General features: G+C 44.6%; 1 protein-coding gene across 2 annotated transcripts; it reads right to left on the bottom strand.

The window, feature by feature from the left end:
• Positions 1–21,390: 21,390 nt before the first annotated feature.
• On the bottom strand, positions 21,391–91,299 carry LOC309559583 (ceramide kinase-like). Of its 2 annotated transcripts, none has more exons than XM_082262905.1 (13): positions 91,021–91,299; positions 74,174–74,275; positions 57,994–58,116; positions 52,230–52,358; positions 49,317–49,380; positions 44,850–44,995; positions 41,493–41,567; positions 40,579–40,731; positions 37,664–37,766; positions 36,277–36,326; positions 33,883–34,097; positions 24,947–25,131; positions 21,391–21,923 (listed from the first exon to the last, which is right to left on the bottom strand). In XM_082262905.1, exons 1-13 carry the CDS (start codon positions 91,142–91,144, stop codon positions 21,863–21,865), a joined length of 1,530 nt encoding a protein of 509 aa, XP_082119031.1. In that variant the 5' UTR covers positions 91,145–91,299; the 3' UTR covers positions 21,391–21,862. The 2 variants fall into 2 exon arrangements, with proteins under 2 accessions (XP_082119031.1, XP_082119030.1); XM_082262904.1 differs by having other exon boundaries at positions 52,230–52,361.
• Between the last annotated feature and the right edge of the window lie 52,880 nt (positions 91,300–144,179).

Genomic DNA, 144,179 nt, shown 5'->3' on the forward strand with positions numbered 1-144,179 from the left:
ACCCTTCAATGTGCAGAGACCAGTGTGCCGTGCCCCCCCCCCGAGACCAGTGCACTTACCTGCAGCGGCGGCATCTCTTCGAGTCCTCCCGCCCTCTCCTCGGCCAATGGCATGGGTTTGCCTTTCGGCCAATCAGACCGCTTCCTGATTGGCCAGGAGGAGGATCCGTGTGACAATAGCGAATTTTCATTCGCTATTGTCACACAATGGCTGGGCTCTGCGCCCCGGGTCCACCCTTTTCTGAAGCCTATTTGAGCCTCTAGCTCTAATCAGGTGATTCAGAAAAAAAAACCCCATTGAACTCCATGCGTCCAGCGACCCGCATGTAGATAAGGGGGTCGGACGCATGGATGGGGGGGCGGAGCCCCTGCGCCCCCAACGCACCAGCCGCCACTGCTATAGGGGCACGCTATACTATATTTGCAGCTTGCTATTGGGGCACTCTGAAGGTAGGAGGAGCCAGAAGTGTTGGAGGGGGACCCCAGAAGAGGAGAATCAGGGCTGCTCTGTGCAAAACCCTTCATATAGCTTCATGTCTGACTCCTAGATAAAATGCCCATATATCCTACTTCTTGGTGTATATATTACTATATAAATATATATATATATGATACAAGTAATATATATATATATACTGTATATATATATATATATATATATATATATACACACTTACTTTCACTGTTTCACAGTATAAATGAACCCTTTATAGTAGCGATTATATGTTATTTTTGTACTATAAAGAGCTATATTTCGTTTTTTGCCTTTCTGGTTCAATAGACTTCAATGCAGATGCTGCAGAAAAGCATGTAGTGCGTTTTTGCTGTGATTTGCATTTTTTAATCTGCCTATCAACAAATTGGCCAAAAAAAGCATAAAAAATGCAAAACACAAATCCTAGCAAAATCGCGTGCGCAAAATGCACAGCAAAATGCACTGCAGAAACAAATCAAAAGCAAACTGCATAGGTGTGAACCGAGCGTTATGCTGGCCATACACGTATCGATTGTTGAATAGGAATAGTCATAGGAAAAATCTTTGTACATTCGCTGAATGAAAGAATGTTGTTTGAAAATTTGACTTGCTTTTACCATTCAGTTTTAAAATGAATGTAATTTCTGAATGAAAACCACATACACTGTCTGATAATTCTTTCAACAAAACGTTTTCTATTCTGCTCTTTAGAATTTTCCCATCACTGTGGCCGACAACGAACGTCGATTTGACCGCACTAACGATTAGAAAACCGAACAAATTTTTTTAAAATGAAATATTTTTGAAGGAGGACATTATTTTTGTATGGCCAACATAACTGACAGCAGGGGCAGGGAGCTTTTATCAAGTGTGACAGGAAGTCAGGTAAATCTGGGAATGTAGTCACTGAGAGGAGACACATTCCCACCTGCTTTGAAAGTTCACTGATACTATAGGGTGTTGGCTGCAGAGAGAGCCAGCAGGAAGTTGAAAACCATTCAGCTGTTCAGAATGAGGAGATCAAGGCCTCTATAATTTGTCCAGAGAAAATCTATTGAGTGCTGCCTCCTGTCGCTGTGTGTGCTGGGAAGAGGAGGACAGACATACGTGTACCTCCCGACGCCGTGTGGGCATGGGAGAAGGACTGCTGCCGCCTGTCGCCGTGTGGGCTGGGAGAGGGGGACAGTCGGATGTGTGCCTCCCGACAAGCTGGTGAGCATGGGAGAAGACCCCCTAAAGCGATGTGAAGCTAAGGAGGGTAACCACGAGTGAAGACGTCTCAAAGGTGAGAAGACAAAGTGTTCCATGTGAAGAGTGTGAAGAGTAAAGGGACCTGTTAAATGAACTGTGTTCAATATGAAGAATCTGAAGAGTAAAGGATCCTGTTATAAATGAACATGTGCTGTGTGAAAGAAAACAAAGGGACATGTTCAATGGACAATGTTTGTGCTGTGTGAAAAGCAAACAAATGGACATTTGAGTGTCTGCTGTAGGATCAGCAGTGTCGGCCCAACAGTAGGTTGGAAAGACTTCTTAGGTAGGTTCCAGCGTGAGAAGGTAGCCGCCCACAGAGGCAAGGATTTATTTTGTCTTTTATTTTATTTTGGCTGTTTTGATGCTTGCAATTGTGTTAAGTAAATTGCATGAATAAATCAGTCTTGTTTTCAACCTCTAATCGGCTATCTCTCTGTGAAAACGCACCCCCAAAGGGGTCATCCACACCCGCCACCGAGCTAATCCCTCACATATGGTGGAGGTATGCAGTGGGCATAAGCAGAGATCCCTGCAAGGAAGTGCAAATGTTTGATGAACTTTGTCTGGTGCATGAGATTGCACAATCTATGTGTGCAGGAGAGAAGAGCCTGACAGAAAAAAAAAAAAAAAAAAAAGTGTTTTAAAGAGACAGGGGTCTCAAAATTTTTTGATGAACTTTGTTGTGTCTGGTGCAAGTGACTGCACAAACTGTGTGCGCAGGAAAAGAGATCCTGCAAAAGAGAGAAAAACTACATGTGTTGAAGAGACAGTGGTCTGAAAATTGTTTGCTGGACTGTGAAAAATTTGTTTGTGGAGTTATTGAAGATGGGGCGGTCCAAACGCCTGAAAAATGCAAAGATAGATGAAATGAGAGACCGGATTCTTTGGATGGAGGGGATGTTACCGTCTGAACCAGCCCCATCCATGCCTAAAGAGAGTCTACTAAAGAGGAAGGTTGTTGTCCCTAGCAACACTGATGAAACTGCTATGGAGACGCAGTGTGCTCAGATGAAAAGTAAACCCAAAATGGGGGAGATGCTGAAACAACGGAGCTTTGCAGCTCAACAAAAGGCTCATCAAGAGAGCATGGCAGGCTGGAAACAGAGACGCCAGCAGCCAATGGAGGCCATCGGTTTGGAAGAAACCGAGTATGTGTGCAGGGCTGAATTGGATGCCTTGCAACGGAAAATGGAAGAAAAGGAACAAGCCTTGGAATTGCTTAAAATGGAGCATAGAAACTTGCAGGAAATGAATGAACTACTCAAGTCTCATGTGTTACAGTGGGAAGAATCCACTGCTCTTCTTTTGGTCGAGTTGCAAAAACGCAGAGAGACTATAATGGAGAAAGATACCATCCTCATGGAAAAGGAAAGTGAAATTCAGACTTTGCAGAAGCAAAGTATGGCTGATATGTTGGAGTTGCGTAATCAGCTGGAAAAAAGTCTTCAGTGTTTGGAAGTTACAAAAATAGACCTGCAGGAGTCGCAGGAACAGAATGTTGCTCTGAAAGCGACATTGTCTCTCAGCGACAACGAGAAAAGTGAAAGAGAGGCTAAATTACTGAGTACTGTGTATGAGCTCACCACTTTGAGCAATGTGGTAGATGAATTACGTGCAGACTGTGAAAGTTGGAAAGGTGAAGCCCAACGTTTCCAGCAGCAGTTAAAGGAGAAAGAAGCCTGTGTGGCAGAATTACAGTCTCATTCCCAGAAACTAGCCAATGAGGTGAAGGCTCTTATGCAGGGAAAAGGAGATTGTGAACATAAGAGGGAAAAAGTAGAGGCACAGCTTCTGGAATCGCAAGTCAAGGTGTCAGAAGGTGACCGATTGTGTGCTAAGCTGTCAGAGAAGGCAAACCGACTGCAGGTTGAGTTGGACAATGTTACAAATCAGCTTTCTCAAGCAGACAGAAAATCTAGAGAAATTGCGGAAGATTTTTCTATCTTGGAATCGCAGCTGCAAGACACGCAGGAACTCTTACAGGAAGAGAGGTGTCAAAGGCTGAGTTTTAGCACAAAGCTCAAACAAATGGAAGATGAGAAAAATGGCTTCCTGGAACAATTAAAAGAGGAGGCGGAAGCAAAGAAAAACCTATCAGAGCAAGTCGCAACATTGCAAGCTCAGATAGCGGATATGAAAAAACGCATGGAAGAAAGCGTTGGTTCATTACAGTGTGTTGAAGATGTGAAAAAGAAGTTTGATCAGATGCTTGGTGAAGAGAAGACTGTGTCTGCAAAATATGCAGAAGAACGCGCCCGTGCAGAAACGGAGGTGCGTGATAACGAGAGCAAAGCCCTGTTCTTGGCTCGCTCTTTGGAGGAAGCTCTAGAGTGTAAGGCTGAACTAGAAAGTGTTAACAAACAGCTGCGTACAGAAATGGAAGAATTGGTCAGCTCCAAGGATGATGTTGTGAAAAGCGTTCAGGAGCTAGAAAAGTCTAAGCGAGCCTTAGAACAGCAACTAGAAGAGATGAAGATTCCGTTGCAGGAACTGGAAGAGGAATTCCAGGCAACAGAGGATCTGTCCCAAAGAGGGGATAGTGTGCCTGATGCAGTTTTTAAAAGGATCAGTGTTTTGGGGTCTGTCCTGAGTGAGCCTCAGAAATGTGATGACATGTGGCTTGAATCACCCCTTTGGAATAAACCGTTCCTTCAAAAACTTCAAGCATTGGAAAATGTATCATTAGAGCTTCAGCAAACAAAGGAGCTGAGTAAGAAATGTGATGATTTCTCAGTTCAGGCTGAAAACCTAGTGGGGAAAACTAAGACTGTTGGTGAAAACGTGAAGCAAATGAATAAGTGCCTTTCAGGGAGTGTTTCCAAAATGGAACTGGTGAAAGACGGGTGGCAGAAGTTTGATCGTGATCTTGAGATGCATTCCATGTGGAATTCAGATAGAGAAAAAGAACTAGGTGACCTTGAGCGGTCAAATAGTTCAGCAGAAAGTGCATTGAAGAAACCTGTAAAAGAATGTGTTGCAGTTCCATGCTTCTTCACTGATGCAGAGAGGAGGTCTATAATGGATACCACCCAGATCGCTGGGTTCAACTGTGTTGTTGCCTTTAATCCCTATGTTGGTGTAAGGAAAGTTGATGATGTTCTGGTTGACTACTTCTGTGAAGAGTTTGGCAAGAAATATAAACTGAATATCAAATCAAATAGTAGGCCTTTACTGCGACTCGCTCAGGAGGGCGAAAAGTTTAAGAAGTTGATGAGTGCAAATGCTTCCGATCTGCCTATGAATATGAAATGTTTGGTGAATGATATTGATATCTCTGGGAAAAGGAACAGGGGTCACTTTGAAGAAATGTGTGACAGCCTGTTGTCTCAATTGGAAAATCCTCTGCACAGCATCTTAGAGCAAGCAAAGCTCAAGAAGGAAGATCATTCCCTTTTACAACAAAAAGTCAATGATTGTGTACAGATGTATGGAGAGACTCAAGTCACAGAGGGATGTCAAGAGTCCCTACTTGGAACAAAGCTTAGTGAAGCAAAGGTTCTCAAAGTTTTGTGGAAAACATTTATGGATTGCAGAGAGAGGCGTCTTAAGAATGTTGAAGACATTAAGACTAGCCCAATTGAGTTGCCTATGGATCACGGTCCTCCATGGTGGATTGGACAGACGGTTATGAGGGACAAGCTGTCTGACATTTATGAGAAAGCTGTCAATGAAGATGACAGAAACGAGAAGGAGCAAAATGATGCCAAAAATGCAGTTGAAGAATGTGTATATGAGATGAGAGACAAACTGTGTGGCAGTTATGAGAAATCTGTCAATGAAGATGACAAAACAGTTTCATCCGGAAGCTTGAGGATAATAGGAGGCTTATCAGTGAGTCAGCAGTGCCTGACACATGCGTGCCTGGAAATATGTGTCCCAACCCTAGGGTTGAAACAAGAGGGGGGGGTATGTGACAGGAAGTCAGGTAAATCTGGGAATGTAGTCACTGAGAGGAGACACATTCCCACCTGCTTTGAAAGTTCACTGATACTATAGGGTGTTGGCTGCAGAGAGAGCCAGCAGGAAGTTGAAAACCATTCAGCTGTTCAGAATGAGGAGATCAAGGCCTCTATAATTTGTCCAGAGAAAATCTATTGAGTGCTGCCTCCTGTCGCTGTGTGTGCTGGGAAGAGGAGGACAGACATACGTGTACCTCCCGACGCCGTGTGGGCATGGGAGAAGGACTGCTGCCGCCTGTCGCCGTGTGGGCTGGGAGAGGGGGACAGTCGGATGTGTGCCTCCCGACAAGCTGGTGAGCATGGGAGAAGACCCCCTAAAGCGATGTGAAGCTAAGGAGGGTAACCACGAGTGAAGACGTCTCAAAGGTGAGAAGACAAAGTGTTCCATGTGAAGAGTGTGAAGAGTAAAGGGACCTGTTAAATGAACTGTGTTCAATATGAAGAATCTGAAGAGTAAAGGATCCTGTTATAAATGAACATGTGCTGTGTGAAAGAAAACAAAGGGACATGTTCAATGGACAATGTTTGTGCTGTGTGAAAAGCAAACAAATGGACATTTGAGTGTCTGCTGTAGGATCAGCAGTGTCGGCCCAACAGTAGGTTGGAAAGACTTCTTAGGTAGGTTCCAGCGTGAGAAGGTAGCCGCCCACAGAGGCAAGGATTTATTTTGTCTTTTATTTTATTTTGGCTGTTTTGATGCTTGCAATTGTGTTAAGTAAATTGCATGAATAAATCAGTCTTGTTTTCAACCTCTAATCGGCTATCTCTCTGTGAAAACGCACCCCCAAAGGGGTCATCCACACCCGCCACCGAGCTAATCCCTCACACAAGTCACCTGCCTATGACAAGGGAGTCTGTCATACATCAAATATTACAGTTCTGTTTGAAAATCAGCAAAAAAATGTTTTTTTTTTTTTAAATAAAAAATTTGATCTCGGAGTCTGATGATATTTACCAGATTCACCCTCTAATAGTATATACAGTATATCTCCTCTGTCTGATATTCTCAGAGTGAAATAGAGATTTTCCTCCCTAACCATATAGCTGGTTATTTATATTTACCACTTCATATAGATATTTAAGAATAAATTGCCTTTTTCTTTAAATTTACATATTAACTAAATTATACACCACACTTTTTTAAAAGTTATTATCCGATTATTCAAAACAATAATAGGCCAACTAATCAATTATGAAAATAATCGTTAGTTGCAGCCCTAATTTACATGCATTCCTGTGTGTGTTTTTGATACATCGGGGGAAGGGGGATGTTTTACAAAGTGACAGTTATTTTCAACTGAATCCTGAAAGAGCTAAAAATAACTGTCACCTGACATGGCTAAAGCAAAGATCCTTCTATTAAAGTGATGTGAACTGAGTGCAATGTGTATAATGGGGCTCCTTTTTCCTAAGAAAACTACAAATATAATAATGTGTGATAATTACCTCTTGATGGAATCGGAAATCCGGTGGTCATTGCAATTGGCATGGCCAACACAACCAGAAATAATAGTAATGAATTTGTCATTGTGACTTCTCTTGTCAGAGAGAAAGATAAACACATCTACACTCCTCAACCGCCTCGTGTTATCTGAGGCTCTGCCTGCAGTGCACTCGAATTTATAGAGTGAGTCATGTGATCATGTATGGTGGGCGGGGCTTAGAGCAGGACTGTTTTTTTTTTTTTTTTCTGTTTGTTTCTTGGCTTAGGGCTTGTTTATACCACAATCTCTATGTTCTCTGTGCATTTCTGCATCTGCATTTACATGCATTTTAGTGTGTTTACAGTGTGTTTAAATGCATTTGCAATGCTTTTTTTGGAAATATTATTATTATTATTTTGATTTTTTTAGATTTTTTTCTATGTTTTGTTTACATGCATTTGCTTGCATTTATGTGGGTTTTTGATATGTTGACGTGGATTCACATGCATTTGCGGTACATTTACATTAGGGCTGAAACAACTAATCAATTAATCGACCACTAATCGATTATGAAAATAGTTGTCAACTATTTTCATAATCAATAAGTTGGTCAACTAATTAGTTAGCCTGTATACAGAATGCATTATTTGTTTACCTATCAGGAAATACAGTGCAGCACACATACAGCTCAGTACACCGTCCATACTTTCAGAAGGCACAGTGCAGCACACATACATGTATGTATGGATGGTGTACTGAGCTGTGAATGTGTGAGGAGCAATGCCTCATGGGACATGTAGTCCTGGGCTGGAAGTGAGTGGTTCTAAAGGCAAAATTTTTTTTTACCTTGCTATAGGACAGTGGCGGCTGGTGCTCAAAATTTTTTTTTTTGGGGGGGGGGCGCAAACAGAAAAATGTAATAGGCATTGCTTTGCGGCAAAAAATGCTGTAAAAAATTGTGTGACTTTGAGGTCACAAAAGTGTGAAAGGGGCCTTCAGTAATCAAGGTATAGTGTGCCTCCTTCAATGCAGAGTGACCAGCGTGCCCCCTTCAATGCAGAGAGACCATTGTGCCGTGCCCCCTTCAATGCAGAGAGACCATCGTGCCGTGCCCCCTTTCAATGCAAAGAGACCATCGTGCCGTGCCCCCTTCAATGCAGAGAGACCAGCGTGCCGTGGCCCCTTCAATGTGGAGAGACCAGTGTGCCGTGCCCCCCCCCCCCCAGACCAGTGCACTTACCTGCAGTGGCAGCTCTCCTCAAGTCCTCCCACCCCCTCCTCGGCCAATGGCATGGGTTTGCCTTTTGGCCAATCAGACCGCTTCCTGATTGGCCAGGAGGAGGATCCGTGTGACAATAGCAAATTTTAATTCGCTATTGTCACACAATGGCTGGGCTCCGGGCGCACTGCTCTTCGCCCCGGGTCCACCCTTTTCTGAAGCCTATTGGAGCCTCTGGCTCTAATTAGGTGATTCAGAAAAAAAAAACCCCATTGAACTCCATGCGTCCGGCGCCCCACATGTAGGTAAGGGGGCCGGACGCATGGATAGGGGGGGGGGGCGGCGACCCTGCGCCCCCAACGCACCAGCCGCCACTGCTATAGGGGCACGCTATACTATATTTGCAGCTTGCTATTGGGGCACTCTGAAGGTAGGAGGAGCCAGAAGTGTTGGAGGGGGACCCCAATAGAGGAGAATCAGGGCTGCTCTGTGCAAAACCCTTCATATAGCTTCATGTCTGACTCCTAGATAAAATTCCCATATATCCTACTTCTTGGTGTATATATTACTATATAAATATATATATATATGATACAAGTAATATATATATACTGTATATATATATATATATATATATATATATATATATATATATATACACTTACTTTCACTGTTTCACAGTATAAATGAACCCTTTATAGTAGCGATTATATGTTATTTTTGTACTATAAAGAGCTATATTTCGTTTTTTGCCTTTCTGGTTCAATAGACTTCAATGCAGATGCTGCAGAAAAGCATGTAGTGCGTTTTTGCTGTGATTTGCATTTTTTAATCTGCCTATCAACAAATTGGCCAAAAAAGCATAAAAAATGCAAAACACAAATCCTAGCAAAATCGCGTGCGCAAAATGCACAGCAAAATGCACTGCAGAAACAAATCAAAAGCAAACTGCATAGGTGTTAACCGAGCGTTATGCTGGCCATACACGTATCGATTGTTGAATAGGAATAGTCATAGGAAAAATCTTTGTACATTCGCTGAATGAAAGAATTTTGTTTGAAAATTTTACTTGCTTTTACCATTCAGTTTTAAAATGAATGTCATTTCTGAATGAAAACCACATACACTGTCTGATAATTCTTTCAACAAAACGTTTTCTATTCTGCTCTTTAGAATTTTCCCATCACTGTGGCCGACAACGAACGTCGATTTGACCGCACTAACGATTAGAAAACCGAACAAATTTTTTTAAAATGACATTTTTTTGAAGGAGGACATTATTTTTGTATGGCCAACATAACTGACAGCAGGGGCAGGGAGCTTTTATCAAGTCACCTGCCTATGACAAGGGAGTCTGTCATACATCAAATATTACAGTTCTGTTTGAAAATCAGCAAAAAAATGTTTTTTTTTTTTTAAATAAAAAATTTGATCTCGGAGTCTGATGATATTTACCAGATTCACCCTCTAATAGTATATACAGTATATCTCCTCTGTCTGATATTCTCAGAGTGAAATAGAGATTTTCCTCCCTAACCATATAGCTGGTTATTTATATTTACCACTTCATATAGATATTTAAGAATAAATTGCCTTTTTCTTTAAATTTACATATTAACTAAATTATACACCACACTTTTTTAAAAGTTATTATCCGATTATTCAAAACAATAATCGGCCAACTAATCAATTATGAAAATAATCGTTAGTTGCAGCCCTAATTTACATGCATTCCTGTGTGTGTTTTTGATACATCGGGGGAAGGGTGATGTTTTACAAAGTGACAGTTATTTTCAACTGAATCCTGAAAGAGCTAAAAATAACTGTCACCTGACATGGCTAAAGCAAAGATCCTTCTATTAAAGTGATGTGAACTGAGTGCAATGTGTATAATGGGGCTCCTTTTTCCTAAGAAAACTACAAATATAATAATGTGTGATAATTACCTCTTGATGGAATCGGAAATCCGGTGGTCATTGCAATTGGCATGGCCAACGCAACAAGAAATAATAGTAATGAATTTGTCATTGTGACTTCTCTTGTCAGAGAGAAAGATAAACACATCTACACTCCTCAACCGCCTCGTGTTATCTGAAGCTCTGCATGCAGTGCACTCGAATTTATAGAGTGAGTCATGTGATCATGTGTAGTGGGCGGGGCTTAGAGCAGGACTGTTTTTTTTTTTTTTTTCGGTTTGTTTCTTGGTTTAGGGCTTGTTTATACCACAATCTCTATGTTCTCTGTGCATTTCTGCATCTGCGTTTACATGCATTTTAGTGTGTTTAAATGCATTTGCAATGCTTTTTTTGGAAATATTATTATTATTTTGATTTCTGTAGATTTTTTTCTATGTGTTGTTTACATGCATTTGCTTGCATTTATGTGCTTTTAACATTCAGTTTTAAAATGTTTTTAAAATTTAATTTTTTTGAAGGAGGACATTCTTTTTGTATGGCCAACATAACTGACAGCAGGCGCAGGGAGCTTTTATCAAGTCACCTGCCTATGACAAGGGAGTCTGTCATACATCATATATTACAGTTCTGTCTGAAAATCAGCAAAAAAACAGTCCCTTTTTTTTTTTTTTTTTTAATAAAAAATTTGATCTCGGAGTCTGATGATATTTACCAGATTCACCCTCTAATAGTATATACAGTATATCTCCTCTGTCTGATATTCTCAGAGTGAAATAGAGATTTTCCTCCCTAACCATATAGCTGGTTATTTATATTTACCACTTCATATAGATATTTAAGAATAAATTGCATTTTTCTTTAAATTTACATATTAACTAAACTATACACCACACTTTTTTTAAGGTTATCCGATTATTCAAAACAATAATCGGCCAACTAATCAATTTTGAAAATAATCATTAGTTTCAGCCCTAATTTACATGCATTCATGGGTGTTTTTGATACATCGGGGGAAGGTTGATGTTTTACAAAGTGACAGTTATTTTCAACTGAATCCTGAAAGAGTTAAAAATAACTGTCACCTGACATGGCTAAAGCAAAGATCCTTCTATTAAAGTGATGTGAACTGAGTGCAATGTGTATAATGGGGCTCCTTTTTCCTAAGAAGACTACAAATATAATAATGTGTGATAATTACCTCTTGATGGAATCGGAAATCCGGTGGTCATTGCAATTGGCATGGCCAACGCAACAAGAAATAATAGTAATGAATTTGCCATTGTGACTTCTCTTGTCAGAGAGAAAGATAAACACATCTACACTCCTCAACCGCCTCGTGTTATCTGAGGCTCTGCCTGCAGTGCACTCGAATTTATAGAGTGAGTCATGTGATCATGTGTGGTGGGCGGGGCTTAGAGCAGGACTGTTTTTTTTTTTTTTTTCTGTTTGTTTCTTGGTTTAGGGCTTGTTTATACCACAATCTCTATGTTCTCTGTGTATTTCTGCATCTGCATTTACATGCATTTTAGTGTGTTTACAGTGTGTTTAAATGCATTTGCAATGCTTTTTTTGGAAATATTATTATTATTATTTTGATTTTTTTAGATTTTTTTCTATGTTTTGTTTACATGCATTTGCTTGCATTTATGTGGGTTTTTGATATGTTGACGTGGATTCACATGCATTTGCGGTACATTTACATTAGGGCTGAAACAACTAATCAATTAATCGACCACTAATCGATTATGAAAATAGTTGTCAACTATTTTCATAATCAATAAGTTGGTCAACTAATTGGTTAGCCTGTATACAGAATGCATTATTTGTTTACCTATCAGGAAATACAGTGCAGCACACATACAGCTCAGTACACCGTCCATACTTTCAGAAGGCACAGTGCAGCACACATACATGTATGTATGGATGGTGTACTGAGCTGTGAATGTGTGAGGAGCAATGCCTCATGGGACATGTAGTCCTGGGCTGGAAGTGAGTGGTTCTAAAGGCAAAATTTTTTTTTACCTTGCTATAGGACAGTGGCGGCTGGTGCTCAAAAATTTTTTTTGGGGGGGGGGGGGGGGGCGCAAACAGAAAAATGTAATAGGCATTGCTTTGCGGCAAAAAATGCTGTAAAAAATTGTGTGACTTTGAGGTCACAAAAGTGTGAAAGGGGCCTTCAGTAATCAAGGTATAGTGTGCCTCCTTCAATGCAGAGTGACCAGCGTGCCCCCTTCAATGCAGAGAGACCAGCGTGCCGTGCCCCCTTCAATGCAGAGAGACCATCGTGCCGTGCCCACTTTCAATGTAAAGAGACCATCGTGCCGTGCCCCCTTCAATGCAGAGAGACCAGCGTGCCGTGGCCCCTTCAATGTGGAGAGACCAGTGTGCCGTGCCCCCCCCCAGACCAGTGCACTTACCTGCATTGGCGGCTCTCCTCGAGTCCTCCCACCCCCTCCTCGGCCAATGGCATGGGTTTGCCTTTTGGCCAATCAGACCGCTTCCTGATTGGCCAGGAGGAGGATCCGTGTGACAATAGCAAATTTTAATTCGCTATTGTCACACAATGGCTGGGCTCCGGGCGCACTGCTCTTCGCCCCGGGTCCACCCTTTTCTGAAGCCTATTGGAGCCTCTGGCTCTAATTAGGTGATTCAGAAAAAAAAAACCCCATTGAACTCCATGCGTCCGGCGCCCCGCATGTAGATAAGGGGGCCGGACGCATGGATAGGGGGGGGGGGGGCGACCCTGCGCCCCCAACGCACCAGCCGCCACTGCTATAGGGGCACGCTATACTATATTTGCAGCTTGCTATTGGGGCACTCTGAAGGTAGGAGGAGCCAGAAGTGTTGGAGGGGGACCCCAATAGAGGAGAATCAGGGCTGCTCTGTGCAAAACCCTTCATATAGCTTCATGTCTGACTCCTAGATAAAATGCCCATATATCCTACTTCTTGGTGTATATATTACTATATAAATATATATATATATGATACAAGTAATATATATATACTGTATATATATATATATATATATATATATATATATATATATATATATATACACTTACTTTCACTGTTTCACAGTATAAATGAACCCTTTATAGTAGCGATTATATGTTATTTTTGTACTATAAAGAGCTATATTTCGTTTTTTGCCTTTCTGGTTCAATAGACTTCAATGCAGATGCTGCAGAAAAGCATGTAGTGCGTTTTTGCTGTGATTTGCATTTTTTAATCTGCCTATCAACAAATTGGCCAAAAAAGCATAAAAAATGCAAAACACAAATCCTAGCAAAATCGCGTGCGCAAAATGCACAGCAAAATGCACTGCAGAAACAAATCAAAAGCAAACTGCATAGGTGTTAACCGAGCGTTATGCTGGCCATACACGTATCGATTGTTGAATAGGAATAGTCATAGGAAAAATCTTTGTACATTCGCTGAATGAAAGAATGTTGTTTGAAAATTTGACTTGCTTTTACCATTCAGTTTTAAAATGAATGTCATTTCTGAATGAAAACCACATACACTGTCTGATAATTCTTTCAACAAAACGTTTTCTATTCTGCTCTTTAGAATTTTCCCATCACTGTGGCCGACAACGAACGTCGATTTGACCGCACTAACGATTAGAAAACCGAACAAATTTTTTTAAAATGACATTTTTTTGAAGGAGGACATTATTTTTGTATGGCCAACATAACTGACAGCAGGGGCAGGGAGCTTTTATCAAGTCACCTGCCTATGACAAGGGAGTCTGTCATACATCAAATATTACAGTTCTGTCTGAAAATCTGCAAAAAACAGTCTTTCTTTTTTTTTTTTTTCTTTCTAGATTTCTTTCTTTTCAGATCTAGGAGTCTGATGATATTTACCAGATTCACCCTCTAATAGTATATACAGTATATCTCCTCTGTCTGATATTCTCAGAGTGAAATAGAGATTTTCCTCCCTAACCATATAGCTGGTTATTTATATTTACCACTTCATATAGATATTTAAGAATAAATTGCCTTTTTCTTTAAATTTACATATTAACTAAATTATACACCACACTTTTTTAAAAGTTATTATCCGATTATTCAAAACAATAATCGGCCAACTAATCAATTATGAAAATAATCGTTAGTTGCAGCCCTAATTTACATGCATTCCTGTGTGTATCCTAACCATATAGCTGGTTAAATAACCATTTATAAAATATATGTATATATATATATATATATTATATATTATATTATTATATTATAATTATTATATTATATCATATATAATATATATTTATTATATATATATTATATAATATATATAATTATATTTATATATATATATATATATATATATATATATTTTATAAATATTATATATATATATATATATATATATATATATATATATATATAATATTATATTTATATAACCATTTATAAAATATAAATATATTTACCACTTCATATAGATATTTAAGAATAAATTGCCTTTACTTTAACCGCTTGCCGACTGCTCACAGTATATTTACTGCGGCAGACAGCCCCTCACAGGCAGAGTGACGTAGGTCTACGTCGCTCGCCTGTGAGGCTCTGGGGAGCGAGCGCGTGCCCGCGTAGGCGCGCTCCTGCGCGGTCACGGACCCCCCCCCGCGCGTGTGACCAGCGGACCCGATGTCCGCAGGTCACTCGGCGATCGGCGGGGGAGAGGGAGAATGTCAGGCAGCTTGTGTAAACAAGCCACCTGTCATTCTCGTCGGTTTAAAGACACTGATCACACGGATCTACTATGTAGATCCGTTGATCAGTGTCCTTACAGCTCAAGCCACAGCCAATCTCAGTAGAAAGCACGCCCCTAGGGACACACACAGCCCCTCCCTCCCAAATAAAGTTAACCCCTTCACTACCAGTGTATTTTTACAGTAACAGTGCATATGTATAGCACTGATTACTGTAGAAATGTCACTGGTAACCCCAAAAGTGTCAAAAATGTCAGTCAAGGGTCCGATCTGTCCGCCCCAATGTCGCAGTACCGCAAAAAAAATCGCAGATCGCCGCCATTACACATAAAAAAAAAACAACAAAAATGACAAAAATCTTTCCCTTTGTTAGTAAACGCAATAACTTTTGCGCAAACCAATCAAAATACGCTTTTTGCGATTTTTTTTACCAAACATAGGTAGCATAAAACAAATTGGCCGAAAATGTTAAAAAATTTAGATTTTTACATTTTTTTGGGGGGGGGAATTTCATATAAAAAAAATTTGAAAAATATTGTTGTTTTTGCAAAATGTACGCTCTTTTTTTGTTTATAGCGCAAAAAGTAAAAATCGCACGGGTGATCAAATACCACCAAAAGAAAGCTCTGTTTGTGGGAAAAAAAGGACGTCAAATTCGTTTAGGTACAGCGTCGCACGACCGCCCAATTGTCCGTTAAAGTCACGCAGTGCCGAATCGCAAAATACCCCCTGGTCGTTAAGCAGGAAAATCCTCTGGGGCTTAAGTGGTTAAGTTTAAATATTAACTAAATTATACACCACACTTTTTTTAAGGTTATTATGCAATTTTTCAAAAAAATAATTGGCCAACTAATCGATTATGAAAACAATCATTAGTTGCAGTCCTAATTTACATGCATTCCTGTGTGTTTTTGATACATCGGGGGAAGGTTGATGTTTTACAAAGTGACAGTTATTTTCCACTGAATCCTGGAAGAGTTAAAAATAACTGTCACCTGACATGGCCAAAGCAAAGATCCTTCTATTAAAGTGATGTGAACTGAGTGCAATGTGTATAATGGGGCTCCTTTTTCCTAAGAAAAATACAAATATAATAATGTGTGATAATTACCTCTTGATGGAATCGGAAATCCGGTGGTCATTGCAATTGGCATGGCCAACACAACAAGAAATAATAGTAATGAATTTGTCATTGTGACTTCTCTTGTCAGAGAGAAAGATAAACACATCCACACTCCTCAACCGCCTCGTGTTATCTGAGGCTCTGCCTGCAGTGCACTCGAATTTATAGAGTGAGTCATGTGATCATGTGTGGTGGGCGGGGCTTAGAGCATGACTGTTATTTTTTTTTTCTGTTTCTTGACTTAGGGCTTGTTTATACCACAATCTCTATGTTCTCTGTGCAATTCTGCATCTGCGTTTACATGCATTTTAGTGTGTTTGCAGTGTGTTTAAATGCATTCGCAATGCATTTTTTTAAGTTATTTTTTATTTATTTTTTTTACATGCGTTTGCTTGCATTTATGGGCATTTTTTAGATGTTGATGTGTATTCACATGCATTTTCGGTGCATATACATGCGTTCATGTGCATTTTTTATATGTTAACATGCATTTACATGCATTTGTAGTGCTTGTGGGCTTTTTTGATATGTTAATGTGCATTTATGCGTGTTTGCAGTGCGTTTTAATGCAGAAAAATGAAGCATGCTATACTTTTTATTTGTTTAATTTTTTTTTAAGAAACATGAAAACACTGAAATGGTGTAACCAACGCTTATTGGGAATAGATCAATTTTTTTAATCTGCGTTTGTGCTGCATTTAAAAACGCACCTGACTGCATCTGGTGTAAAGAAGCCCTAAGCCCCGGTTCACACTGATGCGGTGCGAATTGAATGCAAATTTAAAGCAGTACACGGTGCGAATTTGCATTGCGATTTTTTTTTTTTTACATTGCAATGCAAATTCTGCTTAGCATGTGATTTTCCATGCAAATTTAGTGCAAATTTGTGAGAGGAGTTGTCACATCTGCGATTTTAATCTCTATAAAATCTAGGCAAAAAAAAATAATAAACTGCAGTGAACACCGGATTGGGAATTCAAAATGGTCCCATAGAAGTCTATGGAGCTGAAATTCGCACCGCACTAGACTCACACAGGACCCATTTTTGAACCGGATGAAATTTGTACTTCATATATGTGAACACTGGCACCACTAAAAATCCCACCTATCTTTCTTTTTGTAGTTTTCTAAACTTTATTGAGATGAGGTGCTAAAATGTTCAGTTGGACCATATGTTTTTCTAATATTTTCATACACAGTTAAGAATTGTTTTTACTTGGCTGATGGCTCAAAAACTGGTGTCATGCAGGGGTCTCCACCACTGCTAGATACAATGGGGTTTTATATAACAAAAAAATCAACCTTTCTAAATAAAATGAAAAGTTTGTCCAATTGTTAATATTTATGTCACAATAATCACATAATATTAAGGTTTAGTTGTGGCTTTTTATGGATTAGTTTGGACGGCCCTGCTAAATGCCATCAGAATTGTTGTCAGCCAAATTATATTTTCAGAAGCTTTCTAGAGTAGTCTTTCATAACCTTATTTTACCCCAGAAATAATTTAATAACACCTAAAATAATTTTCAGGTCTCAGGGAACAATTTATTTTATTAGGGGTAAATTGTGAAAATGTATCTTACATTGGTGGTCAGGAGGAAGAATGCAACCCTTATGGGGGTACACACTAGTAGAAAATCTGCCAAAAAATTCCCGTCCGAGGTAAAATCGTACGATTTTCGACTAGTGTGTACACAACTATCAGCAGCCGATGCCGACATTTTCAACGGAAAAAAAACGGAGGGACAAACACAAATTTTTTTATCGTTTGTCCCCAGACGACCAATTTTCATTTAATGTGTATGCAGTACGTCCGCGAAAAATCGGATACAAAAGACCGCGCATGATTTGAAGTTGCTGACGACCCAGGAAGTCTAGGAACAAAATGTCCCAAAAAAAAAAAAAAGAAATTTCGTGAACATTTATGCACTGTCAACTAAAAACGGTAATGAACGCTGAGCAAGAGAGAGAAAAATCCGAGGATATTTCGTCCGATTTCCATCAAGTGTGTACGGGCCTTTAGGTCCCTTTCAGACAGGGCAGACTCCGTCAAGCGGATCCAAAAGATCAGCAGGGGAATCTCTCCCACTGATGACCACTGAGCAGGCAGAAGGTCCGTAGAGCAGACACGGACACATCCTGCTATTCTCTATGGGGAGGTCAGATGGGAACGAACCGCTTGTTTGTTTCCATCTGATTGTCATTCGATCCGGTTTGCCGCATGGATGGGGAACAATCCCCATGCGTCTGTTTTTACCAGACAAGATAAGATTGGATACCGGTAGTGTGTCAGATCCATCACTCCATAGAGAGCTATGGATGGTTCCATCAGGGCTACCTGAAAATCTGACAGGTGGACCCGATCTGCCTATCAGTGTGAAAGGGGCCTTACAGTGGTGGTCAGAATGCCATCCTCACAGACGGCTACAAAAGCCATTGGTGTCATGTGGCTGGCTCTGCCATGTAATGTTGGCCCTGGAACTTTGCAGGCACTAGCAAGTAGGAGGTCAAACAGTGAAAGCTCAAGGAACCCTTAGCAACCTCTTGAGGAACCCTGGTTGAAAATGGCTGCTTTATAGTAATATACCACCTTTATGCTGACATATGTTGGTCTTCAGACACTTTTCTGCCACCGCAAGGGCGCGCTCTTAGCTTGGAAACAATCACTTTTATGCTTACAGAAAGAAGTGCTGTTTTTGAGTAGATTTAAAGTAAATTAATTTTAATGAACCAAAAATGAGTCATCTCACAAGCACCATTTATGTATATTCACTATGCCATTGGAGTTTTCCTCTTTGTTTCCGCATAATACTACAGGGAGTGCAGAAATATTAGGCAAATTAGTATTTTGACCACACCATCCTCTTTATGCATGTTGTCTTACTCCAAGCTGTATAGGCTCGAAAGCCTACTACCAATTAAGCATATTAGGTGATGTGCATCTCTGTAATGAGAAGGGGTGTGGTCTAATGACATCAACACCCTATATCAGGTGTGCATAATTATTAGGCAACTTCCTTTCCTTGGGCAAAATGGGTCAAAAGAAGGACTTGACAGGCTCAGAAAAGTCAAAAATAGTGAGATATCTTGCAGAGGGATGCAGCACTCTTAAAATTGCAAAGCTTCTGAAGCGTGATCATCGAACAATCATGCATATCATTCAAAATAGTCAACAGGGTCGCAAGAAGCGTGTGGAAAAACCAAGGCGCAAAATAACAGCCCATGAACTGAGAAAAGTCAAGCGTGCAGCTGCCAAGATGCCACTTGCCACCGGTTTGGCCATATTTCAGAGCTGCAACATCACTGGAGTGCCCAAAAGCACAAGGTGTGCAATACTCAGAGACATGGCCAAGGTAAGAAAGGCTGAAAGACGACCACCACTGAACAAGACACACAAGCTGAAACGTCAAGACTGGGCCAAGAAATATCTCAAGACTGATTTTTCAAAGGTTATATGGACTGATGAAATGAGAGTGAGTCTTGATGGGCCAGATGGATGGGCCTGTGGCTGGATTGGTAAAGGGCAGAGAGCTCCAGTCCGACTCAGACGCCAGCAAGGTGGAGGCGGAGTACTGGTTTGGGCTGGTATCATCAAAGATGAGCTTGTGGGGCCTTTTCGGGTTGAGGATGGAGTCAAGCTCAACTCCCAGTCCTACTGACAGTTTCTGGAAGACACCTTCTTCAAGCAGTGGTACAGGAAGAAGTCTGCATCCTTCAAGAAAAACATGATTTTCATGCAGGACAATGCTCCATCACACGCGTCCAAGTACTCCACAGCGTGGCTGGAAAGAAAGGGTATAAAAGAAGAAAAGCTAATGACATGGCCTCCTTGTTCACCTGATCTGAACCCCATTGAGAACCTGTGGTCCATCATCAAATGTGAGATTTACAAGGAGGGAAAGCAGTACACCTCTCTGAACAGTGTCTGGGAGGCTGTGGTTGCTGCTGCACGGAATGTCAAAACACTGACAGAATCCATGGATGGCAGGCTTTTAAGTGTCCTTGCAAAGAAAGGTGGCTATATTGGTCACTGATTTTGTTTTTGTTTTGTTTTTGAATGTCAGAAATGTATATTTGTGAATGTTGAGATGTTATATTGATTTCACATGTAAAAATAAATAATTGAAATGGGTATACTGTATCTTTGATTTTTGTTACGTTGCCTAATAATTATGCACAGTAATAGTCACCTGCACACACAGATATCCCCCTAAAATAGCTAAAACTAAAAACAAACTAAAAACTACTTCCAAAAATAGTCAGCTTTGATATTAATGAGTTTTTTGGGTTCATTGAGAACATGGTTGTTGTTCAATAATAAAATTAATCCTCAAAAATACTCATTTGCCTAATAATTCTGCACTCCCTGTATATGGAGTGTGGATCCTGACATCCTTGGAGCTGGTTTATTATAGCGCATTTGTCGACCATAAGAGTGGCAGGCATAAGAAGCTGGTGAGTTCACATCCATGGGGAATGGAATCACTCTTTGCACGTGAGGCGGGGTTTGGAAGTGTAACTTTGAATAAGGAAGACTTCACAGATTTTATGATTCAAAGAGTTTTTGGCACATTAAGAACAGCACTGGGTGTCGCATCATATGGACTTTATTTTTATGTATGTCACAATAGTTGAAAAACAATATTCGTTTTTTTCACAGCGCTACTTTGTAGAGAGTGATATACAGACATTTTTTCTTTTATTATATGTATTTATGTTTATGGTGGGAGCAGTTCGATTTTGTTCACATACAGGTTATACACGAAGTTCGATTGGCACAATATTGATTTTATGTAATTTTCTTTAGCGCTGGGTTTTTCTGAATATTATGGCACTTTTCCACTGCAAGTACCGGCTAGTACCGGCTCGGCTCTACTCGGACATGCTTGGCCCGGTTTGCTTTTCCACTGCTGGTACCGCATGGTACGGTGTCGGAACGGTTCAGTACGGTACGGTATAGGTTTGCTTTTCCACTAAAGTAGTACTAAAGTTAAGTGGGTGGGATAACAACGGGGTGGGTGTGATTCTCTGACCAATCAGTGGCTAGTAGTGACTGCATGCAAAGGATTGTGGGATATGGTACCAGTTTGGTACCTGTTGGAACCACAATCGAGTAGGTACTGTTTTTTCAGAGCCGTACCGTACCGTACCGTTCGGTTCCATGCAGTGGAAAAGCAAACCTATACCGTACCGTACCGAACCGTTCCGACCCTATACCATGCGGTACCAGCAGTGGAAAAGCACAAAAGCGTGCCGAACCGTTACGGTTCCATGCAGTGGAAAAGCGCCATTATATATACATTCACAGACCTCACAAAAGTTCTTTACAACCTGCAGGTGCCTGTGACTGTACAATGCCCATTGTAGGAAGGTTTTGCTCCAGAAAATTCAGTCCAGGAAAATGAACATTTATCATGAATCCAATGCTGCCCCTTTACAAACATAAATAGTTCACTCAAGCTCCAGGCTTGTCATATTGGTTTTCTGTTTATAAATTAACAACATGTAGTAGCTATGACTGGTGCCCCATTATGGGGTATAACAGATAAATATTGATATAATTCTGCATTTGCCAAAGTTCAGAAAGTAAATGGGAGATCTCCGGCAGAGGTTTAAAGTGCATGGCAGTTTGAAGTGTTTGGCATCTATACCCGTCCAGTGGGCATCGTAATGAACAATGTTTGCTGTGCCAGCAGCATTAAAATCATTCCTTCTGTTCTGAACACTGGCGTGTCATCAGAAATGGGCTCCGCCCATCATGGCGGACAGGATTATCTGCTTGGCATGTCTTCAATTCCCCGGGCGAAGAGCTGGATGAGCTGATGATGTACCCTACAATGAAAAAGAATAAAACAATGAAAGGGAATGTGTTTTTGTGTATATTTTATGTTCAGGACTAAAAAAAAAAAAAGTAGATTTCATTTTTAGGTAAATATAAGCACTGCACTGGAATATTTTATACAATTTTCAGTCAGCAGGTGAAATTGTAGAGACCCCTTTTCACAGACTGATCTATCTTTCTGTGAAATGCCTTTTGTTTACAGAGCTCAATAGTTGAAGCACAAAATGCAAAAGGGTGCCCACAAGCCTAGTATAAGAGGTGCTGCTTGCCCTACTAAGTATTACAAATACCAAAAAAATATCTCCCAGTGGGTTTTAGGCTGCAGGAACAATGAATGTACAAACAATTATAATGTCAACATGTTTATTAGTATAAACGTTAAAAAATCAAATCCACGGGGGGACGTGGCCAGCTGTGAAGGCGGATGGACGCTGCTGCATAGAGCTCTGTGACAGTGGGTTCCCTGCACTAAAACGAAGCAACTGCAAGCACTCCTGAGGGCTCAAAAAGGATCCGAGAGTGGCGGTAATCAACCAGGAAGATGGAAAAAAGATAGAAAAATTACCGGAAAATTAGGTGACTTTAGAAGCCTAGTCTGGACGCTGGAAAAAAATTATAGATGGCGCTGGCTCCTCCTCCCCTTACTGCAGCACTAAACAGCAGGAAACAACAGCTGGAGAAGGAGAGGAAACACAGACTGACACCATACGAAAATAAGCCCATAGGTGTGCGCACAGGGTGTGCCAGATGTGACTGGGCACACCCTAATCCCCCCTTGTGGTGCAGATTCCCCCTGTTTAGATCCCTGATATTTCACCAAAGCTCCCTAACTGTGCTAACAAAAAAAATTAAACTGTAAAAAAAGAATAAAAAAATAACAATAGAACTACAGACACCGATCTCTACCCTATCAGTATATACACATGGATATGTGCTTGGGCTTTGGGGTGCACACCCTAATGCAATAGGCTCCGCACACCTATGAATAAGCCTACAGCTAGAAAATGACACCAGCAGCCCTCTTAAACAAAAGAGGAAAATCACCCCATCTAAAGAAGATGTAAGTGATACTTCTCATGATTATAATATCACACTGGGAAACAACCCATATGATGCAAAATGAAATGCAATACCCACCTCAGGCCAACCTATATCTGATTCCACAATTAAAAACATAATAATGTCATTAAGAGGAGCCCCAAAACCCTGGTTCAGCCTCACGTGGAGTATTCTGTCCACTTCTGGTTGCCAATCCTCAGAAAGGATGTGCTGGAACTGGAAAGAATCCAAAGAAGGGCAACTAAACTAATTAGGGGATTGGAGGACCTTAATTATGAGGAGCAATTACAAGCGCTTAATTTATTCTCCTTGGAGAGGAGACGCCTGAGAGGGGACATGATAACGATTTACAAATACATCAATGGTGATCCTAGCATAGGTAGAAAACGATTTAGTCCCAAGGAGTGTAAGAGGACACGTGATCACACAATGAGATTAGAGGAGAGGTGGTTTAACCTTATGCTGTGTAAGGGGTTCTTCACTGTAAGGGCGGTAAGAATGTGGAACTCTCTTCCACAATTGGTGGTAGCTGCGGGGAGTATGGCTACTTTTAAAAGACTCTTGGACGTGCATCTCATAGATCAAAACATTCAGGGGTATGGGAAATGATCACGCCACTGACACACACACGCCTATACAGGTTGAACTGGATGGACTGATGTCTTTATTCAACCTCAACTACTATGTAACATGATATGATGAGCTTCATGCATCAATCAATCAAAAAAAAAAAAAAAATAGATGCCCTCAGAGATAGAATGGAATATGTAGAGAACAAAATGTGCAATTTTACTGAGGCCCATAACCATTTAGTTGATGCACATTTTGAGCTGGAGGATGAGATTTTGCGCTACAAAAAAGACTAACAATTTTGAAAAAAAAAAAACAATATTTTTCACATTCTGCTATATGACATTCCCAAAAAAAAATGTAAAAATCAAAATTTTTTAACATTTTAGGCCAATTTGTTTTCTGCTACATATATTTTTGGTAAAAAAAATCGCAATAAGCGTATTTTGATTGGTTTGCGCAAAAGATTTATGTCATTTTTATTGTGTTTTTTTTTTTTTTTACTAGTAATGGCGGCGATCTGCAATTTTTTGCGGGATTGCGACATTGCGGTGGACAGATCGGACCCCTAACTGACATTTTTGACACTTTTGGGGATACCAGTGACATTACTACAGAAATCAGTGCTAAAAATATGCACTGTTACTGTAATAATGACACTGGCAGGGAAGGGGTTAACATTGTGGGTGATCAAGGGGTTAAATGTGAGCCTAGGGGAGTGATGTGTGGGGGGGGGCGTGGCTTCTGAAATGACCATGGAGACCTGTGATCCTCTATAGAAGGATCACAGGGGCTCTATGATCATTCCAGGGAGAAAAACGGTCGGCTGTGTTTATGATCGCGGGTGTCAGGCGGCAATCGGAGCCGCCTGCCCACTGCATCAGCTTCCCCACTGATGAGTGGGGGGGCGGGAGCGTGCCGCTGGCGGCGCGCGCTTGCCCCCCAGCCTCCTGCTCACGACCGATGTATAGTTACGGCGATTCGCGCAGGAGCGGCTGCCTGCCGCAGTACAACTTAAAGTCGTAAAGCGGTTATATACAACCAAAAGAAAGCTCTATTTTTCTCCAAAGAAAAAAAAAATTGTTTCATTTGGGTACAGTGTTGCATGACTGCCCAATTGTCATTCAAATTGTGACAGCACTGAAAGCTAAAAATTGGCCTGGGCAGGAAGGGGGTGAAAATGCCTGGTAATGAAGTGATTAAGCTTCCCAAAGACAACAGATGGCATTTGCAGCCTTTTTTGTGCAGATCTGAAGACAACCCCAGGTCTATGTGTATTCTCAGGGGGACCCAGCCTCTATCAGAGGGGACAGGTAGGTTAGCCGGGCCAAAATGGTGAACTTTGTGCACTGAAGACATGCAAGCCTGATTTCCCATTTCTCACCTGATGCTGAGCTGGCCACAATCCAAAATTTCTCCATCACAATTCCATGTGCTGGTGACCGACTCCTCCCCACAGGGGCAGACAAACAGGCGTTTCTGACGACGAACTATCTCCTCGTCTTCCAGCTGCTCGGGGGTAAAGCGCATGGCGTGTATCCGATGGACTTCCACGTTGGGGAAAGCAAACTGTCAGGACAGGAATCAGTTATGAGATATAATATATATATATAAACAATATAATATATATAATTGATATAATAATACATCAAAAGACATTCAGGTGTCATTACATATGGACTTTTTTTGTGTTTAATCACATATTACTTTTTTTTTTTTATAGTCACATTATATTTAGATGTGATTTTCCCCCTGTAATATATGAGGCATGTTCCATCATTCTTAAAGCGGAGTTCCAGCCTAAACACACACTCACCTATCCAACGGTCCAGCGATGCGGCCGCCCGAAGCCTCGCTCTTCTCCCTCTCTGCTCTGCGGCGCCGGCATCACTGGTGTGGGCACCCGGCTGTGACAGTTTGCGGCTTCAGCCGGGTAAGCACTGCGCATGCGCGAGTTGCGCTACGCGTCGTGAATGGCCGGCAATCTTCTGGGACCTGACATGTCCCAGAAGATTGCAGGGAGAGGAGAACTTCCGCTCAGGGCGCCGCGGCGCTCTGAGCGGAAGTGGGAGCGGGTACCTGTCAAAACTAGGTACCCGCTCCCCCCCTACCCCCAAAAAAAAAAATGACATGCCAAATGTGGCATGTCAGGGGGTTAGAACTACCTAAAGCGGAAGTTCCACTTTTGGGTGGAACTCCGCTTTAAGTACAGCCTGTGAGACCTGTGTTGGCATATGTCCTTTTTCTGTATGTTTACAGATAGCACCGTGTAATACGGTGGGGGCTAATTGGCTGAATTCCAGGCAATCCGCCAAACGCACAGATTAACCTCTTGCCAACTGCCCACCATAGTATTACTGCGGCAGGGCGGCTCGGCTGCGCAAAATCACGTGATTTAGAGCACGAGGTCTCGGCGGTGCACGCGTGCCGCTGGAGCCGCGCTCCCGCTGTGTTTAGACACAGCGGAAGTCGGGCTGTGGGAGGAGCGGCGACAATTGCCACCGGCCTTCCGCGATCGTCAGCTAAACTGACAGAAGTCCCGCATGCTTATGTAAACAAAGCAGGGGAGTCTTCTGTTAGACAGGCAGGGAGAGATCAGGAGTGTCAGCTTCAGAAGTCTCGATCTCTCTGTGCCGGTCACAGAACCCTTCCCCCACACAGTCAGTAAGCATATTTAGGTACACATTAACCCCTTTGATCACCCCCAGTGTTAACCCCTTCCCTGTCAGTGTCATTTATACAGTAACAGTGCATATTATTTAGCAGCAGGCAGGTGGCTCCGATTGCCGCCTTACACCCGCCTGACACCCGCGATCCTTCCCCGCTGAGAGAGAAGAACGGTCAGCTGTTGTAAACACAGCTGACCGTTCTTCTCCCTGGAATGATCATAGAGCTCCTTCTATATAGGATCACATGTCTCTATGGTCATTTCACAAGCCACGCCCACCACAGTTAGAATCACTCCCCTAGGCTCACATTTAACCCCTTGATCACCCCCAGTGTTAACCCCTTCCCTGCCAGTGTCATTTATACAGTAACAGTGCATATTATTTAGCACTGATTACTGTAGTAATGTCACTGGTCCCCAAAAAATGTAAAAAATGTCAATTAGGGGCCCGATCTGTCCGTCGCAATGTCGCAGTCCTGCTAAAAACCGCTGATTGCCGCCATTACTAATAAAAACAAAAAAAATAAATAAATATTCCAAAAATCTATCCCATAGTTTGTAATCGCTATAACTATTGCGCAAACTGATTAAAATACGCTTTTTGGGATTTTTTTTTTACCAAAAATATGTAGCAGAAAACAAATTGGCCTAAAATGTTAAAAAATTTTGATTTATACATTTTTTTTGGGAATGTTATATACAGTATCAGAATGTAAAAAATATTGTTTTTTTTAAAAAAATTGTCGCTCTTTTTTTCAAAAATTTAAAATTGCACAGGTGATCGAATACCACCAAAAGAAAGCTCTATTTGTGGGGAAAAAAGGACATAAGTTTAATTTGGGTACAGTGTTGCACGACCGCGCAATTGTCCGTTAAAATAACGCAGTGCCGAATCGCAAAATATAGCCTGGTCAGGAATGGGGTAAAATCTTCCGGTCTTAAAGTGGTTAAAAATACGCCTATTGAGAATTTTTTTGTCAAAGACATGTAGCTAAATACATTTTGGCCTAAATATATGACAAAAATTTTATATATTGGATATTTTTTAACTGTCAAAGTATAAAATGTCAATTTTTTTTGCAAAATTTTCGCTTTTTTTTTATTAATAGCGCAGAGGTGATCAAATACCACCTAAAGAAAGCTCTGTTTGTGGGAAAAAAAGGACGTAAATTTTGTTTGGGTACAGCGTTGCATGACCGCGCAAATGTCCGTTAAAGTTGTGCAGTGCCAAGTTGCAAAAAGTGGCCTGGACATAAATCCTCCGATCCTAAAGTGGTTAAGAAGAAGCACTGAGATGCCGGCTTTTTGTTGGATTTATCTATAGTGGACTAGTTGGCCTGAGCACCAGAACTCTGTCTTCACATCATTTATATGGTGATTTTCGAATGAATGTACAACTGGAATAAATTGCACTTTTTTTTTTTTAAATGTAGATTTTTCTCCCTAAGGTTCGGTTAGGGCGGCTTCAAAGTCGCCCACTCTGAAGCAGGGGCGTACCGTGGGGTTGGCCAGAACGGCGCCCACCAGGGGTGCAAAAACACTGGCAGCGTAGTGAAAAATACACTGCCTGACCCATCTGTCCTGACTGACAGTAGTGAGTCTCTCTCTCTCCTGACCTCCTGACCTGACACACAGTGAAAGAGGCAGCCCACACCTCTATGATCAGAGACACTGACAGACAGCTCACAGTATGTCACCTGTCTGTCTCTGCCAGACTCTATGGTGCCTGCCTGGTCCCTCCCACAATCATCAATGCTACAAGAGTTACACAGACAGCCTGAGGCGGCATACATGATGTCCTGAAGTGGTGTGTCATGTCAGACAGCCTGGATAGGAGACACCGCTGAGGCAGGGCTTGTTGTGCCTCCCTGGAGACAGAGAGAGAGAGAAAGAGAGAGACATTGGGAGCCGAGCCCTGGTGCTGTGCCTGGTGGTAAGTGAACTCACAAACACATATTAGGTTTATGTGACTGTGTATACTGTGTGTGTATATAGACTTGTCCTTAACTCCTCAAATGTATGATGGCATCCCCTCCTCGGTCCTCCACCTTCTCCTCCCCCCTCCTTACCCCCCCCTCCTCTCCTTATTACCCCCTCCTCCACCCCCCTCCTCTCCTTATTACCCCCTCCTCCACCCCCCCTCTCCTTATTACCCCCTCCTCCACCCCCCCTCTCCTTATTACCCCCTCTTCCAACCCCTCCTCTCCTCCACCCCCCCTCTCTCCTTATTACCCCCTCCTCCACCCCCCTCTCCTTATTACCCCCTCCTCCACCCCCCCTCTCCTTATTACCCCCTCTTCCAACCCCTCCTCTCCTCCACCCCCCTCTCTCCTCATTACCCCCTCCTCCACCCCCTCCTCTCCTCCTTACCCTCTCATCTCCTCATTACCCCCTCCTCTACCCCCCTCTCCTCATTACCCCCTCCTCCACCCCCCTCCTCTCCTCTGCTCATTACCCCCTCCTCCATCCCCCCCTTTCCTCATTACCCCCTCCTTACCCCCTCTCTCCTCATTACCCCCTCCTCTCCTCCTTACCCCCTCTCTCCTCATTACCCCCTCCTCTCCTCTCCTCTCCTCTCCTCCTTACCCCCTCTCTCCTCATTACCCCCTCCTCTCCTCTCCTCCTTACCCCCTCTCTCCTCATTACCCCCTCCTCTCCTCCTTACCCCCTCCTCTCCTCTTTACCCCCTCTCTCCTCATTACCCCCTCCTCTCCTCTCCTCCTTACCCCCTCCTCTCCTCTCCTCATAACCCCCCTCTCTCCTCATTACCCCCTCCTCTCCTCTCCTCTCCTCCTTACCCCCTCTCTCCTCATTACCCCCTCCTCTCCTCCTTACCCCCTCCTCTCCTCTTTACCCCCTCTCTCCTCATTACCCCCTCCTCTCCTCTCCTCCTTACCCCCTCCTCTCCTCTCCTCCTTACCCCCCTCTCTCCTCATTACCCCCTCCTCTCCTCTCCTCCTTACCCCCTCCTCTCCTCATTACCCCCTCCTCCACCCCCTCTCTCCTCATTACCCCCTCCTCCACCCCCCTCCGCTCCTCTCCTCCTTACCCCTCCTCTCCTCATTACCCCCTCCTTACCCCCTCCTCCACCCCCCTCCTCTCCTCTCCTCATTACCCCCTCCTCCACCCCCCTCCTCTCCTCCTTACCCCCCCTCCTCATTACCCACTCCTCCATCCCCCTCCTCCACCCCCCTCCTCTCCTCCTTACCCCCATCTCCTCCACCCCCCTCCTCTCCTCCTTACCCCCCTCCTCATTACCCCTCCTCTCCTCCTTACCCCCCTCCTGCCCCCCTCCTTCTTACCCCCTCTTCCACCCCCCTCCTCTCCTCCTTACCCCCTCTTCCACCCCCCTCCTCTCCCCTCCTCCTCTCCTCCTTACCCCCCTCCTGCCTCCCTCCTCCTTACCCCCTCTTCCACCCCCCTCCTCCTCTCCTCCTTACCCCCTCTAGCACCCCCCTCCTCACCCCCTCCTCCTTCTTCCCCCTCCCTCCCCTCCTCCCTTAAACCACTCTTCCACCCTCCTTCTCCTTACCCACTCTTCACCCCTCCACCTCCTTCCCCCCCCTCCTTACCCCCTATTCTACCATCCTCCTCCCTACCCCCTCCTCCTTCTTTCCCCTCCCTCCCCTCCTTCTTACCCCTCCTCTCCTCTCCTCCTTACCCCCCTCCTCCTTACCCCCCTCCTGCCCCCTCCTCCTTACCCCATTTTCCACCTCCCTCCTCCACCCCCCTCCTCTCTTCTACTCCTTACCCCCTCTTCCACCCCCTCCTCCACTCCCCTTCCTCCTCCTTCTACCCTCCCTCCCCTCCTCCTTACCCCCTCTTCCACCCCCTATCCTCCCCACCCCCTCCTCTTCCTCCTTACCCTCTCCCCTCTTTTTTACCCCCTCTCTCCTCCCTCCCCTCCTTCTTACCCCCTCTTCCACCCCCTCCTCCTTACCCTAGCCTCACCCCCCTCCTCCTTCTCCTTCTACATGCAAAATGGTAGCAGTTGTATAAAAGGTGGGGTATACATGTGCAAGGCAAAAGAGGTGGAGTCAGGGCAGAGCTAATGGGGCGGAGCCAAGGGGGCAGCAAAATGAGGTTTCGCCTAGGGTGTCAAAAATCCTTGCACCGCCCCTGAGTGTAGCAGAGGCAGTGAATTACCGCTCCTCTGTTCAGCCTGCAACCCCGGCTACCGGCGCCCCACCCCCTGCTCCAATCCCGGAAGCCGCAGCTCTCTGTGTCCAGGGCCAGGCAGGAAGCGACAGTCAGTGTCGGAGCTCCGTGGATAGGCAGCTCCTCTCGTCACAGGGCTCCGCCTCCGCCCACATGACCTCATCAGTCGGCTCCTCTAGGCAGCTCCAGGCAGTTCAGCGGTGGGTGAATGCACTCTGCAGTGATGGAAGGCCTGGCTGGCCTCTCAGGTACAGAGAGCTGCTGTGTGTCCCCTGAGGAGCTGTGCTCAACTTGTGTCCTCCCTGGATTTACTTCCCCACCACCACCCTCTGTAGTGTGCAGCCTGTATGTCCCTCCCCCATGACAGGTTATAATGTGCAGGGTCATCTGTGTCTGCATTGTACCTCTCTCTCCCTGTCACCCCCCTCTCTCCCTGTCACCCTCCACCCTCTGTCCCTCTCACCCCCCTCTGTCCCTCTCACCCCCCTCTCTCCCTGTCACCCCCCTGTCACGCCCCCCCTCTGTCCCTCTCACCCCCCCCTCTCTCCCTGTCACCCCCCCTCTCTCTCCCTGTCACCCCCCTCTCCCTGTCACCCTCCCATCTCTCCCTGTCACCCCCCCTCTCTCTCTCCCTGTCACCCCCCTTTCTCCTTGTCACCCCCCCTCTCTCTCTCCCTGTCACCCCCTCTCTCTCCCTGTCACCCCCCTCTCTCTCCCTGTCACCCCTCTCTCTCTCCCTGTCATCCCCTTCTCTCTCTCCCTGTCATCCCCCTCTCTCTCTCTCCCTGTCACCCCTCTTTCTCTCCCTGTCACCCCCCTCTCTCTCTCCCTGTCACCCCCCTCTCTCTCTCCCTGTCACCCCCCTCTCTCTCTCCCTGTCATCCCCCTCTCTCTCTCCCTGTCATCCCCCTCTCTCTCTCCCTGTCATCCCCCTCTCTCTCTCCCTGTCATCCCCCTCTCTCTCTCCCTGTCATCCCCCTCTCTCTCTCCCTGTCATCCCCCTCTCTCTCTCTCTCTTTCTCTCCCTGTCACCCCCTCTCTCTCCCTGTAATCCCCCCTCTCTCTCCCTCCTCTCTCTCTCTGTCACCCCTTCTCTCTCTCTCTCTGTCACCCATTCTCTCTCTCTGTCACTCCCCCTCTCTCTGTCACCCCCCTCTTTCTCTCTGTCAAGTCCTCCCCCTCTGTCTATCTCTGTCAAACGCTCTCTCTCTCTTTCTCGGGGGGTGGCACCGATACAGCTCTTCGCCAAGGGCGCAGGAGACCCTAGTTACGCCTCTGCTCTGAAGCCGCCCCTTACAGCGCGACTTCAGCGCGGCTTGCAAACAACTTCTATGGAAGTCAATGCAAGCTGCTCCGAAGTCGCCCCTAAGTAGTGCAGGAACCTTTTTCTAAGTTGGAGCAACTTGAGTCACTCCAATTAGAATGGTTCCATTGCACTAAATGGAGCGCGACTTTTCAGGTGACTAAGTCGCCCCAGTGTGAACCAAGCTTAAAGGAACACTTGACATAATTTATGGGTTGGTTTAAATGATATAGACGTTCTCACTTTGCAAAAAATGCACATACAAATCACTATTGGTTATAATAAAAGGAATCTGTCATTTTCTACCCATTTCGTGACTAACTTCCCACCCAACTGATACTCAACGTTTCTGTGCTACCCCGTTGTTCTGTTTTTTTCCTTTTTTTTTAAGCCTTTGAAAATATCTGATACATCTGTGTATAGGAGAGCATCTCACCTGCTCCCCTTCCTCCTAACTACCAAACACTGTAATATGGTGGAGGAGAGAAGGTCATTAAAGGGTTAGTTCCCCTTGGCCAAATAAATTGCTTATGCAGGTGCATGACTGTGCAGCTTTGACCAAAATTGAATAATGCCCTTGCTATAGGTATAGGACATTTACGCACTTCCCGAAGCTTGACCGCCAACGATGGCATCATCCAATCGTGCCTTGTTGCTAGGATGTTGCTAGGACACTCACAGACAATTCAAATTACTTGCATGTGCTTTGTCTTCTCTGTTGCAATAGCTCTGAGCTCAACAATGCTGCAATGGAGATAAATATAATGGACCACACGTGTGCAGGGCTTTGAGAGCTCGCTCCTGTAACGGTGGAGGGTGAGCAGTAGCTGCTGGGAGTGTCTTAGTAATGTCCTAGCAACAAGACAGTACGTCCAGGAGGTGAACAGGGTGGAAGGGGGAGCACGGTGCAGCTATGTATCTGTAGATGGTAGGGTTGCCCCCTGTCCAGGATTCAACTGGACAGTCTGGGTTTTGAATAATGTGTCCGGGTTTCAGGCCACCTAAAACCCGGACACATTATTCAGACAGAAATGTGGCTCTGAACAGGGCTTGACAGGAGGGTGAGGGGGCACTATGTGTGCCGAATTACTATTCTCTTTGGAGTGCCCAAAGGTGTCCCAGGTCTGTTACAATACTATAGTGTATAGTAAAGCAAAAAAAATGTACTGTGCGCCAGTGGCGGCTGGCGAATAATAATTTTGGGGGGGGGGGACCAACACCCCCCCCCCCCGGCAGGACGGCCGGCCGGCAATCAAATCTACTACCCCCTCCCTCCTCCCCCCTCCTGGGATGGACAGCCGGCTGGCTGCCCAGCAGGACAGCCTGCATCCTTACCTGCTCCTTCCCCTAGCGGCTATGAGTCTCCTCCGGCTATATATCCCCTCCCTCTTCCTGACCAATGGCCAGTAAAATCATTTCTCTTTTTAGCCAATCAGAAAAGTGGTCTCACGACCCGCTTCCTGATTGGCTAGGAGAAGAGTCAGTGTGATAATAGTGAATATTCATTTGCTATTGTCATACAACTGGGTGGGCTCAGGGCGCAGTGCTCTGCGCCCCAAGCCCACCCTTTTTTGAAGCCTAAGGGCTTCCGGCTCTAGTCATGTGCTTCAAAAAAAAACCTCTATTGGAATACAAGCGTCTGGCGCCCTGCATGTAGATTAGGGGGCCGGGCGCATGAATGGGGGGCGGCACCCCTGTGCCCCCAATGGACGGGCCGCCACTGCTGTGCGCCACTAAAGTGTTTCGGGTTTGGCTTGAAGAAATAGTGGCAACCCTACTAGATGGGTGGAGGTGGGCTATCAGGAGAACCTGTCACTTTGGTCAACACAGGCAACAGAACTATCCTCCTTTTCAAACAAAATCTTGTTTTTCAAAAAGTACAGATGTATATGAGAACCTCTCTACAGATATTTGAACCTATACTTGTCTATGCAAATTCCCATTCAACAATAATAAGACCCCCCCCCCCCCCCCCTCTAATGGCAGTAACACAAACTGCATTCTCACAGTTGAGCCAAAAGAGTTTTCCGCTTCAAAAACTCAAAAAGATCAATGCCAGTGATGGTTAATTTTCGCAGACACAATACATTTCATACCAGTGAGGGTTGCTATGTATGTACTGTAAAAAAGCGAACACAAGCACACGAGAAAACTGTTCTGCTTTCCTCCTGCTCAGCACAATCTCTCTTACCTGGTCCTTGCCATTCGTGTGTCTGTTGAGATGTCTCAGGAACTGAAGGGTGCTGCACTTTTGTACCATTATCAGATCAGCGGTGCCATCTGCCAGGTGTGCAGCTGGTGAAAGGCCATCCTGGCTCTTGGGGCAGGCGCTGGACATGCCAGTAATGTTGAGTGCTACAAAGGATCCAGTAACTGACTTCCAGCTTTCCGATTTTGAAACCTTATCTGTCAGAAATAAGGAGTGGATCATTTTAGAAAGACATTTTGGCCCATCTTACTATAACAAATCTTTAAAAGTTTTAGATTTTTTCTTATTTTAAATTACTCCTATATAACTTTTTTTTTTCTTTTTGCAAACTCTACTTTTTTAGTCACTGTAACGGAATTCTGACCCACACTGTACTTGTGGTCTTCCGTCAGTATAAGGCTTCCTTCCAGTCATGAACATAGATATCAGATTTTCCCAGCGGCCCTGCATACAAAGCTAGCCGACAACATAGCTTGTATAAGTTTTGGAACCTTCTTCTTTATTGAACAGTTTCACACTCAATTTATACACACATGAGCATATCCCCCTCCTGATCAAATTACCACACACAGGACAGGGTTTGCCTGATTACATTATCATATGCAGATGAAATTGTATACAGAAATAGAATTAACCTGAACTAATTATCTAGCCATCTGGACAGACAAAATATGTGAGTTCATTAACAGTTAACAATGGGACAGACAGGCTTAACAGAATACACATCACCTCAATACACAAACAATAGGGAGAGCCTGTCGCTGACATTGAAGGACATGAAACAGAAGCCAATGTGATTAGCTCTTTCAATGAACATGTTCAGAATCGAACAGGAATAGTCCTCACATATTTCTCGAGATACATGGCTAACAAATATTACTGTCCCACTTGAAATAATCCAAACCAATAATTATCTGTCTTTCACTCCCAGTGACGGTGAGTATCGTCACAGTCACCAAAGTGAAGACAAAATGTATCTCAACTTTAAAAAGTAAAGCTTTACGATGGTATAGGGGAGATTTAGAAATGATAATTGTGCTTAAGCAGTACCCTGAAAATCTACTTTTTGTTTTGGAATTCTTCCTGAAAAGCAGCACTACACTTCCTGGTATGTGACTGTGCCTAGGCACTCCTGTGCTACAGCCTGACAGTTGTATTTCTGCAGTGAGGGATCTATAGCAATTTGGTTACATTTTAACATATAGGTGAGCTTAAGGGGGCTCTTCTCCATTCACCGCCAATTTAAAGGGGCCCTTTTACTAACCACCAATCTAAAGGGACCTTTCTCCAATGTCCACTAGGGGGTAAATTCTTGGATGTGTACTGAAGAGCGCCTGTATCAAGACGCTACTCAGAACCGAGGCATGCGTGACCAATACACAGGCCAGGCACTTCCGCCAGTATCCTCATTTGTATGGAGAGGCACACTGGCACAATGCGCACAACTTGGCGTGCCAGTACACTTGTGTCCAATTCCAAAACTGATATGCAACAGGAGTAAAGGGCCCCAGGATCAGAGGGAAGAGCCCCAGGCTTGAAGGGAAGGGCCCCGGCCAGGGGTCTGGGGGGCCCTTCATGGTTTCCTGCATCGGGGCCCTGAAGGTTCTAGTTACGCCTCTGCCCCTGGTTATGACCCTGGCTCATTTAAGGATTCTCCTGATCAACCTTGTATGACCTTGACTGACTGCTGTTACCTCTGATCCTACCAAACCTCCATGTATGATCTCTGCTCAGATTATGACCTCTACCATGCTTTTCAGTTTCTCCCTATAAGTCTGATCCTGCACCACCGTCATCCACTACGGATGTCATAACACCACCTACTGGTGAACCTTAACCTACTCCACCATAATGTACCTTGTGTTCCTGCTCATGTCCTTGCCTGCTCGCCTGCCTAAGAAATAACTAGTCGGACATTTCCGGGAGCAGCCACCAGCAGATCAGTTTATAGGCACCCATGTTTCTTTGTGCCTTGTACTCCCTGTCATCCCCTGCAGGGCTGCATGGGCCATAACCTCAAGGGAAGCCCTCTCATCACTTTGGCCTCTAATCAGGTTCGTGACAGTCTAGTACAAAGGTTTATTTCACCTAAAAGTCTTTTTGAAAAATGTAATGCTTAAAAGCATTACAATAAAAATACAGCCAGTGCATTTCAATCAATGGAAAAATATACCCCATTGGTTGAATGCAGCTTAATTAGAAAAAAAAAATACAAAGGGAAAGTGGGTGTGTCCTTCATTGCAAACAATTCGATTTTAGCTGTATTTTTTCAGAATAAGAAAATTTTAACTGACATTGGGTTAAACCTTTGTGTTCCCCTATTCTTTCAATAAGCTATCCCCATTGGATAATAACAATAAGGGAATGACGTCTTACCTTCAAATTTTGCTGACAGTCTTTCTGATGACTCAGAGCAGACAAGACACCTGTAAAGAGAAAAGCAAACAGAGGATAAAACAATTGAACCATCAAGGTTATTTCCTGTAAATTCATTCACATCATTTCCTTCTACAGTAATGGAAACATGGATGGAGTTGTACTCTTACAAGGCAACAGACTTTTATGGACCACTGTGCCTCAACGTTATTTTCTATGATTCACTGTTATCAGAACTATGGATAGAGTTGTGCTTCTATAAGCCAACAGACTCTGGTTGCTGTAGCTTAAGATTCAGGGCTTTCCAACTGGTGGCTTACGGCACCTTATTCTGCAGTTAGAGAGGCTCCCTAATTGCAGCTCCCCCCACCATTCTTGTTGGTAAATGTCACCTGTCAAAATGACAGCCAAGACTTGCTCTATTTATACAGCAGTAGCAGCTACAGTTACATAGTTACATAGTAGGTGAGGTTGAATAAAGACAATAGTCCATCCAGTTCAACCTGTGTAGGTGTGTGTGGCTGTAATCATCTCATATAGCCCTTAATGTCCTGATCCTTGAGACGTAAGTCTAAGAGTCTTTTGAAAGCCACCATACTACCCGCAGAAACCACCTCTTGTGGTAGAGAATTCCACAATCTTGTAGCCCTAACAGTAAAGAACCCTCCTCGTTGCCTGAGGTTAAAACGCTTCTCCTCTAATCGCTTTGTATGTCCTTGAGTCCTCATGCAATTCCTTTGAATGAACAGTTTTTTTTCTAAGCTGAGATCCCCATTAAGATATTTATAAATTGCTATCAGGCAAAAAAACATATGCCTCGTTTCCACTTAGCGGTACAGTTCGGTTTGGTACAGTTCAGTATGGTTCGGAATGGTACACCTTGATCAGGCTTGCGTTTCCACCGCCAACAGTACCCTACATGATAGGCGTGGTGTAGCCGGAAAGTAGTGATCAACGTCACTCGATAGGCGTGAAGAACCAATGGTCAACCAATCAACGTTCTCCAGAGAGTAGTTCCACCCTGTTGGTACGGTACGATTGTGCTTGGTACCCCAACTAAAGGGTCCCAAAAAAGTGGTATGGTACGGTTCGGAATTAGGGTACCATTCACAACCTTTGACAAGGGAAACGGCAAACATTGCGTACCATACCGAACCAAAACCGTACCCCTCCATAAGATGGAGTTGAGCTTCTGAATGCCAAAAGATCCTGCTTGGCCACTGCAGCCTCTAATTTATTTCCCATAATTCCTACTTTTGGAAACTTGGATGGGACTAAGCTTCCATAAGAACGTGGCTGGCTCCTTTAAAGTAATTTATTCATGTACTGTACCTATTCATAGAGAAATATATAAATCAGCATATGATTGTGAAAAGCGTTGCATTACCCTGTCCTGCAGCGAGTACTGTCTCTTGGGCTGGATTCGTCACTGGCCTCCAGGAATTCTACTGTTCCACGGTAGGAGCGGTTACTGAGCACCATCTTAATACCTAAGAGAAAAAAGTATGTATGGGTATGTTTGCAGGTACAGCAGTGAGGTCATTCCTCTCCATGTTCACAGTGCTAAACTGACAACAATGTACAAAGAAAAAGAGCTCTGAATGGACCATAGGGTTGTATCTCCCTCTCGAGTGCTGCTGTTCAGCTGTTAGAGAAGGCTGCTATCTAGACATATTCCAGTACCAATAATGGTTCTAGTTCTTCCTAGGGAACCTCACATATGCTTTTTTGCTACTATTCCAATTTAGTGTGTTTGTAGCTCAGCTGTAATTAGCTTCAGCATACATTTACTTTTTTTCTAGGCTCAGCAGGTCCTGACCCAACTCGGTGGGTTGGCAGGGCCTCCAGAGTGTTTTCTACCTTCCTGGCTTCTGTCTGGATAGGATGTGTGTTTGGGCTCTACCTCAGCCTGAGAGCAATGAGCCAGAGGCCTGTGGACTTAAGCTATCCTCTGGAGTGGATTTATGGAGGTCATTAAACTTTAGATGGATCTTCTTGCTGAAGAGTGTCACAGAGGAGCTGAGAAGAAGCTACCATCTGGACATTGAAAGAAGGATTAATTACCCACCATAAAGAGTTGGGTGTAGCCATATGGTGGTACTATGGATACCATGAGGACAACTAGTGCTATGTCATAAACTCAGCATAGATCACAGGTGTCAAACACAAGGCCCGCGGGCCGAATCCGGCCCTCATGGCCATTGCATGTGGCCCTTTCACCTCTCCTGCAGCTGCAGGAGAGCTACAGCCCTTTTCTGGCCCTCCTCCAGACCCTGTACTTTTTGCTTTTCAGCAATGCCTACAGCTTCTTCCCAGCAGCAGCACAATATAAGGGGGTGCACTGTGATGTAAGTGAGGGTTGGGGACTCAATTTCTGATGGTGGGGAGGCTCTTGACGTCTTATGTAAGAGTAGGGGATGCTCTGGACATCTAGTCTTACAGATACAACCGGCCCTTTTGAGGGCAATAATAATGCTGATGCGGCCCGCAATTAAATTGAGTTTGACACCCCTGGCATAGATAATTGTATTTAAAAAGTTATGGACTTTAAAGGCACATACACTACAAAAGGTTAAAACAATTCATTATTTATTACAGTTACATTAAAATGAATCCATAAAAAATGTTTTATGAAATAGGTTTCCAATAAAAATAAGTTGCGCTCTATATATTTGGAATTATTGCCCCCTGTATACCCATGATCATAATAGTACTCAAAAAGCCAAAGAATAAAAAAGCGGTTTATTCCTTCAACATATTAGGGGTTCCAGATTCCAAATTGTAGCTTGCTCTACATGTTTCGTGACTTGGTGTCGCTTCCTCAGGAGCTATATTGGTGCATAATAGGTGTATAAAAAAAAACAATCAAGGTAGAGCAAAGGGGGAAATATGGTTTGCTTTGAATTGCCTGAACCACAGAAGAAATAATTTGAGTGATATGAACTCTATATGGGAACCACATACTGTACAACCTTATTTTGTTATGCGGTGGGTAGCAGATATATTGCCATATCCAACATCATAAGTGTAAATCCACATTGCTCTACACCTAGAATCTTTTCCAGTCTCCCAAAGGTAGTATGTCAGCAGACTAGTATATAGGGATATCCCTGGCCGCAGCGAGCTAAGGAGATCAGGCTTCCTCCTATGAGTTCTCTGTATGCTGCTCCACCATCAAAAAACCACAGACACACGTCTGTTGAAGGAAAAAGCCTTATATTCTTTAGCTTTAAGAGTACTATTATGATTTTAACAGTGTATGTAGCTATGAAAGTCCATAACTTTCTATATAGAACAGAGGCGTAACTAGAACCTTCAGGGCCCCGGTGCAAGAAACCATGAAGGGCCCCCCTGGACCCCTGGCCGGGGGCCCTACCCTTCAAGCCTGGGGCTCTTCCCACTGATCTTTGGACCCTTTAGTCTTGTTGCGGGCCCTTTATCACGGTCCTGCAGCGGGACCCTTTCACAAGTCCTGCAAAGACAGCAGAACACAAGTGAACTGGATAGGAGGAGTGGTGGGGGCAGCATACAGAAGAACCAATCTCCTCCATTTTCCTCCTGCAGCTACAGTAAGGAAAAAGGAGGACAGTGATATCTCTACATGCTGCCCCTCCTATCCAGGTGTACAGGTGCCCCGCAGGCCCCCTGGAGCATGGGGCCCGGTTGCAATTGCAACCCCTGCAACCCCTGTAGTTACGCCCCTGATATACAACATTCTATACTTAATTGCCCACCAATCAAGGTATCGTTAAATGTGATCAGATTGTCAAGGAACAACTTAATTAGAGAGGAAGAACCACTGCAAATTAAGAAAGATTGTGACTTCTCCTACTGGGTCATGGGCCAGCAATTACCCAGAGGCTGCACTCCAAGGGTTTCACAGCTACTACCACTACTTTCAGAATACTAGTCCTGTTTTTTGTACTATTTTACGGCATCCTGCAACTCCAAAAACCTTCTCTCCTAAGAACCGGTTCACACTATGGCGATCCGACTTAGGGGGCGACCTGTGAAGTCGCGTGCAGTGTGACTTCGGCGCGACTTGCACGGACTTCATAAAATGAATGTCTATGCAAGTCGCTCCAGGTCGCCCCGAAGTAGTACAGGACCCTTTTTCTAAGTCGGAGCGACTTGTGTCGCTCCTATTAGAACCGTTCCTGTATTGCACAACGGACCGCGACTTGTCAGGCTGACAAGTCGTACTAGTGTGAACCGGCACTCAGATTGAGTTCAGCAATGAAATTTGAAAAAAAAAAACCTAAAGTGAATGGCACCCAATCTATATAAACCCCCATGTCTCACCTGCTAGGTCATATCTCAGAGGTCCCACCCAGCGCATACTCTCACTCTCCCTCAAAACATCCCCAAAGAAACCATAGCCGGTCAGCGACACTGAATATTTCTTTAGTTGTCCATCGTGGTAGGAAGCACAGACATCCATAGGCTGTGTGTCTCCTGTGAATAAACACAATGTTCATATATATAAGGCTAATAGAATTAAAGAAATGCCTATTTATAGTTAAAGGGGAGCAGAGTTAATCCAGTATACCAACATGGCATTTACCAATAATATCTGACTGGCTGCTGTACGTTACTCAGTTTGCATATTATTGTTACTCTTGGCACTACATTAGCCTCAGTCACACAGGTTTCTTTGTCCAGTGAGCAGATTCCTGCAGCAAGAATCAGCAGATTCATATTTACATAGTTATGCTGGCCATACATTATACGAAAAATCGCTCAAACCCATTTTCGAAAAACGAACACTCAACCGTGAGAGCAAACGATCGTGTCATCATGTAATGACAGATAAATCGTTCAATTGACATAAATGAATCCGTTTTTTGTTCGTTTTGTCACATGTGCCTAGTGCAAACAGTTTGGACGAGAAACACATTAACCTTTCAATTTACCGTTCATTCGGCAGAAAATTTCCAAACTTGTCCTTCTTTCTTTTTTTCGTCTCAAAAACGTCACAACCGATTACCGATTTGTGCCCATTAACTGGCAGAAAAACGAAAGAACTGTCTAAATGACCTAATTTCAGCCAATTTTTTCGTATAGTGTATGACCAGCGCGCGCCCCCTGGAGCCCCTGCACAAAATGACATACAGGTACGTGATTTCGTGCAGAGGAGCCGACTTGCAGTAAAAGTACGTTAGGTGGATGGCAAGTGGTTAATAAATAACCTCTATAACAAACATTTACGTAGTTACCTATAATAATGTGCAAGGCAGATGTCACTGGGTCATTGATCCCCATTGTAGCAAAACACACACAGTCTGTAGAACCTGCAAGAGAAGAAACAGAGAATCAGAGTCGATCTAAAGTAAAGCCATCATGAATTTTCCATAAATTCTCTTTTTTGATTTAGTAATATTAAACCTCTGGAAGTGCACAGCTCTGCTCTCATTGCAGATACATGAATGATGTGTCTTCTTATGCTTTAGTCATGTCTGCACCACTGTATACCTTCCATAAAGACAGGCACCAAGCATGCATAAAATGTCACATGATATGTCACAAATGATATGTCCCATTTATGCTGTAGGTGTGGCATTGCTTGTGCAAACATCTGTATCAACTTATCACATATCAGGAGAGAGAATAAAAACTGTTCCCATAGGAGGAACAAATGAAACGTCAGAAATTATTCAGTTTGTTGTTGGTGGAGGTGAACTGATCAATTCGTGTATGGTGCAAATCTGCCGTACATGTCAAATCATTTTTTTTTTTTTCATATTCTTACATAGTTACATAGTTAGTCTGGTTGAAAAAAGACACAAGTCCATCTAGTTCAACCAATAAAAGGGGAAAATAAATAAATAAAAATGACCATCACCTCTGGAGGGAGTCTAGTTCACATTTTCACAGCTCTTACTGTGAAGAAACCTTTCTGTATTTGGAGATGAAATCTCTTTTCCTCTAGACGTAAAGAGTGCCCCCTTGTCCTCTGTGATGAGCTTAAGTGACTTTTTAGGGACTTTTTAAAATACAAAACGGTGCTTTTTTTGCTTTTTTTTTCCATAGACTTCAATGGAGAAGCTTCAGAAAAGCATGTAATGCCTTTTTATCATGATTTTGCAGCGATTTGCATTTTTTTAAAATCAAATTGGCCCACAAAAAAAAAAGGATACTAAAAATGCAAAAATGCACTACATGCTTTTCTGTAGCTTCTCCATTGAAGTCTATGGAACCAAAAAGCAAAAAAAAGCACCGTTTTGCATTTAAAAAGGTCCTTGTAGTGCGTTTCTGCAAAAAGCACCAAAAAACGCATAGGTGTGAACAGTGGCGGCCAATCAATTGGTGGCGCAGGAGCGCCGCCCCCCCTATCCATGGGTCCGGCCCCCTAATCTACATGCAGGGCGCCGGACGCATAGATTCCAATGGGGTTTTATTTTTAAGTACGTGATTAGAGCCAGAGGCTCTAATAGGCTTCAAAAAAGGGTGGGCTCGGGGCGCAGAGCACTGCGCCCTGAGCCCACCCAGTTGATATGAATATTCACTATTGCCACACTGATTCTCCTCCTGGCCAATCAGGAAGCGGGTCCTTAGACCCGTTTCCCCAATTGGCTTAAAGGAAAGGCCATACTATTGGCCAAGGAGGAGGAGGGAGGAGACGCAGAGGAAGCCCACAGAGGGGACTGAGGGGAAAGCCGCCGCCTGCCTAGGTTGAGTGAGCCGGCGACCGGGTGGGGGGGGGGGTTAGGTGTGGGGGCTGGAGCTGGTGTGGTCGGGGAGGGGTATGGTGTGGTCCGTCTGCCGCCTCCCCCCGGTCCATGGAGCACCAGCTGCCACTGGGTGTGAATCAGGCCTGAATGGAGGCATTTAGAAACAAGCAACCCCAATCATCACTGTACCAGCAGTAAAATCGCAGCAGCTGAGCTGGAAGATCAAAGCCAAGAGTGGAATAATGCAAGGAACATTTTTTAGCAATCCTCCAGACATATTCTACCAAGAATTAAAGAGGAAGTAGACTTCCGTTTTTTTTTTTTTCTTTTTTTCTTCCCTGCAAAGTAAATGCATAATGTGCTAGTATACATCACATACTAGCACATTATGTGACACTTACCTCCAAACGAAGCCCTCGTCATCCCCGCTGGAGGCCGCATCCATCTTCAGCCATCTTCCTTCCTGCGGACTCTGGCTATGCTACTGGCTGAAAGCCGCATGACGTCACTCCCGCACACGCGCGCGGGAGCAGCCGATCGTGGCATAGGGCTCTGAAGAAATGGCACGGGCGGTCATTTCTTCAGAGCGCATGCGCAGATGACGTCATCGGCTGCATGAAATGTAAATATCTCCTAAACGGTGCAAGATTAGGAGATATTTACAGCACCTATAGGCTTACCTATAGGTAGAAGTTATAAAGGTGGGCTTACAACCACTTTAACCGCTTGCCGACTGCTCACAGTATATTTACTGCGGCAGTCAGCCCCTCACAGGTAGAGCAACGTAGGTCTACGCCGCTAGCCTGTGAGGCTCTGGGGAGCGAGCGCGCGCCGCCGGAGGCGCGCTTCCGCTCCCGCGCGGTCACGGACCCCCCCGCGCTTGTGACCGGCGGACCCGATGTCCGCCGGTCACTCGGCAATCGTCGGTGGAGAGGGAGAAAGGCAGGCGGCTAGTGTAAACAAGCCGCCTGTCATTCTCCCCGGTGTAGAAACAATGATCATACGGTTCTACTATGTAGGACCATTGTTCCTACAGCTCAAGGCACAGCCAATCACAGTTAGAATCACGCCCCTAGGGACACACACAGCCCCTCCCTCTCAAATAAAGTTAACCCCTTCACTGCCAGTGTATTTTTACAGTAACAGTGCATATGTATAGCATTGATTACTGTAGAAATGTCACTGGTAACCCCAAAAGTGTCAAAAATGTCAGTCAAGGGTCCGATCTGTCCGCCGCAATGTCGCAGTACCGCAAAAAAAATCGCAGATCGCCGCCATTACGCGTTAAAAAAAAACAACAAAAATGACAAAAATCTTTCCCTTTGTTAGTAAACGCGATAACTTTTGCGCAAACCAATCAAAATACGCTTTTTGCGATTTTTTTTTACCAAACATAGGTAGCATAAAACAAATTGGCCGAAAATGTTAAAAAATTTAGATTTTTACATTTTTTTGGGGGGAATTTCATATAAAAAAATGTGAAAAATATTGTTATTTTTGCAAAATTGTCGCTCTTTTTTTGTTTATAGCGCATGATCAAAAAATCGCACAGGTGATCAAATACCACCAAAAGAAAGCTCTGTTTGTGGGAAAAAAAGGACGTCAAATTCGTTTAGGTACAGCATCGCACGACCGCGCAATTGTCCGTTAAAGTCACGTAGTGCCGAATCGCAAAATACCCCCTGGTCAGGAAGGGGGGTAAAATCTTCTGGGGCTTAAGTGGTTAAGAGATAACTAAGCTGGACACAGCACATGGCAAAAAAATAAAAATTTTCCCCCAGGAATTCTGCTTAAAACTAGTATTCACAAATGATAGAAAAATGAAAAGACTGAATATTCTTTAGTATTACTCATGTTTAACTCTTGACATATTGCTCCTTCCTTCAGAGTGGCTATTCCTACCTGCAGGTATTATTCCAATGCGCAGGGTACATGGTGTCAGTTTGGCGTCCTCCTTGTCCTCACAAATGCCGCTGTCAGTCTGGGTACGTCTTACCAGACCATGAAGCAATTCACTAAACATCCCATCGCCACCAACACACACAACCCTGCAAACATAAAGCATGAAAACTCACTATTAGTACCATCCACATGTATACTAAATGATGTGCCCACATTTGGCCATATCCAAGGGATTTAAAAACTGCTACAAGGATGTGAAGCCAAGCCACCTCTAGGTAAACGTGCCTAATACCTGTAGCAGTTTTTTTTTTACAGTTACTGAGAATCACTGGGTAGACCTCACACATGTGGTACATGCAAAGCTACCCAAGAATATCTCTGAATAGATATTTAGTGTACAGTGGGAAATATTTCTAAAAGCAAGAACAAGGTGTCAGAGGACTACATCAATATTAAGGGCCCATTCCCTCTTTGCTATTGAGGTGTGTTGTGGTAATGGCTGTTAGCATGGTGCAGTGCCATTCGTTTTGAATGTCACCCCAATGAAGACAACGCAGCTCCAATGCATATACACTATATTGTCAAAAGTATTGGGATGCCTGCCTTTAAATGCACATGAACTTTAAAGAGGAAGTAAACTCTTCCTTTTTTTTTTAGTTTTCTTCTTCCCTGCAAAGTAAATGCATAATGTGCTAGTATGCATCGCATACTAGCACATTATGTGACACTTACCTCCAAACGAAACCCACGTCGTCCCCACTGGCGGCCGCATCCATCTTCAGCCATCTTCCTTCCTGGTCTGTGGACTCCGTCTATGCTACTGGCTGGGAGCCGCATGACGTCACTCCCAGGCATGCACGCGGGAGCCGCCGGTCACGGCACAGGGGGCTCTGAAGAAACAGCAGGGGGCGGCCGTTTCTTCGGAGCGCATGCGCCGATGACGTCATCAGCTGCATGAAATGTAGGTGCATGTTTAGGAGATATTTACAGTACCTATAGGTAAGCCTTATTATAGGCTTACCTATAGGTAAAAGTTATAAGAGAGGGTTTACAACCACTTTAATGGCATCCCAGTCTTAAGCCCCGTACACACGCAACGATTATCGGCCGACCGATCGGCCGTCTTTTGTTGGTTTTGTTGGTTGGAATGTGCCTAGACTGCACACTAATTTTCTCGGCCAACAAAAATTTCCTTCAGAAGTGATGTCATGTGTTGGTTTGTTTTCTTTGTGTTTTTTCTTCTCTGAGCATGCCCAGACTTGCTCATCAGATTTTTCCCTGTCGAAATCTGTACTGACTGCACGAAAATCGGCCGTTATGTTGACGGCCAACAAAAATTTTATAGCCTGCACACCAGATTTTTTTCGGCCGAAAAGTCGGAGTCGGTTGTAGAAAGCATCATACTAACAAGCCGAAAATCGGCAGATCAGACGTTTGCCGAAAATTCCCTGCCAATTTTCGACGCGTGTGTACGAGGCTTTAGTCTGTAGGGTTTAATATTGAGTTGGCCCATCCTTTGCACCTAACAGCTTCAACTCTTCTAGGAAGGCTGTCCACAAGGTTTAGGAGTGTGTCTGTGGAAATGTTTGACCATTCTTCCAGAAGTGTATTTGTGAGGTCAGGCACTGATGTTGGACGAGGTCTGGCTCACAGTCTCCACTCTAATTCATCCCAAAGGTGTTCTGTGGGGTTAAGGCCAGTCAAGTTCCTCCATACCAAACTCACTCATCCATGTCTTTATGAACTTTGCTTTGCGCACTGGTCCAAATCATTTGGTGGAGGAGAAATTATGGTGTGGGGCTGTTTTTTAGGGGTTGGGCTTGGCCCCTTAGCTCCAGTGAAAAGAACTCCTAAGGCCTCAGCATACCAAGACATTTTGGACCATTTTAAGTTCTCAGCTTTGTGGGAACAGTTTGGGAATTGCCCCTTCCTGTTCCAGCAAGGTTCATAAAGACATGGTGAGCGAGTTTGAGGTGGAGGAACTTGACTGCCCTGCAGAGTCTTGACCTCAACCTGATAGAACACCTTCGAAGACTGCGAGCCAGACCTCGTCCAACATCAGTGTCTGACCTCAAAAATGCGCTTCTGGAGGAATGGTCAAACATTCCCACAGACACACTCCTAAATCTTGTGGACAGCCTTCCCAGAAGATTTGAAGCTGTTATAGCTGCGAAGGGTGGGCCAACTCAATACTGAACCCTACGGACTAAGACTAGGATGCCATTGAAGTTCATATGCGTGTAAAGGCAGGTGTCCCAATACTTTTGACAATATAGTGTATGTTGCACTGGAACCAGAACATGTGAATGGACCTTTAATGTTTCAATTTGTTTCTAATCTTTTAAATACAGAAAGTTAAAAGTTATTATATATTCCAATTTTCCTAATTATATACGGTAATACAGCTTGCCTAACAATTGACTTGTGCAACTCTTGGGCTTGGTCTTGCTCAGTCGAGTCTTGGATTAATTCACTGACAGGTGACATAGGTTCATTCTTAAAGGAAACCTGTTATGAGGGAAACCTGGACTTACCCTTTCTGAAAATGCTAGTGGTCTGGCTGTCATCCTGACTCTCTGTAGTTTACATAGGTTGGGCCACCCAACTTGAACAAGCATGCAGATTAGGTCAGGGGATTTACAATTAAATAAAATTTCAGCAATGGCAGCTCCTATATTTTTCTCATGACAAGTTTACTTTGAAGGCCCGCTGTATTTTGGTAGTGTGCATTTTACAATGCGTTACTGCAAACCAGATTAATACACAGAACTAAACGCAGTGGCCCCCATTTTAAATGGCACCCCAATACACATATCCAGTGTACCACTATGCCATCAAAGGGTCTCCATAGATTTTAACCGCTTAGCTGTGGCAGGGCAGCTGCTCTGTGCCAGATCACATACCTACATTAGTACGTGATCTGACACTTCTGGGTCTGGGGTGGCGTGTGCGCGCCGCCAGCAACCTGATCCCACTGTAAATGAACACAGTGGGAGCCAATCAGCGGATGGGATGTCCACTGGGACCCCCCGATCGTTCAGGAGAAAGGCAGAATGGCAGTCTGCCTATGTAAACAAGGTAGACCGCCATTCTGTGAAAGAGGAATGTGCCTCTCCTGTGTTCCTGCTAAGCAGGAACATGGATCTTTACATTCCCCCAGTCAGAGCACCCCCCCCACACAGTTAGTAATCACTCCCAGGGAACACAGCTAAGCCTTTGATCATCCCTGATGTCAACTCCTTCCCTGCCAGTGTCATTAGTACAGTAACAGTGCATATTTTTTTGCACTGATCACTGTATTGGTGTCACTGGTCCCCAAAAAGTGTTAAAAGTGTCAGTTAGGTCTGCCGCATTATCGCACTCCCTCTATAAGGCCCCGTTCGCTACTTCCCGGGGCGACCTCACAGGTTGCGGTGCCCTGCTCGCACCGCGACCTCGGAGCAGCCGGCATGGACTTCATAACATTAAAGTCAATGCAGGTCACTCCAGGTCGCCCCAAAGAAGCTCCGGACCCTTTTTCTTGTGTCGACTTGTGTCGCTCCTATTAGAACGGGTCCACAGCTTCTCTATGCCAGGCGACCTGTCAGGCGACCAGTGTGAACGGGGGCTAAGTTGTTGATCGCTACCAATACTATTAAAAAAATAAATAAATAAATAAAAATGCCCCATAGTTTGTAGCTGCTATACCTTTTGTGCAAACGAATCAATATACACATATTGGGATTTTTTTTAACCAAAAATATGTAGCAGAATACATATTGGCCTAAATTGATGAAGAAATTAGATTTTTTACGTTTTTTTTATTGGGAATGTTTTATAGCAAAAAGTAAAAAATATATATATTTTTTTCAAAATTGTCGGCCTTTTTTTTTTACGGAGCGCAAAAAATAAAAACCACAGAAGTGATTAAATGCCACCAAAAGAAAGCTCTATTTTTGGGGAAAAAAGAACATACATTTTAGTTGGGTACAGTGTCACATGACCGTGAAATTGTCAGTTAAAGTAACGCAGTTGGGTACAGTGTCGCATGACCATGCAATTGCCAGTTAAAGTAATGCAGTTGAGTACAGTGTCGCATGACTGCAATTGTCAGTTAAAGTAACGCAGTTGAGTACAGTGTCGCATGACTGCAATTGTCAGTTAAAGTAACGCAGTTGAGTACAGTGTCGCATGACTGCAATTGTCAGTTAAAGTAACGCAGTTGAGTACAGTGTCGCATAACCGTGCAATTGTCAGTTAAAGTAACGCAGTGCCGAATCACAAAAAATGGACTGCAGTATCATCCATGTTAGAAGCCTCCCACCACACAAGCCAGAGGCAAAGTATCTCCTTAGGGGCGGATCCTGGATCGGATTTCTCACCAACCAGGAGACAGAGAGTGACATCATGGGATTTCACTTGCCAAACATTACACTAGACATGTATTTTAGAGTTATGTTTGCCTTTAATTCAGTGAATTTTATTTACCCATCGTATTTCTGGAGATCAGAGTCCAATAAATGATCCCTGGCATGGTTAGCTCTGGTAGTTTCTGAAAGAAAAAAAGATAGGAAAGTCATTTATGACTCATTTAGCTGTAAAATAGCACAAATTCATTAGGATTTCAGAAAAAGGAGCGGCAACACTTTATGTAAAAGAAACTTTTTATGATGTCCTTATTTCTCTTTCAGAAAATGAGGTTTGAATTTTTGAACCTGTGTGTGTCCTAAGTGTCATTTCTTTACAATTTTGAATTAGGAAAAATAAAGTTCAGCTACTATGTTATAGCAATTAATTTTCTAGTGTTTACCTATGGTCTAGTTCTAGTGTTTACCTATGGTCATTTCTTATGTGATTGAAAATGCTTGAATTTCTATTTCATTTTTATTGTATTGGATACAAATATAGTGGAACAGGGCTCGACAAACCCCGGGCGCCAGGTCGAATTGGCGACTAGAATTAGAGACCTGGCACCTGGGGTGCCCTGCAAGAGGTGTCCTGTCCCTTTTGCGCCCCCCACCTCCTCCCCAAAAGTACGGACTACCGCGCCGTCCGAAAATTGAGACCCTTCTTCTGTGAGATAAGAGAGGCTTCCAACGGGGAATTGGCGCCCTCTTGTGGTGGCCGGGAGTTTCACAAGCAGTCACTAATGACTGTTTCCACTGCCTGTTCTCATTGCCTGCCCATCTCCTTCCCAAGAGGAGATGAGAGGGAAGTTTTTGCAGGCTTCATCTCCCTGTCCACTTACCTTTGCTTAAACAGTCTGTTTCCATCCGATTGCCCTATAGAGGAGAGCAGGGTTCTAGTCGTCTTTATGTGTAAATTTAGTATCCGTTTTTTTTTTAAATAAAGCTCGGTTGTTAGTTTAAAAAAAAAACTGGCTCCTAACTTTTTTAGCTGGCTCCTAGATTTCAGGCAAATTTGTCAAGCCCTGTGGAAGAAAAACTGCTGGAGGGAGCTCGTACCTGTATCTGACTAATCCAAATTAAATTCTCTTTGTAGTTACTAAAATACCATTTCAACTGCACAGGGGGTGCTTTTGTAAAAGCTAAGCTACAAGCAGTAAAAATCTAAAAACTAATGGGGTTATATATTTATTATTAAACCTAATAAATGTATTGTACTTGAATTTGACTTGGTATCAATCTACTGCAAACCCCCTTACAGCTAAGCTCACACTGGGAAAGGGAGGGGCAGGACTGGGAGCAGCTGTGCCGACAAGGAATACGATGATAGGAGGAGATGGAGCAGAGGGATGATCTCATGAGTTTGCTGCTCTTTCACTGCCCAATCAGCAGGCTGGGGTGAAGAGACGACATCACCATATCCCTTCTACAGTCTGTAACTGTAACAGGGAAAGTGCTGTCATCTGCATGGCTGTGCAACCTTCTCAGGATTGGATGAAAAGAAATACAAATCCTTTGGCAAAAAAACAGCTCCCATAAGTCTAGTTCATCTGTGTATTTAGGTTTTTGCCTGGAGTTCCACTTTAACCACTTGCCAAAGAGCTGCCGCACATATACTGCGACAGGTCGGCTCTATTGCACGAAACGACGTACCTGGTTTCGTGCAATAGCCAGTAGGGGGCGTGCACGCATGCTGATTGGCCAGAGGGGGAGCCAATCAGTGGGTCCAGCCGACGCGATGTCTGTCGGCCACCTGCGATCGCTCCCCAAAGAGACAGAACAGCGGTTTGTAAACAAGGCAGACTGCCGTTCTGTCACAGATGAACACAGGGATCCTGTGTTTCTGCTATTCAGGAACACAGATCTCTATGTTAATCTAGTGAGTCCACCCCCCACACAGTTAGAAAGCACTCCCTAGGGACACACCTAACCCTTTGATTCCCCCTCCCTGCCAGTGTCATTACACAGTAACAGAGTAACAGTGCATATTTTTAGCACTGATTACTGTAGTAAGGTCACTAGTGCCATTAAATAATGTCAGTTATGTGTCCAATCTGTCTGCCGCAATTTAGCAGTCCCACTAAAAATCGCTTATCGCCGTCATTACTAGTAAAGAAATAAACAAAAATGACATAAATCTTTCCCGTAGTTAGTAGATGCGATAACCAATCAAACCAATCAAAATACGCTTATTGAGATTTTGTTACCAAAAATATGTGGCAGAATACATATTATCCCAAAATAATGTAAAAATTTAAATTTTCTAATTATTATTTTTTGGCTGTGTTTTATAGCAGAAAGTAATATATATATATATATTTTTTTTTTTTTCAGAATTGTTGTTCTTTTTTTGTTTATAGCGCAAAAAATAAAAACCGCGGAAGTGATCAAATAAATACCATCAAAAGAAAGCTCTATTTGTGGGGAAAAAAGGACATCAATTTTATTTGGGTACAGCGTCGCACGACTGCGCAGTTGTCCGTTAAAGTAACGCAGTGCCGAATCAGAAAAAAATGGCCTGGTCATTAAGGCTGCATTCACATGTCAGCTTATAATCGCGGGCAGAACCGCCGCGGTTCCGCCCGCGATTCGGAGATTTATTGCAAATCGCGGGACGCCTAGCGTTGCCCGTTGATTTGCAATAGCCCCCCAAACGCCGAGCGATGTTGCCGCGATTTACGCCCGCCGAATCGCGGCAACATCGCGCAAACAAAATCGCGGCAACATCGCTCGGCGATTGGGGGGCTATTGCAAATCAACGGGCAACGCTAGGCGTCCCGCGATTTGCAATAAATCTCCGAATCGCGGGCGGAACCGCGGCGGTTCTGCCCGCGATTATAAGCTGACATGTGAATGCAGCCTAAGGGGGCTGCCTTGTGTACAGTTAATTACAAATTATAAATAAGCTATTCTTTGAAATATTACTATATCACGAAAATATTATTTTAATCAAGCTATTATTTTTAATCCATGTAAATGAAGAGAAGAAACCTACCAATCACATCAGTCTCAATCCCAGCCAGCTGGAAGAGATGGCTTATTTCCGTGTAGTAAATTTTCGATGCTTTGCCGCGCCCTCCATAGGGGTTAATGAATACAAGCAGTTTTCTTGGCCTGGTGTTACCTGCTGTAGAAATAAATAATCAGCGCATTTAAACATATTACAGCGAGATTACACGGTCAACAACCTCTGCAAGCAAAATTAATGTTCTGCTTAACCAATTTTTAGGTTCCAAGTATCTCAAAATTAGTAATTGACGGATATCGGTTTTTTGTTGCCGACACTGATATTTTGGCCAATGCATATTAGTATCGGCCGATATTTTTGTACATTTAAAAACATTTTTTTTTTTTTTTTTGACAAGAACTTTTGTGGAGGGATCCCAAATCCCTCCTCTGCACTTAAAAGCATTCAAAACGCTAAGTTTGGCTGTTTTGAATGCTGTCATTTTTTTTAATTTGGCGCCAGTACCCGGAAGTGAGGTCATGACATCACTTCCGGGTTTTTGCATAGAGAACCGATCAGAGCCGAATGCGGCTTTGATCGGGTCTTCGGCGGCTGTGCTGGTAGGATGCCCGGGTCTCCCACCCCACCGGGAGACCCGGGCATCCTACCAGCACAGTCGCCGAAGACCCGATCAAAGCCGCATTCGGAAGGCCCCTCCCGCTCCTTATAATGACAGCCGAGTGGACTCCGCTTTGCTCAGCGGGGGATCGATCGGCTGATCCCCGCTGAGCAGGTGGATGACAGCTCCGTCTCTGCTCTGTGTGCTGAGACAGAGCTGTCAGAGCCCTGCTCTCCTCTATGGGAGATCAGATGAAAACAGACTGCCTGTCCGTTTTCATCCGATCCCATCCGATCCGATCCTCCAGACGGATGGAAAATAGGGTTACCATCCATCTAGATTTCCCAGACAGGATCAGATTGGATAGCAACTGGTATCAGTGGACATGTCACCCCTGACATCCGCTGCCCTATAGGGGTGAATGGGTACGTCCAATCAGCTCTGCCTGAAAAACTGACAGGCGGACCTGATCGGAAAGCCCATGTGAAAGAGACCTAACTCTCTCTGGAATCTGACAAATTTGATACCTCCAAGGAAGGGGAGAGCCACTGCTTTGAAATTCAACGGTATGTGTAAGCTATTGAGCTCTGTAAACAACACTATTTTCAACAGAGGAGCAAAGCAGAATCTGAAAAACCATGAGAGCTCCACTTCTTGGTTGAATATAAAAATACAAATATGAAAATGCAATAGTAGAATTAAATCAAATCAAATTTAGAGTATATCTGAAATTATGCATTAATATTTTTTGTTTCTTTCTGAAGGTGTTTATATAGTTTGGGCATTAAATGCCCCAGTATACCTTTATGATGCTTAACTGTGAGTCTGCTATTACTTGTATTAATTTGTATTTGTATTGTGTTATTATATATTATGGTAGAGAGTACAAAGAAATGTATAGAGTGACTAACATTTCTATAAAAGCTTGGCTTTAGTCTGACGTCAGAAGTAATCCGATTCAAAATTATGCTGGAAAATTCGTTGTAAAATTAAAATTAGAATCTGATTGGTCATCACAGAGAACAACAATTCCTATAACAGACATTAAAGGCGAATGAGGAGCAATGTGTTTACAATACAGACACATGTCAAATAATGACTCAGGGACAGAGATGAATAAGACTCAATGAATAAAAAAATAGTGAGATCCTTTCTAATGAGTAAGCTCGTCTTCTAATAATGGAGTTCACAGCATTTAAGCCATATTTCCATACATAAGCTGCCCAGGAAATTAGTCTGTAAGTAGATGAGTGAGTTTTATAGGCGAGCCATCGTCACACCTACAACAATGTGCGAATTTCTCCCCGTCATGAATCAGCTGGATTAGGATGTCGAAGAAAACAGTAGGCCAAAGTGTAAAGCTGGCCATAGATGGCTCACAAAATTATCTGATTCCTGCCAAATCAGCCAAAATTCAAGCCCTGGGTGGCCTTGAAGGATATTCTGGCCCATCAAAAGTCGATTTAAAAAAAACGACTGAGTCTGGTGGAAAAAATTGGCCAAATAGTGATTGCATCCTATCCAGTGAAGATTCCTTGCATGGAAGGAAGAATCAATAGATTTCTCTTATTTACTGGCTGAATAGAGGAAATTTGAGCTGTTTATGGCTAGTTTTAAATCAGTGGTAGCTGGTGCTCCATGGGTCAGGGGGGGCGGCAGATGGACCACACCATACCCCCCCACCACACCAGCTCCAGCCTGCACTGTCCCCCGGTCACCGGTCACCCCACCAGCTCCAGCCCGCACTGTCCCTCACCAGCTCCAGCCCGCACTGTCCCCCCCCGGTCGCCAGACCCCTAAAAGCTCCAGCCCGCACAGTCCCTCCCCAGTCGCCGGTCCCCCACCAGCTCCAGCCCGCACTGCCCCCCACCAGCTCCAGCCCGCACTGCCCCCCACCAGCTCCAGCATGCACTGCCCCGGTCACCGTCTCACTCACCCTGGGCAGGCAGCGGCGGCGGCTTCCCCCTCAGTCTCCTCCCTCCTCCTCCACTCCTTGGCCAATCAATACCATGGCTTTTCCTTTCGGCCAATCGGGAAACGGGTCTCAGGACCCGCTTCCTGATTGGCCAGAAGGAGAATCAGTGTGGCAATAGCGAATAATCATTCGCTATTGTCACACAACTGGGTGCGCCCTGAGCCCACCCTTTTTTGAAACCTATTAGAGCCTCTGGCTCTAATCACGTGCTTAAAAAAACAAAACCCTATTGGAATCCATGCGTCCGGCACCTTGCATGAATAATTAGGGGGCCGGACGCATGGATGGGGGGGCGGCGCCCCTGTGCCCCAATGGATTGGCCGCCACTGTTGTAAATGACCATTTAGTATCAGAGAGCACAGGAACTTCTCTTTTCTTCACTATAGGCAAAACTAAAAAATGTTTGGCTGGAGTTCCATTTCAACTCACTACTAAGGCCCCTTTCACACTTGTGTGACTTGTCCTGCAAATTGGGACAGCAAAGTCGCACGACAACTTGTAATCCTTGTTTTCCCAAGAGTACCATTCATATCTGTGTGACTTCAAGTCGCAACAACTACAAAGTAGTCCCTGCACTACTTTGGTCCGACTTTGATGTGTTTTGAGGTCCAAAGACCTCAAGATTACACAGGCATTGCTTCAAGTCCAGTCAAAATCACAGCAAAAAAGTGCAGTAAAATCGCAGCAAAATCGCACGACTTTTAGGTCACACAAATGTGAAAGGGGCCTAGGGCTCTTTTTTAAACTAATAAAACTGGAAAAAATGCTGGTAATAGCTGTAGTAGCGTTTAAGTAGTGTTTAGGAGTGTTAGCATTTTATTATTATTTTTGCAGTTCCTTTAAAAAAAGAGGGGGGAAAAAAAGCTAAAGAAAACGCTATAAGTAGCGTTTAGGAGCGTTTAGTAGCGTTTATGCCGGAAAAACGATCCAAAAAAACTCTACAAAAACTATTTTTTTTGCTCCTAGAAGCTCAAAAAAAGCTAATAGCGTAAAGTAGTGTGAATGGACACATAGGATAAAGTTGGATACACACTATACCACTTTCTTTAGATTTTTTCCTTTAGATTTACCAAAACAATATATGAGGACAAACCTGAACCCTTTCAATTTGTATGCAATCAGTCAGGCCCGTGCACTACATAGTTGAAGGTAAAGCCCCGTACATTTTCAGCCAACGTCCGATCGGCCGATTGTCGGCTTGTTAGTATGATGCTTCCGACAACCGACTGCGACTTTTCAGCCCAACAAAATCTGGTGTGCATGCTATAAAATTTTTGTTGGCCGTCAACAGAACGGCCGATTGTTCGTCAGTCAGTACAGATTTCGGCCGACAAAAATCTGATGAGCAAGACCGGGCATGCTCAGAGAAGAAAAAACACACGGAAAGTAAACCATCACGTGACATCGCTTCTGAAGTTGGTTGTTGTTGGCCGAAAAAATTTGTGTGCAGTCTAGAGCACATTTCAACCAACACAACAACACTGGATAAAAGTCGGCTGATCGGTCGGCCAACAATCGGTGCGTGTGTACGAGGCTTAAATCTAAAGAAAATCTAACAACAAAAGTTGTATAGTGTGTATCCAGCTTAAATCTAAAGGAAAAAATCTAAAGAAAGTTGTATAGTTTGTATCCAGCTTTTAGCTGGATTCTCCTACATCTGCTAACAAAGGGATTTTAACCTTTGCTGCAATGCATATTCATTACTGTAAACACAGCCTGGCGGCAATAAAGTAACATTACAAAGATTCAATTGGGTCAAATGTCTGTATTTACTCATTTGTTAGTTTGGGTATAGTAGTTGAGGTGCAGATTGGACACCCAAATAGTTTCTTCTCTTGTCAATGGATAAAACCTAATAAACAGATTTTTGGAAAAAAGGATTCAACTGGGCTTTAGGCGTTAATGATTAATTTTCGTACTTTGGTTTAAGTATTAGAGGGTTGTTTGTGAAACTTAGCCCTCAAACTAAACCTCAGATTTAAGCCTCTTAATCTAATTAATCCAATAAACTAATTTTTAACCTGGTCTATCAGGTCAAGCTTACCTTTTGTAGCTTAGGTTTTAGCACAGATCTGTGGTGGCAGTTGGTGGCAATTTGTTGTGGTGCAGAAATATTGAAACAGCTCCTAAAACTGTGTCTTTGAAAAGAGTTTAGGTCTACTTTTATTTCTTTACAAGCTCCAAAAAAACCTTAAAAAAGGACGTCCTTAAGGTGTTGATGTTCTAACGTAGCCCAGAAAATCAGAACCATCACCCTAAAGTGGAAGTTCACCTATAAATATTAAAACAGCCATATAGCACATGCACATTGATAAATGCAAGGCGCCATGTTTGACTTCTGTCCAGGCTCTGGTTGTCCAACAATCAGCACTGGAAGTTGACAGCCATGTATGGTTTTGCTCACCCTCCCATGGTATCTAATTTCAAACCCCAACTGGGAAACGCTTCCTCTATGCCCTGTAGACAGCATGAGGGAGGCTGAGCAACACTATGAGTTGCACGGTGTCTCTCATAAATGAACAGTAGGTTTCAGTGCTGTTTGCTGGACAACCAGAGCATTGACAAAAGTCAAACATGGTGCTCTTCGTTTATTGCTGTTTATTGTGCATAGAGGAATTCTAGAATGAGCTTCCACTTTAATCCCTTGCTTGCCACCAACTTTAAGTGGGTGGTAATGTCAGAAAGCAAAGGTGGATTTCCAATCATGTGATCCCTGTGATGGCCAGCCCATCCCGCTGGCTCCCATTCAAAACCAGAGCATTGACAGAAGTCAAACATGGTGCTCTTCATTTATTGCTGTTTATTGTGCATAGAGGAATTCTAGAGTGAACTTCAATTTTAATCCCTTGCCACCAACTTTAAGTGGGTGGTAATGTCAGAAAGCAAAGGCGGATTTCCAATCATGTGATCCCTGTGATGGCCAGCCTATCCTGCTGGCTCCCATTCAAAATAATGACTGGGAGCTGCCCATGACAAACCTGTCAGTGTGCTGGGAGCACAGTGAATGCACTCTAAGCACAGAATCTCTGAGCCTCGTGGATGGATGTGTAGTGGATGGGCGTTAAGGCCCACTCGCCCTGCTGCTACATATGTGTATCGATCCTGGGAAGAGGTTAACTACTGAAAACACTACTACTTTTAGTTTCTTTAACACATCATGTAAACTCAGTTTCTAAAGCCAATAAACATATTATTACCACGAGAGAGGTTTTACGTACCTGTCTGTTGTATTTTCTCCTGAATACGTTGTACCCAGCCATGAGCCACCTGTGCATCTGGAGCTGTGAACATCACCGTTTGCAGAGACCATCGCTTACAGGACCTCCGCAACACGTAATACACTGTAATGAGACACATCGACAGAATGAGTTCCCTTTCAGAAAATATTCATATTGACTCAGCTCTTATGGACACCATGGCATTAGATCATGTGATTTAGAACCAAAGCAGCACAGGATAATGGCCAACAGAAAGATTATTGCAAATTCTAATGAATCCACCCTCAACGATACCTTCAACAGTGCGTTATACGCTACACAACACAAACTCACCAAAGGCTATGCTTGCATGTCTTTTGACGGCCAATGTACAGAGCCAAAATGAGTAAATAAGCCAAAAGTTTAGGATAACTTTAAACAATTAGAGAGGGTGAGTAAGGGATTTGGAATAAGATTACTCAACCATCTGCTAGAGCAAAATGATTCTGCGATGTTCTGATTCCTGGGTCATGTGGCCAACAATTAGGCTGTGTGCTCTAAACTCTGGACACAAATGTTAACGGCGTCTTTACTCATATTGACTGAAGACTCTACTGTATTAGTCATATTGACTGTAGACTCTACTGTATTAGCTCTTACGGCCAACGCGGCATTAGATCTAGAACCAAAGCAGCACTGGATAATGGCAAATGTAGAAGAAATGGCTACACTCCAGGTGTGATCAAAATCCAGATTTATTAGCTGAACATCCCAATGTGACAAATGTGGCAAGGTAGACGCGTTTCACACACTAGTATGTGTGCTTAATCATTACGACAATAATAGATAATGGATAATGGCAGACAGATAGGTTTAGGAAAATTCTAATCAATCCACCCTCAGCAATACCTCCAAAATTAGGCTGTACTGCAAACAACATCAAGGCCCCCCAAGCCTACGCTTGGGTGCATTTTGATGGCTAAAATGGATAAATAAGTCAAAAGCCTAAATATATAAAGAATAAAAAAACTGAGTCAAGGTTTACAACGTGTTGGACACCTGCAGCAATATTGAGCAATTCCCATAGAATAAAGAGTTTTTCTTATAATGTAATCTTTTGACGCTGTCTACCTATCATTAAACTGGCATATCAGCTGATTGCATACCGTTATTAAATAAAGATCAAAAAATCAAAAGTCAGTTGCTGATTTCTTTATTTCCTGCTGCACACAAGAACTGATGTAAAGAATTGTACGTTGATTACTTTATTCTTACGAATTCTATTGCAGTTCCATAGAAAATCTACTAACAATGTGACTAACAATCTTTAACTATTGTCTCATCAAACAGCACTTTAAAAGTTGATTGATTTTATAATTATCTGCCAACATACTGCTAGTATGCTTCCCACAGAGATAAGTCATTTCTGTTTGGCGTTGTCTCAAGGCGTTGAGGCAGCAATATACGTAAGACCACGTCCGCATGTAGACTTTGACCTGCTTGAGCTAAAAATAGCAGCATGATTGCCTGTAAAGTCAAAGAAAAGATTGCAAAGGCTGGTATTTATAGCTATATAGGTACAATATAGGTAATTGTATAACATAAACCGGCTCTAGTATATTCTACAAACTATATAACAGCCATAGACAATATGCAATCTCACAATTAAAGAATTACAAGTTCTGGTAAGCCTGCAACTGTGTGCTAAATATGAAGTTTAATTGGGCTGTAACCTGTGGTCTTAAAGCAAATGTTTTCAATCTGGTGGTGCCATTGCACTGGATGGAAAGGGGGAGGGGTGACTGCAGATACTGTAGATCAGGCATGTCCAACCTGCGGCCCGGGGTTGCATGCGGCCCGGAACCGCAGGCAATGCGGCCCACTGCCCCCTGACAATTTTTTTTTTTTTTGCTGGGGAGGAAGGAAGTCGAGTTGGGGGCACGGCCACAGAAGCTGCCTCGGAGGGGATCTAGTTGTGTTAAATTAGTGCTGGGGGGCTGGGGGGGCGCGGCAGCATGGGAGGGCACGGCGGCGTTTTATTACTTATATACCTTAACTATAGTATATATTTTATATGCGGCCCAAGAAACTTTCTCTACACTCAATGTGGCCCAGAGAAGCCAAAAGGTTGGACACCTATGCTGTAGATCCTGCTATGGTTAATATGGCCAAGTAGAAAAGATCACTATGGCAATACATTCAGCACCCTATAGTTATCTGATAGGGCAATGATCGTGTGTCATCTGCAAAAGTGCAGCACAAAAGAGAAAAAAGGAGACTAAATGTGTCTATAGTAGTAGATTCAGGAAACCAGACCACAAGGGGATGCAGGAAAATTAAGCAGTTTATTGGGAGTAAACAACAATAAATGCACAACAAGAGTGAGGAAGTGAGAGCAAGTCCAGAAGCAGGTAGTCATCCAAACTTGGGTCGACTCCAGGAAGCGGGTAGTCTGCTGATGCCAAGACGTCTGCCAAGCCAGGTCATTTACGGGGGAACACAGAGAACAGAAGACTGCTAGCAGAGATGCACCTTGGAGCACAAACACAAGAGCAAGGACTGCAACCCATCAGGTGATAGATAAAGTCAGGTGTGCAGCATCATCACTGTGTGACACCTAGGTGGCAGGCAAGTGATGATGCAATCAGAATTTGTAAGAGGCAGCAGTCTGCACATGTCCAAGATGGCTCCCAACAGGAGGACAAGGTAAGACCTTGACATTAGCCCATGCTCTATATGAATATGTTGCTCATATTAGCCATTAAAACTGGTCATCTGGCCATTGGGATTGGATGGGAGGAGGTGACTGTAGTTGGATGCCACTCCAGGTAGCATGGCCAAGCAGAAAGGATCTCAATGGGAACACATTTTCATAGTCTAAATGTGTCTGTAGTAATGGATTATGGTAGCCATTTTTGGTTAGCCCATGCTGTATATCTAGACTCACTCCAGAAGTGGTTCTGGCCAGCTCAGTATATTCCTTTGAAAAAGGCCCGGATTCTTTCCTAGTTGTACATAATATAACTGGGTACTAATATTTATAGGTAAAGTTGATCCAGGGAATATCCGATTGCCTCTCTGGGGATCAGGAAGGAATTTTTTTCCCATGCTGTATCAAATTGGATCATGCTTTGCTGGGGTCCAATCAAGCTTTTTAGCTACAAAGCTTAAATTGTTATCTGATCAGTAGTCATACAGAAGCCATATGTTTATTTTGCCTTCATTTTTATAAGTGTATTGTGCAGTGGCTATGAGCCCATTCTGATACCAGGAAGTGAAGCAGCCATCTTGCCTCCTTTAGTGGGATGTACACAGGCTATTGCAACAGCTTGCCTTAATTAAATCTTACTATTTACATTTCAATACTTAGCATTGCTTCCACTCTGTGAGAGAAAATTATCACCTGAATAGTCTCATCTATGCAGGCACTCAGTAAAATTCCATGGTAATGTAGATCCACACCCCTGTAGAGCTACATTAAAGCTCAGGTGTGTTGAGGCGGTGAGAAAATAATAGCGTTGACGTCACTTGAACAGAGAATGTGGCCAATCAAGGCCACAACATAACAAAGATCACATTTACCTGCAGGCTGAGGAGAAAGCTAGGCTAGGTAAATGACCTGCTTCAAGTTGCTTTTGGCTGGGAGCTGCACACTTGTCATTGTGAGGTATAATCTGCTGTGGTCTCAGAATCTCACATTACATTAGAGGCTGGAGTGTCCATACCGGATAGTCTATCCTCACTGTATACACATGGAAGCGTTACTAAGCAGGTTGCTAGGACGTTGGCAGCTGGGCCACAAAGCATCATTGGTGGTCATTGTACAGGTGCCTGCCTTCACCATAACAACCAGTGACATTATGCCAATAGCAGCTAATGATGCACAGCGCTGGGCCACAGTTTCATTGTCTGCTGTGACAGCATCCAAGCAGGGGCTGACTGGTAACTTTCAGGCCCAGGGGGCAAGTACAAACCAGAGGCATGATGCAGCAACTGGGCCTCCCTCCCTTTCTCCCTCTTCCCCGCCTCCTCTTGAGGCCCATTCCAGGCTGATGCTCCGCTCCAGGTACTCTTTTCTCACCGGCCGAATCTGGGTTCCTGACCTGGCTAGCAGGGGCAGTTGGGGGGAGCTGGGACAGCTCAGTCGGGGCTTCATGGTCGAGGAGAATCTCCAGTGGGGCATTGAACCGGCCTCACAGTTTACACCATCCATGCTGGGGGGGGGGGGGGGGCTGCGCTCTGTCCTTGTCTTCATCCCTCACTCAGTAGGTCAGCAGTGGGGACTTTTTACTTCTCTTCACCAGGAACCCTTTAGGCATGTCTGTGGCAGAAGCGGTGAAGCCTTTTTGCAGGGCATCAGAGCGGCCCGGGGGGCAATTGCCCCCTGGCCCAGTCCTCCCCTGCATCCAAGCAACCAAAGGAGCATTGTTGGACATAAAAACATGGTGGTTTTCAGGGGGGAGGGAGAGGTGGAGTGTTGTCAACCTTGGGGTGGGGGCAGCAAAAATGGCCGCCTCAGGCAAACTCCTGGTTATAAATACGTTTTAGAAACCTGTTTCACGTGTCAGTCACAACTCTTAGGCTCTGATCACATATATGCAATTTGCATGTGTTTTGAACCGCATCCGATTCGCATGACATGTGAACCGATAAGATGAATACGGCTTACTACACACCACACGAGTTAATCCCTTCCTTTGTGAACACTTAAGACTCCTAAAGAACAGTTTTTGTTCCTATTTTGCTCTTATAGACTCACTGGACCCTATCGGTATGTCGGTACTTTTTTGTTGAAGTCCTTTTGACATGTGAACCAGCAGGCTTTTCTATGAAGCTGGTTCATATATTTGTGGTGCAGTGGCAGTGCAAATTTGCGGCAAATTGAAAAAGAGTCCTGTGCATTTTCTGACCAGTGCGGTTCGGATGCGTTCCCATAGACGGGGCATGCTGGGTCGGTCACATCACAGTCAGACAGCGGGAGCCTTCAGTGCAAGCTAACTTTTTTTTTTTTCCGAGTCAGTGGTGGGTGTCGTGATTACCACTGGATCTACAACGGGGGACATTGTTTATGTTTTTTTTTAATAGAGGAATTGTCAAAAACTGTGTCTGTGTTTTTATTTCTTTTTGAAACTTTTTTTGGTGAATGAGTAGCGGTACAATGTACCCCTACTTATTCACATGGGGGGATTTGGGGGCCCTCTTGTTGTAGGGGGCTTCCATATTCTGATAAGACCCCTGCCCTCAAACCCCCACAACCACCGCCAGGGTTGTAGGGAAGAGGCCCTTGTCCCCACCAACATGGGGACAAGGTGCTTTGGGGTGGGGAGTCAGAGCCATGTTGAGGGCATGTGCCCTGCTATTGTCCAGGAGGGGGGGCGCTCACTTGTCCCCCCACTTTCCTGGCCTGCCAAGCTGCATGCTTGGATAAGGGTCTGGTATGGATTTTGGGGGGGGGGGGCCCTATGCTTCCCGGCCTGCTCCTTACCAACCAGCAACAAAATGAACATAGCCTGACAGAACTGTCACAATATGGTGGGATGTATGAATTCTCCTGGTGTGAACAGGCCCTAGTGACTGTATAACCTCCTGACTCTTCAGTGGTCACTGTGTGATACTGGGAACCTCTGCTGTTTGAACACCACTGATGCAATCTTTGCATGGTAGTACACAGGGCAGATTTCCTGCTGGTGACAACAGTGGACCATGGCTGTGTTAACATGGTCACTTGTAGTCTCCATCAGAAACACGTGGGACAATGCATGAGCACTCTATCATAATAAAGTATATATAAAAGATAAAATAAAATAAGTGTGAGTGTGTGTGTGGTGTATATGTGTATATGTATATGAAGTGAAGTGCAGCAAATATGAAACTCCAGTAATTTTCCACTTCAGGGAAGGGAGATATAAAAAGATGAAGACTTTCTAAGAATTTGCTGACTTCACTTACTTACCTCAGTTCACTCAGAAAAACGAGTAAAACATGCTGGTAAAAACGTCACGGTCACTGCTGTGAATGTCACCTCTTACATTAAGCTGTCCCTTCAAGCCATACATTTTAGTAAAGGGTAGGACAGTTGTGATGGTGACATTGTTGAGAAGTATACAATGCCCTCCAGAAACCCAAACTCATTGAACATTTTGTCCTCTTTCATCATCTGGCTTTTTGAAGGTCCTAGAAGAGTAGAGACTGAGGCCTACAATGCCCGCAAGGAACCCAAACTCATTGAACATTTTGTCCTCTTTCATCATCTGGCTTTTTGAAGGTCCTAGAAGAGTAGAGACCGAGGCCTACAATGCCCTCAAGGAACCCAAACTCACTGAACAGTTTGTCCTCATTGTTCTGGTTTTTGAAGGTCCTAAGAAGAGTAGAGACTGAGACCTATGACGTTTTGGGCCCTACTTATTATAAGTGATGCTCACGTTAAAGTGGACCTTCCATGAAAAATGTTAAGTCCACTTTACTGTTAGTGAAAAATAAACACCTCATCCCTGGCCTCTAACCTTTCCAGGAGGTGACGTCACCGTTGCTCTGGGAAATCTGGGAAATCACACAAGATTTTACCCCGGCCATTGGCAGGACTGGATTTTGAGTCCCTAGTTTTCACAGGCAACCGGTGACATCATCTATAGCTGCAGTAGCTCTGAGCTCAGCAATGCTGCTACGAAGAAGACAGTGAACCATGTATGCAGGACTTTGAGAACCCGTTCCTGTTATAGTGGGAGTGAGCGGCAATGGCTGGGAGTGTCTTAGCAACATCCTAGCAACAAGGCAAGACAGGGTAAAGCCATCTCTGGCATATTTTTTGCTAGGCTTCGGGAGGTACGTAAATGGCCTACACCTATAGCAAGGGTAGTATGGTGTACAGGTGAACAAACCCTTTAAAGCAGAACTAACCCCATAATTTTAACTGTTTGCCAAACCTTTTAAATCCATTTTAAAATTGCATTACTTGAATGACAACTGTCAGGGCTGCTTGTGCCCTCATTCGAACTGTCAAGCCATCAAATGGCTGATGTCATAACTGATCACATATGCAGCACCATAGCAGTTGCAGATTAAACAGAAGTTAATTTGGCAACTTCTTCAGATATAAAGGATAGGAGAGTTTAGATTTAGGATAGGAGAGTTTAGAATTGTGAATGACGCCCAAAGTCCCCAGGCGGCGCATTGCTCTGCACTGTAGAGAATGTCCAGTTTTATGTGCGTTGTGTTAATATTATACAGGATTTATAAAGCGCCAAAGGTTTGTGCAGCGCTTTAGAACATGTTGGCAGCCCATTCAAAATGAATAGTCTGCCGAAACGCAACACAGGCCAACACGCAAACACCACACTTATGTGTTTCCATAATGCACTGGTGTGAGGAACACTCAAGGTGATAGAGTTACCTATGTGGCTATAAATGCTGGGTATGTGCCTGACACTCATTAGAGCTGAAGAAGCTACTTGGTTAAGTGAAGAGACATCTTCAACATTACAGAACACGTCTATATAACTAAAGCCCACCATAGACAGAATGGAATTCGGCCCATTCAGCCACTAACTGGACTAATTTCAATCCGTCTATGGGCTGGCTGGTTGTACTGAAGTTAAGCAATAGGTTGACTTTAGTACAACCAGGGTGTTAGGTTTTTTCGCCTGATCACTGCCGTATTCTGATGGTGGGGAAGGCTCCCCCACTCCCCCTGCCAGCAGAACACAATAGCGCAGCAGAAGGGATTCCCCCATCAACACTGATTGTGTTGGTGAGGGAATCAAGAAGTTTTCTTTCCTTCAATACAAAGACCATTCATTTAGCTCTTATTATAGATTTTAGGGAAGTTAATTGGCCTAAACTAATTTCCACCCAATAATTATATCAAATCTTTAGCTTTTAAAGAGAGTTGCTTCACCATCTTTACACGCATGTGACATCACAAGTTCTTACAGGACATTGGCTCAATGTGGAGAATGACTATATCCACGATAAGTTTTGTAACAATTTATTATAGGACTGGCCCACCCAAAGTGATCATTTAGTTTGTAAGATTTCCTAAAGATTCCTACACTGGTAGAATTAAATTTGAGATTTTTCCTTTTATGAACATTCACTCGATTTTTTAATGGGTAATAGGGTCAAATAGATGTTCTATTCAACGGAAGTGACAAGAACATTAGAAGGAGCAGGATAGAAATTCTCTCTTGAATTAATAATTTTTTGTATATGGTTTTTGTTAAGAAAAGTCCATTTAATACAAAATCAAATGTTAAAAAGAAACTACTGTCTTTTAAAAAAAATAAAAATTAAAGGCCAGGTTAACACCAGGATGTGCTATGGGAAACCCGCGTTCTGTGCACGTTTCCCGACACGTGTGCGAAACAAAAGTGGCAAAATCTATCCAATAGAGACCAACCAAAAATGAAATATTAGCTCTTGGTGGACTGATCCTTTAAAAAATGAATGTACTAGTGCCCATGACATACCGTATATACTCGAGTATAACCGACCCAAATAAAAGCTGAGGCACCTAATTTTACAACAAAAAACCGAGAAAGCTTATTGACTCGAGTATAAGCCTAGGATGGGAAATGCAGCAGCTACTGGACCCAACTGGACTACCACGAGACCGAAAACAGGCGCTGCGGGCATGGTGCAGGGGCTGCGGACATGGTACAGGAGATGCACGGCTGTGGGCATGGTACAGGAGATACAGTGCTGCGAGCATGGTACAGGAGAATCCCCTGTACCATGCCCGCAGCCCCACATCTCCTCAGGCTGTGGGCATGGTACAGGAGATGGTACAGGAGATAGTACAGAAGATGGTACAGGCATGGTACAGGAGATGGTACAAGAGATGGTACAGGAGATGGTTCAGGAGATGGTTCAGGCATGGTACAGGAGATGATACAGGAGATGGTACAGGAGATGGTACAGGCATGGTACAGGAGATGGTACAAGAGATGGTACAGGAGATGCAGGGCTGCGGGCATAGCACAGGAGATGCAGTGCTGCGGGCATGGTACAGGAGACTCTCCTGTACCATGCCCGCAGCTCTGCATCTCCTGAGGAGATGCAGGGGCTGCAGAGGAGTCTCACTTACCTTTCCGCGAGGCACCTTACATTTAAAAAGGGCACAGCCCGGCGCCAACACGTCACCGCGCGTGCGCCATCTACCCAGAAAAAGCCGAACGTGTATGGGCTTTCCCGAGCGGTGGCGGCGCATGCGCACTGCACCAAAGAACAGGTAAATGGGACCCTGACTTAAGTATAAGCTAAGGGGGGCTTTTTCAGCATAAAAAAACATGCTGAAAAAGTTGGTTTATACTCGAGAATGTACAGTATATAAGTAGTGTTGTCTTATTAATATTTAACATAATGTAATGTATTTTATACCAGTATAACACATCAGTCTTGGATATGCATTACACTTGGTGACAGGCCAGATCGTGACTAATACACAACAAAATGTCCTCCATAATGAATGTTAGGTCTGGGCAGGTGTGTACATCCTGTAATATAAATTAATGTGGCACGTGTGCTATGGATGACAGCTACAGAATGTTAGTCAGGCTAGAACAGAACAGATTTACCAAGAATCCTGAGCCTACTAACAATATATCTACCACATCTGAAGGAATAAATTGAATGGCTGACTAGACAATATAAAAACTTTTAATTTTTACCAAGTACACATACGTATACATTACATAGTGATACGAAATACTCTTCAATGTTTTGGAAACAGCGGGGAAGGGTTAGAACCCATGGTGGGTTTTCCAGGTATTCAGTACTTCTTTATGTAATTTCCTGCAGGAGCTCTAGGGGGCGCGTGCGCGCCGCTGGAGGCGCGTTAGTTTATTGATTGGCTACAGTGCGCCACTGGAGGCGCATTCGTTTACTGATTGGCTACAGGGGGAGCCAATCAGCGAGTCCGGCGGAACCAATGTCCGCTGGCCACCCGCAATCGTTCCCAAGAGACACAGAATGGCGGTCTGCCTATGTAAACAAGGCAGATCACCATTCTTACAGGGAGAAAGAAAGAGATCTGCTAAGCAGGAACACCGATCTCTGTTTTCCTCAGTCAGACCATCCTCCACACAGTTAGCAAGCACTCCCTGGAACACATTTAACGCTTTGACCCACCTGTTGTTAACCCCTTCCCCGCCAGTGCCATTGGTACAGGAACAGTGCCTATTTTTTAGCACCGATCACTGTAATAATGTCACTGGTCCCCAAAAAAGTGTCATTTAGGTGTCCGATTTGTCCACCGCAATTTCGTAATCCCAATATAAGTCGCTGATCGCCGCCATTACTAGTAAAAAAATAAATACATTAAAATTGCATAAAAATATCCCATCGTTTGTAGTCACTATAACTTTTGCGCAAACCAATTAATATACGCTTATTGGGATTTTTAGCAGAATAGAAATTGGTCTAAATTGAAGAAGAAATTTGATTTTTTACATTTTTTTATTGGATGTTTTATGTAGCAGAAAGTAAAAATCATTGTTTTTTTTTTTTCAAAATTGTCACTTTTTTTTTTGTTTATAGCGCAAAAAATAAAAATCGCAGAGGTAATCAAATACCACCAAAAGAAAGCTCCATTTGTGGGGGAAAAAGTACATACATTACAGCATCGCACGACCGTGCAATTGTCAGTTAAAGTAATGCAGTGCCGTATTGCAAAATATGGCCTGGTCATTAAGGGGGTAAACCTTCCGGGCTGAGGTGGATTAATGCACACAGGTAGACAGGGTCGCTGATTGGGGGGGATCACCAGTCCTCCTGTAGGGGGCCCGGGCACACAAGGGGGCCCCAACAGCATGCAGGAATTGGTGCGGTGCGAGTGGACGGGTAATTACAGAAGGAAGCCCTGTGCGGCTCTCTGCAGCAGCTGAAAACCAGTCCCCTCCCCCCCCCTCCTGCCAGCTTTCAGCTGCTGCAGGGAGAGACACAGACACAGGGCATCGTTCCTGTACTTACTTCCCCTACACGGATCCTCCTCCCTGTTCTGCTTCTGATCCCCCCCTTCTGACCCCCCCCTCCCTATGTGCCCCCCTTTCACTGTATTTATACATTGTAATAAATAATTGAACAAAATTGTAAAATAAAATAATTGTAAACCTTTTTTTTTTAAATTATAATTTTTTTCTAAACGTAAAAAAAACAAATAAAAAAGGGCTAAGGCTACGTTCACATCTAGGCGTTGCTATTTTATAGGCGTTTTACAGGTGTTTTTTTTATAGGCGTTTTTACAAGCGTTTTACAGACATTTTTATAGGCGTTTTTTGCAGGTGTTTGGAGGAAGGCATTGACATGTAACAAAAACGCATGTAATCTACCCAAAAAAAAGTTCATGTACTTTTTGGAGCGTCAGGCGTTTTGCTCAAGGCTCAGATGTGAACAGGGGCCATTGAAATGAATAGGAATTGTCTTGCTGGGCGTTTTTAAAGCTGATCCTTAGAGCTGAAAATCGCCCTAAAAATGCCTACTTAGTCACACAGGTCCTCTGTTATGTTTGTGTCCCCTAATAATTATTTTAGTGTATGTAGCACCCTCCTAGACGATTTGTTTTGCTCCATCTGCTTATCAGGGTTGCCTGATCTGTTAGTTCTGCCTGTTACATGTGTCCAGGTGTGATTTACTTGGTCTGAGGGAGTGTCCCCACTGTATCCAATAGGGGAGCCTGTTGGACAGTGGAGGAAATCCAGCCAGTGACACACAGGCTTTTGTGGCAGTCCCAGTGGGAGGGCACTCTTGCAGTGCATCCTGGGAATGAGCATAAATACTGAGGGGACATGTGACAGGGCGCCTTTGGCGGGAAGCAGAGTCCCAGGAGGAGGGTGACGGCTCTCTCTCCTCCTGTCAGAGAGGGAAAGTGGTCACAGGCAGTCGGCCTGGTGAGCCAGGTGTGGAGCTGAGCCATAGCGGTCCTGAAGAAGCTGACGGTGGAGCTGCAGGCAGAGCTACCTCAGAAAAACTGTGTCTGTGAGTACCAGGGGGCTTGCCAAGGAAGGGGGACCACTCCAGGGGGGTCAGTGGACAGAGGGTCAGCTCACACAGTCAGTGAGAAAGGGGGTGCCAAGTAGAACCCTGAACAGTAATCTACCAAATAGTTCACTGTTCAATACTTTACTTCAGTGGCAGGGTGAAGCAGCGGCCTTGCCGCATTCAACATAGATAGAAGTACTCAAGATTGTGCATAGTTTGCTAAATTGGAGTATCCCACTCATCCCTTCTCCCATCCAAGTTCTAATAAACTACAAAAAAACAAATCTCCTGGACTGTTTACTGACTGAGCCAAGGACTTAAAGTGTTAAAAAGTGTTAAAAAATGACCGGACCCACCGGCAGCGGGGAAACCGGATCCTCTCAGACAGGAAGTCGAGTGAGGGGGGGGAGGTTTCTGTGATGGGAGTCAGTGCACCCACTGTGCTCTTCCAGCATGGTTACCATGATGTCAAAGGACAGCTCCCAGTCTCTGCTTATAATCATGCTCACCATCATATGACCATTGTGAAAGCCAATCATAGCGATTGCATGTTCAGAAAGTCCCTCCTGCCTCCCGATGCTTAGACCCAGTTAAAGGGTTACAGATACAAGGCAGCAAGAGGTTAAAAAAAGACAGGAATTTGCCTTCTATATGACTGAGCATTGCTTCCCTATATTCACTTTGCTAAGTAAATATTTTCTACTCCTTTAGTAAATTAATCCTAATCTGTAGTCACGTAGATGAGTAATTTAACCATCCTAATAAATCACAACTGATATGTTGCTTCAATGCACAGCAATTAAAGTATAACTAAAGGCAGAACTTTTTTTTTTTTTTTTTTTTAGATAGAGTGGAGATGGATTAAAACCCCTGTCAGTTTTTATTGCTGTCTGTGTCCCCGTTAAGGAGATTCCCCCTCTCACTTTGACCTGTTTACCATTATCATTGAAAGTGAAAGTAAAAGAAAGTCCCAAATTTTGGGTTGTCCCCAGAAATCTTCCAATGGAGACACTAGTTCTGGTGATCTGGGGGTCCCCAAGGAATTTTTGCAGGGATTTCCTCTCACTTCCTGTTTGGCTATGGGACAGGAAATGAAGGAAAATCTCCCTAACAGGACACAGATGGCGAAAAAAAATTTGACAGGGGTTATAACCCTCCCTTACTCTATCCAAAATAAAAACTACTTTAATCATTTTTGGACTGATCCACACAGATATACTGTGGCAGAGTGGTCCTCCTGCGCGTAATGACGTACTTGTACGTCATTTCGTGCACCCATCTGGGGCGCGTGCACATGCCACCGACAACCCGCTCCAGCTGTGATTGGACACAGTGGGAGCCAATCAGTGGGTGGGATGTTCACAGGCACCCCGCGATACTTCCTGAGAGACAAGGCAGACCACAGTTCTGTGAGAGGGGAAGATGGAGATCTTGTATTTCTGCTTAGCAGGAACACGGATTTCTGTCTTCCCCCAGTCAAAGCACCCCCACACAGTTAGAAAGCATTCCCTAGGAACACATTTAACCCTTTAATCGCCCCTGATGTTAACCCCTTCCCTGCCAGTGTCATTAGTACAGCGAGGGTGCATTTTTTTTTAGCAACGATCACTGAATAAGTGTCACTGGTCTCAAAAAAGTGTCACCTAGTGTCAGATTTGTCCGCCGCAATGTCGCAGTCCCGCAAAAAAACGCTGATCGCCGTCATTACTAGTAAAAAAAAAGAAAATGACATAAATTCATTCTATAGTCTGTAGACACTATAACTTTTGTGCAAACCAATCAATATACGCTTATTGGGATTTTGATTTACCAAAAATATGTAGCAGAATACATATTGGCCTAAATTGATGAAGAAATTATATTTTTTACTTTTTTTTTTATTGGATATGTTTTAAAGCAGAAAGTAAAAAATATTGTTTTTGTGGATGTTATGTTTAACCCTTTAATTGCCCCTGATATTAACCCCTTCCCTGCCAGTGTCATTAGTACAGGGACAGTGCATTTTGTTTTAGCAATGATCACTGTATTAGTGTCACTGGTCTCAAAAAAGTGTCGCTTAGTGTCAGATTTGTCCGCCGCAATGTCGCAGTCCTGCTAAAAATCTCGGATCGCCACCATTACTAGTAAAAAAAAAATAAAAACAATGACATAAATTCATTCTATAGTCTGTAGACGCTATAACTTTTGTGAAAACCAATCAATATGTGCTTATTGGGATTTTGATTTACCAAAAGTATGTGGCAGAATACATATTGGCCTAAATTTGATGAAGAAATTATATTTTTTACTTTTTTTTTCTTGGATATGTTTTAAAGCAGAAAGTAAAAAATATTGTTTTTTTTTTTATTGTTGGTCGTTTGTTTATAGCGCAAAAAAAAAAAAAATCGCACAGGTGCTCAAATACCACCAAAAGAAAGCTCTTATTGTGGGGAAAAAAGGACATCAATTTAGTTTGGGTACAGCGTCGCACGACCGCGCAATTGTCCGTTAAAGTAACGCAGTGCCGAATCACAAAATAGGGCCTGGTCATTAAGCAGCAAAATCTTCCGGGGCTTAAAGTGGTAAAAAAAAAAAGGTTTTACTTTTTTTTTTCTTGATGGGTACCCTTGGGGAGGGATCTGGGGGTCTAAAAGACCCCAAACCCCTCCTCTGCACTTAAAAGCTTTCAAAACGCCAAGTTTGGCTGTTTTGAATGCTGTCATTTTTTTTAATTTGGCTCCGAGACATCATTTCCGAGTTTTTGCATGGAGACCCGATCAGAGCCAAATGCGGCTTTGATCGGGTCGCTTGCACAGTGCTCCTTGGGATATTTAAAGCTTGGGAAATCTTTTTGTATCCAAATCCGGCTTTAAACTTTTCCACAACAGTATCTCGGTCCTGCCTGGTGTGTTCCTTGTTCTTCATGATGCTCTCTGCGCTTTAAACGGACCTCTGAGACTATCACAGTGCAGGTGCATTTATACGGAGACTTGATGACACACAGGTGGATTCTATTAATCATCATTAGTCATTTAGGTCAACATTGGATCATTCAGAGATCCTCACTGAACTTCTGGAGAGAGTTTGCTGCACTGAAAGTAAGGGCTCTTTCACACGGTCCGCCTCCGTAGGCGGATCCGTGTTGTTCAGCGGGGATCGATCCGTGATCCCCGCTGAGCCGGCGGATGACAGCTCAGTCTCCGCTTGCAGAATGGAGAGGGAGGTGTCTCAGCCCCCGCTGCCCTCTATGGGGGATCGTATGAGAGCGGACCGCCTGTCCGCTCTCATCAGATCCGATCCGCTCAGATTACTGAACGGATGGGAAAATAGGGTTTCCATCCGTCCAGATTTCACTGACAGGATCGGATGCGGATGGCAGCGGGTGTCAGCAGAGGTGTCTCCGCTGACACCCGCTGCCCCATAGAGCTGCATGGAGGATCCGATCAGATCCGCCTAAAAAACTGACAGGCGGATCTGATCGGATCGCCCGTGTGAAAGAGCCCTAAAGGGGCTGAATATTTTTGCACGCCCAATTTTTCAGTTTTTTATTTGTTAAAAACGTTTGAAATATCCAATAAATTTCGTTCCACTTCATGATTGTGTCCCATTTGTTGTTGATTCTTCAGAAAAAATTACAGTTTTATATCTTTATGTTTGAAGCCTGAAATGTGGCAAAAGGTCGAAAAGTTCAAGGGGGGGGGGGCGAATACTTTCGCAATGCACTGTATATCGGTTTTGCCGATAATCGGTCGATCCCTACGTGTATGGACTGCCTAAGTGGGGATGAATGCAAATCACTGTTCACAGCGCAGTGGTACTAAATAAAGGATGATGAGATTTTTGGTGTCATTCCTACATGCGGCCATGGGGCAGTAAAACCAAGCAGGTGAGCCATTGTTTAACCCCCCTGATTGCCCACTTGAACACATGCCTGTACACGTGCCATGCGATATATCACCTTCTAACCACCAGAAGATCTGCGTAGTTATGAAAGGATTCGGGTTGCACAAACCACAAGACTAATAAATGCAGATTCAGTGGGGTTGACAAACAAGTCCTGACGAGGCAGAAGTAATTGTCAACAATAAAATGGCAAAGGCCAATCAGAATGCAGCGTAAGCTGTTAAAGGTTTTGGGAAGTGTTCTCCTACTTAAAAGTGTGATTCATCGCCTTCACCTTCTAAACTTGGTAATTACACACAGGATGCAAAGCAGACAATAACTTCCTCCATTCCAGTGTCGGTTTTACCTGTGAAGAGGTTGCTGGGAGCATTGATTGTCTTTGTCCGTTGTTTGCTGTCACCTTGCTGAACAGAGACGATTTCATTCACGGGAACAGAGACCGACTGACCTGAAAAGAGAAAAAGAGAATTTGAAAGTTTTCACGCAATATACCCACCGGGCATAAATATGAGAATAGGGAAGTAAACTGGTAATTGATTACAGGAAGCTGCTGAGATAAAAATGATTATTCAAATAATCTATGTTGGTAACTGGTCAGACAGGACATTGCGAAAACTTTTTATTTCCTTTTGCATACTTGCCAACTGTCCCGTTTTTGCCGGGACAGTCCCAGCAAATACGAGCCTGTCCCAGGTAATTTACATTGTCCCTGGAAGCGCCCGTTAAATGTTAAGCAGAAGTAGTGCAGCTGAATGGGAGAATTATTCCAACTCTGCTACTTTGGCCTTAAGTTTGAAATTCCCATTTTAATTTCCTGTAATTCTCTCTTTTTATTGAGTAGACTCTATAATCTGATGATAAGTAGGCAGAGATTAATTATGCGGAGTGGGTGGAGCTTCAGGGAAGTGGGTGTGGTAAGTAATTGATAGCTGTGCTGCAAAGTGTCCCTGGAGATTTTTTTCAAATGTTGGCAACTATGCTTTTGGATAAAGTAGGGAAGGGTTAAGTCCCCCACCAATCCCCTACCTGGTCAGATTTGTATTTCTGGATGCGTCCTTGCTAAGGAGAATTAGCCTTGACCATTATTAAACAGACAAAAAGTGATGGGAAATCCCAAACTGTACATAGTTAGGCCCCTTTCACACGGGTGCACCGCCCAACGGAGTTCGTTCTACTCAGTGGGGGATCGATCCGCCAATCCCCGCTGAGCAGGAGGATGACGGCTCCGTCTCCGCTCTGTGTGCAGAGACGGAGCTGTCAGATCCCCGCTGTCCTCTATGGGGAGAATGGATGAGAGCGGACTGCCTGTCCGTTCTCATTCGATCCTCCAGACATATGGAAAATAGGGTTTCCATGCGTCCGGATTTCATGGACAGGATCAGAACGGATAGCAGCAGGTGTCAGCAGAGAGGTCTCCGCTGACACCCGCTGCCCCATAGGGATGCATGGAGCATCCGATCAGGTCCGCCTGAAAAACTGACAGGCAGATCGGATCGGATCGCCCGTGTGAAAGGGGCCTTATATAGTTGGTTAGGTTGAATAAAGATATTGGCCCACCCAATTTAATCTGAGAAAGTGTGTATGTGTGCAACTACTGTTTCCCATATCCCTGTGCACTATGTTCGCTAAGAAACACATCTAAAAGTTTTTGTTTACTCTCTGCTGACACCACCAACTGTGGAAGGGAGTTCCACATCCTTACCGCTCTAACAGTAAAGAACCTCTTACGAAGTTTAACACTAAACTGCTTCAATTTCGATGTGTGGCAACATGTCTTCTTTACAGACCTAAGATTAAAAAGTTTCCTGTTTCCTGATTAAAAGTTTGCAGGCATAAAATATTGCAGGCATATCCCCTCTTAAGTGTCTCCTCTCCAGGGAAAATATGTATAATGTTTGTAGTCGTTCCAGTTCCCTTATTAGCTTGGTTGCCCATCTCTGGACTCTCTCCAGTTTAAGCACATCCTTCCTGAGAATTGGTGCCCAGAACTGGATGGTATACTCAAGATGCAAACTTAACCAGGACAATTGGTGAGAGTAAATTTTGCAAAAATGGAACCGAATCTTAAGGTCCTAACTACTTGCCGCAGTGTAAAGAACTTATACTTGCGGCACAGTGGCACTGCTGCGCCAGATCACATACCTAGTATGTGATTCAACATTTCCGGGACTGGGGCACGCATGCGTGTTGCCAGTAACCCGCTCCTGCTGTGATTACACACACTGGGAGCTGATCTGTGGGTACCGTGGACTTGATGTCCGCTGGCACCCATCGATCGTGAGGCAGAGAGCCAGAACAGCGATCTGCCTATGTAAACAAGGCGGATCACCACTCTGTTAGTAGGGAAGGCATGGATCCTGTGTTCCTGCAAAGCAGGGACTTGGATCTATGCCTTCCCCTAGTAAAAGTACCTCCCCCACAGTATACAAACACACTAGCTAGGCACACAGATAAACCTTTGATCGCCCCTGATGATTAACACTTTCCCAGCAAGTGTCATTAGTATAGTGACAGTAAATATTTTTTGCACTGATCATTGTATTAGTGTCACTGGTCTCCAAAAAGTGTCAGTGTCGAATTGTCCCCCCAGTTCCATTATAGGTCGCTGATCGCCGCCATTACTAGTAAAAAATGAAAAAAATGAATAAATAAAAATATCCCATAAGTTGTAGATGCTATAACTCTGCTCTGCTTTGGCTCATATTCAATAAACTTCGGGTAAAAATCTCTTGGAAAATGCAAATAGTGAGTCCATTTGTCTTTGGTAACTCAACCCTAGTGTGTCTCATAATGCTGACTAACCATGCATAGTCACAACAGAATTCAGCCTAACCACATTCAATTGCAAACTTCCAGAAACTTTCCTCTTAAAAAACAAAAAGACACATTTTATACTTACCCCTTGTATGCAAAACTGACAAAAAAGTTTTGACTATATATACATTTTATCTATAGGTTTTGACCTGTCATTTATAAGGGCTGTATGCCACACAAAAATCGCACCAAAGAAAAGCATATACCTTATTTACCAAACACAACGTTTTGGTAAAAAGTTGTCATGTTTTTTGGTGTGCTGCAATCCACGTTGGCAAAGTGTGTTGGGATGAATGGCAGGGCAGTGCACCAAAAGGAAAAACACGTGTGTTTTGCAGTGCAGAATGCATGCAATATTGCGCACATTCCCACAGAGCACAGATGTGAACAGAGCCTAATGGGCCTTACCCTCTATACAATTACTTTAGATTTTTTCCTTTAGATTTACCAAAACCATATAATATGAGGCGAAATCTAAACACTTTCAATTTGTATGCAATCAGGCCGGCCCTTGCACTACATAGTTGAAGGTAAATCTAAAGGAAATCTAACAACAAAAGTTGTATAGTGTGTATAGCTTAAGTGAGACCCACATAGCAGAATGCCATCGCTTCAGATACCATCACTATGTAGCCCTTCCAAAACACTAACCAGCCTTCACAAAATTCTCAGCCCAGGCCCTACAGCTACTAGATATGGGCGCAGCGGCCTCTTAAATTCCATGGTCGGTCTGTACACGTGGCAAAAATAGCCATCCAGAGGAGAATGGACCCCGCCATAGGAAGAAATAGGCCCACGGCATGCTTGCACAGTAGTTGCATACCCATTTTTCTTTTCTTTTTTTCTTTTTATTTCTCCCTTTTAATATCACTAACTTCCAATAAGTCCTACTCAGCTTCCATATAATTCCATACATCCTACTTGTAATAGTTTTTCTAATTTTCCCAAATTTGTATGTAGACACTAGTTGTTTTAAAGTCTTTCCTCTTTTTCCACCTTTTTAAAAAATTATCCACACATTCTTCATCTCTGCTACACATATATTCCATATAATTTATGTAATCTACTCTCCTACACCATTCCCTAACTGTGGGGGCTGCAGGTTCTAACCATCTTTTTGGGATCGTCCCCCTTTGTGGCGTTACGTAGGCTTGGCACTATTACATTTCTATAAGATTTTTGTGGCCTATCAGTTTTATGAAATAAAGAAACACAGGGTCGTCCCCAACTACCTCATCTGTAATTTGGGTAATAATATGCTTTAACCAAAAATTACGGATTTTGGGGCATACCCATTAATGCAAAGCTGTGCAATGCTAAGCAGGGCCACTAAGTGCAGATCTTTAAAATAAAATGTGACATATGTACAAGATGTAAATATATATATATACATCTTGTACATATGTGACATTTTATTTATGACTTGCAACAGAAGTCCATGTACTGTATATGTATATATATATATATATACAGTATATGGACTTCTGTTGCAAGTTGATAAATCAGGGCCTGTGTTGTTTCTTTTACACTAAAGTGAGGTGTTACCATAGCAAATAATGAGCCCTAACAAAAGACTACCCAGAGTCTGCCCCTTATTTCCAGCCACAATCTAGTCAATCAGGAAATTGTGCCTGGAAGTAGAGGTGTTGTTTCCATAGACTCCAACTAACTCTATTTGGCATCCTCGTGCTAAGAGACCTGAGACACTAAATAGCTATTTAAGTCAATATGTGATTTTGGGATTATCACTGTTTTATCTTTGATAAGGGGTGTGGATTTTTACTATGTGCTAAAAAAAAAAGCAAATACTTTGTTAAGCAAGTTTGTAACTTTAGGAATGGTCTTTTTGCACTCGAAGGATCGTGTGCAATAAATGTGCATTTTTCCAATACCTGGAGGCAATGTTCTGGTATAATCTGGAACCATAGCATGTGCACATTATAAATATATAACAGTCAAATAGAATGTATTTAAAGTCATTCTGTAACTCTGTCAGATATGGCACTTTTGCACTGCAAGTACCGGCTCGGCTCTACTCGGCCCTGCTTGGCCCTGCTTGGCCCGGTTTGCTTTTCCACTGCTGGTACCGCGTGGTACGGTGTTGGAAGGGTTCGGTACGGTACGGTATGGTTTGCTTTTCCACTAAAGTAGTACTAAAGTTAAGTGTGTGGGATAACAACGGGGTGGGTGGGATTCTCTGACCAATCAGTGGCTAGTGGTGACTGCATGCAAAGGATTGTGGGATATGGTACCGGGTATGGTACCTCTTGAAACCACAATCGAGGTGGTACTGTTTTTAAAAGCCGTACCGTTCGGTTCCATGCAGTGGAAAAGCGCCGCCGTACCGTACCGAACCGTTCCTACACCGTACAATGCGGTACTAGCAGTGGAAAAGCAGAAAAGCGAGCCGAACCGTTCGGTTCCATGCAGTGGAAAAGCGCCAATAGAGATATTGGTGACAAGCCCCGACCGCCCCTAGTGAAAAAAAAAATTGGGTACCAATCTGCAAGCTTGGCTGGGTTCCAACTGGCCACATACTAGCTTCACTACAAATTGCAGCATAAATACGGTACATAAACTCAAGGCAGCCATTGATGTCAATGGAGAGGGGTCTCATTCTCAAATGTTTTTCAAAAGTACTTAAAAATTTAGAATTAGGGCAATCCTTACCATACCGATTCCTATATCTTTCTCGGTCTGTCTCCTGGCTTGGTGGAGGATGTAGTTCCATCCAATGCCCATAGAACCCTACTAACTGTTTTATTATTTTATGCACGTAAGGCCATTCTTCTTCAGTGGAAGAAACCTGCGCCCCCCACTGTGGCCTTTTGGAAGGGCCTGGTTATCTCAATGATCCCATTTTTTAAGGCCACATATATATCCCAGGGATGTGAAAAGAAATGTACTAAGGTTTGACAGGCTTGGTAAGATTCCTCTTCCACTGTGGGGTGATAATTTACAGTGTGGTATTGCTATATTGGGGATTGTATATTACAGACAGTAACCTAGATTAGCCAGTTGGACCTCTAACGTATTTGGTATCCTTTAACTATGTGAGATGCTGACTGTTGTAAAATCCTTTTAGCATGGTACTGAGTTTTAGAGGGTTTGAGAGTTCTTCAGACTCTTATGACACTGGAAAATGTATACTTTCATTTATCTTCATACTTCTAGCTCCTGGGTCTACAATATAAGTGGGGAGACGAAGTTGAGGGTTGGGGGCAGGGGGTGGATGGGTTGGGATACCTTATATTTTTGTAGATAGTAGATTTATGTTTTTTTAGAACACCTAACTATGGGTGTGGTTTTGTTATTCAGCCCTGCGTGGCCTAAGTTATGGTAACCTCGACTGTATTGTTGTCACCTTGCTATTGTTTTGTCTACTGAATAACATCAAAAACGAAATAAAATTCAAAACGAAAAATTTTAATTTTAACATTTGATTTTGGAATTAAATTTCTCAAATAAAAACCACATACAGAATCTCACAAAATTGAGTACACCCCTCACATTTTTGTAAATATTTTATTATATCTTTTCATGTGATAATACTGAAGAAATGACACTTTGCTGCAATGTAAAGTAGTGAGTCTACAGCTTGTATAACAGTGCAAATTTGCTGTCCCCTCAAAATACCTCAACACACACCCATTAATGTCTAAACGGCTGGCAACAAAAGTGAGTATAGCCCAAGTAAAAATGTCCAAATTGGGCCCAATTAGCCATTTTCCCGGTGTCATGTGACGCTTTGGTGTTACAGGGTCTCAGGTGTGAATGGGGAGCAGGTGTGTTAAATTTGGTGTTATTGCTCTCACTCTCTCATACTGGTCACTGGAAGTTCAACATGGCACCTCATGACAAAGAACTCTCTGAGGATCTGAAAAAAAAGAATTGTTGCTCTAAATAAAGATAGCCTAGGTTATAATTGCTGAGACCCTGAGCTGCAGCACGTTGGCCAAGACCATACAGCGGTTTAACGGGACAGGTTCCACTCAGAACAGGCCTCAAGAAGTTGAGTGCACGTGCTTAGTGTCATATCCAGAGGTTGTCTTTGGGAAATAGACATATGAATACCACCAGAATTGCTGCAGAGGTTAAAGGGGTGGGGGGGGTCAGCCTGTCAGTGCTTGGATCATACGCCGCACACTGCATCAAATTGGTCTGCAGAAGGAAGTCTCTTCTAAAGATGATGCACAAGAAAGCCCGCAAACAGTTTGCTGAAGACAAGCAGACTAAGGACATGGATTACTGGAACCATGTCCTGTAGTTTGATGAGACCAAGATAAACTTATTTGGTTCAGATGGTGTCAAGCGTGTGTGGCGGCAAACAGGTGAGGAGTACAAAGACAAGGGTATCTTGCCTACAGTCAAGCATGGTGGTGGGATTGTCATGGTCTGGGGCTGCCGACACTGGGGAGCTACAGTTCATTGAGGGAACCATGAATGCCAACATGTACTGTGACATACTGAAGCAGAGCATGATCCCCTCCCTTTAGAGACTGAAGCACACAGCAGTATTCCCACATAATAACGACCCCCAACCACACCTCCAAGACGACCACTCCCTTGCTACAAAAAACTGAGGGTAAAAGTGATGGACTGGCCAAGGATGTCTCCAGGCCTAAACCCTATTGAGCATCTGTGGTGCACCCTCAAATGGAAGGTGGAGGAGCGCAATGTCTCTAACATCCACCAGCTCTGTGATGTTGTCATGGAGGAGTGGAAGACTACTCCAGTGGCAACCTGTGAAGCTCTGGTGAACTTCATGCCCAAGAGGGTTAAGACAGTGCTGGAAAAAAAATTGGTGGCCACACAAAATATTGACACTTTGGGCCCAATTTGGACATTTTCACTTAGGTATGTACTCACTTTTGTTGCCAGCGGTTTAGACATTAATGGCTGTGTGTTGAGTTATTTTGAGGGGACATCGAATTTACACTGTTATACAAGCTGTACACTCACTACTTTACATTGTAGAAAAGTATCATTTCTTCAGTGTTGTCAAATAAAAAGATATAATAAAAGATTTTCAAAAATGTGAGGGGTGTACTCACTTTTGTGAGATACTGTACACTGTTAGAGATTAGGTGATTCGAGAAAAATTTCCCTTCCTGCTCCTTGGAATTTTCTCATCATTAAATTAATGTAGATTTGACCCCACTAACGATTAGGAAATCAAACGAACATTCTTAAAGAGAAGGTAAATGGCTTCCATTTTTTTTTTTTGTCAGACCTGCAAAGTGAAGGAATAATGTGCACGTGAAATTAACCTGCAAACGAAGCCCTCGTTGTCACCGCTGGGGGCCACATCCATCTTCACCCATCTTCCTTCCGGGGCCGCAGACTCCAGCTGTGTGACTGGCTGGAGCCGCATGACATCACTCCTACGCATGTGCGTGGGAGCCGCCGGTCACGGCACAGGGCTCTGAAGAAACGGCGCGGGTGGCCGTAACTTCACAGCGCATGTGCCGATGATGTCATCTGCCGCAAATACAGTAAATATATCCTAAACAGGGCAGCTGCCAAAGCTAGCAGAATATTAGCATGAATAAAGAAAGGGATGTATTCCAGAGATAAGACTATAATCCTTCCACTTTATAAAACTCTGGTCCGACCGCATCTGGAGTATTCTGTCCAGTTCTGGTCGCCAGTCCTCAGGAGGGATGTGTTGGAGCTGGAGAGAGTCCAGAGAAGGGCAACTAAGCTAATTAGGGGATTGGAGGACCTTAATTATGAAGAGCGTCTGCAATCGCTTGATTTATTCTCCCTGGAGAAGAGACGCCTGAGAGGGGACATGATAGCAATTTACAAATACCTCAATGGTGATCTCAGCATAGAAAAAAAGCTATTCAGTCGAAAGGATTGTATGAGGACTCGAGAAGCGTTTTAACCTCAGGCAACGCAGGGGGTTCCTTACTGTTAGGGCTACAAGATTGTGGAATTCTCTACCACAAGAGGTGGTTTCTGCGGGAAGTATGGTGGCTTTTAAAAGACTCTTAGACGTACATCTCAAGGATCAGAACATTCAGGGGTATGAGAGATGATTAGGGTCACACACACCTACACAGGTTGAACTGGATGGACTATTGTCTTTATTCAACCTCAACTACTATGTAACTATATATACAGTACCTATAGATAAGCTTTAATATAGGCTTACCTATAGATACAAAGAATCAATGGAAGCTTACTTCCTCTTTAAACACAGTTTTTTTTTAATACATTTCTACTTGCCAAAAGAAGCAAAAGCAGACATCAAAGGAGGCCTTGTCTAGTCATTCCTGTGGTCAGCTGGTGGGAGCAAAGTGCATTTAATGAAATTGCACAGCTGAATACAGTGGCATACTGTTCATTACACTCAGACAAGAATGATGAGTAGGACGAAGGGACTGGGACGATGGGTGGGGGATGGATTTAGTTGTTTGGGAGGGGGAAGGGGCCAAACTGTTGCCTCTGAAGAGTGATGGCCTGATGTTGGCCTGAGGTGAAAAATAGTCATTTTAGATATAGTATATTACAAGGAAATCTATTTTTAAAAGAAACTCAAGCTGGCCAACACTAGTGGATTTTCTAACACGTGAGCAGATTTATGCAAATTAATTAAATTAATTGATTAAATTTAATTAATTAATTAATTAAATTTAATTAATTTGTGCAAATTAAATGTAAAAAAAAGAAATTCTTCAAAATTTTATTTGCTTTTAACATTCTCTTTTGGAACAAATGGATTTTCCCAAACAAAACCTGCATATGCTATTAGACATTCATTCCTTCAGGAAAAATTTCCCATCCTGACCCATCCTGCTCAACAACAATTGTAAATGTGACCCCACCAACTTTTAGAAAGGTGTATGAACTTATGGTCAGTTTAAACAGTGTTTTAAAGGGGCTTTCCATTTCTGTCATTGAGTATTGTCCAAGTGAATGAAGTCTTCCAGTTTGACCAATCGTTGAATGGCTTAAAGTAGAACTATAGGCAATTGATTTTTTCATCTTTGGATAGAGTAAGGGAGGGTTATATAACCCCTGCAAGATTTTTTTTTCGCCATCTCTGTCACATTGGGGAGATTTCCCTTTACTTCCTGTCCCATAGCCAAACAGGAAGTGAGAGGAAATCCCTGAAAGTAAGAGAATTCCTTGGGGACCCCCAGGTCACTAGAACTGGTATCCCCATTGGAACATTCCCCATCTATTACTTTTCTGGGGACAACCCAAAATTTGGGGATTTTCTTTAACTTTCGCTTTTGATGATAATGGTAAAGAGCGCAATTCGAGAGGTTGAATCTCCTTAACCTCTTCCCGCCCACGCTATAGACGAAAGATGGCTACACACGGGCCTAAATTGCCAAGAGGGCATCCATGTATGTCCTCATGTGTATGTGCTGCCTGCATGCCCCCTGCGGGGGCACTCTCTGTGATCAGCGACTCGGCTGATCACAGACCAGAGTAAGGGGCCAATCCTGGCCCTTTACAATGTGATCAGCTATCAGCCAATGACAGCTGATCACGTGATGTAAACAGGAGCCAGTAATCAGCCTTTTTTTCGCCTCACGCTGACAGCATGAGGATAAAAAAAAGAAGCCAATAACTGGCTTGTGTTAACGGGATGTCAACAGACAACCATTAATGTCTAAACCATTGACAACAAAAGTGAGTACACCCCTATGTGAAAATGTCCAAATTCGGCCCAATTAGCCATTTTTCCTGTGTCATGTGACTCGTTAGTTAACGTTCGTACTGAGTTACACTTTAACTTTTTTACCCCTAGATTTGCAGGACCTTTATACACATACTAAATTGTGAATCAGATGTGTATTTCCTGAGGATAACATTGTCCTCCAGAGTTGGGAGCTAGATAATCTACAGATGTGTATTACAATGCATTCCTTTATTCCTTTCTATACAGTGTTTACACATATGGGTGTCTGTTTGAAATCTCTATTTGTTCTTGACACTATAAATTCCACTGTTCTATTCACTAATTAAATCTACAAACCTAGATTAATGGTCAACCAGAGCTGACACAATGGTAGATCAACATCCTGCTCTCAGCACTATTTACAAGGACAAAGGCAGAACACACAATTCATGGAAACCTATATTTACTATTTAAGGAACAAACCAGTATGAATTTGCGGTCAGAGAAAGTAGACAACTCCTCTAAAAAAAAAAAATGCAATGCATGCGAGGCAATGTGCTTTATCGTGTGGTCATTATTACTGGGCCCAACACAGGAGAAATAATTTCTGCTCTATTTTTTATACTGCAATCCATATCATGCGGTGTGGTGCGCTGTAGTGCTGGTACACTGCGTGTACAATGGTACACTGGTACAATTTGTACAATGGTTTTTGGTGCATTGTAGTTGTACCAATGCTGGTACAATGCCTTGGGTGGCATTTAAAATGCATAGCAACACACAAGCACAGGTTGAAGTGGACTGCAGTAAAGCTCATGGTACAAGAGCATGCTATGTTTAAAAAGGCCCTAAAGGGAACCTGTACATGTGAAGTATGAAGGCTGCCATTGCTAAACTCTTCTTCTAATAATACCAGTTCCTTAGCCGTCTTGCTGATCCAATGGTTTCAGTAGTTTCTGCATCACTGACCTACAACATATGTACCATTGTAAATTAATAGCACCATGTTTGACTTCTGTCCATGCTTCAGCTGTCCTCCAGCAATCAGCCCTGGAAATTGGCATTTAGCAGGGACAGCACGCATGGTGTAGTTTAGCTCACCCATGCTTTCTACACTATGCCTGCCTTTACATACACATAAACTTTATTGGCATCCCAGTCTTATGCCCAGTACACACGATCCGAAAATCGGACGACGTTCCGTCCATTTTTGTTTGGTTGCTAGGAACTCTCAATTATATTCGCAAATGGGAGAGGTTACTTACGATACGAATTTTCTCGGACGATGATTCAAAAGCTTCCGGTATGCGTAACCACGCTGTAGCGTGTGAGGGGAAATGATGTCTACTGCTCATGCGCTGTCTACTGCTCACCATTTTTTTCGGACGAACAACATACTGATAATATGATTATCGTACGATGTGTTATAATACGATCAAAATTTTTATGCTTGCACGACCGGATAATATCGCCAATACTGATTGCTGGACAACTGTGTGTGTGGGCAAGAAGTCAAACATGGTGCTACTTTTGTATGAAGGTACATGCGTTATATGGCCATTTCACGTTCATAGAGCAATTAAAGGGTGAACGTCCACTTTAAAACCTTTCCTGGTAGAAACCCAGAGGCTGCCTTTGCTGACCTCCCACTCACTATACCAATCACTGACTTGGAACAAACATGCAAACCAGTATAGTAAGAGAAATATTTGAACGTTTGCACTGTATATACAGTATGAACTTGTTCTAGATTAGTGACTCAAGGAGGTGAAGCCTCATGTTGCAGGAAAGAAATTTGCTCCATTCCCCCACATCAACATCACAGTGTTGATGTGGGAATCCCTCCTGCAGGGGCATTGTCTTCTACCAGTGGGGGGGGGGGGGGGGGGGGTTGTAAGCCGACCCTGCTGGGAGATAACAGTGATTATTGCTACTGGCTATAGCAGCTGTAAGCGATAATCGTAGGTAAAACCTAGCATGTTGGTTGTACCCAAGTGTCCAAGATCAACTTGGTACATTCAGCATGCCTATACATGGTTACAATCTCAGGATTCCAACTTTGTATGGCCTGCTTTACAGTATATAGTAATTAGAGACCCTGGGTAACGGTCCCTGTCGAATCCTGCTTACAGGAAATTTGATTGGCCCAAATGGACATTCCCAGTTGGTCACTATTGTTTCCCCAGAGACAAGCCCTCACCTACTTCACCCTCCCTCTCTTCTTCATAGGCGCAAAACATACATGCTCACTCAAAGCATGGTTCTAGAAAGATTGTGTTTTGGCTGAACTGTGCATTGATGACTTCTCACTGGCTAATGCAGCCTTTTCAAACTTTTTACCCCAGAGGAACACTTGAAATAATGTTTTAGGTCTTGGAGAACCTCAGCTACTTGCGCACATCAATAGTTTACACTGAGATGTTTTAAGAGCCCACATGCTCACTCAAAAGGGAAAGTTCTGACCCCCCCCCCCTCCCTTCCCCTGCCACATTTGTCACTTTGGGGGGGAGCAAGTACTTGGTCTTGACAGGTATCCACTCCCACTAACTGTCACGTGCCCCGGTGATCTGTGCGGAAGTTTGACCCTTAACTCCCACCCCCCCTTCCCTCAAGCCCCCCCCCCGCAGCCTTCTTGGACACATCGCAGACCCCCGAAGATTGCGGGACCATTCACAAAGCACAGCACAGCTTATGCATGCATAGTAGTAAACCGGCTGGAGAACGCAAAATCTGGTGCAACTATGCATAAAAGCCAATCAGCTTCCAGTTTTGTCAGAGCTCTGTCAAAGTGGTTGTAAAGTTTCAAGGTTTTTCACTTCGCAAATGCATTCTATGTATTCTATTATGCCTCATTTCCACTGAGCGGAACGGTTCGGGTCGGTACAGTTTGGAAGGGTTAGAATGGTCCGGCCTATTCAGGTGAGGGTTTCCACTGCAAGTCGGACCGCCAGGGGCCATGTGGGGTTTACACCAAATGCCTTTTGACGTGAGCATTGAGGTTTTCCTGCCTGCCAATCAGTGGAATGTATCGTGTGACGCCAGTAGCTCCGCCCTATCTGTACAGTACCATTTCCTATGGCCCTACATCTGAAGCAGGACCAGAAATGGTGCGGTTTGGTTCGGTTGTATGGGCCACTTTCATAATGGAAACACCGAAAATAGCGTACCGTACCCAACCGACCCGAACCAATCCCCTCAGTGGAAACGAGGCATTAGAGATCCAAACCAAAGTGCTTTCTGTGACATCTTGAGATTGGACAGCAGCAGACCTAAAGGCTCGTACACACTTGCCAAAAAGCGGACGAAATATCCTCTGATTTTTCTCTCTCTTGCTCAGCGTTCATTACCATTTTTAGTTGACAGTGCATAATGTTCACTAAATTTCTCGTCCAATTTTCTTTTTTTTTTTGGGGACATTTGTTCCTAGAGTGTGATGTAAGTACGTATACGTGTGACCCCGAGCCCGAGGTGATCATGCGCGGTCTTGCGTATCCGATTTTTCGCGGACTCATTGCATACACATTAAACGAAAATTGGTCGTGCTGAGGACGAACGATGAAAGTTTTGGTGTTTGCCCCTCCGTTTTATTTCGTTGAAAATGTCGGCATCGGATGCTGAAAGTTTTGTACACACTAGTCGAAAATCGTACGATATTACCTCGGACGGGAATTTTCAGCAGATTTTCTATTAGTGTGTACCCCACTTTAGAATATGTATGGATGAGAGCCGCAATCCAGTCTTGTCTATAGGCTGACAGGGTGCTGGCTCAAGAAAGCCGTCTTCGCTCACCATTAGACAAAATATATGAATGAGAGCATCATCCCAGTCTCTGCTTTTCAGGTTGTTTTTAATGAACTTTCACAAAGTAACTGCAATTATGTCTCCACCTAAAAACCACCGTCTCCGTAATGCGTTTCACCAAAAATCACTTCATCACAAGGATCCTTGTGATGAAGCCATTTTTTTGGTGGGACGTGGTAAGGAGACGGTGGTCTCTAGGTGGAGATACCATAGTGGCAGCTACTTTGCGGATGTTCAAAAAAAAATACCCAAAAAAGCGGAGATTAGGATGATGCTCTCAGTCATATATTTTGTCTAATGGTGAGGGAAGACGGGCTTTCTTGAGCCAGCACCCTGTCCGCCTATAGACAAGATAAAGGAGCGGGTCTGAAGCGGTGCTGTGGGTCTACCTTTAGGTCAGCATGACTGCTTTACAGTAATAAAATATGAGGGTTCAGTTGGGTTTTTAGGTAAAGCTGTCAAAAGCAAAAAAGGAGGGGGTACTGATGACCTTCTTATGAAAATGCTAGGTCCCTGGCTGTTGTGCTAAGCATTGTCTACTGACAAAAAATAATTATTCAGATCAGAAAAGTCAGAGAGAATTGGTCATTTCTTTCTCTGCATGCTTGCTCTAGATCCGTATCTCGAAGTCTTGGAACAAGACAGTCAGACAGCTAGCATTGTCAGAGCCAGAAGGGGTATTTAACAAAGGCAGCCTCCAAGTTTCTCTTGTTACAGGATTCCAGTAAGAAGAGGAAACTCCAGGGAAGAAAAACCAGTGACCATAAATCGGGGGTTGGGAAAGTGGGAGGAAAGTACAGAGAGACCATGTGTCATTTTCCACTTGTTCAGTTGTACAGGATATAAACTCCAAATAAAGATTAAACATGTCCTATGGGTATTTATAAATTAAATCGGGTATTTATAAATTAAATTTTTTTTACAAAAAAATGGGTATTTATAAATGAAGGACTAGATAAAAACTGGGCAAAATTAGTGCTTTGCTAAAAAAACACGTTTTTTTTTTTAATGGATCAAATTATAAAAAGCAAACACTGTGCACACTTTGGCTTCATGCACATGGGCGCATTCACCCATAAACATGCTGAGTATTTTGATGCCCAGAATATCCTGGTGCTGAATGCGTCATAAATTGGTGAATGTAGCTGTATGCAGTACCCCCCCACGCACAGATGTAATGTCCTGAAATGCACATAGCATGCATTTAGGGGTTTATGTCTGTGCACGTGCACCACCTTATGCAAGTAGCGGTGCATTGCCGAGTATAGGTCATCACAGAGGACAAGGGGGCACTCTTTACGTCTAGAGGAAAAGATATTTCATCTCCAAATATAGAAAGGTTTCTTCACAGTAAGAGCTGTGAAAATTTGGAATAGACTCCCTCCAGAGGTGGTCCTGGCCAGCTTAGTAAATTGCTTTAAAAAGGCCTGGATTATTTTCTGGGTGTACACATTATAACTGGGTACTCACATTTATAGGTAATGTTTATCCAGGGAATATCACAGCTTTTCTCAACCTTTTCAACACAGAGGAACCCTAAAAATACATTTCTGGTCACCTCTGGTAAAAAATTAAAAATCTACAACTCATGATACATTAGTGTGACAGTCAGTGGGAAGAATGCTCCTTACTCTTATCATCATTGGGAAGAATTACCCCCTTACAGATAGCTAAAAGGAACAATGGTGTCATTGGGAACTTATCTGAGAGGCAGAAATTGCCCATTGCTCAAGGAACCCCCAGCAACCTCAGGAGGAACGCTGGTTGAGAAACCCTGGAATATCGGATTGCCTCTCGGGGGATCAGGAAGGACTTTTTTTCCCTCGCTGGAGCAAATTGGATCATGCTTTGCTGGGGTGTTTTGCCTTCCTGGATCAACTGCGGGTATAGGATTGTGTATATCAGATTGTATGATTGTTTTTTTATTTTTTTTTTATTTGGTTGAACTAGATGGACTTGTGCTTTTTTTTCAACCTGACTAATTATGTAACTCTGTATCTACTTTATATAGCCACTTTCACCAACTTATATCTATGGGCAGCCATACCCACCAGCAGGACATCCCGGGCACAACAATACACAATAATGTGTTTACACTGTATGAGCCAACGTGCCTATATCCATGTGCCATTATTTGTGTTTTAAAGAATATACACCCTCTAAAACAATATACACATCATAGTAACTGTCCACTCCTTTTTATTTATTTTTTATTTTTAAGCTTCTGATTTTTTTAATATTATTCCATAATATATAGTAAATGAGCTTTTATTTTACCATGGACAAGCTCTTTAAGGGTTCTTGCACATGGTACTAAAGCATGAACATGGCAGAAAGTTCTAAAAACGCATGAATGGGCTGTATAGCTTATGTGCACATAAAACACTTTTAGCTTTTCTTTTTTTTTTTTTATATCAAGTGGTTGTAGCAAACACATGTTTGCATGTAAATTTGCATAAAATACTGACAGGCAATGCAAATCATTGTTTTGTTTTGTTACTGATCTATACACAAATGCTAATTTACGTGCCTGAGTGTACAGGACCATTAAAAACAATAGGCTGCATCTCTTAGATTGTAAGCTCTAACGAGCAGGGCCCTCTGATTCCTACTGTGTATTGTATTTGTGCGGTCTACCCTCAAGTTGTAAAGCGCTGTGGAAATTGTCGGCGCTATATAAATCCTATATATTAAAAAATAAATAAATAAATAATACAAAAATAATAATAATTTAAATCAGTAAAACAAAACATCAGAATGTCTAAAAACATGGCGTTTTGAGGCGTCTGTGTGCACAAGCCATATAAAGCAGTCCACTGAATGCGGTATTTACCAATCCACAAAAACCACGTGTGTGTGAACTGTGTGAATGAGACCCACAATTCAAACATGTTGGTAGCCGCATGAAAACGTAGGACTAGAGTCCTTGTTGTACTCACTTTTTTGTTTCCATGTCCGTTTCTTGCTGTAGGACCAGGTCAGAGCCTCCTCTTCGAGCGCCACCGAAACCTCGGCTCCTTGTAGTCGCAGTAAGCACATAATATTTTCTCTCTCCATACTCATTTAGAATAAACCCCAGGACAGAATAATTTTCTTCTGCAGTTTTAAAAGACAGGACATGAATTTGCGGTCTTTAAATATTAGAATTGTTTTTTAGTTACTGCCTGCGTTCCTATAAGTCATGGCTCTGATGGCTCTACCGGTGTTTCAGAGCCCAGCTCTGTCTATATTGCTCCCTGTCCTTGCAGGCTTCTGATCAAAGTGTCACTGATGTCTACAGTCTTCCCTGTGCTGCCCAACAGGTTCTGCCTCCTGAGCCTCCTCCTCCTCCTCCTCCTCCTCCTCCTCCTCCTCCTCCTCCTCCAGCCTTGTGGAGTAGAGGACAAACATTATGTGCATGACGTGAATTGGGGACAAACAGCTCTCTTTTGTTTACCCCAAACAAGGGCAGTGTGTAGGGGAGATAATTGAATGTGTACAGGGATGTCATGGCGGTAAACAGTGTCTGTGGTGTTGCCCCTGGTTGATATTGGGAAAAGCCGGTTATACTGACAAGAGCTGTACATGACTAATGCCTCATACACACATTCAGATAATCGTACGATAAAACTCGCTATCGACCTGATCGCACGATAATCTGATCGTTAGTACACAGCTTTCGACAGCCGATCACGACAGTTCGTCCAACAAAATCCGAAAGGACAAACAGAAAAACTTCTGTTGTACGATAGCCTAGCGAACAACAATCGTTTAATCAGTACAGTATGCGTCCACTAAAAATCGATCGACAAAGACCGCGCATGATCAGAAACACTAAAATAGCACGGAAAAAGCCTGGCTGCCATTGTTTTTGTTTTGCACCATCTGATACGTAGCTACGCAACCAGGAAGCTTTTCCAGAATCGTACGAAAAAAATCCTACGTTTATATGTATTGTTGAATTCGATATTAGTATCATGCAACAAAATGCGAACGATAAGTCGTCCGATTATCTGAACGTGTGTACGAGGCATTACTGGACACTCTTCCAGATTGTGAGACTATATAAAGGAAAATGATAACATTATACACTAGTAAAAAAATAATCCATGATAATAATAAATAAATATATATATATATACAGTATATATATATCTGTCTGTATAGATATATATATTAGGGATCAACCGATTATCAGCAAAGCCGATATATCGACGGCCGATGTGCACTTTCCTTGATATATCGAAATCGGCCACCAAGGTGGCCGATATTACCGATTTTTTGGGAAAGTGCTGTACCAGAGTGATGCCTGCAGCTAGAGGTATCACCCCGGTATCGGCGTCCATAGCTGACGGTTGGCTGTCTTGTAATGACAACCGATGCGGCTGAGAAACCGCTCGGCTGTTATTACAAGGAGCAGGAGGGGACGTCCCACTCCCGCTGCCTTCTGCGGCTCGCCCGGGTCTCCCGGCCCACCACAAAGGTGGTTCTACAAAGTATTGACACAGGGGGGCTGAATTCAAATGCACGCCACACTTTTCACATATTTATTTGTAAAAAATTTTGAAAACCATTTATCATTTTCCTTCCACTTCACAATTATGTACCACTTTGTGTTGGTCTATCACATAAAATCCCAATAATATACATTCAGGTTTTTGGTTGTAACATGACAAAATGGGAAACATTTCAAAGGGTATGAATACTTTTTCAAGGCACTGTATATCAGGATCATGGTTGAGGCTACAATCGTGATCCCGGTATCATTTTTTACAGTGAGCGAAGGCAAACGCATGAGTCGGTCCCACATGCTAATGTAAACAGCACACCACACAACTCCTGTGTAACTCTAAACTGGTAACCTGTAAAGGATTTTAAAGTGCCACCTATGGACAATTTCAAGTACTGTAGTTTTTTGCTGTTCTACACACAATTTTAAAGCGGAGCTCCACCCATAAAGGGAAGCTCCACTTGTCTGCCTCCTACCCCCCCTCCGGTGCCACATTTGGCACCCTATGTGGGGAAGGAGGAAGCAGGTACCTGGGTTTGCCACGGAAGTTTGGCATTCGCCGCTGCCGGCCCAATGAGAAAGCGCAGTAGGAAACCTGCTGTGAAGTCGCAAAGCTTCACGGCCGGTTTCCCTTACCCAAGATGGCGACACATGCACCCGAGAGCTGATTCAAGAATTGGCTTGGGTGAGGACACAGTGGGATCCCTGAACAGGTAAGTACCCTAATAGTAAAAGTCTTTTAAGACTTTTAATTTTTTGGTGGGGGCTGGAGCTTCGCTTTAAAGTGTGACGTGTTTGGTATGTAATTACTTGGTATAACAGCATCCTTTATAGTTTACCAAATATTGTGTTTGTGTTCAATAACATTTATTACAGTTTATTGTTTCCCACCATTTTATTCTCTAGGGGCTCTGCTTAAAAAAAATATATAATGTTTGGGTGGCGCTAAGTCATTTTCTAGCAAACAAAATGCAGATTTTTACATGTATGACAGAATTGTCAGAATTGACTTGGGCAGCTAGTGGGGGGGGGGGGGGGTTGGTAAGGGAAACACCTCTTACCCATACCCCATCTTTTTGCAAATGAGCACTTTATAGCCTTTTATAACATACATTTGATTAGAGATATCAAGTTTTTCAACGCTTTGCACTTTTTAGCACTACACTTTTATACTATAAATGCTACTCTAATTCTTTGAATGATACTACCTTGAACCATGCTTTTCTTGAACCTTGAACCCAATGCATGAACTTTCTATTCATGCCATGCCACTGCATTATCTGTTTTCCAGGTTATTGTGCCCTCTCCAGGCAATATCTCACTCTTGTCATTCCTGCTGCCATCTGTATCTTCGCTGCCACTCATTACCGACCTTTGGCTTGTTCCTTGACTAGGCTTCTGCACGATCCCAACCTGCAACCAAAGCTGTCCAACCTTAGACTTGTTTACTGACTACGCTTCTGCTTATCCCTACCTGCTATACCTGCTTCTGGACCTGGCCTGCTCACCTTCTGGTAGGGCCATCCCGAGGAAGGCGACCTGGTAATAACATGCAGCAAAACCCATCCCCACCAACAGGAGCTCTGGTGAACACTGATTAGTACTTAGACCTCAGGTGAGCAAGTGGCATCCGCCAGGGTGACCTGCATGACACTCCTAATTAAGGATCCCTGGGTATTTTACAAGGACTTACAAAATACACGTTATTCGATTTAGGCAATCCTTGCTCTCAAGGGGGGGGGGGGACAATAGATCTGCAGACATGCAAAAATGTGAAATGCATAGAGGAAAACAGGATCCCTTGGACATTCTCAACAACACAAATCTTTTGGGAAAGGAGTGCTCAAATGTAATAACATATGTGTGTTCTAAATGCTTGTAAAATGATATGCTCAGGGGTCCCTAAATAGGAAGGAGTTATAAAACCCTAATTGGGTTTTTTAATATTGTGGAAAATGTTTTAACATGTTGTCGAAAAATCATATTTATTTTATGATAAAGTGTGTGTTGTCCATGGACACATAAAAAGTCAGTTTTCAAAAAGTATTGTGTGTAGTGCTTCAAATTGTTGGCCCTCTCATAGTGGTCCCTGACCTGGCACACATCTAGTCCCTGAGCACCACTCTGCAGTATGGTGTGTAGTAGAGAAATTAAAGGCTTCCAAAGGGCCCATTACTGCCTCAACCAGCATACAGGAGTGCAGTGCCCAGGGACGGTAACTATGAAAGGATTGGAAGCAAACTTATGGGATTTGAATTTTGAAGCAGCCGTTCTTTAACCACCCTATGTACATATACTGTGGCAGGGCCGCCCAGTAGTGCAAAATCACGTACCTGCTTCTTCCGGTCTGGGGCGCGTGTGCACACCACCGGCAACCTCCTTCCATGTTGATCATATCCCCCCTTAATCTCATCTTCTCAAGAGAGAATAAATTCAGTTCCTCTAATCTTTCCTCATAGCTGCCTCTTATCAGTGTGGTTGCCCTTCTCTGCACTTTCTCCTGTTCCCTGATATCCTTTTTGAGAACTGGTGCCCAAAACTGAACTGCATATTCCCGGTGTTACTAATGATTTGTACAGGGGCAAAATGATATCTCTCTCTCTGGAGTCCATGCCTCTGTTAATACAAGAAAGGACTTTGCTTGCTTTGTAAACCGCAGCTTGGCACTTCATGGCTTATTGAGCTTATGATCTACCAGAACACCCAGATCCTTCTCCGCTATGGATTCCCCCAGTTCTACTCCCCCTAGCGCAGGGATCTTCAAACTACGGCCCTCCAGCTGTTGCGGAACTACACATCCCATGAGGCATTGTAAAACTCTGACATTCACAGACATGATTAGGCATGATGGCAATGGTAGTTCCTGAACAACTGAAGGGCCATAGTTTGAAGACCCCTGCCATAGTATGTATGATGCATGCATATTCTTAGCCCTCAAGTGTAAAAAATAAAAAACACAGAGATGATAAAATAATACCCATATAAAGCTTAATTTGTGGTAAAAAGGACATACATTTTATTTGGGTACGGCATCGCACGAATGATTAATTGTCAGTAAGTGCCGGTTCACACTGCAGCGGCACGACTTTGGGGGCGACCTGTGATGTCGCGTGCACCGCGACTTCGGCGCGACTTGCACGGACTTCATAAAATGAATGTCTATGCAAGTCGCTCCAGGTCGCCCCGAAGTAGTACAGGACCCTTTTTCTAAGTCGGAGCGACTTGTGTCGCTCCTATTAGAACGGTTCCTGTATCGAACAATTGGAACGCGACGGACCGCGACTTGTCAGGCTGACAAGTCGCGGTCCAAGTCGGATCAGTGTGAATGGGCTCTTAAAGTAACGCAGTGCCGTATCGCAAAAAATTGCCTGGTCATGAAATGGGAGGGTAAACCTTCCAGGAGCTGAAGTGGTAAAGGCAGCCACAGAGGAAAGCTTTACATACACGGCAATGGTTCATAGAGTTCCTCTTTAATATATAATAAATAATCAAGGGTGTCAAGATCCAAAAAGTAAAGGGTAAAAGAAAGGCTTGGGTTAAAAAAGTTGTTGAACATCTGAGATGTACAATACGTTTACAGCCTGTGTGTTTCCCATGTACACTGTGTATTGAATTTCCATGTGCTAACTTCTGGTTCTATTCACATACTGTTAAGGTAAATTAGCTGACATCATTGAAGGGGGTGTCAGGATTTTCTCCTATTGTCCCTGAACAGCTGAGAAGTGTGAACAGGACATTCATTGTTTAGCTCCGTGCAAATCTCCATACTGCCAGGTCAATAGTGACGTCAGTGTGACAGTAAAGAAACAAAACAGAGAAATGTCAAAGGTATTTTCTTACCAGTCTTTGTTCTCTACTAAATGGACTATCACACCCTGTCAGTGACTGCTTTTTCTTTTTTTGTTTACAAATGACATACTATGATTAATTTAGCTTTTATTTAACTCAATCAATAAAATCTGATAGGATTGAACATGGAATGTATAGGGTTCTTGCAGATGGTACTGCTGTATGAACAGCATGAACAGCAAACACTGCCAGAAATACACAAATTTTTGTATTTTTATTTTTTTTACTGATCTATACGCAGCACAAGTTTGCACACCTGTGTATACAGACCCATTGTAAACAATGGGTTTTATTTAGATCAGTAGGGGAAAAGACACCTCAATGCCTAGGCATTTTTGGAATTTGTGTGCAAAAGCCTTTAAAAGTTGTTTTCAGTCTTTTCATAAGTGCAGCTTTTGTTAAAAGAATACTTGGAGATCTTGCCAAGAAGGTCATTGCTCAGGCACTTCCTGTTATGGGATGACAACCAGTGCTTTTTTTCTGTGGAAACGTGCGGGAACACAATGGGTGCTGGGTGATGCTGGAAGCTGGGGAATCTATTATCTATCGGGGGGAGGGGAACTGTTGTTGCAGGGGATCTATTGTTGCTGGTGGGGATCATTTGTTGCTGGGGGATCTACTGTTGATATATTGATCTGGCTGCTAGCCATCTGCTGGATCTATTATTGCTTTGGGGGGGGGGGGGGGTTGTTGGCGGAGGCATCTATTGTTGGTGGGAGTGATCTTCAGTTGATAGAGGGGTCTACTGGTCTGGCTGCTGGAATGTCTATTTTTGTTGGTGCAAATCTATTGTTGCTGGGGCGGGGTCAGTTGTTGCTGGCTGCAGGGCATCTATTTTACTGCGTTTCTTGTTAACTTTACAAGTTCCATGCAAATTACTTAGCATCAGGTGAGTAGGGGGTGACCCGGAAGGGGGGAGTACCGGCACCTATTCTCTATGAAAAAAAGCCCCGGTGACAACTGTCTTCCAAATTAATCTCCTTAACAGTCACCCTATCACATGCACCCTTGGTTAGGTCTGCCAGCACATTATATGCAGGTGTGGTTCACTGTTGTCACTATTAGGAAGCCAGTTTAGAGCAACTGATGTGCAGCTTGAGTGAGTGCATTTAGACAAGAAGCATCTGAAAGAGGCTGCAGGAGACCAGCAGCAATCAACAGCAAAAATGATGAAACATTCACTGCCAAAACAAATTAAATGTGTTCAAGTTAGGGCAGGGGTCTCAAACTGGCGGCCCTCCAGCTGTTGCGGAACTACAAGTCCCATCATGCCTCTACCCATGGGAGTCATGCTCGTAAATGTCAGCCTTGTAGTTCTGCAACAGCTGGAGGGCCACCAGTTTGAGACCCCTAAGTTAGGGCTTACATATACTTCAAAGAGTTTTCTTGTAGGCTTTTAATTTAGAAGACCTTCATTTAGAAGACCGCTTGCCTATCTTTATACAGAAATGTTTTTTTTTTTTTTAACTAGGTCTATTTTTTTATGTTTTTATTTTTTAGCTAGGTCCATGGAGGTCTCCATATCTCGGGTTCGGTCCTGAATGTTTTTGGGGAACAGTCCACTAGGGAGGGAGTCAGGGCACTGACCCCCTAGCTACTGGAGGACCCGTCACCCATGCCTGGTAGCATTTCCCGCTATCTGGCTGCTTTTACATTCCCACCAGTTCATGGTAAACTCCTCCAACTCCTCTCCTTAGTGGTGACCTTCTGTTCCTTCCTTTTCATCCTATATGTACTTACATGCCCTGTTCTTCTGGATATGCTTTGTACCTCTATGCACCCCTTTTGTAATAACTTCAGACCAGGCATGAAACAGTTGATCAGACTTAACTGGAAATCTCGGCAGTAAAATCCAACAGTGCAATAACGGTTCCTTTTTAACTAGCTAGATCCAAACTACACAGTGCATACCTTCCCCAAGGTGAGAGTTCATATATGGAAGAGTCATGGCTCAGGCTGCCTTTCCTAGCGCATGCTCCAGATGTTGCTGGTGGTTACATCTTCAGGCATGCCCACTGGACTTTTTTCACATGCAGACCTTGACCGAGAGCACCCGAACAGAGCCTTCCCCCTTTTTATTGGCAGCACAGGGTGGTGAGCAGAGCCTAGAAATACCCGGGAAAATGCTAAGCCTAGCTTAAGCCCTTCCCTGCTGGGCAGCCTAAAGCATTGTCCAGAGAAAGAGAGTACACAGGGTACACACCGCTCTGAGAGTAACCTGCATGAGATCCAAAGTCTCTAAATGTACCTGGGTGCCAGCTTGGTAAGCAGCCACAGTCAGGGAAGATAGAAGACAAAAATAGCGGCACTCCAACATACAAATAAACAGGCTTTTTTATTTATTCTGTACATGTCAGTGCTTATTCATTTCAATGAATTGCAAAGAATAAGCACTGATGTTTGAAACACGTTTACTGGCTGTCCTGCAGTTGTGTGCTTTTGTTGTGTTTCTTTTTTTGTCTTCTGTCTTCAGCCTAAAACATTCTCTCAACCCTAAGGCCCCATGCACACGGGGCGTTAGAAAAAACGTACGTCAAAGTTAGTTCTGACGCCAGAAAAAGCAGCTGTAAAAACGTGCTTTCAGTAGCTTTTTCCATTGGCGTTATTGCACGTTTTGCCACGTTGCTTTTAGCAGCGTTTTTTTTTCTTCCATTCAAAATCAATGGTTCCCTATGGGAGCCTATTGATTTGAATGGAGGTCGCACCGCAAGTCGGATCCGACTTGCGGGTCGACTTGCGCTGTGAGAATCTTGAGGGGGAACTCCACGCCAAAATGGGAAAAAAACGGCGTGGGGGCCCCCCCCAGGGTTCCAAACCAGGCCCTTCGGGTCTGTTATGGAATTTGAGGGTAGCCCCATGCCGAAAAGACGGCGTGGGGCCCCCCCCAAAATCCATACCAGACCCTTATCCGAGCATGCAGCCCGGCAGGCCAGGAAAGGGGAGGGGACGAGCGAGCGGCCCCACCCCCCCTGGACCACACCAGGACACATGCCCTCAACATGGGGGGGTGTTGGTGCTTTGGGGCAGGGGGAGCTCTGCACCCCCCACCTCAAAGCACCTTGCCCCCATGTTGATGAGGACAGATGACGTCATCTGTGACATGAGGGGGCGGGCCTCCCGATGACGTCATCGGGGCCACGCCCCTAATGGCTATATAATAAGCTGAAGAGACCGGAGATAGGCATAATCAGCGGAGACGTCGTCGGAGGAGGACCGGAGGAAGAAGACAGCCGACAGCAAAAGAGCAGAAGACCGGAGAGGAGAAGAAAAGAAGAGAGGACAGCAGAAGACCCCGGAGAGAAGAACACAAGAAGAGGGGGGACAGCAAAAGAGCAGAAGACCCCGGAGAAGACCCCGGAGAGGAGAAGAGCAGAAGACCCCGGAGAAGACCCCGGAGAGGAGAAGACAAGAAGAGTCGGATGAAGATTTTTAATAAACTTTCCAAAACGTCTCTTGTCGTTATTTCCATACACTGCCTTTTATGGGGTGAATGAGTAGGGGTACAGTGTACCCCATACCCATTCACATAGGGAGGGGGTCCGGGATCTGGGGGGCCCCCTTGTTAAAGGGGGCTTCCAGATTCCGATGAGCCCCCTGCCCGCAGACCCCCACAACCACCGGCCAGGGTTGTGGGGATGAGGCCCTTGTCCTCATCAACATGGGGGCAAGGTGCTTTGAGGTGGGGGGTGCAGAGCTCCCCCTGCCCCAAAGCACCAACACCCCCCCATGTTGAGGGCATGTGTCCTGGTGTGGTCCAGGGGGGGTGGGGCCGCTCGCTCGTCCCCTCCCCTTTCCTGGCCTGCCGGGCTGCATGCTCGGATAAGGGTCTGGTATGGATTTTGGGGGGGACCCCACGCAGTCTTTTCGGCATGGGGCTACCCTCAAATTCCATAACAGACCCGAAGGGCCTGGTTTGGAACCTGGGGGGGAACCCACGCCGTTTTTTTCCCATTTTGGCGTGGAGTTCCCCCCTCAAGATTCCCACAGCGCAAGTCACCCCGCAAGTCGGATCCGACTTGCGGTGTTGCGGTGCGACCTCCATTCAAATCAATAGGCTCCCATAGGGAACCATTGATTTTGAATGGAAGAAAACAAAACGTATAACGTGGCTTAACGCAAGTTAAGCAACGTTATAGCAAAGTTATTCAGCTTTTAGCAGCGTCAGGCGTTTTTAACGCTGTAACGCTGGTCCTCAGAACGCGCAGGTGGTGGGTTCTTGTTGCAGCCTAAAAACGCCTAAGCCACTTACAGCTCAAAAACGTCTGAGTGTGCATGAGGCCATAGAATAACATGGAGGGGCGTTTTTAGGCTGCAAAAAGAAAACGCCTGACGCTGCTTACAGCAGCGTTAAAAACGTCCCGTGTGCATGGGGCCTTAGGCTTCATGTACACGGGACGTCAAAAGTCCCTTTGAATGCTGAAATTTTTAGGACGTTTAAAACGTCCGTTAGGTCGCGTTTGCACGGGCGTTTGCGGGCATTTGAGTTTAGAACCGTTCCTAGAGGTCAAAAAAATCATTCCCCTTTAAAATGGAAAAACGCGAGCGCTAAATGCGGGTCATCACGTTCGGCCGCGTTTGGTCGCGTTTTTGTGTTTGAAATGCCGGGAAACACACGGTCGAACGCAAATAATTGCTTTCCAAAAAACGTCCCTGAAATCAACTGCCTGCAAATGACTGTAAACGACCCTGTGTACATGGACAGATAAGATAACATGTAGATGGGTTCAGGGGCTTCTGAAAAAAACGCCCAACTGCTCCTAAACGGCCATTTACAACGTCCCGTGTACATGGAGCCTAACACTTGTAAGCACCTGCTTAAAAGTAAATAGTACCTTTGGCCTCTACTATTCTCTCACTGGAAGATTGTACTTTTAGCTGAGCAGAAGAACTGTTCCTAAAGTTTGCAACATAGAGTGTCCTCTTGCTTTTGTTAGTGGTTCTGGATAGTATGGGATAAAACTACAAAAAGACATCCCCTAGATTGCTCTTTGTGTTAGTGTGCTTGGATTGAGCTCTGCATGTACTGGCAGCCTCTGCATTAGTGAGGAAGAACCCTGGTCCTCATCATCTGTGCTGAAAGTGTATAGTGACTGTGCCTTTGACCATCATCAGTGTATCCTTAGGGGGTATCGCTACACTGAGTTCAGCCCAAACCCACAGGAAACTGTCACATTTTAAAAGGCAGCCAGCCCGATTGGTTGTAGCTGTGGAATTCCCTGTCCTGCAGCTGCACATAACAAAGGATTGGGGATGCTGGTGACATCTTTGACCCATTATGGCCACATTGGCCATGCATTCATATTACGCCAATTATGTCATCGGCATTATCAAGGCCATCTTTAACGCAGGGCAAAAGGGGCAGTCATTGTTGTTGGGCCCAGTCATTGTTGTGGGGCCCAAAGCAGCTGCCCCTTGAGCCCACAAATATTTGATAAGTTGATTCGGGAGGGCCCAAGAAAATTTTTGCCCAGGGTCCAATCAATAATAAAGAAGGCCCTGGGCATCACTGCCCCTTTGGGCAGGTGCAATTTCAGATCAGGGGATTCCATAGCGGCAGCTGATTGGTCTGGTGGACTACTGTCTTGTGACAGTTGTCCACCAGTTTGGCCTGACCCTTAGCTCATCCCTCATCCTAACCAGGTGTCAAAATGTCAAGTGTATGTAAAACTTTTTTATTTAGTTTTAGATAGAATGTGGTAGGATAAGGACCCTCACTAATGGTCCTGGTGACCATTGTCTTCCGTGGAGAAAATGTTGGGAAATTCAAGATTTTTGAAACGTTACAATAACATAAGGGATGGGAAAATCTTCTCATGGAGACAGTCGTTCTGGTGACAAATGTCTAAAAGGGATATCCCTTCTTTGATGAGGTATCCTCTTACTTCCTTCCCTGTATCAGAAACAAAAAGTTAAAGAAAAAAAGATTTAAAAAATCTTAAAAAACAAAATTGCAATCACATACACTTGTAGTGCTCACCAACTAATAGGCAGCTGAGTTTGACAGACCTTCTTAAAGGACCCTGTCTAAAGATAGACTGTCCCACAGCACTCACTTACATTAGTATGGTGACTTCCACTATGTCAATCTTTGTTTGACGGGAATATATTTGCACAAGGTTGATAGGAAAGAGAATTAGGGCACATGATACCCCAAAGGAGAAATAGTCGCAAGACCTTTAGGCTGGGTTCACACTATTGCGATGTTAGACATCGCATGTGATTTGCACCCCATTCCTGTGCAGATCAAATGCGATCTTTGTGCGATGCGAATTGAGACATACAAACTGTATTGTTGAATTCGCATTCGGACAAAAATGGATCATTTTTTTGGTCTGCACTATTCACACCCATGCGATTTGATTCCGGCACCATTTGACAGTTCGCACTGCGATCTGAGAACCGATCCGGGGGGTGCCATTAACTTTGTATCGACACCCACAGTGTTTCGTATAGGGCAGCGTGAACTGTCTGTCAGAGATATGCGATGCGGGAACTGCACTGGAATCGCTCAGGTTCCCACATCACAATAGTGTAAACCCAGCCTAAAGGAGAAGTACAGCCAAAGCAATTTGTTTTCTGCTACATATTTTTGGTAAAAAAAATCGCGATAAGCGTATTTTGATTGGTTTGCTCAAAAGTTATTGCGTCTACAACTGTGGGAAAGATTTATGTCATTTTTATTGTTTTTTTTTTTTTTTTTTTTTTTTTTTTTACTAGTAATGGCGGCAATCTGCAATTTTTAGCAGGACTGCGACATTGCGGCGGACAGATCGGACCCCTAACTTACATTTTTGACACTTTTGGGGGTACCAGTAACATTACTACAGTAATCAGTGCTAAAAATATGCATTGTTATTGTAATAATGCAATTGGCAGGGAAGGGGTTAACCCAGGGGTGATCAAAGGGCTAAATGTGAACCTAGGGGAGTGATTCTAACTGTATGGGGGTTGGGCTTGTGAAATGATCATAGAAACCTGTGTTCCTATATAGAAGGATCACAGGAGCTCTGTGATCATTCCAGAGAGAAGAACGGTCTTTACAACAGCTGACCATCCTTCTCTCTCAGCGGGGAGCGATCGCGGGTGTCAGGCGGCAATCGGAGCCGCCTGCCCCGTGCATCAGATTTCCCGCTGCCGAGTGGGGGTGGGAGCACGCCCCCCAGCTGCAGGCGCGCAACCGATGTATACCTACGGCGGTTCGCGCAGGAGGGCCAGCCTGCCGCAGTATTTCTGCGGCGGGCAGTCCGAAAGCGGTTAAACTGCATCTAATTCGCATGACATGTGAATGTGACTGGCTCTCAATGGAGCCGGTTCATCCATGTCTGGGGAAGCCACGGTGTGGGTTGAAAAAGGATCCTGTGCCTTTTTGGGTCCGGTTCAGGTGTGACTTCAGGCAAAAATTCTCACCTGAACCGGTAAACAAACGCACCGCACCCTGAAGTGCAAACCGCAGCCGGACATATATGAACCCGGCCTAAGTCGAATACAGGCACATACAACATAAAGAAGATTGTGTCTAAAGGTCACCATGGCTGAGTTTTGGCCGCAGCTCACTAAGTCTAATTAGTATTTTCTGGACTGTATTACCCAGTACTAGCACAAACCAGTGCATAGGAATGTGCCGTGACACATTAACTCTGTTCGTACTATCCATAGTGCACTGATAATGATCAGAGCTACTCACGTTTCTTCATTCATGAATTCAATTGCTCATTCATTTCCAGGATACCTAAAAACAGAGTAGCACAAATTACAAAATCCCATGGCAAGCGTATCTTCAGTATACATCTGTACACCTTATGATGTAATTATGCATTTAGGTCAAGTTCTAATTTTTGTGCTGGAGAAGATAACAAGATATAACTGTAAGTGTGGGGAAATCCAAACAGTGCCTCCTGTATCAAATACGCACTATAATTTTATTTTCCTGGTGCCAATCTTTGGCAGCATACTACCACATGTATGCTGCTGTTTTGGTGCCAAGAAAACTGAAAATTGTATCAAACATTTACCGTAATTTTCCTTTCCTGGTGCCAATCCAGTGCAGCATTTGCTGCCATGTTGACACCAGGAAAATGTATTTTGCCTACATATAGGCACGCCTACACATTAGGGGCCTTAAACACAGGCAGGTGAGCCCATTCAACCTCAAAACTGTCAGAGAAGCCCAGGTACAGCATACAGCCTTCCATAGCCATGAATGTGTGCTGCTGTACTCCAGTATATGCTAGGGTTATCGTAAACACACGGAGGGGCGTCTACAAAAAATTCTGTGTACCCAGCTTTACTTTGCATCGCGTTAAAAAAAAAATATATATATATATATATATATATCAATGCCAAAGATTTTTTTATTTTTTTCTTGTTTCTTCAACATTTTTTTTTCCTTTGTAGCACCCTCCTAGGTAGGTGCTAGGTAAACTCATATGTGGCCCTGTCTGCTTATCAGGGGGGGCCTGAAGCATTAGCTAATCTGTCACATGTTTCCAGGTGTGGCCTGTTGAGTCTGGGAAGTCTCCCCGCTGTATCCAAAGAGGGACCTTGTTGGACAGTGGAGGAAACCTGGCCAATAGCACACCAGGGTTTATGACTGTCTCAGTGGGTGGAGATTGCCGCAATGCACCCTGGGATTGGAAATAAATCCTGAGGGAGCATGTGACAGAGCATCTTTTGGTGGGAGCATCAGTCCCTGGAGGCGGCGACGGCTATCTCTCCTTCTGTAAAGTGTGAAGGTGGTCCGGGCAGTCGGCCTTGGGACCAGTGATTGAGCTGGGCTGCAGGAAAGATCCAGTGTGTGCTGACCGAGTGGAGCAGCTGGGCAGAGACCTGCAGGAAAAACAGTGTCGTGAGTACTCAAGATCTGCCCAGGGGTCTGCCTATGAGAGGGGACCACTCCAGGAAGGTCAAGGGGATCCAGGAGCCAGCTAACCAGTAGTGGCAGCAAAGGGGGTGCCAAGTATTAGAGCCCTGAAGATAGAGAAGTAAAGGGGGTGCCAGGAAGGGCCTTGAAGTGTTCTGTAATACAGTTAAAGTTACAGTCAGCTACCTCAGGAAGGAGTACCTCAGGGATCTAAAAGGAATTTGGCAGTCAAAGGCAGAAAGTCATTGTATTCAAGTCAGCATTAACAGGCATCCGAGCAGCGTTAACCAGCGTCAAGTCAGCGTTAACAGGCATTCAGCCAGCGTTAACCAGCGTCAAGCAGCAATCTATAGAGTCCCTGCATGATTGTGCATAGTTCAGTTGTTGGAGTATCCAACTCATCTCTTCTTCCATCCAAGTTCCTAAGGCTCCGTTCACATGCCAGCGTATGGATCGTGGGCAGAACCGCCGCGGTTCCGCCCGCGATCCGGAGATTATTGCAAATCACGGGACGCCTGTGCGTTGCCCGTTGATTTGCAATAGCCCCCCAAACGCTGAGCGATGTTGCCGCGATTTCCGCCTGCCGAATCGTGGTAACATCGCGCAAAAAAAATTGCGGGACGCAATACGCTCCAAAAAAGCTCTTGATTTTTTTTTGCGCGATGTTACCGTGATTCGGCAGCCGGAAATCGCGGCAACATCGCTCAGCGTTTGGGGGGCTATTGCAAATCAACGGGCAACGCACAGGCGTCCCGCGATTTGCAATAATCTCCGGATCGCGGGTGGAACCGCGGCGGTTCTGCCCGCGATCCATACGCTGACATGTGAACGGAGCCTTAATAAACCAAAAATCAAAACAAAGAAACTGGACTTATCCTTGTCTCAGTGCTATGGACCATAACTATGTAACTATGGGGTTGGTTTACTAAAACTTGAGAGTGCAAACTTTGGCGCAGCTGTGCATGGTAGCTAATCAGCTTCTAACTTCAGCTTGTTCAATTAAGATTTGACAAATAAACCTGGAAGCTGATTGGTTTCAGTAGAGCTGCACCAGATTTTGCACTTTCCAGGTTTAGTAAATCAACCCCTATGTAACCCTGTCTAATCAAAGAATGCCTTTTAGTCACTGAACTAAAGGCAGTTCTATGAATAGGGGAGGTACGAGTGGCCCCCTGTGGTCATTGTGCAGTGGGGCAACTGCGGCTATCACTGTAGTAGCACCAACTTGCACTGTGATTTCTAGCTTCCTCGGTGGTCCACCAGATATGAATATTGCATACTTACATTGTGCCAAGATGGAACAACTTAAGTCTCCTAGATTGTAAGCTCTAACGAGCAGGGCTCTCTGATTCCTTCTGTATTAAATTGTATTGTACCTGTACTGTCTGCCTCTGCCCTCATGTTGTAAAGCGCTGCGCAAACTGTTGCGCTATATAAATCCTGTATACAAATAATAATAATAAGTAGGTAGTACAAATAATTCCCAGTGTTCAGCTTCAAATAAAAAAAATTGGTAATTATGTTTGTGTAAACTAAAAATGGTCCCATTCATATCGGTGCTCCGCAGTAACACCCACATCACTGCAACGTACATGGATGTTATAAAATTGAGGTGCTGTGGAGCCAATGGCTAATGCAGTATGAAGAGGTAAGTTATTTCCTGCGCCTTCTCAGTTAACCTGAAAAATTGAGAATGTAGGACAGGTGAAATGATTTTGCCTCTGATGTCATTCAGTGCTGAATTCTGCTGGTAGTGTATAACCACAAAAACCTGAATATGCTCTAAGGCTAAGCAAACCGGTGGCTAAATTTAGAACTCCTCTTAGTCTAGAGCATGTGACTCTTTGAACCACTGCTCTAGATATGACAGGAAAAATTCCATGCAGCTCATCTACTCCAACCTGGACTCATTTTCTTTACAGGACATGGCTCGGGCAGCAGTGTGTGTCTGTTGACACATATTTTGGACATCTTGTGTAGCTGAGATAGTCTCCAATTTAATCTGGTTGTACCCCCACATGCTGGCCTTGTTCTGGGGTCTCGGATCTTGTTGGAGAGACAATTTTGCGGGGGGGGGGGGGGGACCCTGGGACCACCTCTCTTTGCTTATCTTCTCTTCACTGCTGCCAATTATCCGGTTCTTTGCTTTTAAAATCCTGATTATTAGATTTTTCATTGGCTTTGATGATGCGATTACAAGACATCTGCTGCCCCTGAAGAAGGAATATCATTCCGAAACGCATTGGGTTTCGCCTTGTATTGCATATACTCACTTGTGAGCCACTGTATTTCATATCAAGCCATGCATGTTTTATACATGTTTTTTGCTGTTTTGCTGGGTCTAAAATCAATTTAATACCAATTTTTCTATGTCATTTTGTTATCACACTAACATGTTCTTGATATTTTAATGATTATTTAATAACAAAAAATTTTGTTTAATATATTATTTGACTTTTACCTGTAAATCGTTATAGTTCCACCCTGTGGGGAACTTTTTTCCTTTTTTTCTCTGACTTTCCAACTGTTGACTTAAAAATACAGTAACCTCTTAGGCTCCATTCACACTACCATGACTTGTCAGCCTGACAAGTCGCGGTCCATTGACTGGTACACCCGTTCTAATAGGAGCGACACAAGTCGCTCCGACTTAGAGAAAGGGTCCTGTACTACTTCAGGGCGACCTCAGAGCTACTTGCATAGACATTCATTATATGAAGTCCATGCAAGTCGCGCCGAAGTCGCGGTGCACGGGACTTCACAGGTCGCCCCCAAAGTCGTGCAGAAGTCGTGCCGCTTCAGTGTGAATGCGGTCTTAGGGTCCTTTCACACAATAATTCAGTTCATATCCGTCTTTCCATTTTTAAGGCTGATCTAAACAAGGGCTCTATTCAAGTCTATGGGCAAGGTGATGTAAATGGACTTGTGTCTGTGTACATTTGGTTACTTTTGAGTCTGTATAGGTCCGAAAAAAAATGCATCCTTTTCCATTTTCTCAGACCTAAACATGACTGATCTGAGGTACTCAGGAGTAAGTGGCACACAACTGTTTACATCGGCTTGCCCATAGATCTATCATGGGTCCATTAAGGTGGAAAAACTGAATGGACAATGATGTCACAAAGGTGACATTCTTACCATACAGCTCCGATTCATCTGTGAACAGATCCACTGCTGATCAGAATAGACACGGCCCAGGTAAAAGGGACCTTAGGTTTCTTTTTTATATTTTTCCACTTCTGTACGTAAAGTGCATGTGTTTTTTCATGAATGTTTAATAAATTGCAAACACATTCTAACTTTATTTTCTAGATTTGGACAGTGCTTTGAAAAAGTATTCATACCCTTTGAAATTTGACACATTTTATCATGTTACAACCAAAATTGTTAATGTATTTTCTTGGGATTTTATGTGATAGACCAACACAAAGTGGCACCTAATTGTGAAGTGGAAGGAAAATGATAAATGGTTTTCAAATTTTTTTACAAATAAATATGTGAAAAGTGTGGCGTACATTTGTATTCAGGCCTTCTGAGTCAATACTTTGTAGAACCAACTTTCACTGCAATCACAACTGCAAGTCTTTTTGAGTACGGCCCCTTTCACACTGTCCGCTTCGTTGGTGGACTCAGTTTTTCTCAGCAGGGGATCGATCTGCCGATCCCCGCTGAGCAGGCGGATGGCAGCTCCGTCTCCGCCTCCGCTCTGTGTGCGGAGACGGAGCTGTCAGGTCCCCACTGTCCTCTATGGGGGAATCGGATGAGAACGGACTGCCTGTCCGTTCTTATCCGATCCCATCTGATCCGATCCGCCAGACGGATGGAAAATAGGATTTCCATCCGTCCGGATTTGACGGACAGGATCGGATCGGATGGCAGCGGGTGTCAGCGGACATGTCTCTGCTGACACCCGCTGCCCCATAGAGATGCATGGGGCATCCGTTCAGATCCGCCTAAAAAACTGACAAGCGGATCTGAACGGTCCGCATGTGTGAAAGGGGCCTATGTCTCTACCAGCTTTGCACATCGAGAGAGTGAATTTTTTCCCTATTCTTCTTTGCAAAATAGCTCAAGCTCTGTCAGATTGGATGGAGAGCGTCTGTGAACAGCAATTTTCAAGTCTTGCCACAGATTCTCAATTGGATTTGGGCCTGGACTTTGACTGGGCCATTCTAACACATGAATATTCTTTGATCTAAACCATTCTATTGTAGCTCTGGCTGTATGTTTAGGGTCGTTGTCCTGCTGGAAGGTGAACTTCTGCCCCAGTCTTAAGTCTTTTGCAGACTCTAACAGGTTGTCTTCTAAGATTGCCCTGTATTTGGCTCCATCCGTCTTTCCATCAACACAGTGTGCAGTGATAGTTCCGCCACACATAGCGTTTTGCTTTTAGGACAAAAAGCTAAATTTTAGTCTCATCTGACCAGAGCACCTTCTTCCACACCACATGTTTGCTTTGTCCCCCACATGACTTCTCACAAACAGGAAAACGGGAATTCTTATGGCTTTCTTTTAACAATGGCTTTCTTCTTGCCACTCTTCCATGAAGGCCAGATTTGTGGAGTGCACGACTAATAGTTGTCCGGTGGATGGATTCTCCCACCTAAGCTGAGGATCTCTGCAGCTCCTCCAGAGTTACCATGGGCTTCTTGGCTGCTTCTCTGATGAATGCTCTCCTTGACCAGCCTGTCAGTTTAGGTGGACGGCCATGTCTTGGTAGGTTTGCAGGTGTGCCATACTCTTTCCATTTTTGGATGATGGCAGCACGGACTGACAAAATGTATGTCGGGAACGTGAGACCGTAACTTCCGGGTTAGTGGAGCGCAGCGTGGAAAGCGGCGTCCCCATGGTCTGGAACTGAGATTTCTGCTTACATGGCGCTTTTACTGATGGATTGTAGTAAGTGTGATTTTATTCAATAAATGCTTTTTATCACGAATTACTGCACCATGAGAGCCCTTTTGTTTCTTTCCACTTATGACTTGGTCCTATATTGATCCCTGGTCTGGCTATACACTCTTGATAGAGGGAGAGTATATGGTTAACATCACGATTCATTAGTGAAGTGATAAATCGGACTGTGTGAGGATTTTATATGCACTTGTGACCCCCTATAATCAAGGGGTCCTGTACTTCTGGTAAGCGGTTTATACTACCACTGGGTGAATGTGTGGAGGTGGAGGCTTTGAGAAATTCACTCCTATCAAGTAGGCTATTTTCCATTGATTACTGTTATCTGACTTAACACCTTGATGATTGGAATACTAGAGACTTTTTTGAATTTCTAATTTATTTATTTTGGAGCACATTCCATTTGATTTATTATTATTATTATTGTGATTTATCTGTTGAGCGCCATACTTTGTTCAATTCTTAGTTTATCATGTTATCACGTTTATGTTGCAGCTCACAGAGTGAAAGCAATTTCACCATACATATATATATCCACGTATATTTATAATAAATATAATTTTTCACATTCATATGCGCAGGTTTTGTTGGTGACCCACACCAATCCCTTCCCCTAGATTTAAGTGTGAACCCAGCCTAAAGGGGGCTGAATACAAATGCACGCCACACTTTTTAGATATTTATTTGTAAAATAGTTTGAAAACCATTTATCATTTTCCTTCCACTTCACAACTATGTGCCACTTTGCGTTGGTCTATCACATAAAATCCCATTAAAATACATTTATGTTTTTGGTTGTAACATGACAAAATGTGGAAAATTTTAAGGGGTATCAATACTTTTCAACCATTCAAACCAGGCGAGGTGTGCGGCGACCGGGCTATCTCTTCATAATTCCTCAACTGACACCAACAGTGGGGCATAATTTCTCAGCTACAAATTCTTGTTGAACCATCTGCACACTGCTATACTCTTTCCAGCAAACTTTGCAATAAGAAACAGGGATATTTAGTCCACATATTTTGCAATACATGTTTGAGCTGACCAACTGCGTCAAAGTAATCCCTCTTATGGCCAGACCTACACTGCCTTGCCACTGAAAATTACTAGGCCTAGGGGGAAATAGACCCAAAGTGGGGGAGAGCAACTAGGTTTAGATCTGGTCACTGACCTGCATTACAACAGAGAAAAGATACTGTCGTTCCACTAATACCAATGATGGGGCACTATTCCTTCCACCAATACCAATGATAGTGTACTATTCCTCCCACTATTACCAATGATGGGGCACTATTCCTTCCACTAATACCAATGATGGGGCACTATTCCTTCCACCAATACCAATGATGGGGCACTATTCCTTCCACCAATACCAATGATGGGGCACTATTCCTTCCACCAATACCAATGATGGTGTACTATTCCTCCCACTATTACCAATGATGGGGCACTATTCCTTCCACTAATACCAATGATGGGGCACTATTCCTTCCACTAATACCAATGATGGGGCACTATTCCTTCCACTAATACCAATGATGGGGCACTATTCCTTCCACCAATACCAATGATGGGGCACTATTCCTCCCACTAACCCAATGATGGGGCACTATTCCTTCCACTAATACCAATGATGGGGCACTAATCCTTCCACTAATACCAATGATGGGGCACTAATCCTTCCACTAATACCAATGATGGGGCACTAATCCTTCCACTAATACCAATGATGGGGCACTATTCCTTCCACCAATACCAATGATACTGTACTATTCCTCCCACTAACCCAATGATGGGGCACTATTCCTTCCACCAATACCAATGATAGTGTACTATTCCTCCCACTAACCCAATTATGGGGTACTATTCCTTCCACCAATACCAATGATAGTGTACTATTCCTCCCACTATTACCAATGATGGGGCACTATTCCTTCCACTAACACCAATGATGGGGCAAATAGACCCAAAATGAGGGAGAGCGACTAGGTTTACATCTGGTCTCTGACCTGCATTACAACCAATGAAAAGATACTGTTTCTTCCACTAATTTCAATGAGAGGCACTATTCCTTCCACCAATTTCAATGATAGGATACTATTCCCTCCACTAATACCAATGATAGGGCATTATTCCTTCCACCAATACCAATGATAGTGTACTATTCCTCCCACTATTACCAATGATGGGGCACTATTCCTCCCACTAATACCAATGATGGGGCACTATTCCTTCCACTAATACCAATGATAGTGTACTATTCCTCCCACTATTACCAATGATGGGGCACTATTCCTTCCACCAATACCAATGATAGTGTACTATTCCTCCCACTATTACCAATGATGGGGCACTATTCCTCCCACTAATACCAATGATGGGGCACTATTCCTTCCACTAATACCAATGATGGGGCACTATTCCTCCCAGTAATACCAATGATGGGGCACTATTCCTCCCACTAATACCAATGATGGGGCACTATTCCTTCCACTAATACCAATGATGGGGCACTATTCCTTCCACTAATCCCAATGATGGGGCACTATTCATCTCCTTATTGACCGCAGGCGCAAAGTAATTTTTTTTTACTCCCACTTACCACCAATCCTGGCACATTGTTTGCTACCACTGATGCTGGGATGTTTTCTACTCCCACTGGCTACAGTCCAGCCCCCCTGAAGTCTGAAGGACAGTAAACTGGCCATATGTTTAGAAATTTTGGAAACCCCTACCCTAAAGGGCTACGTAATATGCTTCCCTACATACAGTAAGTACATATAATATACAATGCTCTGCAGCCTTTAAACTGGGTAATCCTGCCAGGCCAATCTGACACATACAGCTCTGTCTAGATGACTGAACACAGCAAAAAGCACCCTCCTTCCCTGAGATGTAGAACATGTCTGGAGGGGTGCCCAGAATTGTAGGGCATAGATGGGAGGAGGATACAACCAGATCTGCCTGGGCCTGGGGCACACACATTCTCCTGTTACAACAAGCTGCAATCATCTTCAAGCAGCAGTAGACAGCACAGACCAGTGCAGGAGATAGAAGGGGGACAGAAAAATGGACTTGCCTAATTTTTCAAACTGCAACGCAGATATCTGGAGAGCCTCATTGAATAATATTGCTTCCTGTGACAGATCTGTTGTGTATCTTTACAATGCACTTGTTAAAATGTAAAGGTGTGAAAGCAACTAAGACAAGCTCCGTGAGTGATAATGGGTGCTTTGGGTGGGTAGCCTATCTATCTTTGCCTGGGTATCAGATTAGTGCAGGATCAGGACTATATGCCAAATAGAAAAGGATAACTTGCCACAAATTTGTGGCAGTGTTGAATTGTAAATCTGTTAACTGTTAGGACGCTGCTGAGGACGTACTACTTCGAAGCGCGTACGGCGTGTCGCATCACTTCCGGTTCCTGTTGTTAGTCGTGGACCGCATTGCGTTCCACACGCTCGCTCCATCGCTTGTTTGTATCTACATACACCTGAGCAGGTCTCACAAGGATCCGATCATTCGGATGGTCCGGAGATCACTACATAACTATACAGGCGTTATTGACAGATATATCTGGTAAGCGTGTATATTTGGGTGTTTTTGCACGCGGTGAGGTGGAGGGACATACCAAACATACGTGTTCCGCACTGGAAACATAATTCCCACTGCGATCCTGCATGAAGCCCTGTTGGTGATGGACTTTTCTTACCACGGACTTGATTTTATCTGTTTGATCTATTTATTCATTCATGAGAGGTTTATGGTTTTATGAGAGACATAACATCGTAAGGTCATCATTCAGACTAAGGACTTTAGTCATAGCGCTGCTTGTGCTTATTGATTCGTGATTTTAATATTTTGTGATTAATATGCACCTCTTTTATAAATCTGTTAACTTGCTGCACATTTTCACTGGCAAGTTGTACATTTACAGAGCACTTGAATCACAAGTTCTAGTTTACATTTTTCCAAATTGTAGTAAATTTACGTGGCAAGTTTCTAGCAAGATCAAAGTTGCAGTGGGAGTCTATAACAGGGACCCCTGTGGTGGGATGACTTTTCCACAACATAATTTAACCAGAATTTGCAGCAGACTTGCAAAATATTTGCAAAGAAAATTGATTTGGAGTCATGCAATGCAGACTTGTTGCTATTGTGCAACAAACTTGTGAAGCCTGGCAAGTCTAGCAGTAGCTTAGAAAGTCATTTTTAAACTTGCAGAACAATTGCTTGCTATCTGGGCAATGTAAGGCACGTTTCTTTCACAGACCACCTTTGTAAGAAACATTTTGGACACTGATCGCCAATGTAAGGAGTATTCTTCCCATTGACCACCAATACAAGGAACTTTCTTCCTACTGATCACGAATGTAAGGAGCTTTCTTCCTACTAACCACAAATGTAAGGAACACTCTTCTTACTGACCACCAATGTAAGGCGTGTTCTTGACACTGATCACCAATTTAGGGAGTATTCTTTACATTTACCACCAATGTAAGAAGCATTCTTCTCAATGACCACCAATGTAAGGGACATTCCTCTCACTGACCACCAAATGTAAGGGAGCATTCTTTCCACTGACCACGAAATGTATGGGGAACTCTTCTCACTGACCACCAATATAAGGGAAATTCTTCTCACTGACCACCAATATAAGGGAAATTCTTCTCACTGACCACCAATATAAGGGAAATTCTTCTCACTGACCACCAATATAAGAGCCATTCTTCCCACGAACCACCAATGTAAAGGACATTTCTCCCAGTGAATATCAATTTAGGGAGCATTCTTCCCACTGAACACCAATGTAAAGGAGATTCTTTCCACTGATCACCAACGTAAGGACCATTCTTCCCACTGACCTCCAATGTATAGGGCATTCTTCCCACTGACCTCCAATGTATAGGGCATTCTTCCCACTGACCTCCAATGTAAAGGGCATTCTTCCCACTGACCTCCAATGTAAAGGGCATTCTTCCCACTGACCAGCTGGTTGGTGGGGGATAAGAAATCCCAGGAAGCCTAGCTGGTTAATGGGGAACGTCCTATTATAAAAACAACCCAAAGAGCTCTGTATCTATACAGCAGAATACAACAACAGAGGTTAGGGCATGGAGAACCCACCAGAAAAGTAGTTTTAAGAGACAATATGGACAAAAAAACCCCAAAGACTCACTTTATTGCAAATTTAATAGTACAAAAATGACTGAAAACATAACTTCCACCATACACCATTAAAAATTACAACATTGTCCTATAAAACATGTGGTCTGAACTCAAAGCCACATGCCCAGTCACCGCTTAACCATAGGCAATATTCATAAACGAATGACCGGTCATATAGTAATGGTCTTAAGATTAACTGGGAACACCCAAGTTGTACGTTAGTCATGGAAATTAAATCTTCACCCCAATAATGGACTTAAATGAATAAACAAATGGGTTAGGGTTCTTCTACATAATGGGGTCCGTAAAAATTAGCGATTTCCACGTATGAAAAGGCCCATCTCCCCTAAGGCTAAGTAATTATTACAGCTAAAAAAAATAAATGGATGCAGCTTTGAACCGATGAGGGTGCCTGTAATCTACAGCAACTCAAATTGGCTAACCTCCAGAGCTCCAAGATGAGGAACCCAACACTCAGCCCCAATACCACAGAAAGACTTTTGGATTTGGACTGACTGATTCTGGATGAAGAAGAATACTGTAAGCTTCCCAGTTAAAATTTTAAGAAAATATGTGCTGAAAGAAGTACATACACTGTAGTCTGTTACTGCAGGCCTCTTATTCTGAAAATGCCAGTTGCTTGGCTCTCATGATGATCCAGGTGGCTTCAGTTTATACACTACTGACCCAGGAGCAGTATGAACATCAGAAGCTCTTTCTTCACTCTGTCTCCCTTGGCTGCATACTGGTCAGTGACTCAAAAACGACAATATATATATATATTTATATACAGTATATATATATATATATATATATATATATATATATATATATATATATACAGTATCTCACAAAAGTGAGATTTTTGTAAATATTTTATGATACCTTTTTATATACCAACACTAAAGAAATTACACTTTGCTACAATGCAAAGTAGTGAGTGTACAGCTTGTATAACAGTGTAAATTTGCTGTCCCCTCAAAATAACTCAACACACAGCCATTAATGTCTAAACCGCTGGCAACAAAAGTGAGTACACCCTTAAGTAAAAATGTCCAAATTGGGCCCAATTAGCCATTTTCCCTCCCCAGTTTCATGCGACTCGTTATTGTTACATGGTCTCAGGTGTGAATGGGGAGCAGGTGTGTTAAATTTGGTGTTATCGCTCTCACTCTCTCATACTGCTCACTGGAAGTTCAACATGGCATCTTATGGCAAAGTACTCTTTAATGCCCCGTACACACGTGCAGATTATCTGAAGACTTTTGTCTTCAGATTTACCTTTTCTATGTAGTGCAAGGGCCTGCCGGATTGCATACAAATTGAAAGTGTTTAGGTTTGACCTCATATTATATGGTTTTGGTAAGTCTACAGACAAAAGTCTTCAGATAATCTGCACGTGTGTACGGGGCATAAGGATCTGAAAAGGCGGGAGCGGGGCGCAGGTGGCGCGCACGGCCCACAGATAAAGATTTTACAAAAATGAATAAAAGCTGATCATTTTAACCACCCCATCATTGTTAAATGGCTTGTCTCACCTTCTAAATAAAACATTTGCTTCACAGCTTGGGCTGTTAAAGGAAGTTAAAAACAACAACAGACTTACTGGTCGGATCACTAGGAAATCAACTATGTTACAGAGGGGTATTTAAAAAAACAAAGACTGCTGTGTTAATGCTACTATCAGACTGTATCATAAACAGTACTGTGCAAAGGTTTTAGACAGATGTGAAAAAAAGCTGTAAATTAGGAATACTTTGACAAACAGAAGAAGTGTTAATAGTTTATTTCTATCAATTAACAAAATGGAAAGTAAATGAACAGAATAGAAATACAAATCAAATCAATATTTGGTGTGACCACCCTGTAGCTTCAAAATAGCATCAATTCTTCTAGGTAAACTTGCACGCAGTTTTTGAAGGAACTTGGCAGGTAGGTAGTTCATCTTGGAGAACTAAGCACAGATCTTCTGTGGATGTAGGCTGCCTCAAATCCTCCTGTCTCCTCATGTAATCCCAGACAGACTCCATGATGTTCATATCAGGGCTCTGTGGGGGCCAAACCATCACTTCCAGGACTCCTTGTTCTTCTTTACACAGAAGATAGTTCTCAATTACATTGGCTGCATGTTTGGGGTCATTGTCCTGCTGCATAATACATTTGGGGCCAATTACACACCCCCTGATGGTATGGCATGATAGATAAGTATCTGCCTGTATTTCTCAGCATTGAGGACTCCATTGATCAGACAACGCTGAGGACAGTAGACGCAGTGGTTGCCCAGGGAAATTTAATGAAAGACACATCATGCTTATTTCCCTTCATCACTGGAAGATATCCAGCAGTTGCATCAGCATAGAATTGGTGGAAACCAGTGGGACCCAGGTACACCCATCTAATGCCCAGGGGAGTCTGACCAGAAGTGGTCTTCATGTAAGAATTGAGGCCAAAAACAGGGGACTTCTTTCAAATGGTTTGGGGGTATCCGAAGGTGCAGGAGTTTTATAAAAGTGGTATGCACATTTATAGAAGAGAACCTGGCACTTCCGAATATCTGTACCCCAGATAGATGCTTGTTGGGGAATCTGGGAAAGGAGGATCTTAGACAAACCCCAGAAGGTCCTGTTACAAAGAAAAAGAACAAGGGCGTCAAGTCATAAAGGTAGATGAACAACTGTATAATTTAATGTAGTACCTTACATGTTAAATACAGGTATTCCAATAAGACAGCATGCATGGTACAAAAGGACAGTCCCCACAGTGGATCCGATGGAAGATGCAAGATGAAGGATAATCGCATCTGGGTCCTGTATGGCGGGTCCTGTATAATGGTGAAGGCAGTCCTGGATACCGGCAATACCGGGTGATGCTGCAAATGGCGTGGGCTCCCTGGCTGGGCAGCCTCACCGCAATCCACCGTGCAGCAGGGAGGTAATGACCCAGAACTGGAAGTAGAAAGGACAAGTCTGTCAGTTCCTACACGGAAGCCGACAGGAAGGAACACTGAACCAAGAGTGGAGGGTGGGCCGCAACGTCGTTTCGGAGGACCTCCTCCTTCGTCAGGCAGCCAGAAGGTCCTGTTACGAATCCTATTTTATGCAAAAAAGATGATATTGCTCCGATGGAAGAAACCAGATCCTCCTGGTGTGGGGGCATGGGTGGAACTTATCAATAATGCATTATCACTGTATAAGTTAACATATTTGACACAAGGTTGTCCTAAAAAAATTGATAAACTATGGCAGGACTGGTTGGCATCAGTTTCGGGAACTCTTGATGTATAAGAGGAAAGGTATATTGGGCACACAGAATGTTGGTGGATGATGGAGGAGGTCTCTCCGGCTCAATGATTCTTGTGATATAATCAGAGCTGTCTTTAACACAGGGCAAAAGGGGCAGCTGCCCCAGGCCCAGTCGTTGTTGGGCCCAAAGCAGCTGCCCCTTGAGCCTGCACTGTCTGCAAATAGTTGCTATGGGAATTTGGGAGGGCCCAAGAAAATGTTTGCCCAGGGTCCAATCAATATTAAAGACGGCCCTGTATATAATGGACTGTTATTGTTGTGAAATTATTACTCCAACGCTAGAGATGATTTGTTCTCACTCTTTACAAACCATTATATGTTTCACCAGTGATTCACAAATGATTTGCATGTGCTCATGTGTTGGTTGGTTGGTTTGATACTATAAAAAATAAAGAAGGGGGGAAATGTTTATATGCTGTGGCTACGGGATTGACTCCTTGTTTCTTGAATTTTTGATACTTGTGTTACCATACTACAGATTTACAGCCCATTCAGACTGGCGCGACACGACTTTGCGGGGCGACCTGTGAAGTTCAGACTTCACGACTTCAGCGCGACTTGCACGGACTTCATATAATTGAAGTCAATGCAAGTCGCCTCCAGGTCGCCCCAAAGTAGTACAGGACCCTTTCTCTAAGTCGGAGCGACTTGTGTCGCTCCTATTAGAACGGCTCCTGTACTACTCAATGGCGAGCTACCGACCGCGACTTGTCAGGCGACCAAGTCGCCTGACAAGTCGCGCTAGTCTGAATGGACTCTAATATGTCCTGTATTTTGTATTTTTCATGTTTCTTTTGTGTTTTACACTAATAAACCTACCTTAAAAGAAAACAAAAAAAAAACAATTGCGGACAAAAAGCCATACTATATAAATATCTTCAATGTAAAGAAGAACAAGGAGTCCTGGAAGTGATGGTTAGATCAGTTCTCCAAGATGTTTGGAACAACTTACCTGCCGAGTTCCTTCAAAACTGTGTACAAGTGTTAGGCCGCAGGCCTATATTTGTGGGAGGAGCTAGCGTGCCTTTAAGACGCTGCTCCTCCCCTCCCCGCCTGCCGCGTCACACGCTGTCACCCCGGACAGTCGAACTTCCGGTTGGGCAGCAGCCGCCGCTGCCCCCGCCATCTCCGCTGACACGGCCGACACCGCCATCTCCGCTGTCACGGCCGGCTCCGCCATCTCCGCCATCTCCGCTGACGGCCGACACCGCCACTCCGCTGACGCCCCCGCCACCACCGCTGTTTCCTCCCGGCCTGCCTGCAGCTTGCTTCCAGCCTCATGCACCGTCATCTTCCGCTCGGGCGGCCCGTCCATCCGTCCGGCCGCCGGGCGGCAGGTACTGCTGGGGGGGGGGGGATGTTACTGGGGGGGTCCTGCGGGGGCTTGATTCTGCCTTGCCTGCTCCAGGCCACGGCTACACTTCTTCATACGAGGGTCTCTGGGGGGGTCTTGTTTTCTGCCTTGCCTGCACCAGGCCACGGCCCTGCTTCTTTCTACTCTTTCTACTCTTTCTGTCCGTACCACTGTACTAGCTGTGTACTTCTACTGTTATTTTCTATTTTTGTACTTCTACTGTTATTTTCTATTTGCTACTTTGGGTTCTGTTGCCCTGCCTATGGCACTGCCTTGTTACCATGGTACTGCCGCTCTAATACTATCGTGACTAGGGGTACTGCTACTACTGATACTCGTGCTTTGGGTTGATACTCTTATACTATTGTTACTATAGGCACGGCTACCTTAATACTGTTGCTACCAGGGGTACTGCTACTCTGCTATACTATTTGCCTTGGGCATTGCTACTCTAACACTATTGTCAACACGGGTATTGTTACTCTATTGGTACTAGGCTTACTACTCCGTAATACTATTTCCATGGGTACTGCTGCTATGTATTGTCACACTACTGTTACTGCTGTTATCTTTTGGTCTACTGCTATTCGTGCCACTTCACTCCCATGTCGTGTTCTACTGTTTCAGCTACACGGCTATACTGTTAAATACCACAACTACTGCGTGCCGATACACTGCTATGCAGGTACTGTGTGCACCATGACGGTATATACTGCCACATTTTCTATTTCCACCGCACGCGCTACTGCTTACACCTACAGAGGCGCTGCCAATATCATTCCTTCATGCACCATTGCTTACGTGCCGTCATGCATGTCACTACCATGGACGCTACCATACGGCCACGCTATATCACCATTGATACTATTCCCACCACATGACTACTATACACTATTGTTTCACTACCTACGCTGTTTCCACCGCCGTGCTACGGTTACACTGCTACACTACTTGACTTCCTATACGCATGTGGTGCCGCTGTTATACTACTACACTACGTACGCTACTTCCGTGTGTACCACTACTACTTCGTTATGTTGCACTACCCTTTCATCAAGCCTCCGTATAGGGTTAGAGAACTGGCTATTTAGGGCTAGGCGCTGGCCTTAGTCTCCCTGGTAGCTGGTCCCGCGAGGCCAACACCCCAATCTCAACACGGAGATTTTTTCGCCCTCGGGCCAAATCATAGTTAGTGCCTCGCATCCACCCATCTCTTGGGGTCATAGTCAGGGCCTCACCTGTCACGGCCACACGTTAATCTTTTACCAGTCACCGAGAGGCCAACCCCCCGCCACCACGCTAGTGGCTCGTGCCCCACGCCCAAATCATAGATAGAGCCTCTCATCTTCCGCTCGGCAACTAGCAGGGCCTCACCTGTCACGAGGTAGTCAGCTTTCGCCTCGGCACTAGTTAGCCAGCCAGTTCTGTTTTAGCTCAACGGTGTTTGTTTAACCAATTTTTCTTGTGTGTTATTTTCTCTTTTCAGCATGTCTCAAGCAGTCATCGTAGGCGAAGGGTCATCCCCTCCAGGCACACCCGCTAGGCCTACCACCCCTGTGAGAACTGGTACCCCCAGGGAATTCCGAGAACCTTCCACGCCAGGCCCCTTGTAAGACCCTGGTCCTTCCCCAGGACTTCGTCTGTTTTTAGCCATACGGGCTCCCCTTTTCAGCTACGGCAAGGAGGCTGTATCCTGTGTACAGCTCTCAGCACATCCTGGGGTTCCTGGACTGGGTACCAGCTCTCGGGGGGGGGGGCTCGGACGGACATTAAAGGACGCTAGACTCCATCTTCTGATCACTACAATCAAACAGTGTCAGACTGTCCAAACTGGAAACGCTGACCATCCCACATGGTCCCACTTCCCTCTAAGCCGTTGCAGGCTCTCACTCCTAACAACTGATGGAGTAGGCCCCCAGCCTCGCCTTTCTTCCCTTCTGCTTCCCCAATCTTTTCCCCGGCACATTGTCCCCCCAGCACTCCGCTAGGACATTTTTGAGGGGTGGACGTGTACCTGGTTTCCTTACTATCTGCCTCCCTAGTTGATGTAGGAAACTGGGTGTACAGTTACGGTGATTCGGCCATCATGATGAAGGCCGGAGACCCAAGACTCTACAAGCTTCCATACCAGATTTTGTCCTAGCCTTCGGCATCCACAGGGACATTGCGTGCTCCGTGCGTTGCAATGCCGGAAGGTATTAGGTTTTAACTTCTCGTGGTGGTTGACTTAGGCGGCAGTACGGGGGTTTTCTTGTCCTTCGACTTCCACAATCTGTATCAGCAAGCAGTGGCAGCTTGGCCCAGTTTTACGTCCGTTCTCACTGGAGCCTCTTGGGCTCAGAACTATTTTTCAGGCATTTTTTCGCAGGCTTAGGCAGTCTGCTCCTCCACCTCTCCTACTGCCGACCTGTGCCCCTCGGAGGCTGATCCCTCCTTTCCTGGTTCCTCATGGGGGAGCTAGCAAACCCGATCTACGTAGCCAAGGGACAGGCTTGGTCGTCCCGTCATTTGTTTGGCTCAATTGTGCTTTAACCCTTATGGAGGTGCCTGTAATTTTAGTGCCTGCAGTCTGCTGCACATCTGTTCCATATGCCTTGGGCCCATGCCAAATCCATGGGCCTGCTATGCCGCCAAACTCTATTGGGGTAGCCACCAGCGCATATTCCAATAAACATCTTGTCATTATCTGTCTGCTCTTCGTTCGTCCACTAACCCGAGCCTGTATTTACCCTCATTCTATCTACCTATTCTCTCCTTACCGTTTCACCCTGGTCATGCCATCCAAGCCAACTTGAAGGCAGGTAGGGCCGCATGGCTCAGTTAGTCCGTCACCCCTACGCCTTGAATTGCTACCCATTCGTCCTTCCTTGTTCATGGTGTCAAGGGCAGTAGTATGTTCCTTCCTGTTAGTCTCACGTTTGGGGCCTTGAGTAGCCTGGGAAGTTTCGACACTTGCTGAGACTCCCTGCTGGTTCCTCCTCTTTTTCTCTAGATGCCCCACGATGTTTCATCACGTGGATGATTTCCTGTTGGTCGCACATAGCGACTGCAACCCTGTCAATCCCTTGGCACTGTAGCACCGTCACTACCTTAGGCGTCCCCCTGTCACTAGACAAGACTACTGTACCCACCACTAGACTAGTCCTCTTAGGCGTCACACTCGTTCCACGCCACACAGTCTAGTCTCCCCGTGGTCAAACTCGGGCGTTTCGCTAGGAAGTAGTTAAGTTCCTACTAGTTGGAACTTATTCGTAAGGATCTTCATTCTGGTTGGTTCCTTGAATTCTGCAACGCGCATTATTCCCCTAGGTAGATCATTTATTTCTAGGCTGTTGGGCTTATCAACGGGCCTTCCAGATGAACCTTGGACGCTCAGATTCCCCGGCTAGGGTAGTCCTGGCTATGTGATTGGTATTCCTGGTACACCAGCTTGGGGTCTCCATGTTCATCCCACCGGGATCCGCCCGATCCTCCACATTTGGCGAACCCTCTACGTCTGGACGGACGCAGCCGCCGTTACCGGGTTGGCAGCACTCATTAACTCTTCTTTAGGTGTTTGTTGGCCGGTTAGGTCTCTTGACTTATCCGCCTCTCGTGAGACTTCGGCCTTATTAGGGTTTTACTTGATAGTAACGCCGGCTTTCGCATGGGGCAATCCTGGACAGGTTTGGCTGTGAAGTATTAGTATCAACTAGGCAGCCGAGACGAGATCAAGTAGGGCCGTTCATCTTCTTTGATCATCATGAGGCTGGTTCGCTGGCTGACCTGGGAGGCAGCCACCGGTCAGTTCTTCCTCTTTGGCGATATTCACAAGTTCCCCAAGTTCGTCAAGTTGTTCCTGGGCTAGCCCGGTTTTTGGCTCACGGTGACAATTGTCCCGGGTGGCCGTATCTGCGGACACCAGGAGGACTCACGCCAGAGCCTTGACCATCTTCCAAGGTTCTCAATTGAACTTGTCTTACACGGTCGTTCAGTTCACCATGGTCGCATTCGCTGTTTTTGCCACCTTTTAGCTCAGACTTCTCTATAACACGGGCAAACTTTACTTTGTCTAGCGTACAATCCACGCTTTGTCATCTGCTCCAAGCCTTTCTCCTTTCCTCAGGGTTGCCCAGTGAAGAAGGTATTGTAGGTTTGGTAGGGAGAGCGTCACGAGACATCAAGCGCTGCCCTTAGATGGGAATACCGGACCTTCTGGCGTACTGGACACGTCACCATTCGAACCTCGTACTTCCTAGTCATCAACTTCCATTTATTAGTCCATGGGCTCTTGGTCCCGGGATTTCACCTTTGCAACCCGGTCGGCTAGGCAATCGTGCCTCCTCGAGAGGTTAGGTAGGTAGAGGACCGCTGTCCTTTCACTCCGACGTTCAAAGGCCGGGCAGACATACCATCCGTTGGCATCCCCGTCTACCCGACCGAGGTTAACTGGTGCCTAATTGGAATCCTGAAATCTTCCAGCTCGGGACTCTCCCAGCCGCTCTCCGCTATTCTCCCTGACAGGTAGTCCCCTAACCACTACTTAATTTATGTTTTACATTCGCTCGTTGTGCATTGAATTAGGCTGGGACCCCTCTTCGCATTCCGGACATTCATTCAGAACAGGGGCGGCTTCAGCTGCTTCTAGTGCCAATACGCCAGGGCACATAATTATAACCAGGGCGATGGGAATCAGCTATTTTCCACGCATACACCCCTCACCCGGGGAAAGAGGTAAGGTTAGCCTTCAAGAATCTTGTATCGTGAGTTGTGTCAAGTATTAGTGTGTTTACCGCTTACTTTTTGCCCTCTTTTATTTACAGGCCTACCCCCTTCGTCGGTTCCGGCACACCACACCGACTTATCCATACCTGCAGGTTCTAATCATCATTAATTAGCCGACCACAAGTGTTAGGCCGCAGGCCTATATTTGTGGGAGGAGCTAGCGTGCCTTTAAGACGCTGCTCCTCCCCTCCCCGCCTGCCGCGTCACACGCTGTCACCCCACCCACCTTCACCCTTTTTTAATACTCTATCCCTCGGGTGGGCCCTCTTTTATTTACAGGCCTACCCCCTTCGTCGGTTCCGGCACACCACACCGACTTATCCATACCTGCAGGTTCTAATCATCATTAATTAGCCGACCACAACTGTATCTAGAAGAATTGATGCTGGTTTGAAGCCAAAGGATAGTCACACCAAATATTGATTTGATGTAGATTTTTCTTCTGTTTGGTCACTAAACTAGTACATGGATTGCAGGAAAAAACTTACCAGGAAAGGTTAAAGGACCTTAACATGTATAGCTTGGAAGAAAGAAGAGACAGAGGGGATATGATAGAAAGTTTTAAATACATAAAGGGAATCAACTCGGTAAAGGAGGAGAGCATATTTAACCACTTAAGCCCCGGAAGATTTTACCCCCTTCCTGACCAGGGGGTATTTTGCGATTCGGCACTGCGTGACTTTAACGGACAATTGCGCGGTCGTGCGACGCTGTACCTAAACGAATTTGGCGTCCTTTTTTTCCCACAAACAGAGCTTTCTTTTGGCGGTATTTGATCACCTGTGCGATTTTTTGATCACGCGCTATAAACAAAAAAAGAGCGTAAATTTTGCAAAAATAGCAATATTTTTCCCTTTTTTTTATATGAAATTCCCCCAAAAATAAATGTAAAAATCAAAATTTTTTAATATTTTCGCCCAATTTGTTTTATGCTACCTATGTTTGGTAAAAAAAATCGCAAAAAGCGTATTTTGATTGGTTTGCGCAAAAGTTATTGCGTTTACTAACAAAGGGAAAGATTTTTGTCATTTTTGTTGTTTTTTTTTTTAACGCGTAATGGCGGCGATCTGCGATTTTTTTTGCGGTACTGCGACAATGCGGCGGACAGATCGGACCCTTGACTGACATTTTTGACACTTTTGGGGTTACCAGTGACATTTCTACAGTAATCAGTGCTATATATATGCACTGTTACTGTAAAAATACACTGGTAGTGAAGGGGTTAACTTTATTTGAGAGGGAGGGGCTGTGTGTGTCCCTAGGGGCGTGCTTCTAACTGTGATTGGCTGGGGCTTCAACTGTATGCAGAGTGATCAATGGATCTACATAGTAGATCCATGTGATCAGCTCTCATACAGAGAGGAGAATGACAGGCAGCTTGTTTACACAAGCTGCCTGACTTTCTCCCTCTCCCCCGCCGATCGCAGAGTGGCCGGCGGCGATCGGGTCCGCCGGTCACGCGCGCGGGGGGGTCCGTGACCACGCGGGAGCGGGAGCGCGCCTCCGGCGGCGCGCGCTCGCTCCCTAAACCCTCACAGGCGAGCGACGTAGACCTACGTCACTTTGCCTGTGAGGGGCTGACCGCCCACGTAGATAGTCGTGCGGCGGTCGGCAAGTGGTTAAAAGAAGAAAAACTACCACAAGAGGACACAGTTTTAAATTAGAGGGGCAAAGGTTTAAAAGTAATATGAGGAAGTATTACTTTACTGAGAGAGTAGTGGATGCATGGAATAACCTTCCTGCAGAAGTGGTAGCTGCAAATACAGTGAAGGAGTTTAAGCATGCATGGGATAGGCATAAGGCTATCCTTCATATAAGATAGGGCCAGGGACTATTCATAGGATTCAGATATATTGGGCAGACTAGATGGGCCAAATGATTCTTATCTGCCGACACATTCTATGTTTCTATGTTTCCATTTTGTAAATGAATACCTCATGTGTATGTCGGCTTCTGTCAGATGTGCATGCTGGAAAACCAGCAGCTGACCGACTCCTATTCAGCCAATGGCAGAGAGCGTTGATCGGAGTGCTCTGGCACAAGGGGGCATCCCCCTGTCAGAGTAAAATAACTCAGCAGGGTAGATTGCTGTACTTCGCATAGTGTGTACAGCGGTTCCACTCAACCCATAGGGTTGAACAGAAGAAAACTAATAGTGTGTACCAGGTTTTACTCTTAAGGGTCCTTTCACACGGTGCGCCGTCCGACGAGGTCCGTTCTCTGCTCAGCGGGGATCGGCGGATCGATCCCCCGATGAGCAGGCGGATGACAGCTCTGTCTCGGAGACAGAGCTGTCAGATCCCCGCTGTCCTCTATGGGGAGATCGGATGAGAACGAACCACCTGTCCGTTCTCATCCGATCCCATCCGCCAGACGGATGGGAAATAGGGTTTCCATCTGTCTGGATTTCACGGACAGGATTGGATAGCAGCGGGTGTCAGAGGAGATGTCTCCGCTGACATCCGCTGCCCCATAGGGATGCATGGAGCATCCGATCTGGTCCGCCATGAAAAACTGACAGGTTGATCGGATCAGATCGGTTCGCCCGTGTGAAAGTACCCTTAGGCCCCTTTCACACCTGTGAGCCTTTTCCTGTGACTTGGGACTGCAAAGTCACATGACAAGTCATACCCCATGATTTCCAAAGAGTACAATTCATATCTGTGGGACTTCAAGTAGCAGCGACTTCAAAGCAGTCCCTGCACTACTTTGTTCCGACTTTGATGCGACTTGAGGTGCAAAGACCTCAACATTACACAAACATTGCTTCAAGTCATGTCGAAGTCGCTTCAAAGTCGCGCAACTTTCAGATCGTACAAGTGTGAAAGGGACCTTAGGTTCCAGCTTCTTTGTAAAAAAACGTTTGACTATATATCATTATCTGAAAAGACAAGCTACAAGTTTCCATAGAGATTCAACAAAAGTCTAAAGGGCATCTTATCTTCTGTTTTCTTTCCCATTTACAGTAAATGACTTTCATTTACAGTAAAACCCACTCCCTAATAACTGGTCTTACTGCTTTTAAAGAGAACCTGTGTTTTGTCAGGACTTGGTAGACTCACAGGTTAGCCATCCTGCAGGCATTATAAAGTGTCTGCACTTTCCTTTAAGAAAGTCAAAATTTGTATAGGCATCTTGACTGGCTCTGAAAGTGGGGGAATGGGGGGAAGGTAGGTTTTTCCAATTGCCATATGACAGTGTTGGTCCTGGATTTTGCCGCGTCAGGCATCAAACATTTAACTGTGGGGAAATAAGAGAGTAAAACATGTTCTACTCACTAACCCAATCACTAAAACCTATTAACAGCTTTAACCACTTGCCGACCAGGCCATACCCGAATGACGGCTACAGCACGGTCGGCTTATTCTGGGAGGACGTATTATGATGTCCTCCAAGAATCGCACTTCCCGGATCATGGTAAAGGCCAATGACAGCGGCCCTTTACCACGTGGATGGAGCGATCAGTTGTCAACAAACCGGCGCATGTCCGTTTCAGTTCTCTCCTCTCTTCGCACACTGTACAGAGCGATCGGTACAGCATGCGAGGAGAGGAGGGAGACTGCAGCTGCACTCATCCCCTGCCTCCTCCATGCCTCAGTTATGCCCATCTGTGCCACATCCATGCCTCATCCATGCCCATCTGTGCCACATCCATGCTTATCTGTGCCACATCAATGCCTCATCCATGCCCATCCGTGCCACCTCAGTGCTCATCCGTGGCTCATCCATGCCACATCCGTGCTCAACCATGCCGACACAGTGTTCAACCGTGCCACATCCATGCCACGTCAGTGCTCATTTATGCCACGTCAGTGCTCATCTGTGCCACATCCATGCCACATCAGTGCTCATCCGTGCCACATCCATGCCATGTCAGTGCTCATCCGTGCCACATCCATGCCACATCAGTGCTCATCCATGCCACATGGTGCTGCTGAGCGTTCCAACCAAGCTCTGGAGCAATTTCTCTGCTGCTATATCTCTGACCATCAGAACAATTAGGTTGATCTGCTACCCTGGGCAGAGTTTGCTGGGAACTCTGCCATCAACTCGTCTTCCGGAATGTCTCCATTCATGGCCAATTATGGGTTCCAACCCATTGTGTTGCCTGAGTCGTTCTCGCCACAGGGCATCCTGGCTGTGGATGATCTCAGTGTCCTCCGTTCTTCTTGGGTGCAGATTCAAGAGTCTTTACAGGTCTCTGCACAGCATCAGAAGTTCCAGGCAGACTGGAGACATTTATCTGCTCCTTCGCTCCAGGTCGGGGAGAGGGTGTGGTTGTCGACCCCTAATCTAAACCTCAGCGTACCCACTCCTAAACTGGCACCCCGTTTTGTTGGGCCTTTTCACATCCTCCGTAAGGTGAACCCGGTTGCCTATGCCATTGATCTTCCATAGTTGCCAACATTTGAAAAAAATTTCCAGGGACACTTTGCAGCACAGCTATCAATTACTTACTACACCCACTTCCCTGAAGCTCCGCCAACTCTGCATAATTAATCTCTGCCTACTTATCATCAGATTATAAGGTCTACTCAATAAAGAGAGAATTACAGGAAATGGAAAAGGGATTTTCAAACCAAAGGCCAAAGTAGCAGATTTGGAATAATTCTCCCATTCAGCTGCACTACTTCTGCCTAAAGTTTAAAATTCTCATCACAATTGCCTGCAATTCTAAAGTGTCAAATGTGCTCAGGTGTGACCATACAAAAAAGGCAAAATGTAAATATAACTTAAGTGCAAGGTGTAAATAAGTACGATAAACCTAATTATACTATCTGGTATAATTAGGTTTTAATGGCACCAGACGGCGCCATTACATAACTGCGCATGCGCCTGCCCGGCCGAGCTTGTACGAGCTTTCCCGAGCCCGGAAGGCGTCGGAACGGTGCATGCGCAGTTACGATGTCGACCCGCAACCATTTATTTTACGGGCATCGGCTGCCCATAAAAGGCATTTACGGGTAGCCCGATTAACGGGCGCTTGCTGGGACAATGTAAATTACCCGGGACAGGCTCCTATTTGCCGGGACTGTCCCAGCAAAAACGGGACAGTTGGCAAGTATGATCTTCCTCCTGGCATGTGTATCTCCAATGTCTTTCACATGTCACTTTTGAAGCCACTGGTTTTCAATCGCTATACTTCTATACTTTCTCACCCTCGTCCCATTCCTGTGGGCAATCATGAGGAGTATGAGGTTAGCAGCATCTTGGATTCTCATATGTTCCGAGGTCAGGTTCAATACCTGGTGCACTGGAAGGGTTATGGTCCTGAGGAGCACTTAATGCCTCGTTTCCAATGAGTGGAACGGTTCGGGTTGGTACAGTTTGGAAGGGTTATAATGGTCTGGCCTAGTCAGGTGAGCGTTTCCACTGCAAGTCTGGACTATTATCTGGACTGAGCTTTTCGTTTGACGTGAGCATTGACGTTTTCCTGTCCGCCAATCAGTGGAATGTATCATGTGAAGCCAGTAGCTCCACCCTAACCGTACCGTACCATTTCCTATGGTCCTACATCTGCAGGAGGACCAGGAATGGAGCGGTTTGGTTCAGTTGTTGTCAGGGACACAGCCGTACTGGCATTTCTGCTAGTACTAGTCATGGACGCTCCTGGCTCAATCAACACAGCCCTCTGCTGGCCCATCAGGGAAATGGCCGTAGGAGAACTGGCAACATTGCCAGTAATAGCAATGGTCGTTCCTGCCTCAATTGACACTGCCCTCTGCTGGCCTATAAAAGGTGGCCATAGGAGCAGACTCATTGCTGGATTATCTCTCAGCTTCCTGTGTTCCTGTGCTTCCTGTTTTCTGTTTGGACTTCCTGTTGTGACCCGGCTTGTTTCTGAACCATCTGATCTCCTCCTGGTGTTTGACCCTTGGCTTGCCTCTCGGACTTTGCTCTTGCTACTACCTGCCTGTTTTCCCAGTGTATGACCCCGGCTCGTCCCTGTTCTGCTACTTACCTTGCTCTTGGACTGATCACCGGTGTTTGACCCTCGGCCTGGCTTTTACTACTCCTCTAGTTGCCTGCCTTACCCAGAGTTCTGAAATCATCTGGTGCTCATCACAGGTGACCTGTGCTACTTGGGACGCTTCACCTCCTGTACTACTTCCAGGGGTGACTCGCACTCAGCTGCAAGGGAAGCCCTCTCTGCACTTCGGCCTCCATCCAGATTGTGACAGTATAATCCAGCCATGTCTGAGGCCGACAGAGGTGCTTCCCCGCTCGAGTCGATATGTCAACAAGTCGCCACCCTGACCCAAGCAGTCCAGAGGCTTCAAGATGGCTACTTCCAGTTAGAAGGACATCTGCAGCATTTAACAACTTCTCCTTCTCCTGCTGATCCCAGCCAACTCTCTGCCAGCTCCGCTTCTGCCTCCTCACAACAAGAGCACCCCAGTACTCCACATTTTGCAATGGCACCTCCACCAGAGCCACGGGTGCCAACACCTGAACGTTTTCGCGGAGAACAAAATAAATTCAGGTCCTTTAAAAATGCCTGCCTGCTGTACTTGGCCCTCCAGCCTAGGACCTTTTCCTCCGAGACTGAAAGTGGGGTTCATAATCTCCCTACTATCTGAGGAACCCCAAACTTGGGCCCATAACCTTCTGGAACAAAAGAGTCCCACTCTGAATTCGGTGAACTCCTTCTTTGAGGCTATGGCTCAGCTTTATGAGGCCCCCAGCGTGCCGCTACTGCCGAATCAGCCTTGCATGCTTTACAACAGGGGAAACGACCAGCAGAGGACTATACTCTTGACTTTCGCAGGTGGGCCGCAGACACTGATTGGAATGAGGCGGCTCTCAAATATCAATACCGCCGTGGACTGTCCGAAATCCTCAAGGATGAACTGGCTCGTGTTGATACCCCTGCTTCTCTCGAGGGTCTTATTCAACTAGCCATTCAATTGGACAGACATCTGAGAGAACGACGTTCGGAACGTTACCAAGGCTCCCGACCCACCTGGGTATTGCCTAAGGTTCCATCAGCTACTGCACCTCCTACTGGGTCACCTGCTACCTTGAACACAGATGGGGAACCCATGCAGATCGGCTTGATTCGCTCCTCCTTGACTCCTGAGGAAAGACAACGACGCCGGCAGGCCAACCTCTGCCTCTACTGTGGGGGGACCGGCCATTTCCTGTGCAACTGCCCTGTAAGACCCAGTAAGTCTTATCTACGAAGCTCTCCGAACTATCAAGTCTCTGAGCCTTCCTCCTCTCACCTTGTTCTCCCTGTCTCCCTACAGGTGGCAGAAGGGAAGGTTTGGCTCCTGGCGATCATTGATTCCAGGGCGTGCAGCCGTTTCATGGACTTTGCTTTGGCTAAGAGACTGGGTATCTCCTTGCAGCCGAGGAAACAAAGACTTGAGGTCCACTTAGCCGATGGTTCCCTGCCCAGCTCCGGTCCAGTTACCCGGGAGACCTGTCCTATTCTAACTACATCGGACTCTGGCCATCAAGAGTTTGTTCGTTTCGATGTAATATCTTCACCCATGTTCCCCATCATCCTAGGACTCCTTTGGCTGCAGGCCCACAACCCTCAGATTAATTGGGTCAAGAAGGAGATCCTCTTCACTTCTGAGTACTGCCAGAATCACTGCCTCCCTCCCGGGCCTCATAGTTCTTCTACCTGCTTGGCGGTTCAACCAGTACCCGACACCCTTTCCAGCATCCCTGCAGCCTATCGGGAGTTCATGGACGTTTTTGATAAAAAGAAAGCCGAGGTCCTTCCCCCTCACCGCTCCTATGATTGTCCCATTGAATTACTCCCTGGAGCTGAGATCCCGTTTGGGAGGATATTCCCTTTATCCGAGAACGAACTTGAAGTCCTCAGAGTCTACATCAATGAGAACTTGGAGAAGGGGTTCATCCGTCCCTCCTCCTCTCCTGCTGGGGCGTGCATATTCTTTGTGAAGAAAAAAGATGGCTCTTTAAGACCCTGTGTGGACTACCGAGAACTCAACAAGATTACCAGAACCGGTACCCTCTTCCCCTTATTCCTGAACTTGTTCAGCGCTTCCGGTGTGCCCGAATTTTCACCAAACTTGATCTTCGAGGAGCCTATAACCTAGTCCGTATACGAGAGGGGGATGAGTGGAAGACCGCGTTCAGAACTCGATTTGGCCACTTCGAGTACTTGGTCATGCCTTTTGGGCTGTGCAACGCTCCAGCGACTTTTCAACATCTCGTGAACTACATCTTCCGAGAATTCCTGGACAATTTTCTGATTGTTTATCTAGATGACATCCTCATCTTTTCTGCCACCCTTGAGCTCCATCGGGCTCATGTTAAAAGAGTGCTTGCCACCCTGAGGAAGTATGGACTCTATGTAAAGGCAGAAAAGTGCGACTTTGAGAAGGATTCCATTCAGTTTTTAGGACTGATTATCTCCACCAATGGAATCTCCATGGATCCTCAGAAAGTAAAATCTATTTTAGATTGGCCAGCCCCTTCCGACAAAAAAGGTGTCCAACGGTTTGTAGGCTTTGCCAATTTTTACAGAAGGTTCGTGAAAGGTTTCTCCACGATCATCTCACCCATCACCCAGCTGACCCGCCAGCAGGTTCGATTCCGCTGGTCACCGGAGGCCCAAGCAGCATTTGATGAACTAAAAAGACTATTTATCTCGGCACCTATCCTTCAGCACCCGGATCCGGCTCTGCCCTATATATTAGAAGTTGACGCTTCAGAAATTGCTACTGGGGCAATCCTGTTCCAACGTCAAGGCCCGAAGGCACTTCTTCACCCCGTGGCCTTTTCCTCACGGAAAATGACTCCTCCAGAGAGGAACTACGATGTAGGTGATCGTGAACTTTTGGCTATAAAATGTGCCTTAGAGGAGTGGAGATATCAGCTGGAAGGGGCCGCCCATCCCATCATGATTTTCACTGACCACAGGAACTTAGAATACCTCAGAACAGCTAAATGTCTAAGACCTCAACAAGCCCGGTGGGCTCTGTTCTTTTCAAGGTTCAACTTCCACATCACCTACAGGTCTGGGTCTAAGAATGGAAAAGCAGATGCTCTTTCTCGGATATTTCCTGACAACCCAGAGATGGTTGAGCCCAATACCATTCTCTCTGCTCAAAATTTTTTTTTGCTTATCCAGCCTGGCCTGAAGACTGCGATTAAGAAGGCCTCTGCTCAGAGTACAGAACCAGTAACTCCCCCCTTAAGCAGACAAGATGGCATCAAGACAAAATTTTTGTTCCCCCTCAAGTAAGACTTCAGGTCTTAAAAAGCTTTCATGACCACAAGCTTGCCGGTCACTTCGGGGTATGGAAGACCCTCGAACTGGTCCAATGCCTCTTCTGGTGGCCCAGCCTGAATCAGGACTGCAAGGCTTATGTTGGTTCCTGTGTCACTTGCCAACGTAGCAAGGGGTCCAAAACCAAGTCTTGGGGCCTACTGAGACCTCTACCCATTCCTGAACAACCCTGGAAGAAGCTCTCTATGGACTTCATCGTGGATCTCCCACCCTCAGAAGGGTTCACCACTATTCTGGTGGTAGTTGACCGTCTTTCAAAGATGGCCCACTTTTTACCCATGATCGGTACACCCTCTGCTCTAGATACTGCCAATGTGTTCATTAGAGAGGTTACACGGGCTTCCGGACAATATCGTATCAGATAGATGTGTACAATTCACCTCTAGATTCTGGAGGGAGCTATGTAAATCCTTATCCATTGAAATAAGTCTGTCATTGGCTTACCATCCACAGAGTAATGGGTAAACCGAAAGAACGAACCAAACTTTGGAGCAATATCTACGATGTTTTTGCACAGGTTCCCAGGATAATTGGGTTTCTCTCCTTCCTTGCGCAGAATTTGCGTACAACAATTCTCTACACTCAGCAACCAATCAAACCCCATTCTGGGCAAATTACGGGTTCCATCCCTCTTTCTTGCCTAATGTCATTCCTGAAACATCAGTCCCTGCAGTCCAGGATCGAGTAAGTTCCATCCAGGCCAACTACCAGTTACTGCAGGATGCCATACTCAAGGGCCAAAAGGACTATAAAAGATTCTATGATCTGAAGCGGAAAGGAAATCCTGATTACAAGATTGGAGATAAGGTATGGCTTTCTTCTATGAATTTGAAACTGTCTTGTCCTTCTAGGAAACTTGGGCCCAGATTTATCGGCCCTTTTGAAATCAAGAGGGTGATTAATCCAGTGGCTTTTGAACTGGCTCTGCCCAGTTCCTACAAGATCCACTCAGTGTTCCATACCTCTCTACTTAAACCAGTTGTACAGAGCCCGTTCCCTGGAAGAGAGGAGCTACCTCCACCGCCAGTTTCAGTGGAAGGTGAAACTGAGTTTGAGGTCGAATCCATCTTGGATTGCAGGAAAAGGGGTAGACAGACTCAGTACTTAAGTGGAAGGGGTATCCCCCTGAAGATAATTCATGGGAACCCATGAGCAATATCCATGCCCCAAGGCTTATCCGAGAATTCCATAGAAGGTTTCCTGAAAGTCGGGCCCGTCTGGGCATCCGGAGGCTGCCCCTTGGGGGGGGGGGGGAGGGCACTGTCAGGGACACAGCTGTACTGGCATTTCTGCCAGTACTAGTCATGGACGCTCCTGGCTCAATCGACACAGCCCTCTGCTGGCCCATCAGGGAAATGGCCGTAGGAGAACTGGCAACATTGCCAGTAATAGCAATGGTCGTTCCTGCCTCAATTGACACTGCCCTCTGCTGGCCTATAAAAGGTGGCCATAGGAGCAGACTCATTGCTGGATTATCTCTCAGCTTCCTGTGTTCCTGTGCTTCCTGTTTCCTGTTTGGACTTCCTGTTGTGACCCGGTTTGTTTCTGAACCATCTGATCTCCTCCTGGTGTTTGACCCTCGGCTTGCCTCTCGGATTTTGCTCTTGCTACTACCTGCCTGTTTTCCCAGTGTATGACCCCGGCTTGCCTAAGGACTCTTTTTCTGCCTGCTCACCTGTGTATGACCCCGGCTCATCCCTGTTCTGCTACTTACCTTGCTCTTGGACTGATCACCGGTGTTTGAACCTCGGCCTGGCTTTTACTACTCCTCTAGTTGCCTGCCTTACCTAGAGTTCTGAAATCATCTGGTGCTCATCACAGGCGACCTGTGCTACTTGGGACGCTTCACCTCCTGTACCACTTCCAGGGGTGACTCGCACTGAGCTGCAAGGGAAGCCCTCTCTGCACTTCGCCTCCATCCAGATTGTGACAGTTGTATGGGCCACTTTCATAATGGAAACACTCAAAATAGCGTACCGTACCGAAGCGACCCGAACCGATCCACTCAGTGGAAACGAGGCATTATTTGTTATGAATTAGATTGGTGTTTGAAGTTTGCATTGTCATGCTAATATCCTCAAGAGGGGAATGTCTTCCTGTGGGGTATACAGTATGTCTGAGTTTGAATAAAGAGTCATTCCTTTGGTTCTATCCCAATTTCTTGTCCGTGTACGATGTTAGGGGTAAAAAGTGCTGGTGTTAGCTCCTGGTCTGCTTGGAATGGTTTGGAGGGCAGGAAGAAAGCACCCAAGAGGGGTGCCAAAGCAGTTCTGTCACAGTCCTTTTTCAGGGACTTTTTGAGGGGTCATCCTGACACATGAGATTATTCTCCCACTCTACAAGACTCTGGTCTGACCACATCTGGAGTATGCTGTCCAGTTCTGGGCACCGGTCCTCAGAAAGGATGTGCTGGAACTAAGGGAGTCCAGAGAAGGGCAACAGAAATAATTAGGGGAATGAAGGACATCAGCTATGAGGAAAGGCTACAAGCACTGAACCTGTTCTCTCTGGAGAAGAGACGATTGAGGGGGGATATGATATCAATGTACAAATACTGTACTGGCGACCCTAGCATAAGGAGCAAACTATTCAGAGAAAGGGAATACAATAAGACACGTGGCCACTCACTAAAACTTGAGGAAAAACGGTTTAAGCTTAAAATACGTAGGGGGTTCTTTACTGTCAGAGCAGTGGGGATGTGGAATTCTCTTCCACAAGCAGTAGTATCAGCAGGGAGCATCGATAGTTTCAAAAAACTATTAGATGGGCACCTTAAAGACCACAACATACAGGGGTATACAATGTACAACATACAGGGGTATACAATGTACAACATACAAGGGTATACAATGTACAACATACAGGGGTATACAATGTACGGTTAACAACAAACACACGCACACATCATAGGTTGAACTGGATGGACGGATGTCTTTTTTCGACCTCACTAACTATGTAACTATGAGACCCTAGTTGTGAATGCAAGTGGCATTGCACAGGCACGTTCCACTACTGACAGGAGTCCAGTCCAGAACAATGATCTGTATTCAATGCTGGAGCAAGAGCCTGCAAACAGGAAGTGGCTGTAAAAGGGACTGCAGTAGATAGGCAGCATAGAAATGCCAAAAAAAGATGAATAAAGGTTAAAACAGCTTTTAATAAACAAAAAACTGTTTATGGCACTTTGGAGAATAAAATATCATCCAGGTAGGGTACTATACTATAACCAAAAGACAAGATTCATTTTACAGTAATACGCTTCTACTTTTAGAATCTTGCGAGCCTTCTAAAAACATCTTTTCTTTGAAGGCTTTTTAAAACAGGTCAGGCGAGAAGTTTCTGTTGACTTTTTTTTACTGTAATACTTCCTTTATGATCATTCTCTGTGAAATACTTGACATAGCATTTTGACTCTAAAAAAAAAAATAGAGTTCTTGTTTTACACCATATTTATTTTTAAAAGCAATTCTGACATAACTGTCCAATTCCCATTGTCAGCGCGTTCCAATGTCAGTTTAGAATTAGAATAACAAGAATTGTGTCAAGGAAAGGGGGGAGGGGGGTCACTACTTGCCAGAGGTGGGGGACTCGAGTCACATGACTTGACTTAAGTCAGACTTAAGTCACCAGTTTGAGGACCTGAGACTTGCTTGACTAAAATTAATAAAAGACTCGACTTGACTTTGACTTGGTATTCATGACTTGAGACTTGACTTTGACTTGGTATTCATGACTTGAGACTTGACTTAGACTTGGTATTCATGACTTGAGACTTGACTTTGACTTGAGACATATGACTCGAAATGACTTTTTTAATTACTTTTTTAAGTTATTAAATATTTGCATTTTCTCAAGATGTGTTAAAGCAAAATTAATGTGCCTGTTATGTTTCTGACACCACAGTCACTTAAAACACTTCAGTGTGTTCTGATTTTTAGGACACTGGCTGTTTAACAATGGAAATACTTAACATGTTTTTAGTGACTGTGGTGGTGAAACATGGCCGGACGAAGGATTTTGAGCTGTTTGGGCATTCAAAGTGTTTCTTTAATATGCCAAGAAAAAAGCACTAAGCAGTTTTGTTAATGTTGAAAATAAAACAAAACCTTTCCTGACCACTGACTTTTAACTGATTTAAAGGTGAAAATTGGGGTAGATCAGTATTTTGACTTGATTTGTGACTTGACCAAAATAAATGACTTGACTTGACTTGCTGGACTTCTAGCACGGACTCGACTTGACTTGCTTGCTTGCTTTTCGCCACAGTAACTTGGGACTTGCTTGAGACTTGAAGGTTAAGACTTGAGACTTGCTTGTGACTTGCCTGACGAAGGGGTCCTGCGCTGCTCCGAAACGTCGCACTATATATTTTTTTGATGTGATCTTCTCTGGAATAAAGTTTTTGGACTGCTTTTGCAAGATCCTTGGTGTGCTGGCGAATATGTATCTACTTGCTTGTGACTTGCACATGTGTGACTTACTCCCATGTCTGCTACTTGCACATCTATAGGGTGTAGGTAGAGCCACAATTAGACACACAAAGGTAGCATTTACTGGTAATTATGATCTTTAAAATATCCAAAATTTACAATCTTTCATAAATGCCACCAGGACCGGGACAAGGGGTGGGCAGGAAGGGCGGCTGCCCTGAGCACTGTGGTATTATGTGAGGTAGAGGTGCCGAGAGGAGATTTGGGGCAAGGGGATTTGTGTTGGCAGGGGGAATTTAGGGGGCAGCAAGGGTAAGAATTTTTCTAGGAGGAGAAATTTGGGTGGGTTGGGTGCTAGCAATTGTGATTTAAGGGGGATTTGTGTTGGGAGGGGGGATGGGGAAGAGGATTTGTGCTATGAAGGGGGATTTGGAGGGTTTGGAGAATTGTGCTAATATGGCAAATATTTTATGGAGGGGGGATTTGTGCTAGCATGGGTGATTGGGGGAATTTTTGCTGGGGGGGGGGGGGGAGGCATGACTAGGGGGTAGAATCTGCAGGAAAGGAGTGCAGAGTGCATGATGGGAGCCATATGCAGCATAGAGGAACAATATGACAGAGGGCAGTGCATGCAGGGGATACGTGTGCAGGTACAAAAGCGGCCAGTATGTGCTAGAGAGGAGCACGGAGGACCTGACAGAAGGGGGAAGATGTGGATATAGTGGGGAGATGTGGATATAGTGGGGTAACAGTGTATTTAAACAGAGAGGAAGTACGAAGAGAAAATCACCACTGGAGGCAGAATCCCAAGGGGCAAATTGGAAGTGGGACGTTTTTTAAATAAATAAGGATAAATCAGAGTTCCTCTAAAAATCTCCAATATTTTTTTAACTTGCACCAGTATGTTTGATGCCTCTGACTGCTACTACTAGAGTTTGTAAATGTGTTAAATTAAATTTTCTACATGAAATATTGTTGGTCTTCCTGTTTTTTTTCTATATGATGTAATGGTAATATAACTGGGATGGTATAACCCTAGGTTCACATATATGCGGCTCGTTTTGCACTGTTTTGCATTTCTAAATGCATTTTTGCATGCAGCTTTCATGCGTTTTTGCTTTTTTTTTTTTTTTAACAGACTGTGAATAGCTTGTTGTTAAGGAATTGTTGGCAATAAAAAAAATCCTTAAAAAAAAGGCTTGGGGTCCCCCCACAAATCTATACCAGACCCTTATCTGAGCATGCAGCCCAGCAGGTCAGGAAAGGGAGGGGACAAGCAAGTGGCCTCCCCCTCAGAACCATACAAGGCCACATGCCCTCAACATGGGGGGGGGGTGCTTTGGGGCAGAACCTTGTCCCCATGTTGACCATAACCCTGGCTGATGGTTGTGGGGGTCTGCAGGCAAGGGGGTTTATTGGTATTTGGAAGCCCCCTTTAAAAGGGGACCCCCAGATCCCTGCCCCCCCCATGTAAATGAGTATGGGTACCCCTACCCATTCACCAAAAAAGTGTAAAAAGTGAATAAAGACACAACAAGAGTTTTTGACAAGTTCTTTTGGGGGGGGGGGGTGCTTTGGGGCAGAACCTTGTCCTCATGTTGATGGGGACAATGGCCTCTCTACCATAACCTTGGCTGGTGGTTGTGGGGGTCTGCGGGCAAGGGGGTTTATCGGAATCTGGTAGCCCCATTTAAAAGGGGACCCCCAGATCCTTGTAAATGAGTATGGGTACTCCTACCCATTCATCAAAAAAGTGTAAAAAGTGAATAAAGACACAACAAGAGTTTTTGACAAGTCCTTTTATGAAAAAAAAAAAACAATGTCAATCATGATGCCCGGCGCCACCGCTGAGTGAAAAAAAAAAAAAAAAGCTCTGTTTGCGCCTAATTATTTTTTAATAAAGCATTTGTCAAAAATGTATATTGTATCTCACTTTTTACACTTTTTTGGTGAATGGGTACGTAATACTCATTCACATGGGGGTGGAGGCAGGGATTTGGTGGCCCCTTGTTAAAGGGGGCTTCCAGATTCCGCTAAGTCCCCTGCCTGCAGACACCCACAACCACGGCCATAATTGTAGGGAAGGGGCCCTTGTCCCCATCAACATGGGGCCAAGGAGAGAGGGAGCGCTCACTCATCCCCTCCCTTTCCTGATCTGCCAGGCTACATGCTTGGATAAGGGTCTGGTATGGATTTTGGGGGGGACCCCATGTCAGTTTTTAAAAAAATGTTGGCGTGGGGTTCCACTCAAAATCTTTACCAGACCCAAAGGGTCTGATATGGATTGGGGGGACCCTGCCCTGTTTTTCAACAGATTTATTTATTGCCAGAATTTCTTTCTTTTACATTTTTGGGAATGTTTTATAGCAGAAAGTAAAAAAATTAGACATTTAATACAGACTTACCTGTAAAATGCATTTCTTGAAGTACATCACGGGACACAGAGCCATAAATCATAACATATGTGTTATATAGCCACCTTTAGGTGAAGAACACTGGCAACCAATCAGTATTGTTGCCCCCTTATATAAACCCTTCCACATAGGAAGTGCCTCAGTTTTGTAACAAGCAATAAAAGGCCCCATAGAAGAGGGTAGGGACTTCTGTGTCCCGTGATGTACTTCAAGAAATTGATTTTACAGGTAAGTCTGTATTAAAAATCCAATTTTCTCTTACGTCCTCCGACAGTCGCCGCCCACTTCATATTCATCACCAATGGGGTTATGTCCTCTATTCCGTAGGAGTAGCTAGGCAATAGAATATGTTAGTACAAAGACTTTTAACATATCCCACCCCCAGGGGGTGGTCCCCTCAGTACATAACCCTCCACTTCCTGTATCCAACTCAGTTTCATTTGTCTAGCTGTCAGGAGTAGCTGGAAGTTTCTGTGCTGGAGCACCTTGTCGCAGCTCTCTTTCCTTTCTTTGGATTTTATTTGAGTTTTTTCTCTCTTTCTTGTTAGCTGTTATTTTACCAGCGTTAGTTAGTTCTTCGGAAGAAGAGGATCATGCGGGCTGCGTCTCGGGCTGACCCCCCTGGTAGCAGGCTGTGGGTCAGTGGTTTCTCAGCCCGCCATCGAGCGTTCAGTCAGGTATCGCTCCTGAGTTATCTGAACGACCCATCCCTGTTCCGTGCAGGGATGCTAGGTGAGGTGGCTACCTCACCGGACGCTGTGCGGTTTCTCAACCCACCTTCTGATGCGTCCTGGATGCGACTCTCCCTGCCTCATGTGCAGCGGTTTGTTCGCCTGTGCAGGTCCCCCACGCCATGTAAGAGGTAAGTGCATTTATGTGGGGACCTGTCTGTCTGGGGGGTGTCAGTCTGGGACTGTGTACCTTGCCCTGTGTTCACACTATTACGTTTTCCCTATCTCTCACATTGCATGCTGTGGGCTGCAGGAGGGGGGGCTGGCTGCACTCTGTGTCAGTTTTCTGTCTGTGTGAACGGCTGTGTGCTGTGGGGCTTGAGTTTCTCATGCTTGGGGCACATTACAGCGCCGCTGCGGCGGTTTACCATGTTCCTTTTTTGGGCAGATGGTGTGTTTTACTTCACCCTCATGGGGTGTGGGAGTGGCGGTTTCGGCGCCAAAACAGCGCCATTTGGGCTGCGATCGCTCCGGCCGCATGTTTTACATGCATGGCGGCCATTTTCTTGTAGCCTCCATAGGCTTTAATAGAGCGCCCTGTATGCCAGCACTTCCTTTCCTTCAGGAGCACCGCAGGCAGCAGCAGCAGCACCGATCTCTCCAGGTTCATTTCTCTCTATTCCCTGTATCCTGCCTTGGTATACTTGTCCCTGTGGGGGTCCCTTGTGTGGGATGCTTAGTGTGAGTGGGCTACGATCGCAGCGCTCTCTTAAAGGGGCGGTCACCCATTTATTTTTGCTACTACAGGGGCATGGATTCTCAGGAATGCTAGTCTCCTGCCAATTTAGTGGGAAGCCAGGGGACTGCGGTTTCCCCCCCCCCGGGGGGGATTTGGCTGCGATTGTGGCTAGCCTTGCGACTCAGGTGCAAATGCTGGTGGCTGCTCAATCCTCTAAAAGGCCCAGAGTTTCAATTTCCTCTGATTCAGAGGGTGATGGTACTGGGGCTGCTGTGGCAGAGATCCCCTTATCGGGGTCTCGTTCCTCCCTGGACCTTATAGGGTCAGAAATGGAGGCTGAGGTAGAGGGGGTTGATAATTCTCCCCCTGGCTCGTCTGAAGAGCTTGCACTCATGGATGACTTGGTTGATTCTATCAAGCAAACTCTGCGTTTGGAGGAGGAAACATGTCCTCCAGCTGCCTTGGCGGCTTATGGGACGCAGAAAAGGCGCAAATCATTCCAGATGTTTCCATGCACTGATGATTTTCAGCGCGCTGTGAAAGAACGATGGCGTAATATACGCAAACCTTTTGCTGTACCAAGTAGGTTTAAGCTGCGCTATCCTTTTACGCCCGCTACTGATGGGCGTTGGTGTGTCCCAACTCCGGTGGACCATGCGTTAGCAGTTTTGAACAAGTCCACTGCGATTCCTGCTGAAGACACCCCGGTGTTCCGGGATGCCATGGACAAGAGGATGGAGTCCCTTGCCCGTCGTACCTATTCTATTATGGGTTCTATGTTGAAAGCTTTATTTGCTTCACTTATGGCGGCCCAGGCGGTCGCGAGCTGGACGCAGGTGCTTAGGCGTGTCCTGGTGGCTGATTCTGCCCCCCAGGCGACTTTGGATATGGTGGATCAAATCCACCAGGGTGTCATGTATTTGTGTGATGCGGACCTGGATATGGTTCCGTTGGCTGCACGTGTACACAGTGTGGCGGTGTTATCTCGCCGCCTGGTTTGGTTGAAGTGTTGGTCTGTGGATCAATCTTCACGTAAGACCTTGGCCAATCTGCCTTTTGATGGTTCTCGCCTTTTTGGCGAATCCCTGGATGCCCTAATTAAAGGGGTCTCGGGGGGTAAGAGCACGCTCTTACCTCAATCCCACAAGACTAAGACGGCTCCTGGAAAAAAGAATGCTTTCTTTCGGCCCCCTCAGGGGTCCTTTCGTGCCTTTCGGTCACACTTTGGGGCAAGCCGTCCAAGGGTCAAGGCTCCCGCAAGAAGCCGTGGGCAGGTAAGCAAAAGTCCGGCCAATCCGGTTCTGCGGCCCACAACAGTGCGGCCTGAAGGGGCGCCCTCACCCAATTCACAGGGAATCGTTCGATCTGGCTACTAGATCGAGTTTCTCTCTCGGCCGGAGAGCAGATTTTTTCCCTCAAGTCTTCTGTTATCCCCGGAGCTTTTGCGGGACCTGCATCTAGCGGTGCAGGACCTGAGGGCTCAGGGAGTGGTGGTCCCGGTGCCTCATCGGGACAGATTTCGAGGGTTCTATTCCAATCTGCTCACCGTGCCCAGGAAGGAGGGCAAGGTGCGTCCGATTCTGGACTTGAAGGCGCTGAACCGCTTTGTGCGGGTGCGCAAGTTCCGCATGGAATCCCTGCGTTCGGTGGTGGCTGCCCTGGTCCCGGGGAAGTTCATGGCTTCCATCGACTTGAAGGATGCATATCTTCACATCCCGATTTTCGAGGGTCACCAGAGATACCTTCGATTCGCCATAGCGGAAGATCATTACCAATTTGTGGCGTTGCCTTTTGGTCTCGCCTCGGCTCCGAGGGTGTTCACCAAAGTGCTGGCACCGGTTCTGGCTTTGTTGAGGGCCCAGGGCATTTCGGTTC

The sequence above is a fragment of the Pelophylax lessonae genome, assembly GCF_965119305.1.
Source record: "Pelophylax lessonae genome assembly, chromosome: 7".
Lineage (NCBI taxonomy): Eukaryota > Metazoa > Chordata > Amphibia > Anura > Ranidae > Pelophylax > Pelophylax lessonae.

Coding starts and splice junctions, on each gene's coding strand:
- LOC309559583 (XM_082262904.1), bottom strand. CDS start 91,144: ATGAGTATGGAGAGAGAAAATATTATGTGCTTACTGCGACTACAAGGA. Junction 74,276..91,020: donor ACGGACATGGAAACAAAAAA/GTGAGTACAACA, acceptor TTCTCTTTTCAG/GTCAGTCGGTCTCTGTTCCC. Junction 52,362..57,993: donor GGAGAAAATACAACAGACAG/GTACGTAAAACC, acceptor TTATTTCTACAG/CAGGTAACACCAGGCCAAGA.